This window comes from Pelobates fuscus, chromosome 1, assembly GCF_036172605.1.
Source record: "Pelobates fuscus isolate aPelFus1 chromosome 1, aPelFus1.pri, whole genome shotgun sequence".
In the NCBI taxonomy this organism is placed as follows: domain Eukaryota; kingdom Metazoa; phylum Chordata; class Amphibia; order Anura; family Pelobatidae; genus Pelobates; species Pelobates fuscus.
In genome coordinates, this window is record NC_086317.1 from 251950731 (window position 1) to 252094909 (window position 144179).

The 144179-nt window shown below is 40.8% G+C and overlaps 1 protein-coding gene across 1 annotated transcript; it reads right to left on the bottom strand.

Annotated features, from left to right (window-relative positions):
* Positions 1–9378: 9378 nt before the first annotated feature.
* Positions 9379–103741, bottom strand: MAN1C1 (mannosidase alpha class 1C member 1). Its single transcript, XM_063456471.1, has 13 exons — positions 103321–103741; positions 83525–84227; positions 61520–61616; positions 47743–47858; positions 43990–44070; positions 30713–30807; positions 24308–24431; positions 23872–23965; positions 22876–22991; positions 22297–22516; positions 11520–11692; positions 10921–11036; positions 9379–10598 (listed from the first exon to the last, which is right to left on the bottom strand). The coding sequence occupies exons 2-13, from the start codon at positions 84080–84082 to the stop codon at positions 10493–10495; spliced, it is 1896 nt and encodes a 631-aa protein (XP_063312541.1). The 5' UTR covers positions 84083–84227; positions 103321–103741; the 3' UTR covers positions 9379–10492.
* Between the last annotated feature and the right edge of the window lie 40438 nt (positions 103742–144179).

Consider the following 144179-nt stretch of genomic DNA (forward strand, 5'->3'; position numbering starts at 1 on the left):
GCCATTGGGTCCTAGTATATTTGGTAAAAGTAGCATCCCCCCCAGACCGTGGCCTAACTCCATGAAGAGTGCTGAAGCAATCAGCCCACACCCATTAATGGGAGAGCAACACCCATTAATGGGAGAGCATAGCGACCACTCAGTTCAGCAGGCAGGCCCCTCCCCCTCTTTTTTTTATCTCTTACATGTATGTGTCCATATATTTACATACACTCATGGCATTTGTCTGGAGAAGCTTTTGATTCACTAGTTGAGGAAGTAGTCCGTTTTCTGGACTCTCTGTCCCTTTCGTGATTTCTATTAACAAAGGTTTAAGCCCATGATACAATTTAATGGTACCCACCTGACATCTAGGTGCTTAGGCATTTTTTGCTATGTCACATATTCATGTGTATATGTGTAACTGCGTGTATTTGTAAATGCATGATTGTGTATATATGTAACAGTGTGCGCACTTGTATTAGTAACTTTTGTTTGTGTACATGAAGCTGTAGGGGTTCTGGTGCTTAGAGTATCCCTTTAACTTCCTCTTAGTATATTAACTGATTTTTCTATACAAAATCACACTCTGCAAATTTGGTAAAAGTTCAATCATTACTACTGTACGTTACTAATTTGATTCAAGTTTTGGTGGAAAGACAATGAAGCACAATTACAGTTATGTGAAGCTCAGTTTTATGTGTTTGTTTTAAATGAAATAGCATTGTAGCTTTAACATTTTTACCTAATTGCATTTTGTTTCTGTTTATTTTACAGACAGTGCTATATTTTATTTTAGGGTTTCACCCACAGAGGAAAGGATGCATATAAATCAGCAGGCTGGTGCCACTCTGTATCAAGTATTAAGAATGCAAGTCTGTGAGCAGTCATTTGTGAACACAAGCACACATGATCTATTCAGTAACTGTAACTATAGATGGAATGTGGTTAGAATGATAAAATTAAGATATGAAAATACAGAGTTACTAGTTTGGCATTGCCAGAAATATTTGCCCTTGAACCAATCATTTAACTCAGTGATAGCTAACATTCACACCCCAGATATTTGTGAAACTGATGACTGATGAAATTAAGTTTATAAACATCTTAGGTGCCAAGGTTAGCCATCTGCTTCAATTGATGTTCTTTTCATGTAACTGCCCTGCATTTAGACACAGTCAGACTATTTGAAGTGTAATAAACAGTTCCAGATTTTGAACACTACTGTGTCAACTGCCTGCATTCTTTTAACTTAAAGGGAATCTATCACGTCCCAGGATTTGTATCCAATATAAATACAATAAACATGTTTGTGAGATTTTAATTTTTTAATTAAATGTAGACTTCTTCACTGCTGAATATCTCTATTTTGTAACTGAGGGCCTTCATCTTGCCTCCCTGTCAGCCATTGTTATTAAAAAACGCATTCTTCAAAGAGAGCAGCCAGAAAAGCAGAGTTGTTTTGTGTTTCTTCCTCCAATACAATGTATGCTTTCTCTAGAAAAAAATAACTGAATGTATGCTTTATCTGTGTAAGGAATAATCTGGATAGATATAAAAAAAAAAATAGCACCATAGGAAAATGTTTAACATAAGCTATAGTTTTTTTCAATTATTACTCCGGTGAAATTTTCAGGCAAATTATGTTTCTTACTTTCTAAAGCAAATTAATTTATTTATTTTCATTGCTGAACTGCCACCTCATGAAAGGAAGTGGCCAGTTCGGATTTTTTTTTTACAGTACATATCCCCTTTTTTCCATGATTGTTTGCAAAAAGCGGCTGTTAAACAGTGTTAATGCCAACAGCAAGCAGATAGTTGCTTATTAGCTCCATTTTAAAAGAGGCTGAAAAAAACTCAAGTCTGTCAAGTTTAGCCTTTCACTTATCCATATCACTGCAGTTGATTCAAAAGAAAGTGAATGTGACGGACTGCCTGGCACTCCGACCGAGTGCCTCCGCCAGTTGATGCTCCTAGTGCTCACTGAGGAATTCCAGCACTCCACCAGACACCATAAGCACTGCAGACCATACTTACAGCGATGCAGCTGCGCCGGGGTCTCGCTGTCCTTCACCCACCCTGGACCCAAGACCGGGCTCCAGCTTCCAGTGGGCAGACCTCTCCTACTCCCAGAGAGCGTAGCAGGAACAGCTCTTCTTATAAGAGTTAGTGATTATAATTCCTGGGGAATATAGTGGTATAGCAAACCCCAGGATAGATACAACCATTTCACCCACACATGAGATGAGACTCCATTTTGAGGGTAAGCAGGAACAGAATTTTAATGGAGGCACACTGGCCTTTTATGCAAGTTTCCTAACAAGGGTGACATCCAGGTGGACCTTGTTGGGCACACGGACACAAAGTGAATAAACCAATAAAAACAGTGAGACACTCCCATTCACAAACAAAAGAATCCCTCCTCTGTGCTTGGGAGATTATTGAATCAGGAACTGTACTAATCTAACCCAATTATCCCCAAGCACAGAAAAACATACAATTTTATGAAACCCCAAAAAGTACCTTAAAAACACACAAAGCCCCATAAGTTACATCCCCCTGATCAGTGGTGTATTTTGGATTTGTGCTGCCCTAGGCACGACTAAATTTGGGCACCCCCAAAATCAAAATTTGCTCCCCCATTTTTTTGACTGACAAACACATGCCCTCATTGATACATGCACTGATATACACTCACTGACAGATACACAGTCATTGGCACACACTGTTTAACCAACACACACTGACACACCCATTCACTGACAGGCACATACTCTCAGATACACATAAAATGACATACACACACTCACAGACACACCCATTCTCACTCACAGACACACAGAAACAGCTACAGTCACTCACTCACAGAAAGGTGGACATCCCCAGAACACGAGGCAAACAAGGCATTTGTCTGGGAGCTTGGGGTGGCATTTTTTGGCACCCCCCCCCCCCGAAAGTGCCGCCCTGGTCAAATGCCTTGTTTGCCTTGTGGTAAATACATCCCTGCCCCTGACAGCCCCGATCTGGGCAGGGCTGGTGCAAGGATTTTTGCCGCCCTAGCAAAAAAAAAAATTTGCCGCCCCCCCCCCCTCCCATATGTCATGCCCACCATGTGACATCACAATTACACAGCTCAAGGTCTTATGTGAGACATATAAGGCCCTGCCATAAATCCACCTACATGGCCCTCCCATGAGTTCTCTCACAGGGAGTGGAGTGTATGTGTGTAGGGGATGTGTTATGTGTTATTGTAGAGGATGTAATGTGTGTGTGTTCTTATGGAATGTAGTGTATAGGGATACCAATTTGTGTAAGGGATGTATGCATTGTATGACTCAAAAATGGCTGTCAGATTTCTGTAGGATCAGCAAACTGTTATTCCACATGCTAATCCTTGAATATTTTTTTTCCCCAAAGATCATCCAGACGCAACATCTTTAGGCAGGGAATTTCAAATCGTTATTGTTCTTCCTGTAAAGACTCTTTCCTCTGTCACAGTATATAAAAAAACCCCTATAAAACGGCTGCCTAAAATTGCATCTGGTTAGAAAAAGAGGCAAGACTATTTATCTGTCCTGTGAATTCATACCTTTGACAATATCTTACTGGCCATAGGAAGCACTACCTGATAGTGCACATTGCTTCTTAGTATGAGTATAACTATTTCCAAATCCTTCTAACTTATTACTTTTCCTACCTCAGTGGCATTTAGAGTATAAATTACTTGTTAGATGTTTTCAGCTACCAAATACTGATAGGTTTCTATGGTCTACACCTGCTTTTAATGCCTGCATTCTACTCATATACTTATCTAATGTTATCAACTACTAGTTAGCATTTATCATTTTGCTAATTTTCCAGTTAACCACCATAACAACACCCTTGCCAAATTTCAGCCAAATGTATTGGAATCTACATCATGCTCATAAATAGGTATTAGTCCTGCTTAAATATTGTGTGTGCGTGTGTGTTATATTGACAGTTTTCAATGCGTCCTTGTCTTTACTCTTATATATATTTAGAAGTCAGGCAGCAACAGTTATTTTTACAGTGCAGTATGGAAACCACTTGTTACCTAGCATATCATCTCCTATTAATGTCTGTGGGAGATGGTAGAACTTAATTTAGCTATTATTTCCCAGGTTACATAGTTACATAGCTGAAAGGAGACTTGCGTCCATCAAGTTCAGCCTTCCTCACATATGTTTTTGCTGTTGATCCAAAAGAAGGCAAAACAAACCTCAGTTTGAATCACTTCTAATTTTGCAACAAACTAGGGAAAAAAATCCTTCTTGACCCCAAAATAGCAGTCAGATTTATCCGTGGATCAAGAAGCTATTACCCTACATTGAAAAATGATATCCATGCATATTCTGCTTTTGCAAGTATGCATCTAGTAGCTGTTTGAACATCTGTATGGACTCTGATAAAACCACTTCTTCAGGCAGAGAATTCCATATCCTTATTGTTCTTACAGTAAAAAACTTTCCTTTGCCTTAGGTGTTTTATAATGTGGAAACAGCCAGTAATCGCTAATGTTAGTGACAGCCATCTTGGTGATTATTGTCTTGTCTTTAAATGATTGCAGAAAGCATAGCAACAAGACATCTGTATATATGAGTTTCCAAAAATATTTTTTTTTGACTGTGGGATAAGAAAACATCAGGCAATAGTTCATGAGTTTCTGCATAGAAATCAATGTGAACCTTGACAAGCAGGGGCATTACTAGGTGGCAAAAATGCCAAGGGCCTCAGCCCAAGAGTCAATTTTAAGATTTCTCCCACAAATGTTGACTTAAACCCCACTGAAAACTAACCCTGCAAAATTCCCAAAGTCAACTCCTAAACCCTAATGCATTCTATAAATCACATTATGAAATAAAATATGATTAAATTCTGTAATACGTGAACCTATATTTATGTAATCCGCACCTGCTGTAATATTATTATTTATAAAGTGCCAACAAATTCCATAGCGCTGTACAATGGGTGGACTAACAGACATGTATATGCAATGATACGAGCTGGTGGGTGTTGAAGGCCACGCCAGAGGTATTGAGGTATATCGACACAAAGGTAAGTGTAGGATGTATTTCATGTACGTGAAAAAAGTAGGTTGCTATAATAGTTCACAAAGAATGCTTAGTTTATTGGATGACACAATTTCAGGAGTGGAAGCAGGGAGGGTAACCAAGGTGCAGGGAGGGAAAATTATCAACAGTTTAATTGACATGCTTTCCAAAAGAAGTGAGTTTTTATACTAGAGAAGTCTTGTAGGTGGGCGTCAGAAGTGAGTGTACAAACAGAGGATAGACATAGCTTTTCAGCAGAACATAGAGACCTGGACGCTCGGGTTTGCATGTCTTTCTAAGTGCATATGGGTCCTATTCTAGTAACACCGACATAACAAAATACAGAAGCACTCACAGGCATACAATAAAAAAAACAACCATACTCCTACAATAAAAACATTCATTCTTAGCCACATTTGCACACTCCATAAGACGATTGGTCATGCTAATATAGACAAGCCTATTTGCAGCCTCATTGGTATATCTTATAGGTCAACAGTCATCAATTTTTTACTTTTCATTTTTCATGAAACTTAATTATATATTTTTTAAACAATGTGTATTTATATATTTTTTTAAAATTTTAGTTTTGTTGCTTTATCGAGCTGAATAGCTTAACCTAGCATGCCTGCTGCTGCAGTTCCATATAGAACAGAAGAGTTTGACCCAACATGTCTGCTCAGCCAGATAAAAAGTGAAACCTTCTCAAAATACAAAACAAAACTCAATGTACATCACTTAAATTTAAAAGGGGAGATTTATCGTGTTGCAGAGAGTTTTCAGTTTTTTTGTGTGTTTTTTCTGGCTTTTTTGGTGATTATTTTTGGAAAACGGGTTTTCAGGAATGGTATTAATGAGGGGAAAGAGGTACAAGTAGGAGTGAGGGTGAGACAAAATTGGTGAAAGATGGTGGATGACAAAAGACAAACAGAGATGAGGAGAGAAACGCGTGGGGAAAAGTGGCACATGGGGGAAAGATACTAATGAGGGAGAAATGCGGGTTGATGGGAATGACAAATAGATTTAAAAAAAAGTGTTGGGGGATTTGGGAATTAAAAAAAATACACTAACTTGCAAACACACAAATATGCACCTGAATTCACACACTAAATCAATGTAAAGTTACACATAAATACATCTAACAAATAAAAAAGCCTTTACCAGCATGGCGTGGAAAAGGGGTCATTATCAGTTTAGCGGCAGTGGAAATGCACAAGGATTTGGCTATACCCTTTATGAGTAAAACATATTTTTATGTTGTCCCTGGCAAGAGTGATGGGCTTTGGGTTAATTATCTCTACAAACGATAAACTGCAGTAGCCATGAAGTGTTAATGTAAAATTGGAGAGAGGTGGTCTCCAATGGCAGAAAATGCCCCATCAGCATCTTTTTCTGTCTAGCAGCAGGGGCTGAATGAGTAATCACCTCTACTTTGTCAACCAATGCCTGACGTCATGTGGTACATGTGAATCTTTATATCTGTCTCTCCATCGTCGTATGACTGTGTATGTATGACTTTTGGTGTGGATGTAGGTATTTGTTATTGTATACATGTTTGTAAGTGTGTTTGTGTGGATGGATGTGTCACTACTCAAATAAACTAAACCCAGAGGTGCACCTCTAGAGTTTACTCTGGCTCCGCACCTACTAGCTGCTTACAACCCCTTATTTTTCGCTGCTGGGTAATAAAGATAACACAACACAGGTAATTACTAATGCCACATTTTCAAAAATGTAATAGTTTGTAATTAACAATATGTTTATTACAATATTTGATGTTTTCTGTTTCAGTAATGCAAATAAATAACATATACAAATTAAAATACTTTCAATACTGCATACAATAAACATACATGATGTAAAAATACATATTTCTGATATATGGCACTTGTTAATTGCTTCGTAACTCATAATTATATGAGATTCTTAATATACTTTAATAATTTGAAGTTGCTTGTTCCACACTGACAAAACAGTGACCAAAGAAAAGTGTGAAAAAGGAGCTAGTTCATTGTATTATTTTAGCAATAGTTCTAACCAAGCACATAAAAACACACACTGGAGTTAGTGACTAAACTGGGGAAAAGTAGAATTGGGTATTTTGTTGCAAATTTTTCTTATAGTTCAATTCTTTTGTAACTTTTTTGTCAGTTTAAGCAGCAAATCATTTCAGATTATTGTGTGTCACATGAACTTGTAGAGGATTCAATAAAATATAAAACCAAATGTTTTAACAAATAATTGAAAAGTTGATAGATTGTATAATTGAGCCAGATATAAACTCGGATAAACCTAGCTGTGCAGGGATAATCTCATTGACTGAGAGCGGTCAGCTGATTCTCTCATCCAAGAGCTAATGCTGGGATGTGGGCATTCGATTGGGATTATTTTGTTTTGAGTGTTCCTTTAAGTTAAAGATTGAGGAAACAAGATCTTATGGCTTCCCTGTTGCTGTAATGGAGGTGGGAACTCTCCCAAGCAGGCCCCAAGTAAGAAATCATATTGTTCTAAACAGGTTTGACTTCTTACAAATAGAGAGGTCCATGGCACTCCTGTCACCATAACTACTATAGCGTGCTGTAGTGGTTATGTTCTTAGAGTGCTCCTTTAGAGTAAAGATGTTCATTTTCATATTTCATTTCTGGAAAATACATTGCAAAATTATACCACAAGCATGTATGGATAATGGCCTCAATTACAATTCTGGTATCAGTAACTGATCGAATATATTTTCTGTTATTTGGATGGTATTGCTTCACACTTATCAAATCCATCACACTTTAAAAATCACTGTTTTTGCTCTGATACTGCTACCCTAGTCAAGTAAGGGTTTTGTCTTAAACAAATGCTGGAACTGGGATTTCGTATTTAATCTTGCAATGTTGAACTTGATAGGCCAATATTAATACAACAAAAATTTCACCTTTAACAAGTTTTCACTTACATCACAGGTTGACGGTTCAAGTCAGACAAATGCATTGGTGCTGCTAAGAGGTTATAGGTGTGCTGTTGCTTTTTCAAGTCACTGGTTGTGTTTGTAGTGTTCATTCTGCTCGTGAAGGTTATTCATTAGAAAAGTCCTTTTTAGGTACTTTGAGGTGTAAGATTTTGATGGTCTCGTTAAAGTATCAATAATTGTTCGGCAAGGTTGTGATCACCAAAACATAAGTGTTTAATATAAGGTATAGTGCCATTTTTTACTATACTAATTATACTAAAAGTGTTGCCGGAACATATCAGAATGGTGAGATTGTGATCGACATTGTTATTGGCTCATTGGCTGCCATTAATGTGTTGATAAAAATTGAATATGAGATTGTAATTTCCCTAATTGTTATTAGTTGCATAATTTATATTACCTCGGTGCTATAAATCATATCCTGAACATTTTAGATATTTCAATCATGATAATGCTGTTGACTGATGGACATTGGCCTTCTTTAACGGATTGAGAGAATCTTGCTCCAAGGCATAGATTATTAATAAGCAACTGACTCACTTGTTTCTCAGTCTCAAGTAATGTGCAGTGAGTAGAAAAGCAAAATTTAAATTAATATATAATGCAAATCAATAAAAAGGGAGATGATATGTGATTGTGGGTAACTAAGTTTCAAAAACACACACACAAATGGTCCACCCCTTCCATTCATCCTAAGGAAAGTGCTTGCAAAATGTAAAAATGAAAACTAAAATACAATTTAAGATTTGAGAATTAATAGTTATATAATTTCCCATATACATAGAATTTAGCAAAACATCAAAGGAAGTTCTGTGATAAGTTTTAGTTTTTGTTGTTTGTTTTTTACAAAAATGTTTTCATTCAAACTTGCATACATTCAGCTATTTTTGCAAAATGGCTAGCTTGACCTGGCTTTCGAAATAATTGTTTTGAAAAAAAAAAACTATTAAGTTTTTATTTGCATAAATTGTTCAGTGAATAAATCTGTTGGTCATCTGTTTGTAGATGAGAATAAATTATTATTCATATCTCCAATATCTCATACTCAGTGAGTTATTAATGTGGCTTTTCTAAATATGTCTTTAAATTTATATTGGAGGTTTCATGGCATTTATTATGTAAATACATTTTTATTTAGTCCATTCGTGTCTGTGTTTTTTCACTAATTTATTACTTGTGTTGAGCTGACCTATGACTGGTTTGTGATTGCAACCGAGACATGAGACCTGAAAATTTAAAACATAGTTCCAGAATAAATTATAGGAACTATATTGTCTTAAAGGTAGACTGATAAATAGTAATTCAACATTATTTGAATTCAAACTACAAACAAGACCAAAAAACGCAAAATTTACAGATGATTTATATAACACATGTATCACATAATCTAATGGCATTCATAAATCAAATTAATTATCTAGGGACACTTTCTTAAAATGTCCTAAAGGTGTCAAGATCATTCTGTACAAGGTTCCTTTTAAAGAATACTTATTGTGCTGGAGATATGCTAAGCTGGAGAATATTCTCTGTATGTGTGGACACCACTCCAGTTTCCACGGTTTCTACCGAAGCTCTTAAGTCAGTAAAGTAAATGTGTCTTTTAAGCAACACTTTGTAGAGAAATAATAAAAATAAAAATCTGAGTAGGGCTTTGATAGGGAAACTGTATGGTGCTATTAATAACTGATTCAACTGACATCCTTAAAACGGGATGCATATCCCGGGGTTATTCACTAAAGGGAGAACTGCTAAGAATTCAAAGTGAATTAAAAGTGAACTTGGGCCAAAATATCTAAATAAGAGAAAATTCCCCAAGTCAATCCTGTTTTTAATTTTACTAGTTTTGCCTTAAATCTGTGCCATTTTGAAGTCCCGGTATTGCTCACTTTTGTTAGTAACCCTGTATGTCTTTTATGCTTTCAGAAGCACCATTAAAAAATGTACTTGTTATTTTGCATACATCGTAAGCACTTACACTTTATTATATGTGCTTTTTGAAAGAAAACGCAAAATGAAAAAAATTGTGTAATAATAACTTTAGTAATACTGTTTACTAAAGAGCATCTTGCATTTAGTATATTAATTTTTGAATTTAATGTATTAAGCTGTATCTAATGAAGAAATTGTAAAATACACTAAAGGCATAATGCAGGGCAAAATAAACATGTTACATGCAGTTAACAAATTTATGATTAAATGATGCACTAGCAAGGATAAGCCAAATAGACAACAACTAAGACATATGTTAGCTCTTTTGTATTCGTTATTTGTTTCATTAAAAAAAAAACTAATGGCAGATATCTTCTGCAAAAGGCCACCATTTATTTTAGTGCTGGATTTAACAAATCAAAAATGTTGTGACTGTTTCTATCTTATTTAATTATTGTTATCCCAAATTATCTCATAAAATATATTTTATTTTGTATGAAAATTTCAACTTTAGATAAAAACACTAAGTAGATGTGGATAGTTCTCTTGTGCTTCAAACTGATTTCTGACGGGTTATTGGCAGCGGATGTGCTTCAGTATTAAATACCCAGTCTTCTAATGATAACAAGTCATCATCTGAAAACAACAAATAGAGGTATCTAAAAAAAAAACAAAAAAAACCCAGAGACTGTTATTACAAATCATCAACGGACATGTGAAATAAGTGAAAAAAGGATAAAGTATTTCTGCTTTAAATGGGAACTGTCACTTTCCAGGATTTTTCATACTATTTTTACTTATCCCATATATAACAAGTATTAAAAGGAATACTCCAATACTCCAAGTACCATACCCACTACAGTCCGATCATCATTGTTTTCCCCACAAAAAGACACTGAAAACACAGAGGTAAAATAGTAGAAGAACAAATGAACCAACAACACACAGTGGTATTGTGAAAGCCAAGTTGTGGATACTTACTTTAATGTTTCTGACATGAAAAAACTTTGTTGAACATTATCATGGTTTGGTTTTGTAGTGTAAACATCTCTAATCCCAGAAAATCCACTCTCAGTCCGGCAATACTTATCCAGAGCCTGTAAAAAAGCATAAATACATATTTACACTGTATACACTTTTATAATTCATATAATTTAATCAACACAAGTATTTAAACTGTATGTAACGCTTTCAGATTTTATGTAGAAATATATATATATTTTAAAAAGCTGCACTGCTTAATGAATATGTGAATCTAAATTTGTTGGTTTTGCTAAGGTTTTGCTATGCATAAAGTGAAAAAAAACACTAGAAAATATTTGGATATTTGGTAGTTTCTGTCAATTATGGATATTTTTTAACGTGAGAATTGTCAAGTATTTAATGTGACTTTTCAAGTATTTAATGTGAACTTAATCTAGGTCCAAAATATATAACTTGGAGAATTATTCTAGTTTGGCTATATTGGCCTTGAATTTAAAATTCGCTTTGGATTCTTGACAATTCTTACTGTAGTGAATAACTCTGCTTGTTTGTCGGTGTTTGACAGTCAATATCCATTCAGGTAATACTGATCCTACCTGTACAATTTCCCAGCCCCATTCTCTGTATTTGGGGTCATGTGTCAATCTCCACAAGTACACATAACTTTCCACCACTTCTGGACGTAAAAGGTAATATCTTTCACTTAACCGAGTTGATGTGGCTTCTGCTCCAGAGTCAAACCTAAATACTTCAGGTCCAAGTTTGGTCTCTAAAGAAAACAACCCAAAACAAAATATGAGATTATACAAAGCGATTTAATCCTAAATGGCAGAGAATTAATCAGTTAGACTAAAGGAGCATGATCAATACCATGTCTCCCAGGTGTTCCCATTTAGAAGGGACAGGCTCTATTTTGTAGACATGTGCATTCTTTTTTATAGGAACAGGGCCGGCGCCACTGTTAGGTGAACTAGGCATTTGCCTTGGATGCTGGCCTGCTGGGGGCGCCCACCGGGATATAACAAAAAAATCCATCTTCACCCAGAGAGGGCACTGCACAGACTGATCTCCGCAGGGCGGGGAAAGGCTTATAAAGCCTTCCCACGGCCTGCAATTTACTCAGAGCACTCTGATTGGTTGATTCCAAGCCAACCAATCAGAGTGCTCTGACAGGTAAATGAAGAGACTGACAGGTATTTACCTGTCAAAGCACTCTGATTGGTTGGCTTGGAATCCAACCAATCAGATTGCTCTGAGTCATTTTACACAGCATGGGAAAGTTCTTTGGACCATTATTTATTTAATTAAGGTCAACAACACCTGCCGGTCATGGGTGGGGACCTGTGGGGTACAACAGGTGATCCCCCTTTATTTAATTATTTAAGGTCCCCACCCGTGGGGTGTTAAAGTCCCTCCCCCCTTTATTTAATAATTTAAGGTCCCCACCAGCCAGTCATGGGAGGGGGCCTTGGGGGGACACTAGGCCCCCCGTTTATATTAATAGCCCCCAACCACGGGTCACTATTTCTCCCCCCATTTTTTTTATTTGGGTTCCCCACCATGGTGGAACAGCACTAGCGACTGGGCAGCAATAGCTGCCCAGTCACTAGTAGTTTTAAATGACAGGGAGCAGCCACTGGCTGCCCGCTGTTTAGGCGACATGCCCCTACTCGTGGCATGCCAGAGGATTTAACCTCCCTTCTATTAATATGCGGGTCATAGTGACCCCTATAGGTTTTAATGCGGAGGGGAGGGGGGGTAGGAATTATTATTATTTAATACAAGGAGTCAGCTGGTAGCGCTACTGGCTCCCTCCTTGCCTTTTGCCTTTGTTTTGCACATGCGCAGTGGTATTTTCATCCTAATGGACAAAAAAATATTTTTTTTAACGAATTTCATCCGAAAACAAATGGTTTACGAACGAAATTCGGAATGGACAGATTACATTTTTATTTAGTACAAATTCATTCATACAAAACTTCACTGGTGCACATATCTACTATTTTGTATCTAAACCCCTATGTTCCTCTTTTCTATCCTAATGACCTTTTTTAGAAACTATTTTGTTGGTGTGTCTAACTGTATAACAGAGTTTCACTGCAATAATACTCCCAGTATTGTGTCTTTAAACTACATTAAGTGTTTAGAAATTACCCTGGTTAAGGAAAAAACACTGTTCTTGTTCGAAATTACATTTTATTTGCATAAATTATAAGTAATTCGCCTACAAATTCTCAGAACACTCCTGTCACCCCTGGACACTCCCTCACCCACAAAACTTATCCCATATATAACACAAAATGTAAAGTGTCCCTCTTTGTCCATATGAAATGTTGTGAGAAATGTCTATACACCTAAACCACCCAATTAAACTAAGATTGTTTTGGAGCTTAAGGTGTCCTTTTTGGCCTCATATTCATGTTATGTTTCACGTTAAAATTATATTAGTTTTATTGAAATTCTTTTTTTTCAAAATCCACTAGCTTCCAAACATTTCAGGACTCCAATTGAAGTAACTGTGTGAGTGAGAGAATAGTATGTTACTTTTTTACCTAGAACCTCAATCAATTTATAAATTAGGGATTAAGAGAAACACCGCTGCCAGGATTTTGTGGTTAAATGCCTCCTACTTGCACCTGTTTATTAGGAAACCATTTATTATAGCTGAGGTTACTAGATTTATGCAGTATTTTGCTTTAGTGTAGCGGTTACTCCACTATTCAGTAGACAATCTAGCTCAAAGACCCCTGCATTTTATCAATAATGAAGGATGTAATTTAATATGTTGCAAGGAGTTAAATGAACTCTATAAGAACCCAAACAATTTATCACAATGAAGTAGACTGAGTCCCATGTCCCCTGGTCTTAACCCTGAAGCTGAAAGCTTTGCCATTCTGTTTACATTGCAGGATAAACCTGCCTCTAGTGGCTGTCAGAAGGCGCTTCTCTGAAATAGCAGAGTAATACATTGGGGAAAGAGGCACAATAAACAGAGCTGAGAGAGCCTTGGCACTGGAAAAAGATAAGTAGAAAACATTTTTTTTTAATTAATTGTTTGGAACACACTAGGGGAGGACCTCTATACCTATGAACAGGCACACTAAAACGTTAGGAATACAGGTTTGTTTTCCTAATGCTCTAGTGTCCTTTAATACAGTCATGTTCTTATCATTGTGAATATTTCACATACATCTTAAAAAATATAAACAGACTATGTAGTGCAGGCCATCTGCCATATTTGTGCAAATATAATGCGCCATCGAATCTAATGCACATTGTCAGGGTATTTATATCGGCAGACATTTTGTGCTATGATAGAAATTAAAATATTGTCAGAGTCACTCGGAACAGAGCAGACTCCATTTTGTTATTTTCAAGGTAACAAAAGACACAAGATTTCTATCCTTTCTGTAAAACTAACCACTTTGCCAGAGCTAAAGGAATGCTTAGTATATACAAACCTGTTGATAAGAAATGAGAACGGGGGATGGACAGACTGTCTAAATGCTAATGGAATATAATCAATTCTAAACCCAGACATTTGTGACAGAGAAGATTAAATAATTTAATTTTACTTTCGATATTGTATAACGTCCCATTGTAAGTTTAGGGGTCATACTTAGTTATAACTGTCATATTAGAAATTATAGCAGAATTTGCCAGACACATAGTCTGAAGAAAGCCCAAAGAAACTCTTTGAACTGACAGAAAACTTAAATGATAAATAACCATCAAGATAAGCTAAATTACGTCAAAATAGCCACCAGGAAAAGTTAACTCTTTCCTGGATAGGTATGTTTAGTGGGACGAGACTGCCCTCTATAGACCAAATACTTAAATTGCTATCTGGAAGGTAACCACACCTCCAGTTTTCTATTGGTCTATCACCTATTGAATTTTCCCTTTAAAAGTTAAGACAAAGGGAAGAGAGGTATGCAAAGGAAGCAAAAGAAACAAAGAGGTAAGCAGTCGGGGGCAATGCAGAGAAATCCATGACAGATATCCACTCCAGGGCACTCAGAATTTCTTACACATCAATCACACATCCATTCAGTTCCTGAGACTACCTACTAATCTGATGAAAATATCTACTCAACTGGTAATTATACTGGTTTCATTTAATTAATCTAAATTAATTAAAATTTTCTAATAGCATGATATATGACTGGATAAATCACGATCAGATTTCGAAATGTAGAAATCTTAGTTACTAAAGAATATATAGTTATAATATCCCAATCTACAGATGGGAAAAGAATAATTATGTATTTATGTGATTTATCACATGTTAGCATATCGTGATATTTATCCAGGTGTATTGATTTGCCCTAAAATAAGATAAAATATCTATTTAGGCAAGTTAAAATTCTGCTTATAAAATATGGTAGATTACTCTTATTGGATGGTTCCAGGAAATGACTAATGAGCTGGTATAAATGTTATTTTATTTAAAATCACATGAGAATAGGTCTTAATTACCTAGGAGGTCTAGCCAGCATTGAAAGGGTTATTCTAACTGTCAGCTAAAGATTTATGGCCTTAAGCTGCAAGCTCTGTGTGTGTAAGTTTCACTTTCGTTTCTCTGTGAAGTACCGTCATAAATCTTCTCTTGACAGCTAATATTGTAGATTCTAAGCTGTATTAACCATTGGCATGTATTGCCATTTGTATTGCATTCTCATGTTATACTGAATATTCATTGATTATTATCACGCATTTTACATATTATTATTATTTAAATTGTCACAATAAATTGTATCTATTTTTATAACAAATTGTGATTTTATTTATATGGAATACATTTCACTTACACGATAACGATCTTTGGGATCTGAGAACTGAAATAGTGGGCAATTCTCAACTGTTTACTATTATTATCCCATAAATATCCCCACAACATTAAAATTTTGGAACCTGGACGCAGCTCTAAGTCTGACTTCAGTGGCTGTCTACCTTTTTATTTACCATGGAGCCGGAGGCGTGAGGGAGATGGAGCGATATTGTCAAGAATACAGCTTTGTATTCCTGGCACTATAGTATCCCTTTAAGCTATAAGAAGATAACCAGACCGGAAATGCAAATTTCACCCTGACTAAATTCCACCTCCATCTGCTGGGAGAGAGCTGAGAGGTATCACTAAGGGGATATATGAAAGTGCTGACTTCTGCTGAAATCCTCACTTTTGTAAAATAAGCCAGAGGGGACATGCAATTAAACCTTAAAGCACATTGCAGTGTTCCTTTACTAAATAAAATATCCAAGTATGCAGGTTTGTGTTTCTTCACTCAGTGTCCCTTTTTATCTAATACTAGGTATTGGTTGCATAGATAATAACATTCTGACCCAAATTATGCGGCAAGCAGTAAACCTGACAAGGATAGATACCTTTCTTTACAGCACCTTTTTACAGTACAGTTTGTACTCTAATGTATTATTTTATAAAATAAATATATATTTGTTCTTATTTATGTCAGTATATCATTTTTTGTATTCCCCCAAATTCTTTTTTCCATCTTGTACTATGTACTTTTGCCTTTTTCCTCTGTCCTTTGCACCCTTTTAAATATAGAGTCATCCCATTAACCTACTTTCTGTCCGTTCTCCAACTTTTACCCCTTTAGCACATTTCTTCATTAGTATTGAATCATATCCCTGCCTTGATGTACTGCGGGTCATTTAAAAGTCGGCTGGACCAATCTTAGATTGTCTGGTTGAGATATACAAATGCCTCTGTGTGTAATATCACAAGATCTATATCTGAAAATATAATTTACATTTAAATTGAACAATAATTTATTTTGCCTGCAGTAAAGCTAAATAGTATATTTCAAATTTCAAAAGTGTAGTTGAAGAATTTATTTCTGTAAAAATTTATAAAAAGTTTACCACCCAAAAAAAATAAATGAAAATTAGCATTGCTGTATTTGCTTAGTTATCATTTCCCCAGATATTTGTTTCACTCAATCAGAAGCGTAGTAATGGGGCTGGTGCTCAATGTGAGTTGGGAAGTGGGGGCGAAGTAGGAAACAAAGGACAGAGAAAGGAGATGAAGAAAAAAAAGAAGGGGGCAAGGAGAAAAGAGAGGGGGAGGGGAGTGCTGATGTCTGTACTTCCTCCGCTTGGGTTTGTTCAGTGCTGTCTATGGTTACTGATTAGTGAGGAACCTTGTATAATCGGGCGATGATAGGAACTCCAACCAGTAAAACCATCATTGGGTGTGTCTTTCCCAGTCTTTGGCTTTTGTGTCTTCCACCTCTTCAACCCATCTGTATAGTGACGGCGCTCGTTGTTGTCTCCAGTATATTAGGATCACGACTTTTGCTGCATTCAGTAGGCGTGGAATCACGGATTGTTTGCAGCTTTGCCTCCCCAGTTGAGTGTGGTGAAGCAGGTAAATGGCTGGTTCCATCGTGGGAGACACTAAACTATTTTTGGACTCAAGTCTCAGTTATTTTTTGATCCTGATAAGACCTGATAATACCCCTGGCTAAGGGTGTCAAGCTCAGTGTGGAACCAAAACCCACAAACTATTACACAACAAATAGATAAGATGAATACCGATCCTTAGAATGGTCGGGTAAACTGTAGAGTAGGCAGAAAGAAAGCCGAGGTCAAGAACAGGAGAGATACGGATAAACTATATGAGCAGCCAAAGTCAAAGGATATCAGAGATTAGAAGAAATGAGAAACCGGACCAAACTCAGAAACCAGTAATAGGAGAAATCAGGAACGCACTCTTGGGCTACTAGAACCACAACAGGGCAATATGGAGTGGGAGAGGTGAGTATAAATAGGTAGTGCCTATTTTCTATTGGTCATACTAGAGTTATGTATGGTTCATGGACAATAGAACTACTGTTTAGCATAATAAACGTCATAGTTGTGTGCCGAATTTTGTCAGACTAATTCGCTAGTAGATCCCGAATTTGCAATTCTTGCCCGAATTCATCTGCCCATAAAGCCCTGCGGTGTGTGGACATGCAACAGGGCACAGAGAACGCCAGGGGACTCGGATAAGAAAAAGGTAAGAGATCCTGACAAAGGGGGAGACACAAAAGGGGTAAGAGGTGGAGTTAAGAGGCACACAAAGAGAAGTAGGGATTAGTGATGTACCGAACTGTTCCCTGGCGAATAGTTCCCGGCGAACTTAGCGTGTTCGCGTTCGCCACGGCGGGCAAACATATGCGATGTTCGGTCCGCCCCCTATTAATTTACTAATACTAAGTAAAAATGACTTAGTATTAGTAAATTGTGCCCCTACTCGCAATACCGCGAGTAGGGGCATGTCTATTAAACAGTGAGCAGCCTACCTACTGTCCTCCCCCTCTCCGGCCCCCACCCCTGTGCGGCGGGTGGGGGCCCTAAAATTAACAATAGTGGGGGGACCTATTGTCCCCCCGGCCCCCACCCCTGAGCGGCGGGTGGGGGCCCTAAAATTAACAATAAGGGGGGGGTCCTATTGTCCCCCCCCGCCCCCACCCCTGAGCGGTGGGTGGGGGCCCTAAAATTAATAATAAGCGGGGGGACCTATTGTCCCCCCCCCCGGCCCCCACCCCTGAGCGGTGGGTGGGGGCCCTAAAATTAACAATAAGGGGGGGGACCTATTGTCCCCCCCCGACCCCCACCCCTGAGCGGTGGGTGGGGGCCCTAAAATTAACAATAAGGGGGGGGACCTATTGTCCCCGCCCGGCCCCCACCCCTGAGCGGTGGGTGGGGGCCCTAAAATTAACAATAAGGGGGGGACCTATTGTTCCCCCCCCAGCCCCCACCCCTGAGCGGTGGGTGGGGGCCCTAAATACAAAGGGGGGGTGCCCTTGTTAACCCTTCCCCCCCCCCAAAAAAAATTATCTACCTACCTACCCCTTTCACCCTAAAAATAATGAGGGGGGGACCTTTAACTAAAACCCTGTAAGAAAAAAATAGATAAAAACAACTTACCATTTGATGTTTTCTTTCTTCTACAATCTTCATTTTTTCAGCCCCAAAAAAGGGCAAAAAAAACCATAATAACCGACGCAATAAAAAAAAAAACAAAAAAAAAAAAACGACCGCACAAAAAAATAATCCATCTTCACCCATGGAGGGCTCCGCGCAGACTGAGCTCTGCAGGGCGGGGGAAGGCTTATAAAGCCTTGCCACGCCCTGCAATTAGGCTAAGAACACTCTGATTGGCTGGTTTAAGCCAATCAGAGTGCTCTTTGTCATTTTACACAGCGTGGGAAAACTCCAAAGAACTTTCCCACGCGTGTAAAATGACACAGAGCACTGTGATTGGATGGCTTGAAATCCATCCAATCACAGTGCTCTGTGTTATTTTACACAGCGTGGGAAAGATCAATTTTCCCACGCTGTGTAAAATGACACAGGGCACTGTGATTGGATGGCTTGAAATCCATCCAATCACAGTGCTCTGTGTCATTTTACACAGCGTGGGAAAGATCAATTTTCCCACGCTGTGTAAAATGACACAGAGCACTGTGATTGGATGGATTTCAAGCCATCCAATCACAGTGCTCTGTGTCATTTTACACAGCGTGGGAAAGATCAATTTCCCCACGCTGTGTAAAATGACACGGAGCACTGTGATTGGATGGATTTCAAGCCATCCAATCACAGTGCTCTGTGTCATTTTACACGCGTGGGAAAGTTCTTTGGAATTTTAAACCAGCCAATCAGAGTGTTCTTAGCCTAATTGCAGGGCGTGGCAAGGCTTTATAAGCCTTCCCCCGCCCTGCAGAGCTCAGTCTGCGCGGAGCCCTCCATGGGTGAAGATGGATTATTTTTTTGTGCGGTCGTTTTTTTTTTTTAATTGCGTCGGTTATTATGGTTTTTTTTTTGGCCTTTTTTGGGGCTGAAAAAAGAAGATTGTAGAAGAAAGAAAACATCAAATGGTAAGTTGTTTTTATCTATTTTTTTTTTTACAGGGTTTTAGTTAAAGGTCCCCCCCTCATTATTTTTAGGGTGAGGGGGGTAGGTAGGTAGATCATTTTTTTTTTGCGGGGGGGGAGGGTTAACAAGGGCACCCCCCCTCCCTTTGTATTTAGGGCCCCCACAATAGGTTAATTTTAGGGCCCCCACCCACCACTCAGGGGTGGGGGCGGGGGGGGACAATAGGTCCCCCCCTTATTGTTAATTTTAGGGCCCCCACCCACCGCTCAGGGGTGGGGGCCGGGGGGGGACAATAGGTCCCCCCTATTGTTAATTTTAGGGCCCCCACCCACCGCTCAGGGGTGGGGGCCGGGGGGGGGACAATAGGTCCCCCCTATTGTTAATTTTAGGGCCCCCACCCACCGCTCAGGGGTGGGGGCCGGGGGGGGACAATAGGTCCCCCCTTATTGTTAATTTTAGGGCCCCCACCCACCGCTCAGGGGTGGGGGCCGGGGGGGACAATAGGTCCCCCCCTATTGTTAATTTTAGGTCCCCCACCCACCGCTCAGGGGTGGGGGCCGGGGGGGACAATAGGTCCCCCCCTTATTGTTAATTTTTGGGCCCCCACCCACCTCTCAGGGGTGGGGGCTGGGGGGGGACAATAGGTCCCCCCACTATTGTTAATTTTAGGGCCCCCACCCGCCGCACAGGGGTGGGGGCCGGAGAGGGGGAGGACAGTAGGTCCCCCCCTCATTATCTTTATGGCCCCCACCCGCCGCCCAGGGGTGGGGGCCGGGGGGGGACAGTAGCCCCCCCCATTATCATTATGGCCCCCACCCGCCGCACAGGGGTGGGGGCCGGGGGCGGAGGACAGTAGGTCCCCCCCCCTCATTATCATTATGGCCCCCACCCGAACCCAGGGGTGGGGGCCGGGAGGGGGGAGGAGAGTAGGTCTCCTCTTCCCCCCTTCAACCACTATTGTGGGTTTTAAAATTCGCCTGCCTATTGAAGGCTATGGCGGTTCGCACGGTTCGCGAACATTTGCGGACGTTCGCGTCCGCCGTTCACGAACCGAAAATTTTATGTTCGCGACATCACTAGTAGGGATAAGAGACACACTATTGGTTAAGAGGTTAAGAAAGAAACAAAATAGAGTAAGAGGGGTTAGGAGGCACACACAAGGAGATGAGAGGGTGCAGGGACAAACAACAATACACAAAACATTTACAATTTTGGAGGGGTGCCAACAGATTTTTCCCACCCCTGGTGCCAAATAACCTCGGTACCCCTCTACACTCAATTAACTCACTAATACGCTGGCTATTTTTGCTATGTTATTATGACGTGTAAGAAGTCACATGAATAGTATAGTAACTACATTTTTAAACACTAGATCAGGGGAAGGCAACCTTTTAGCAGCACTGTGCCGATATAGGATTGTGATGTCCCGTAGCGTGCCGGTCCTATTTTTTTTTAAATTGAGGTGTGTATGCGGCCGTATTATTTATACTGTAATTGCTTTGTATCATTGTATTTGTGCGTAAATTAACTATTATATTGTATATGTTCATTAGTAGTTTATGGTATTGTGTATGATACATATGAATGTGGGCTGTGGGGTTGTGTGCATGTATGTGGATTGTTAGCGGGTTACGTTTGTGCAGATTGTGTTTGTGTGTGGACTGTTCGTATTATTTGTATAAGGGGAGGGTTATTCTTCATTTCTGTGTTATGAATGTAAATTAGTGATAGTAAAATGTCTATTTACTGTGTATACCTGAATTCAATATCTACTCAAAATGGCTTCTAGAGCACCCCCTCCCACCGACTAACTACCTCGTGTAACAAGATGGCGCCTACATCCGGAGTAAAATCCCGGGATGATGGTGACATCACGCCTCGTAGGATGTGCATTAGATAAGACACAACACCTAACCAATTAAAGATGGATTCTCTCTGTTATCTACATATTTGCATATGAAGTATTTTTGCCTTTATAAGGGGCTTACTGCCCCCTGATTAAACATTCCAACCTGTGTCTCAGTGTGATTTACTTCAGAGCGTGCACGCATTTATTTTTAACAATTTGGAAACGAGCAAATACTCAGATAAACATTTGGTTTGATCCACAATATCTGTGTATATCTAGCAGTATGGTTGGGTTCCAGTGGGGACCAGGCTGGCCTGGTACAGGTCAAAGACAGTTGCTGCAACAGCAGCTGCAGGCTGCTCTACTACAGTGTGGATTCCCATTCATAAGTGCTTGGAGGAAGTGATCTGAGATCACTTCCTCTATGTGCTGCAATGCTTAAATTGAGGATTGTCCTTCACCATCTTTTCGTATTAGCAGATATTTGAAATTTTACTGGGACTCCTGATAGGCCAGAGCCTGTTTGGCTCTAGCAGCCTTGAGTGCCGTGCAAAGACAACTCGAGTGCCGTAGGTTGCCTACCCCTGCACTAGATAAATAAAGGAAAGACTGGATAGGAATAATTCATTTCATACCTGTACGTACATAAGATTCATGGCATGTACGGGCAATCTCTGACGCTAATTTCATATAATGATCTTTCTTATTTGCTGGTGCATCGTGTGCTCCAAGAGCCAACATGCCTGCCGCAAAACAGGTTAGATGACCCATTTTGTGGTCCAGAATGCCTCCTCTCCACTCAGCAATGTACGTCAGACCTCCAGGAGACCTTTTGATAAGATGCATTTCTATTGCCTGAAACATTATAAAAGTCATGTTAGAAATTACCTTAATCAGTAAATATATGGGTGGTTGGCAACTCTGCTCAGTGCTGTAATGCTGATAGTTTTCTGATGCAATACATTTTTGTGTTTTTACACTCTTCATTTTTATAGTGGGCATGAACAGTAGACGTTGCAGTTTTATACTCTTACTGACTATAGCTGAACCAATTGGCAGAAATAGTACTACTCAGAGTTATTAAAAGGGTGTCACATGGCTTTCCCCAAACTTGCAGAGTTTCATTTATCAGCATTAACCGCAATATAACCATAAAAAAAATATTATATTTGGCTTGAACATTATGCATGGAATGTAGTTTAAAAAAATCATACTTTTACAGCTTCATAATACATGTCCTTAGCTTCATCATCTCGTTTTGCTGACATCAGCCAAGATTTGATTAAGTATTCATAGAAGCTGTCACCAAGCCCTCCAAGTGACACATGATCTGCGGAGAGAGAAGTGACAAGCAATTTAAACAGGACAGGATATGAGGAACGTAATCTGGCATTTAATTTACATGCATGCCCAGCTTGATTTTATGCATTTATGATTAAAGGGTATTCAATTCAGCTTTGTTTTTAACGTTAGCATTGTAACATCCCTGGCACACAGTCAAATTATACAATTTATAACCAATCCAGCAGAGGTTTGCCTGCAATTGGTACTGTAAGCACCAAGCAGTGAATGTCACTCCGTGGTGTCCCTGTTCGTGCTGTTTTATGTAAGCTCGTTTGAGCAGGACCCTTAACACCCTCTGTTTCTGTGCATCCTAAGCATCTTGTTGCAAATACTTTTCTGTTAGTTCACCTAGTGTACAGCTCTGCAGAATCTGAAGGCAATTTAGAAATAATAATATTTCTTTATAATCAATAATATAATCAATTTGGTTATTTTGACTTCAAATTTTAAATTGATCAAAAACAAAATAAGTACCTGAATTTACTTTAAACATTCACATTTTTAACATATTCAATGATTGAAGGTTATGTTTTACTATGCTTTTTGCCTTCTTCCTTTGTCAATATATAGGTGGTACATATTGTTATATGTGTTTAAGTTAGCAAGCTCTTTTTTTTTCAAAATTTTAATTTCAGTTCAATGCCTGACATTTCCAACTTTAAGGTCTAACCCTGTTGGTTCTGCAAGTCTCATGGTAAATTAGCTTTAAAATAATTGTGTAGCTTATTTTGTTATTTTATTCTCCATCTTATCACTCCACAGTACGCCTGGCACTATTAACACATACTGAAAACATATATAGAATAGAAGCTATAGATATTTATGCAAACAGAATCTAGGACAAACAAAAAATAGTTTCTACATACGTTGCACCCAGTTACCACTGACTGGACTGAAGTAGTTAGGGTAGAGTCCATGAGGCTTCTCAATTTTATTTAATATTTTCCGAATGGTATTAACCTGAAATAGAAATAGACACAAACTGCATTAATTAGTTAAAACAGCTATTAATAATGGCAATGAAATTGTGGATATCTTGTATCCTTTTTACTGTCCAAAGCTCTTACTTAATGATATCATAAGTCATATCTATGTCCTCTGGCCTAATATAAAACAACCATTAAGAAAAGATAATGCACCCTCTGCTGTAATCCCTATTATAATAACTCTTTTAAAAGCAAAAGATCCGTAATATAACCATATTGCCTGATGGTTTAGATTATTCAATTCACCATACAGCTTTGTCTTGAGAACACTGTTATCATGGTGATCGGATATTTCATTTAATGTAAGTGTACGTACCTTTTCTGTAAACACTGTGTCCCCAGACAACTCACTGAGCTGCAAAAATTCCAAGTGCAAAGTGCCAAATTCAGCTAAAATACTGCTTCCTGCAGAGGCCCAGCCCCAACTCCAGTTAAGTCCACTGAAAAAGAGGTTATAATATATATAAAACAATACAAAACAAATAACCATACAACAAGAACATTTCAATGAGTATAGAGAAAGCACTGCAGTAATTTGTACATAAGATAACACAGCACTTAATTATGTATCATAGAAAGCTAATCGGCATTAAAATCTTTGAGTACATTGTAGGATGTGTAAAAAATGATTGCCTGCAGAACTGAACTGAAGAACTGAAAACCATAGGATACAAAAGAGATTCCAGTGTCTCCATCTCCTAAGTTATAGTTTTGATTACTCTTTCATAGTTACGTAGTAGTAGGTTGGAAAAAAAAAACTCAAGTTCATCCTTTTACATTATCTGTGTTTCTGCTGTTGATCCAAATGAAGGTAATAAAAACTGAACTGGCAGACAAAAAAATTATCTGTTGTCTTTTGGAAAAAAAAACTGAACATTTTGAGATGAGAACAGAACTCCACAGCAATAATACTCATTCCACTGGAGATGTCATCAACTAGTCTGCAAGTAGAGTTCCAAGCTGGCTAATATTAATTCTGTGCAACTTGCATTGCACACAATGTCTGTCATTGGCTGAGAGCAGTCAGCTGACGCTCTCAGTCAATGTATGGTGACTGCCATGGCTTCTGCAGTTCTGCAGAAGCCAAAAGCATGTCACCGGACCAGCAGGAAGGAACTCAGGTAAGGACTAAACAGTTTGCTATAATTTGATCCATTAGCAGAGAACTAGGCAAAGCACCATACCATACCAGCTTGCTCTAGTGGTTATTATGATTGAAGCAATCCTTTAAAGGTATACTTCAAGCACCGTAACGCCTACAGAAGTTCTAAAACAGTTTGTGCTAGATCTCTCCTGGCAACAAACCCATTATAGCCAGCTGTAGTGATTATGGAATTTGGAGTGTTCTTTCAAAGTAAAAGACATTAAATATGTTTACAATTAGTCTGTATAAAATAAGATACATTATAATTGTTCTTCATGTACTGTCACTCGAATAAAGGTAAAAACTGTTTGTCATACTGAAAAATGTATTTTAAGGTTAATTATGTTACATTTAAATTATCCGTTGTTTGCTAATTTTAGATATGGAAAGAGGTCTGACTATAATGTGATGTGCACAATAAGTGTCTCTGGCTAAAAAAAAGTATGATTCATGCCATGCTTTTTCCGTCTCCCTCTATAAGGTTCCCACTGTCAAATTAGAAAAATAATTAAGAGTTATACAGATATCACATCCCTTTTAATGTGACAATTTCAAGTGCAAGCACATTACCAGTGTTTTAGCATGTTTCTGTATTAAATGTGCTGCTTTTGTGTGCAGTAATCGGTACCAGCCTTGAAGAAGTGTATTTTTAGAAAGGTGAGCATTTCCACAGGTTCAAAAAAAGCTTAATGTGGTAAGGAAATAGAAGTTATAACCCCTAGAGAGTGTGTAACATGACTACATATAATTTATGACATATTCATTTGAAATAAGCATAAAAAGAAATAAAAGTTTTGAAACTGGAATCAAATAAATGTAATTTGGCAGAAATTGGGCGTTTGTTATTTTACTGTGTTAATCTGTTCAAAGTTGTGTTTATGACGGTGATTTCAAGTGCTCATGGCATTTACGTGCTTGGATGTTTCTAAAATTATTTGTGTTGCTCAGCAGTGTAAGTAGTGGTGTATTCTGGTTTTGTGCTGCCCTAGGCATGACAAAACTCAGGCACCCCCTCCCTCCCTTCGAGGTTTCACTTCCTGGCAGACACACGCCCTCACTGATGCAGGCACTGACATACACTCACAGATACACAGTCATTGTCACACACATTGTTTAACCAACACACACTTTCACTGAAACATACACATTAACAGACATACACACTCACTCATTCACAGTTACACTCACAGTTACACACACACACTCACATTCACCGACAGACACACATATACATTATCTGACAGATACACATTCACCGACAGACACATACACACTCACTGACAAACACATATACACTTTCACTGACAAACACACATACACACACACTCACTGACAAACACATATACACTCTCAGTGACAGATACACACTCTAACAGACACACACTAAAACTCACTAACAGCTACACACTAAAACTCACTAACAGACACACTCACTAAGAGACACACTCCATAAAGGGCACAGACACATGAAAACTCACAGACACACACACTCACTAACAGTCACTAACAGACATACACTAACAGTCACACTAAAACTTAGACACACACACACTTTCACTAACAGACACAGTAACACTCACACACTAACACTCACCAACAGACACACACTAACAGACACACACTAACACTCACCAACAGAGACACCATAACACTCACCAACAGACACACACTAAGACTCACTAACAGACACACACTAACACTCACCAACAGACACACACACTAACACACTCACAATTAAAAATAAAATAAAACCTTTGGGAGTGCTGGAGTGGATTTTTCCCTGTGGTCCAGCGGGGCTGGCTGCAGGTTGGCGGGCAGGCAGGCGGTTGGGAGGCCTGGCAGACAGGTGAGCAGTGGAGGCGGGCGGCGAGGGAGCTCTGATCTTCCTGCTCAGCTCCCTTGCGCGCCTCTTAGTGATGCCGGAGCCGGAGTGACGTCATATTCCGGCATCACTGCGGTGCGCCTGACAGACCTAAACCCTATTGAGCATCTGTGGGGCATCCTCAAACGGAAGGTGGGGGAGCGCAAGGTCTCTAACATCCACCAGCTCCGTGATGTCGTCATGGAGGAGGGGAAGAGGACTCCAGTGGCAACCTGTGACGCTCTGGTGAATTCCATGACAATGAGGGTTAAGACAGTGCTGGAAAATAATGGTGGCCACACAAAATATTGACACTTTGGACATTTCCACTTAGGGGTGTACTCACTTTTGTTGCCAACGGTTTAGACATTATTTTGAGGGAACAGCAAATCTACACTGTTATACAGGCTGTACACTTACTACGTTACATTGTAGCAGAGTGTCATTTCTTCAGTGTTGTCACATGAAAGGATATAATAAAATATTTACAAAAATGTGAGTGGTGTACTCACTTTTGTGAGATACTGTATATGTTTCAACAAAGATTTATGTTTGTTTTGTGTCGTAATTGAATTTGAATTCTATCAACAGGGCTGGTTTCCCATTAGGCTAAGTAGAGACCTGACTACAGACACTAGCACTGCAAACAATTTTTCAAATGATCAATTTAGTTCCAAAGTGAATGATAATTTGCAAATGTCCATCCTACTGAAAGCATTTAGTACCAAATTTTGTTAAAATCAATATTTTGTGAGCATTCCATATACTTTGTAAAGAGTTGAATGCAGAGGCACAGATTTTAATCAGGACACTGAATGCATCCAGGAGATTGCTTCAAATCCAGTCAGACCAACAGAATTGGCTTTTGTAAATATGCAAATTGCTAGTGTGATCAGTAATTTGGTGATTTCACCAGATTTAATCTATTCAGACAAAATTCAAGATTAAGCAAATAAACCAGAGGATCTCCTTCAATAAGGGGAGAGAGGACTCGCCAGGAGTAGGTACAGGATTGGGGCCTGGATAGCCAAATCAGAAATGACAGGTACATACACACAGCTACACATACTACTTTCCATACTGTTACACACACTACTACTGCACATTCTGCTACCCACATTGTTATACACACAAACACACACATAGTGCTGCTACCCACACTGTTCTCACACACTCATACACTCTACTATATGTGCTGCTACCCACACTGTTAAAAATACAAACCGCTGCACACACACTCTACACACACACAAAATGATGTACACACACACAGACAGCACAGACAGATATACATAAATAGACATGCACTCAGACATTTGCACACACTACTAGATATGTGCACACAATGTACAAAAACACACTGTATGTGTGAATATATACAACAATTGTTATCATATTAATATGGTAAGTTAAAAAATAAATAAAAAAAAAAGTATGCCTACAAATAATTTTAGGGAAATAAAAGCAAATGAATAAAAAGCAAATGAAACATGTTCATTATTTACTTAATTCACTTTTTATTCAGTGCAGAGGATTTACCAGTCAGCTTGTTTTATATTAAGTCCTCATCGATGAGGAAACCATAAAAAATATTTTCCCAACAAGTTTCTAGAGTGGAAATATTGTATCTCTTGTAATGTGAATTGTAAAGAATACAAATGTCCATCCACCGTAAAACAGCCACTGGTAGGCAAGAATGGAAAGGAAGTAGAAAAAGAAATAGAAATTCTCAAGAATATTTGTGCAATTTATCTTTCATATTATAATATGCATTGTGTGAGCAGGAATATCCTTTCTCTGTATTGTACCATTCATAAATATAATAATGAAAGCTCTGTGAGCAAAGGTTTTGTATTAGTTATAATAGTATGAAAGCTCGAGAGCAACCATCTTTCTCTCTGTTGTGCCATTCATATAAATATGAAAACTCTGCAAGCAAAATAACCTCTTATGAGAGCTGGCCATCTAGCCAAACTGAGCAATCGGAGTAGAAGGACCTTGGTAACAACACTCCAGACACTCCAGTGATCTTGCCATTATGGCAAACTGGCCAGACAGAATTTTTTGCCTCAATTCAAAGCATCATGTCTGGAGAAAAAACAGGCATTGCTCATCACCCGTGCAATATCATCACAACATTAAAGCATGCTGGTAGTAGCATCATGCCTTTTTTGTTTTTCAGTGGCAGGGATGTACAATATACGATATGATATATGAGAAATACGAGATATGCTTAATGAAAACATATTCTAGGGCACTCAGGACATTAGACTGGGCTAAATGTTCAAATTCCAACAGGACAATGACCATTAGCCCACAGCCAATACAACACAAAGAGTGGCTGAGGGATAACTCTGTAAATATCCTTGAGTGGCTCAGCCAGAGCCCAGACTTAAATCTAATCATACATCTTTAGATATACCTAAAACATTAATGTCAACCAATGGTTCCCATTCAGCCTGACAGAACTTGAGAGGACACGCAGAGATGAATAGCAGAAACTATTCAAATTCTTGCTTGCAAAGTTTGTTGCGTCATACCGAAAAAAAACTGGGCCTGCAGTTACTGTCAAAGGTGCTTCAAGTAATTACTGAGTTAAAGGTCTGAATGCTTGTCAATCTGCCATGAGATATAGCTCTTTGGGGATTGAGGACATTGAACATGCCCAACTGCAAACTAATCACACATCTAACCAGATCCCAAATATCTGAGATTGGCAAGGAAAGTATGTATTAATTGACCAGACCCCTAACATTAATACAACCTAATTAAACTATTAGCCTTCAGCTCTTAGTGTTTTTTATTTTATTATTGCATTATCTATATATAAATATATTTAAAAATCCCTGTAAATTGTCCCTTTAAACTATTATATTCTGCTAATCCTGACATTTACTTTATGCAATGAAAGCCTGTACTACAATTCAGGGGACCAGCTTTGCTGAATATGTGATCAATAATGTCATTCTATCATGGAAATCTTAATCACCATTTCTCACAAAACAGCCATATGTTTAGTCATCATGTATAGTCAGTGTACTTGTTATATGTCAAATTAAACACACGTTTTAATTGCTGTGGATGTTAATTTTCTCTTCAGAACATATTTTCTTTTCAGTTGTTTAGGAAATATAACAATGTTGGCATACGCAGTAATTGAGAGAAAAGGTATGTGAAGCTCCCTTAAAACAGATCAGGGCTGATAAATAGTTAAGTTGTGTTCTGGACTGTCCTGAATTATGACCAATAATATGTGAGAAATGTCACAATAATAAAGCATTTTTCTGTTTTTAAAGTGTACAAATAAATTGGGTTACCAAAAAATGATTACAGCAACATTATTTTTGTCTGTCGGTTACTTTTTTGTTAAATAACATCTTTGTATAGTTGTAAGTTATGCTAAAATGTTGGCTTTACAAATGATGTTAATATAAAATACGTAGTACACAAATGTTTTACTTGGGGTTTGTATTTGTAATAAGGTAACTACCCTTTCTGTAGTTCTGTGAAATTTCTACACACTGTACAATTTTGTGTCTACTGCATGCTGAACAGGACAGGAATGGTGAGTGTCCGCAAGGTGTGTAGAATATCTATTCTTTCGTTGGATAATAATTCACTGTAAAATTGTCTGAGAATGGTTCTACAAGTAGAAATCAGGAAGTTTTACAGTACTGAATTACATGCTCTAATTCTAACGTTTGCTGGTTTCTTACTTTCCAAGGTTGATGATCCCACGCGGAATTCCTGTAGGGGTGCTGAATGCTGGTAACAATTTCTGTCCAAGACCAATAGCTTTTTCCCTGAAAACCTGAAAAATATAGAATTCACACTGACTGTAGAGACCTTAACAGAGACAAATGCAGTGAATACAGGCCAAATATGTGGGTTATAAAATCAGTATCACATAGAATTGCCAAAATGGAAAAATTAGGCCTAATTATTATTATTTTTTTATTACAAATCCACTATTGTTCATTTTACTGTTCACTGCAATTTTGCTGTTCACTCTTTAGTATATAAACACCACGTCCACGTGGTTATTTATTTCAGTGTGGATTATCAGGTATTCAAATTAAACTTAAAATGAAATCCTAATTTTTCAGCAATGTGGACTGCTAACCAATACCTTTGGCAGTAACCCCTGAGTAAAGACATTGGCCACAGCAGTTATTTAAACTGATCAGCTTGCTTAATCCGTAATCAAAGCAATGTCCCAGGCACCATAACCACTACAGCTTACTGTAGTGGTTTTGACGCCAGGAGTGCCTTGATGCTCCACCATTATGAGAAGTGAAACCATTTTTGAAAGGTTTGACTTTTCATCAGGGGTCCCTGCTCCCCACCTCCGCTTCCATCTCCCAAGAGCAAGAATTTCCTCAGCAGTAACATCCTTCAGCTCTCCTGAGTGAAACCCTGCAATGCACAACTTTTCTTATTGGCTGAAAGTGTCAGCTGATCACTCTCAACCAATGAGTTAATCTCTGCATTGCAGGGCTCAGTGGAGCTAATGGAATTTCCTACTTAGGAACTTGTGGCATTAGTAATGGAGGGCATCCCCTGGCATAACTCTGGTAAGTAGTCAAACCGCTCAAAAATGGCTTGACTAATGACAATGGGAGGAGAAGGGAGCTATAGTAATTATGGTACATATAAACCACAGTGGAGGAAAGGGAATATATTGATTAAATGCTCAAAATCACCAAGTGTGAGTCACTCCAAATCACACAGAAAGCATACAACAAAGTAAAATAAATAGTATGGTGAGAGCAAATTTTACACACCAAGTGTAAACAATGAAAGATATATGAAACATGCAATATAACCATATATCTGTGGACTTTCTAAATATATGTCCTAAAAATATAAAATACAGAACATAGCATAACCTGTATGCAATAAATGAATAAAAATAGATATAAAATTGCCCACTCACGTGGTGCTGAGCCGTTAGAAGTGGCTCAGACTACAAGCGCCTTTTTAATAATCTGGAGACCGCAATGCTGGAATACAAATCAGGATGTTCACTGGAAAGGTTTCCCCTTGTATGATATGGATAAATACCAGGTGGAAAAATAGATACAGGAACAAAATCTTTATTTGCATAAGTAGCAGCATAAAATGGAATCTCCCAAATACAATTGCACTAACGCGTTTCGACCGCTATGGTCTTTATCAAAGTGCTACATGTCATAAATAACTTAACATTTAAATATCTTCAAATAAAGGCGCGCTGAAATTTCTTCGCCGGTTCACTTCCGGTTTCCGGTTGTTACTCTCCGTCACCTGATTTCCGGTTTCCGGTTACGTTGCGTGTTCAAGGGGCACTTCCGGGTCAGCGGTCATGTCTCCTTCCGTATCAATGAACTTCCGGTTTGGACAAAGTTAATGACTTTCCTTAATGTCCTTCATGCACATGTGCATTAAAAAAAAAATAATAATAAATAAACAAACAAACCAAAAACGTCCATACAATAAAATGTTGTCTTCTTTGTACAATATCATAATAGGAGCCTCATCCCCCCACATAACAAGATGTGCTCAGGAAAAATATATAAAAAATATAAATATTTACATCCAATATAAAAGAAGAGGGGGAAAGGAGATATATATGATTAAAATAAGCCATAAATTGACAATAAAATTTCGTAATAACCATAATATATATATATATACATATACACACAATATATATATATATATCTGTGTGTATACATAAAAAACACTATTCAATAAATAACACATTGTATATAGTCTATAAAACACTTTAATAACTATATAATAAAAAAAGAAGTAATTTCAAAAACTACATTAAGGCCTTCTGGAGTTAGGGTATTGAGGTTAAACATCCACCTCATTTCTGCTCTACTTAAAGTACTGTCTTTACAACCCCCTATCCAGTGTACCTTAATTCTTTCTATACCTATAAACTTAAGGCCTTCTGAGTTACCATTATTATAATCAAAAAAATGTTTTGAAACACTATGATTGATAAATTTTTTCTTTATATTATTAATGTGTTCACCCATTCTAACTTTTAATTTTCTTATTGTTTTGCCAACATATTGGTAACCACATGGACAAGTTAAAAGATATATAACATTGGCTGTATTGCACGTAATTAGTGAGTGTATTTTATATTCTTCCTCTGGGTTTTTATTGGAAGAGAAATTTTTATACTCTTATTTGTAGTTCTTTTTAATCTACATCCAGTGCAATCACCACAATAATAAAAACCTGTTTGTCCTTCTAAAAAATTAATTTCCTTTTTTTCTTTATCAAAAAAGCTATTTGTTAAAATCTGCCTAAAATTTCTAGCTCCTCTAAAAATTAATTGAGGTCTATCACCTAAAAAGGGTAAAAGATCTCTCCTTTAACACGTACCAGTTTTTTTTAAAAAAAAATTCCACAAAGATTTATTATTTGTGCTGAACTTTAAAATCAGGGGAATCGATTCATCCTTTTTCTTCTCTTTATGTTTATATTCCAGAAGTTGACTCCTCTTTTCTGCCTATTTCATCTCTAACATTTTTGGGAGAGATTGGGTCATACCCCTTATCTACAAAATTGTTGTACTAAATTAGATGATTTATTTTGATAATCATTAAAATCCGTACAGTTCCTCCTTAATCGGAGGAACAGACCTTTTGGTACATTAATAAGCCAAGGTTTAAAATTCTCTGTAAATCTATAAAACTATTAGCATCCACCTTCTTAAAATGAGTTCTACTTTTAATTTGGTCTGATTCTATAAAAACATCCAAATCTAAAAAGGTGATACTTTGGTTACTAATATTGGAAGTAAGTTTACTATTCCAATCATTGGAATTCAAAAAATATAGAAACTTTACCAAAGAATTCCTATCCCCTGTCCATATGATAAAAATATCATCTATATAACGCTTGTAGAGGACCAGGCCTGCCCCCAGATCCATACTGGGGAGGACAAACGTCTCTTCCCAGTGAGACATTAAAAAATTAGCATAACTGGGGGCAAACCTGGTCCCCATAGTGGTTCCCTGGATCTGCAAATAAAATAGATTTTCATACCAGAAAAAAATATTCTTTAATATAATCTCAATTCCTTTTAGAATAAAATCCACCTGTAGCTCATTAAAATCTCGGAATTTTTGTAAGAAGTGCTTTGCAGCCTTACAGCCTCTATCATGAGCTATATTCGTATTCGTATATAGGCTGCTGACATCACAAGTTGCCATAATATATTCTTTCTCCCATTTAAAATCTTTTAAGATATTCAGTAAACTCATTGTATCTTTCAAATAGGTTGGGCATTTCTTAACAAGATCCTGTAAAAATTGATCAATGTATTGCGACAAGTTAGATAAAAGTGATCCTATACCGGATACTATTGGCCTACCGGGTGGGTTAAAAATATCTTTATGTATTTTGGGCAATACATAAATTACTGGAATTTTTGGATGTTCTACTTTTAAAAATGTATATTCTTTTTTGTTTAAAATCCCTATTTCCAAGATACAATGAGTTTACTGAATATCTTACAAGATTTTAAATGGGAGAAATAATATATTATGGCAACTTGTGATGTATTATATATTTTTTATGGTTATTATGAAATGTTATTGTCAATTTATGGCTTATTTCAATCATATATATCTCTTTTCCCCTCTTCTTATATATTGTATGTAAATATCTATATATGATATATATTTTTCCTGAGCACATATTGTTATGTGGGGGGATGAGGCTCCTATTATGATATTGTACAAAGAAGACAACATTTTATTGTATGGACGTTTTTGTTTTGTTTATTTATTATTATTTTTAATGCACATGCGCATTAAGGACATTAAGGAAAGTCATTAACTTTGTCCAAAACCGGAAGTTCATTGATACGGAAGGAGACATGACCGCTGACCCGGAAGTGCCCCTTGAACACGCAACGTAACCGGAAACCGGAAATCAGGTGACCGAGAGTAACAAACAGAAACCGGAAGTGAACCGGCGAAGAAATTTCAGCGCGCCTTTATTTGAAGATATTTAAATGTTAAGTTATTTATGACATGTAGCACTTTGATAAAGACCATAACGGTCGAAACGCGTTAGTGCAATTGTATTTGGGAGATTCCATTTTATGCTGCTACTTATGCAAATAAAGATTTTGTTCCTGTATCTATTTTTCCACCTGGTATTTATCCATATCATACAAGGGGAAACCTTTCCAGTGAACATCCTGATTTGTATTCCAGCATTGCGGTCTCCAGATTATTGAAAAGGCGCTTGTAGTCTGAGCCACTTCTAACGGCTCAGCACCACGTGAGTGGGCAATTTTATATCTATTTTTATTCATTTATTGCATACAGGTTATGCTATGTTCTGTATTTTATATTTTTAGGACATATATTTAGAAAGTCCACAGAAATATGGTAATATTGCATGTTTCATATATCTTTCATTGTTTACACTTGGTGTATAAAATTTGCTCTCACCATCCTATTTATTTTACTTTGTTAGAGTAATTATGGTGCCTGGAGTGTTCCATTAAGCTTGAATTGAAACCAGTTGCTTCCTGGTGAGAAGCAGGCAAGTATCATTGTACTCATTTTGCTATTCTTTTCCCATATGTCTTCACAACAACTCTGCCTAGTCTAAGATTAAAATATTGTAGGAGACCCAAGCGCTAAGTGTTTCCACTTTAACTTCAGTTTAGGTGCATCGCAACTGATCCCCCCCAAAAAAAACCAGAAGATTTTAGATTTAAGTAAATGTTATTTTTTACCTAACCCCAAACCTCAGCACGTCTACTCATGCTAACCTTTATTCTGCATCAATCTTTATCTTACTCCTGATTATAGGAGTCTTCCGTACTATGTTGAGTATAATATGAAATAGAACACGTGATTAGATGTGAGAACATGAGAGTATGCAATGTGCTATAGGTTTCTTAACTCTAACACTACACCAGGGAGAATTATTGTAACGGTTATATGCCAGAACATTACATATATGTACATCTGTATTTATGCACAAACAAATACCTCTCTATTCCCCTAGCAAGAACATGTCCAATTAGAATATAGTCTTGTTCATAACATTGTTTCCTACAAAGCTAAATTTAAAAAAAGACTCAGCTAGTTAGAAAGGCCCAAACACCAGTCTGGGTGTAGAACAAGGCAAGGAACAAGCAGTACCTTGGTATCAATGTCGTAGAGCATGCTCCCAAAGACTGAGACTCAGATTCACACAAACAGTGACAGACTCACACCGACACACAGATTTAACACTCCTGGTTTGCAGAATATTCCTCTAAATATTTGCCATATTTAATATAACATTTACCATATTTCATACTACATGTTGCAATCACTCATCCTTCATCTTACCTTATTTCATTAAAATATTAGCCGTATTTAGGTCCACAAGCATTCTTCACTATTCATTTGCCATATTTAATCCCTCAATTACCATGTGATTGCTATATATCTTCTAATGCCATAAAACACATAACAGATGCCATAATATACAGCATACATGAGCTTCTATATGAATATTGAAGCAGGGGAATTTTAGAAGCCTTTATACCCTAGCTATTTTTTCCTGATGCACACACCGTTCACACTTCTGTGAGTGCATATTGTAGTTTCTCCTTATTTTACATTTCATCACCAATAATAAAAAATAAATAACAGAGATGTAAATTAGAACACCATAATAATAATAATAATGATAATAATAATATGAATAATATGAGTAATATCAAACTGCTTAAACCTTTTTTTCTATTTTTTCAACCGTTTTTTTATTTTCTTACCGTTATGGAGCAGGAATGTTTTTACATTTCTGCGGTGTTTGTGTTTAGCTGTAATTTTCCTCTTACTCATTTACTGTACCCACACATATTAAATACAGGTTTTTTCGCCATTAAATGGTCTTTCTAAAGATACCATTATTTTCATCATATAATATAATTTACTATTCAAGAATTATAAAATATGATTAAAAAAAACTAAAAAAACCACACCTTTTCTAACTTTGACCCCTAAAATCTGTTACGCATCTACAACCGCCAAAAAACACCCGTGCTAAATAGTTTCTAAATTTTGTCCTGAGTTTAGAAATACGTTAACATGTTATTAGATTTTTTTTTGGCAAGTTATGGGGCAATAAGTACAAGTAGCACTTTGCTATTTCCAAACCATTTTCTTCAAAATTACCGTATATACTCGAGTATAAGCCGAGTTTTTCAGCCCATTTTTTGGGCTGAAAAACCCCAACTCGGCTTATACTCGAGTCAAGGTCTGTATTATGGCAATTTGCATTGCCATAATACAGACTGGGGGGAGAGGGGGGCTGGCAGAGCTGTAACTTACCTGTTCTGCAGCTCCTGTCAGCTCTCTCCTCCTCTGCGCCGTCCGTTCAGCACCTCGGTCAGCTCCCAGTGTAAGTCTCGCGAGAGCCGCGGCTCTCGCGAGACTTACAGTGTGAGCTGATAGAAGGAGCTGCACGGACGGCGCAGAGGAGGAGAGAGCTGACAGGAGCTGCAGAACAGGTAAGTTACAGCTCTGCCAGCCCCCCTCTCCCCCCACTGAACTGCCACTGGACCACCAGGGAAGGAGAGCCCCCCTCCCTGCCATATATCAAGCAGGGAGGGGGGACGGAAAAAAAATATATAAATAAAATAAATAATAATAAAAAAATAATAATAATAAAAAAAAAATTAATAATTACAAAAAAAAGGGGTATAAGGACCACTATGGGAGGGGGGGGGGTATAAGGACCGCTATGGGAGGGAGGGGGGGGATAAGGACCGCTATGGGAGGGAGGGGGGGGATAAGGACCACTATGGGAGGGAGGGGGGTATAAGGACCACTATGGGAGGGAGGGGGGTATAAGGACCACTATGGGAGGGAGGGGGGGATAAGGACCACTATGGGAGAGAGGGGGGTATAAGGACCACTATGGGAGGGAGGGGGGTATAAGGACCACTATGGGAGGGGGTGGGATAAGGACCACTATGGGAGGGAGGGGGGGTATAAGGACCACTATGGGAGGGAGGGGGGTATAAGGACCATTATGGGAGGGAGGGGGGGGATAAGGACCACTATTGGAGGGAGGAGGGGTATAAGGACCACTATGGGAGGGAGGGGGGTATAAGGACCATTATGGGAGGGAGGGGGGGGATAAGGACCACTATTGGAGGGAGGGGGGTATAAGGACCACTATGGGAGGGAGGGGGGTATAAGGACCACTATGGGAGGGGGTGGGATAAGGACCACTATGGGAGGGAGGGGGGGTATAAGGACCACTATGGGAGGGAGGGGGGTGGGTATATGGACCACTATGGGAGGGATGGGGGGGGATAAGGAACACTATGGGAGGGAGAAGGGGGATAAGGACCACTATGAGAGGGAGGGGTGGGATAAGGACCACTATGGGAGGGGAGGGGAGGGTAAGGACCACTAGGGGAGGGGTGAGTCAGGACCACTGGGGGGGGTGAAGGAACACGGGGGTGGGGAGGTAAGGACCACTGAGGGAGGAGGAGGGGAAGTCAGGACATATGGGGGGGGAGGGGGCGGCAAAATGTTTTTTGCCTACGGCGGCAAATATCCTTGCACCGGCCCTGCACACATTGCATTCACACACACACACACTGCATTCATACACACACACACACACTGCATTCATGCACACACACACACTGCATTCATGCACACACTGCACTCATACACACACGCTGCACTCATACACACACACATACGCACACACTGCATTCATTATACACACACTGTAAATAAATATTCAATTAATATATTTTTTTTAGGATCTAATTTTATTTAGAAATTTACCAGTAGCTGCTGCATTTCCCACCCTAGTCTTATACTCGAGTCAATAAGTTTTCCCAGTTTTTTGGGATAAAATTAGGGGCCTCGGCTTATATTCGGGTCGGCTTATACTCGAGTATATACGGTAATTAAAGTTACATTGTAACACTGATATCTGTCAGGAATCCCTGAAATACCCTTCACATGTATATATTTTTTTTAAAAGAAGACAACCTAAGGTATTAAACTTCTGGTATTTTGACTCTTTTCATGCAACCATTTTACCCCCAATCTATGCCAAATAAAAAAAAAAAATTGGTGATTTTTTTGACACACACATAGCAATTTAAGAATACATGTACTGAGAACTATAAAGGTTACTGCCAAAGAACACCCTAATATGTGTTCATCAACATCTCCTGAGTACAGTGATACCACCCATGTATAGGTGTGTTGGGTTCTTTGGGGGCTAAAAGACCTTTTCTTTTTAGGGTGCACATTCCAGTTTTCAACTTGGAATTTTCACATCTGGTCATCATGCACCCATGTCCTGTTTAGGGAATTTTGTGTAATTTACCCCCATCAAACCATATATTTTTTAAAAGTAGACACCCTAGGGTATTTCAAATAGTGGTATTTTAACACTTTCCCTGCACTAATTCTACCTGCAGTCTTTGTCAAACGTTTGGGTAGTCATTTTTTTGTGTTACTTTTCACACACATTGTACTTTAGGCATGGATAATCAGCTCCTGTTATGTGTTACTGCCAAAGAACACCCCAATACGTGTTCAGCAACATCTCCTGAGTACAGTGATACCAACCATGTACAGGTGTGTCAGGTTCTCTGGGGGCTAAAAGACCTTATTTGGAGGGTGCGCATTCCAGTTTTCCAACATGGAATTTTCACAGCTGGTCATCATGCACCCATTTTTCAAGCCAGCCAATGTAATTTACACCCATCAAATCATATTTTTTTTTAAAAACGTAGACACCCTAGGGTATTTCACATTTTTGTGTTATTTTTATGTGATATTGTACTTTAGGCATGGATTCCCAGTTCCTGTTATGTGTTACTGACAAAGAACCCGTCGCAACCCTAATTAATGAATCCTTGGTGTCTGGATACATACCCAAACTTTGGAAGACTGCAAGAGTAGTGCCTATCCATAAAAGTGGTGACACTACCTTGGTTTCTAACTATCGCCCTATATCATTGCTCCCGGTATTGTCAAAAATCTTAGAAAAATGTGTCCACACGCAACTATGTGAGTATTACCAACAATCAAACTATCTGACCCCTGATCAATCGGGCTTTCGCCAGAATCACTCCACTACAACTGCCCTCTTAAAAGTTTGCAATGACATCCAAACTGGCATGGAACAAGGAGACCTAACTGGAGCTATTTTCCTTGATTTTGCTAAGGCCTTTGACACAGTAGACCACGACATTCTACTGCACAAACTCAAAAACTCAGGTATTGGTGATCATTCGCTAAACTGGTTTCGATCGTATGTATCGGAACGCTCGCAATATGTGTCCATTTCTGACAGCGACTCCCTCCCTCTCCCAGTCACGTGTGGTGTTCCCCAAGGTTCCATTCTCGGCCCCCTACTATTTTCATTATTTATAAATGATCTGCCTAATGTCTGCAAATCCCCAAATGTACACATGTACGCAGATGACACGGTAATCTATGCGAGCAATTCCGATCTACCGCAGCTTGAGGCTGTGCTCCAAGACCAGTTTACAGAGATAGAAAAGTGGATCGCAAAAAACAAACTGTTCCTGAACACTGACAAAACTGTCACAATGATCTTTGGAACAGTACCTAAATTACACAAATTACACAATTCTCACCTATCCATCAAAACAATTTCAAATGGCACACTGACCGCAGTCCACTCTTTCAAATACTTGGGTATGATGTTAGACCCCAATCTATCTTTTGGCCTGCACATAGAAAAGCTTGCATCTAAACTTTATCCAAAACTAGGTGCCCTGTACAGAAACAAATCCTGCCTAAGCCCTTCAGTAAAGGAAAAGATTGTACAGCAAATGCTGATGCCAATCATTGATTATGGGGATGTAGTATATGCATCTGCATCGCAATCCCACATTAATAAACTCAACACATTGTATAACTCGTTCTGCCGATTTGTGCTACAATGTAATTACAGGACCCACCATTGTGACATGCTAAAAGAACTAAACTGGCTGTCGCTGGAATCCAGACGCACCCTTCATCTTTCTAGCCTTGTGTTTAAGAGCTTTTCTGGGAAACTCCCACCCTACCTGAACGCAATGCTTTCCCCGGCTGTTCCCACTTCCTACAACCTCCGATCCAGTACCAACACTTTACTTAGTCTACCTCAATATAAAAAGAAAGCAGCCCGATCCTCCTTCTCCTACAGAGCACCGCATTTGTGGAACGACCTCCCGCACAAATTAAAATCTTCCCTAAGCTTAAAGTCCTTTAAGAGATCCTTCTCTACATACCTCAAAACAGAATGTACCTGTCATGGTTGATTATATATTTCCTACCTGTTCTATGTTAAATGTTGTATATATTGTATATTAATTTTGTATTTTATTGTACACTAACTGTAACAATGCAATGATTTGTGGACCCAGGACATACTTGAAAACGAGAGAAATCTCAATGTATCTTTCCTGGTAAAATATTTTATAAATAAATAAATAAATAAATAAATAAATAACACTCCAAGATGTGTTCAGCAACATCTCTTGAGTACAGTGATCCCACCTATGCATATGTATGTTGGGTTGTTTGGGGGGTGAAATGCCAAATGTCTGACATGTGTTTTTACAAATTTGACATATCTTCTTTGCCTATCTTCTTTTTGGGGGCCTTTTTACATATCCCAATTTATTTTCTTGCCTTGAACGTGCATATATCTAAAAAGTTGACACCCAAAGGTATTGTATATGGAGTGTTTTGATGCCTTTGATGCAACCCTTTTAGCCAAAAAAAATGGAGAAAATGTGTGGTGGTATTTTTCAATTTTCATTTTTACACACACATTTGTGTGTGATTTAGGGGAACCTGATTTTGGTTATTGCAAGAAAACACTCCAGGTTCTTTTCTGCAAGGCCTCCTGAGTACACTCATGCCTCCATGCATAGGTTGAACTTGATCATAAAAAAACTCTGGCGCAGTAACCAAAAACAAGATAAAAATGAACGGCAAAAAAAAAAACGGACCAGTGTGTGATATCACTTGAAGCAGTCCCCAACGCAGAGTCCAGGCTGCCCAGGGAAATCAAGTGAGTTATAGTTATCACTGGCAAGATAGGGGTTAATGGCTCTGAAAAGAGCCATTGGGTCTCACAATTTTACAAATCTCTACCTAAACCTACCTAAATCTCTACTTAAACACAGATATCTCACTCAACACAAGTGAAGATTTACTAATATTGACCTGACCAGACAAATGGGGATCATAATAATAATAAATATTATTATAGGGGAAAGCTCTGATTGGATGACCCTAGCCTGCCTTTATGATGAGGCAGGCTAGGGACACCCCCAGAAGATCCATGATGCACTTCCTTTAGAAAGGCAGCACCATATTGGAAGCCACATGCTAGGGGTGGGGGGAGAGATCAATACATTTATTTTATTAGTTTTTTAAATTGATTTTGTTTACTATATTTAAGTCTTCACTGAGTGTCTCGACCCCTAAGCACTAAGCACACAGGCAGAGCATCGAAAGCCTGCCCAATGGCTTTCGATGCTCTGCTACACTGCTGGGCACTACGTGGGGCAACGATCACTCGGCGGCCTGGCAGTCAGGAGAGGTATTGCAGGATGCTTCGACATCGAGGCACCACTACAATACCCTTACATATTAGCCACCCTTAAGGACCGATCACTCGGCGGCCCGGCAGTCAGGAGAGGTATTACAGGATGCTTCAACATCGAGGCGCCGCTGCAATACCCTTACATATTAGCCGCCATTAAGGAACGTTTTTTGTCGGACATACCTAGTACATCCGTGGTCCTTAAGGGGTTAAATGACTGAGTCCGATCAGGCACATTTTACGCATTGGTGATCCATATAATGACTCATATAGGTTTGTAGGTGCTCATTCATCATAACAGTGACCAGCACATGAGGACACACCTTTTTAAGGGAAGGCCCATGTTTGAAAAACAACCAAACACCATTTAAGTCTTCACTGAGTGCCTTGACCCCTGAAGGCACTCAGCACACAGGCAGAGCATCAGAAGCCTACCCGATGGCTTCCGATACAGTGCTACACTGCCAGGTGCGAAGTGGGGGCGAGGCATCGCTGCAATACCCTTAGAGCGGCTGGAAGCGATCACGATTGCTTGCAGCGCTCATTTTTCCTTAAGGACCATTTTTTGTTGGATGTACCTAGTACATCCACGGCCCTTAAGGGGTTAATAAGAAATAGAACAATGTGCTTTTGCAAAAATTCAAGTGTGATCTTGAGGGTATTGAAGTATTATTATTAAAACGGATCATAATCCATTACTTTTTATTGTATAGAAGGATTGCGTCTAAGATGAAATTTTTAATTAATACCATAAAATATATTTCATATTGCAGTTCCCCTACATTTGAGGATTTTTATAAATATCATATATGCAGAATATTGCCATCGCAACGGACCATAATTTGACGTTCTTATTTTACACTGCTTAATGTATTTTTTACTATTGCAAAAATAAAAAGGAACATCTTCTTTGATGAGACACGATTCTGCTATTTTATTTTTAGCTGTTTACATTTATACAATGATTGCCAAACATAAAACAAGATGTGTATCATTTTTCACCCTGTTTTTGAAATGGTGTGAAATTAATTAAGACACGTGTCGTTCCTATCTCTTGCTTGCCTATTCATAGGGGTTTTTTCTTGTAAGACTGCATAACACCTGACTCTAATTATAGTGGAACTGCAAAAATAGACATAATTACGGTCTGTTATTTATTTAATTACTTTATTTAATCTACTACATTGATAATGTATGCATAATGCTTGCTGCTTTAGACTTGCTTAATGGAGGATATTATATCTCCCACAAATTGTAATGTGAGCTCTATATATGTGTGTATATATAAATGTACACATACCTATGTGTGTTTATGTTTGCTTTGTATAATGATATCAATATATTTACTATACATCATAATAGCTCTTACCTCTTTTCCTGAAAGAAAGTAGGCTGAGAGTAATCCTCCTATGTACCGGATGTTTACTTCAAACAAAGAAGCCTCTCCATTCTAATAAAAACAAGAACAAAATGAATAATGTTCATTAAAGGAATACTTACAGCAAAAACTATACCATAAGGTGCAGCAAAATACACCAAACTTTAAGATACACCATAGTCACCAGAGCAACATTAGCTTAATGAAGCAGTTTTGGTGTATATATGATGTCCCTGCAGTCTCACTGCTCAATTAGAAGTTATATATCTTTGTTAGTGCAGCCCTAGGCACGCCTCCCTGCATGTGACTTGTGCAGCCTTCCTAAACACTTTCTGTAAAGAGTCATCTAATATTTACACTTCCTTTTTGGCAAATTATGTTTAACCCCTTAAGGCTTGAGCAGTACATGTTGTGATCAAAACAAAAACGTAAACAAAACCTTGAATTTGACTATATGTCTGTTCAGGCGTAATTCACCTCTTTCATATTATGTGCACCCACACTTCTTATTTATAATTTTATTCAGGGGAAACGGGGCTTTCATTTAACAAATATTTATCAAATATTTAGGTATGAAACATAATTTAAAATGAATAAAATATAAAAAAATGGGAGAAAATAAGAATTTTTAAAATTTTTTTAGTTCTACGTGACATTTAAACTGTGAATGTCATAATACTGTTTGCTTTTACTGCAATACAATACACATATTTGTATTCAGCGATGTCTCACGAGTAAAACAGTACCTCCTATGTACAGGTTTTATGGTGTTTTGGGAAGTTACAGAGTCAAATATAGCATGTGAAATTTTTCAGTTTTTTCACATTGAAATTCGCCAGATTGGTTACGTTGCCTTTGAGACCGTATGGTAGCCCAGTAATGAGAATTACCCCCATGATGGCATACCGTTTGCAATAGTAGACAACCCAAGGTATTGCAAATGGGGTATGTCCAGTCTTTTTTAGTAGCCACTTGGTCACGAACACTGGCCAAAGTTAATATTTGTTTGTGTGTTAAAATGCAAAAAAATAATTTGAACGCCAATTTTGGCCAGTGTTTGTGACTAAGTGGCTACTAAAAAAGACTGGACATACCCCATTTCTAATACATTGGGTTGTCTACTATTGCAAATGGTATGCCATCATGGGGGTAATTTTCATTCCTGGGCTACCATACGGTCTCAAAGGCAAGGTAACTGTGGCGAAAGTGGCAAAACTGTGTTTTTTATTGGTTTGTTGTTCTTGTGTCCATGTGCCCAACAAGGTCCACCTGGGTGGCGCCCTTGTTGGGAAACTTGTATAAAAGGCCTGTGTGCCCCATTAAACCTTGAGTTCCTGTTTTACCCTCAACATAGAGTCTTGTCTCATGTGTGGGGGAAAAGGCTGCATTTACCCTGGGGATTGCTATATCACTATACTCCCCAGGGGTTATAATCACTAAGCTCTTTTAAGAGCTGTTCCTGCTTGACTCTCTGGAGGAAGAGAGGTTCCCCCACTGTGTGATTAAAGTTCAATTTACAGAGCAGGAGATAAAAACATTTTAAAAAGTTACATCTGATTGAAAGTGAACGCATTTTGTGTTCATGTAGACTGTGACAGTCACAGCCAGGGGAGGTATGGTTAGGGCTGCATAAACAGAAACAAAGTGATTTATCTTCTAAATGGCAGAGATTTGAGCAGTGAAACTTCAGAAGCATGTGTCATACACAAAAACTGCTTCATTAAGCTAAAGTTTTTCAGTGACTATAGTGTCCCTTTAAAAGGACACTATAGTCACCAAAACAACTTTAGTTTGTGGTTTTGTTTTATAGATCATGCCCCTGTAATTTAACCGCTCAGTTCGCTGCCATTTAGGAGTTAAATCACTTTGATTAAACAACCCTAGTCCCACCTCCCTGCATGTGACCTACACAGCCTTCCTAAACTCTTCCTGTAAAGAGTGATTGGATGTTTATACTTCCTTTACAGTAAATTCTAAATAATTTATAATTTTATATCTACTGTTCTGTTAATAGCTTGGGACAGTCACAGCCCGGGGAGGTTGTGACTAGGGCTGCATGGACAGAAAATACGTTATTTAACTCTTAAATGGCAGAGAATTAAGCAGCGTGATTGCAGGGGCATAATCTATACACAAAAACTGCTTCAATAAGCAAAAGTTGTTTTGGCGACTTTAATGTTCCTTTAAGGTCAGAGTTGCTGAACTTGAAGCATAGCTGACTTAGAGAGTGTTTCCAGTTTGGCTATTTTGACCTTAAATATGAAATTCACATAAATGTACCTTTAATTCTCCCTTTAGTGAATAACCCTGATTGTCACTAATATAACTTTTTTAAGGTAAGGTTTATTTGTTATAAGGTAATGCAGAGCCTTTCAGCTCACATGTTCCAAGCAAATCTCATGTAGAGCTTTTCTGCTACAATTCTGTGAGTAGTGAGGCAAAGACCTGATTTGTAGTTCTACTCTTTATCAATGTTATTTAGTGCTTCTCAGCTCTCCTGCTCTCATTGAAAAATTTGAAGCATCAGTCAGTGCCAGGGTTATGAATGAATAATCTGCAGATCATGACAGCTTTAATGACTTGCATAAATGATACATTAGATCTGTAACCGCTGGGGATTTGTATGAGTGATACACTGAAATCACCTTTCTACTTCTTGGAATATTGATCTTTTATTTAACAGAGTAAAAAGGCAACTTTACTGGTTCTTTGTTACAATTTTGTCTATACAAATATATGATTTTTTTTTATTTAAAGCACAATCTTTGTAATTTTTTGTAAAAAAAACTCGAATTAAAGTTTTCTGTTATATTTCAATACTATATTCAGGCTAGGTTTACATGGTGGGACATATTGCCTTTATAGCAGACTGCCTCTGTGAGTGGTATTTCATCAGGCAAGATGTAATCAAATAAACCATTTCTCTTGGACAGATATATTTACTGTTTGCTAGTTTTAAGTATGCCACAGGGTCTAGGGCAGTGGTCCTCAAACTCCGCCCCCCCCCAGATGTTGCTGAACTACAACTCCCATGATTCTCTGGCTATCTATGTAATTCAAAGAATCATGGGAGTTGTAGTTCAGCAACATCTGGAGGGCCACAGTTTGAGGACCCCTGGTCTAGGGTATAGATATTGTTATATCACAACTCTGTTGTACTAGCTTTCTCAACCATGGATGCTTAAGGGGACACTATAGTGTCAGGAAAACCGCTTGGTTTTCCTGACACTATAGTACCCTGAGGGTGCCCCCACCCTCAGGGTTTCCCTCCCGCTGCGCTAAAAGTGTTAAAACCCCTTCAGCTACTCACCCTTTTCCCCCGCCGGGCTCCCTTACCTCTCCTCCCCCACCGATGTCAGCAGCCTTGTCTGACGTCACCGGCGCCGAATGCGCATGTGCGGCACTGCCGTGCGCGCATTCAAAGTGTCCACAGGAAAGCATTTTTTAATGCTTTCCTATGGACACTCTGCGTGATTGAGGCATAATATGCCTCAATCATTGCCGATGCGCCTCTAGTGGCTGTCCGGAAGATAGCCACTAGAGGCTGGCTTAACCCCAGATGTAAACAAAGCAGTTTCACCGTTACGCTGGGTATAGAATCCAGACTTGTACTAAATGTTTATTTTAATAAGGACCACTTATATTGCGGTGTTGAGGAGTCCTTTTAGCTTGTGCAAAGTGACCACCGTGAAATTTGGTGTAATATAATGTATGCTCATTGCTTGTTTGGACTTGATATCTTACCACATTCAAATCCAGACTGTTCGTTATCCATATCTCAGCATCCTCAAATTCCTCCTTCAAATCCATGATATAAAGTGTGTCCAAGGCATCTACTATAGTCGCTCCTTTAAGTCCTCCTGTTACATAGATATTTTATTATTTTGGGTTATGATGACCTAAATTGCACAAAGTAAGTTGCAGTTTATTTTTCTAAGGACATACAGCCTAGTTTAGATAGAAGAGGGTGCAAGTTATAGGTGATAACACAGATGTCAAGCATTGGAGTTTGCAAGAAACCTTTGCACTCGTACACAAAATGGGAGTAACACATAAGTATATATTGTCTATATAGAATTGGTTTGCTTCCATTATTTGATTTAGAATCGCTGCAAAATTTATGACACCAAATAGCCTCTTAGTCATGTATGAGCATTTTTATTTAAAACAAAAAACAATATAAAACCTTAAAGGACCACTATAGTGCCAGGAAAACATACTAGTTTTCCTGGCACTATAGTGCCCTGAGGGTACCCCCACCCTCAGGGTCCCCCTCCCGTGACGTTGAAGGGGGAGGAAGGGGTTAAAATCTTACCTTTTTTCCAGCGCCAGGCTCCCTCGGCGGTGGGACTCTCCTCCCTCTTCTGATGTCCCTGGCTGAATGCGCATGCGCGGCAAGAGCTGCGCGCGCATTCAGCCAGTCCATAGGAAAGCATTCTCAATGCTTTCCTATAAACGCTGGCGTCTTCTCACAGTGAGAAGCGCGGAAGCGCCTCTAGCGGCTGTCAATGAGACAGCCACTAGAGGCAGGATTAACCCATAGGTAAACATAGCGGTTTCACTGAAACTGCTATGTTTACAGCAAAAAGGGTTAAACCTAGCTGGACCTGGCAACAAGACCACTTCATTAAGCTGAAATGGTCTGGGTGCCTATAGTGGTCCTTTAAATGAATATATTGCATGTGCATTCAGAAGCTATAAGGACCAATGGAATTCATCAAATGCCAGGTGTTACTTAGTACATAGCAGTGTCGGAACTAATCTAGAGAGGGCCTTGGTGCAAGTATCGTTTTTGGCCCCACTCTAGCACAAGAGTGGCAAAAATATAGATCTCCATCTGTCATACTACTCACTCACCACGATTCTATGCCAGCTAGAGATCTAACATTTGCCCATCGTTGCAGGGTTGTATTTTTGAGCAGTGTTTGTGCATTTCAATGTAAACATGTTTTTGTATAGAGTATGTTGTGACGAAGTGCCCTTCGCCACTTGTGCCTGAAGGGGACCACTGGCTAGCCTCCTGCCTTCCAACTATGGCCCCTGTGTTGATAGCTGTATTTTACCCTGCAGAAAGGTTTATTTGTGTATTTCTGCCGGGGCGTTCAGGACTTCCAGTATGTGATAGCTATGCCATGGAGCCTATTCGTGTAACGAAAGACTATGGAAAAGACTTTGGCTCCATGGCGATTGAACTGTATGTAGGTGATCTGAGTGCCATTCGGTAATAATGTCGCTCAGATCTAGGCTATCTGGGGATATGTTGCATGTATATGTTTTATGTAGTAATTGTAACATTGTGTAATTTTATGTCTTTTTGTAACCATGTGGTTAATGGAGTCTTGCCTCTGTCCTGGGAGATAATTTGATTACTACCCAATTATCTCCAGGATAGAGAGGAGGGATTGTGATGTCACTGTGGGAGTGTTTTGTTTGTATTGTCTGTGATTGGCTAATATCCAATATGTGTCCCATTGTTTCATCAGGTCCCCTAGGGGAGTGTCCACCTGGTGGACACTTGCATAAATACCAAGCAGGTAGCCCTCAATAATAATCAACCAGACCTACTTGCACCTTTCTTGAAGCCTTGGCTCATGCTTGGGGAAAGAGATACCTACACTCTGGGGATGGCTATAATCACTTACTCCCCAGAGTAAGCTCTTGTAAGAGCTGTATTTGTTCCTGCTATGCTCTCTGGATTTAGGAGAGGTTCACACAGTGGGAGCTGGATTCTGGTCGTGGATCCAGGGTGGATGAGAGATGGCGAGACCCCGGCGCAGCTGCATCGCTGGAAGTGGGGTCTGCAGTGCTGATGGTGTCGGTTGGAGTGCTCTGAGTCCTCGGCAATCGCTAGGAGCATCGATTGGCAAAGGTACACAGTCGGAGTGCCAGCGGTACGTCACATTTGGTGGCAAGCAGTGGGATGGCGTCCTAGTGCGAGGACCAGCAGACACATGTGACGGAGTGCCAGCGGTCCGTCACATATGTATGTGCATGTAGGGGTGTATTTGTATGTACTGTTGCCATTGGAATGCAGCGGTATACTTGTGTGTTGTGTGTGCGTTTGAATACAGGTATGCTTTTGTGTGTAGTGTTGGTGTTTGAGTGAAAGGGTGTGTTTGTATATAGTTTTGGAGTTTAAGTAAATGGATTTGTTTGTATGTAATGTTTGTGTTAGATCGCAGGGGTGTGTTTGCATCAGGCATGGACTGGCCATCGGGCATACCGGGTAATTGCCCGGTGGGCCGCGTTGGCCATAGGCTGAGGCCGGCAGGGTAGCACTGGCCCTGATATGTGCTTTTATGGGCCGGTGGGGAGATCAAAGATTTCCCTCACCGGCCCACAGGCACTGACCTGCAGGCGTGAGGCTGGGGAGAGAGGCCGGGTTCCTCTCGCGAGGTTGGAGCGTTGCCGTGGTTACCATGACAACGCTCGTATCTCGCAAGAGTGAACTCTAGCCCCACAGGCTAGAGTTCACTCACCACTAGGACCACCAGGCATGGCTGCAAAGTCCCCCCTCCTAGTCAAAAGGTAAGAAGGGAGGATATAAAGTTTGTTCTTTATTAATAATACATATTTAATATATTTCAATTAATTTGTCTCTCCACCCCACACACACAATCCCTCCAAACATATTCACACACAGCACACTCACACAACACCCTCACAGCACTATCACACACACACAGGACACTCACAGAACCCACACACACACACACAGCATCCTCACATACACAGCGCTCTCACAGTCACAGCACCCTCAAACACACTCACAGAACCCTCATGCACACAACACCCTCAGACACACTCACAGTACCCTCAGACACACAGTCCCCCTTAAACACACACACACAACACCCTCAGACACACAACCTCCCTTACACACACACACACACAGCACCCTCACACACACACAGCATCCTCACACACACACACAGCATCCTCACACACACAGCACCCTCAGACACACACACACACACACAGCACCATCACACAAACACACACAGCACCCTCACACACACTCACAGCCCCCCCACACACAAGACTCTCGAAGCACCCTCACACACACAGCACCCTCACAGACCTCACATTCACACACGCATCCCCCTTTACACTCACAGAACTCACATACACAACAGTTTTACACACACACACTGCACCCTCACACTCACAGAACTCTATCACACACTTACAGCACCCTCCCACACAGCACCCTCAGACTCATTCACAACACCCTCACAGCAATCTCATACACTCACAACACCCTCCCACACACACACACGACACTCACAGCACCCTCACACACAGCACCCTCACACGCACAGCCCACTTTACACTCACAGAACTCACACACACACACAGTCACAGCACCCTCACACACACACACACTGGGTCCTTGACACACTAGATCCCCTACACACACACACACACACACACACACTACATTCCTGACATACAATCTAGTACACACTATGCCCCATAAACACACACTCTCAACAGCCCCTAGCCACACATATGACACCACAAACACTGATGAAATCGACCTATTTACACAATACCACACCACAATCAGCTCACTCTACACACACACAATCCCACAAGCAGGCTCCAAACACATGCACAATATGCTTTCCTGGCCCTTTTGGAGACATCCTGGCCCACTTATGGAGACATCAGAGACAAGTTAAAAGCAAACAGCACAAACATGTTATTAAATTTGCTTGCGCTGCACAGAGCAAATCTAGGGCCTTTTTCTAATGCTATAGCTCTTCAGCAGGGCTCTGCAAATTGAACCAACATGCTCACATTGAGAGGGGGTGTGCTTGTCATTAGTTATGACAAAACTCCCTCTCTGGCACTGTCCCCTTCTCAGGGGGCCGCTGTGATTGAAAACTGCCCGGCCACATTTTTTTCCCAGTCTGGCCCTGGTTTGCATGCTGTGTTGGAGTTTGGTGGGATGTATGCACATACACTACCACATACAATATTTCTATGACAATCTGAACAATAACATCTCAAACCCTAGAAACTTTTGGAAAGTCATAAATAAACTACAAACTCCCCCAATCCACTCCCAACCCTCCACTGTCAAAGTGGATAACCAAACCCTGAAACTTCCCTTAGATGTAGCAAATGCCTTTAACAATTATTTTGTTGGATGCTCTACTGCCCTGATTGCCAAGCTAATGAATGGCACACATCCTGAAACTACAAATGTGGATCAGGTCTCACTAAATTTGCAAACGCCCAATATAGACAAGTTCACTTTTAGACCTGTACCTGTTAGTGTCGTTGAAAAACATCTTAATAATCTAAAAATGAAAAACCAGTCCGGACCTGACCAAATCCCAGCAATGCTGTTGAAGCTCAGTGCACCGGCAATTGCTAAACCCGTCGCAACTCTAATTAATGAATCCTTGGTGTCTGGATACTTACCCAAACTTTGGAAGACTGCAAGAGTAGTGCCTATCCATAAAAGTGGTGACACTACCTTGGTTTCTAACTATCGCCCTATATCATTGCTCCCGGTATTGTCAAAAATCTTAGAAAAATGTGTCCATACGCAACTATGTGAGTATTACCAACAATCAAACTATCTGACCCCTGATCAATCGGGCTTTCGCCAGAATCACTCCACTACAACTGCCCTCTTAAAAGTTTGCAATGACATCCAAACTGGCATGGAACAAGGAGACCTAACTGGAGCTATTTTCCTTGATTTTGCTAAGGCCTTTGACACAGTAGACCACGACATTCTACTGCACAAACTCAAAAACTCAGGTATTGGTGATCATTCGCTAAACTGGTTTCGATCGTATGTATCGGAACGCTCGCAATATGTGTCCATTTCTGACAGCGACTCCCTCCCTCTCCCAGTCACGTGTGGTGTTCCCCAAGGTTCCATTCTCGGCCCCCTACTATTTTCATTATTTATAAATGATCTGCCTAATGTCTGCAAATCCTCAAATGTACACATGTACGCAGATGACACAGTAATCTATGCAAGCAATTCCGATCTACCGCAGCTTGAGGCTGTGCTCCAAGACCAGTTTACAGAGGTAGAAAAGTGGATCGCAAAAAACAAACTGTTCCTGAACACTGACAAAACTGTCACAATGATCTTTGGAACAGTACCTAAATTACACAAATTACACAATTCTCACCTATCCATCAAAACAATTTCAAATGGCACACTGACCGCAGTCCACTCTTTCAAATACTTGGGTATGATGTTAGACCCCAATCTATCTTTTGGCCTGCACATAGAAAAGCTTGCATCTAAACTTTATCCAAAACTAGGTGCCCTGTACAGAAACAAATCCTGCCTAAGCCCTTCAGTAAAGGAAAAGATTGTACAGCAAATGCTGATGCCAGTCATTGATTATGGGGATGTAGTATATGCATCTGCATCGCAATCCCACATTAATAAACTCAACACATTGTATAACTCGTTCTGCCGATTTGTGCTACAATGTAATTACAGGACGCACCATTGTGACATGCTAAAAGAACTAAACTGGCTGTCGCTGGAATCCAGACGCACCCTTCATCTTTCTAGCCTTGTGTTTAAGAGCTTTTCTGGGAAACTCCCACCCTACCTGAACGCAATGCTTTCCCCGGCTGTTCCCACTTCCTACAACCTCCGATCCAGTACCAACACTTTACTTAGTCTACCTCAATATAAAAAGAAAGCAGCCCGATCCTCCTTCTCCTACAGAGCACCGCATTTGTGGAACGACCTCCCGCACAAATTAAAATCTTCCCTAAGTTTAAAGTCCTTTAAGAGATCCTTCTCTACATACCTCAAAACAGAATGTACCTGTCATGGTTGATTATATTTTTCCTACCTGTTCTATGTTAAATGTTGTATATATTGTATATTAATTTTGTATTTTATTGTACACTAACTGTAACAATGCAATGATTTGTGGACCCAGGACATACTTGAAAACGAGAGAAATCTCAATGTATCTTTCCTGGTAAAATATTTTATAAATAAAATAAATACATAAAAACTTACACAGATATATATACACTAACACAGAGATACACATACACACACTGACAGACAGATACAAACTCAGATACATGCATCTCAGTGTGTACATCTGTATGTCTGTGTATCTGTGTGTGTGCACCTATATTTCTGTCAGTGTGTGTCTGTATCTGTCAGGGCCGGCCCATCCATAGGTCCCAGTGGGGCCATGGCTCCCGGTGGCACTTTGACAGGGGCAGCCTTTTGCCTGGAAAGTCTTCCCCGACAAGCTCGTCTGCCGGTGAGGGCTGGGAGGCCGCTCAAAAATGTAAAAAAAACAATAGGAGACTGGAGAGGGAAGCTGATCTGGAGCTGGCCGGGTGGTCAGGGTTATGACATGTTTCCCACTGACATTCCGGCACTCTGAGATTACTATCTGTGCGTGCCGGAACTTCAGTGGGAACTTTACTTACACCAATTTGCTGCAGGGCTGTTGCTGTGGGCTGGCCCCCAGGAGTGTCAGAATTCCCTTTTTGTGTCTGGCTATGTGTGCTATAATGGCCACATAGCTAGCACAGGCGTCGGGACATGCTGGAGTGCAGGAGTCAGACTGAGCCAGCAATGGTACAAGAGGAGCAGAACTGCAAGGAGTCAATTCAGACTCCACTTCAGCTAGGATCCACCACACCGCAGACACTGAAAGGGTAAGTAATTATTAGCTTCAATGCACACCAGTGTTCATTTTGGCAATAAATTTGAATTTAGTTTTAGTCATAGTCTTTTGACCAAAAGCCATTTTAGTTTTAGTCATATTTTAGTCATCTGAATTGTTTTAGTTTTAGTCTAGTTTTAGTCTAAATCTCCAGCAGATTTTAGCCGACATGGAGTAAAATCTAGTGGGTTTAATTAAAACCTCTGTCTCTTTTGTTCTCCTCCCCAGCCGCTATGTGTCTCAATGCCTCAGTCCCCATGTGTCTAATTTCTTCTTTTCCCTCCTCCATGTGTCTAACCCGCCCGTGTTCATTTTTGTGGCAAATTTCAATATATTTTTTTTTACTAAAAAGCCAATTTAGTTTTAGTCATATTTTAGTCATCTGAGTTGTTTTAGTCGACCGAATCTCAAAAATTGTAGTCGACTAAAATTTGACTAAATTGGTTAGTCAACAAAATTAACACTGATGCACACAGTGTGCTGGACATAGGAATTCCAATCCCAGCACACACAGGCAGTACATCTCCAACACACACACTACATCTCCAGCACACACACCACATCTCCAGCACACACGCAGACACACTACATCCCCAGCACATACATACACACACACTACGTCCCTAGCACATACACAAACACACTCCATCCCCAGCACACACACACACCACATCCCCAGCATATACACTACATCCCCTGCACACACAAACACACTACATCCCCAGCATACACACTACATCCCCAGAACACACACACTACACCCCCAGCATACACGCACATACACTTTACATCCCCAGTGCACACACAGATACACTGCATCCCTAGCGCACACACACACACACACTTCATCCCTAGCGCACACACACACACACACTTCATCCCTAGCGCACACACACACACACACTTCATCCCTAGCGCACACACTACATCCCTAGCACACACACTACATCCCTAGCACACACACTACATCCCTAGCACACACACGCTACATGCCCAGCATCCACACAGATATGCTACATCCCAAGCACAGACACACACCACATCCCTATGACACACACACAGACATACTACATCTCCCATCACACACACTCACTACATCTCCCATCACACACACACTCACTACATCTCCGATCACACACAGACACACTACATCTCCCATCACACAGACTACATCTCCCATCACACACACATACACACTACATCCCTAGAACACAAACTACATCCCCTGCACACACAGACACACTAAATCTCCAGCACACACAAAGAAACACACAGACACAGTACATCCCCAGCACACACCACTACTTCTACAGACTAATGGCATACATCCCACATGACAACTTAACTTACTCCTTTTTGGTTTGTTATTGTTAGTGATTGACATATATTGTACTTGGTTAATATTTTATTACCATTGCAGAAGCATATGTGTTGTGACGTTTAATTTAGTGTGCACTTATCTAAATATGTTACTGGAATGTATTTATCTAATTATGATATATATTATTTTGGTTTTAATTATTAAAATACAACATAATGAAAGTGGGCGTTTTTGGTGGCGTTGTTTTGGGGGACCCAGGCAGAAAAATTTATTGGGCTGGCCCTGCTATCTGTGTATGTCAATGTATGTGTATGCATATGAGTGTATGTATCTATGTGTCTGCATCTGTATATGTGTGTCAGTGTGTTTATCTGTATGTCTGTTTACCTGTGTGTGTGTACCTGTATATCTGTGTATTTGTATGTGTCCGTTTATCTGCATGTAGGTCAGTATGTGTGTCTGTGCGTCTATATATTTGTATGTGTATCTGCGTGTCTGTACCTGTATATGTGTGGCAGTGTTTGTATCTGTGTATCTGCATGTGTGGCAGTGTGTTTATCAGCATGTCTATTCAACAGTGTGTATATTTGTGTTGCCATGTGTTTCTCTGCATGTGTCTCAGTGTTTGTACCTGTGTGTCTTTAGATTTGTATATGTGTTAGCGTGTGTATACGTATGTCCTTGCAACTATATGTATGTCAGTGTGAATCTGTATGTATGCCAGTATGTGCATCAGTGTCTCTGTGAAACTGTATGTGTGTCAGTGTTTTTGCCTGTCTGTACATCATGTGTCAGTCTGTGTGTCTGTATCTATGCGTGTCAGTGTTTTCTCTGTGACTATGTACATGTGTGTCATTGTGTCTGTGCAACTGTATGTGTGTCTCTTCATTTGCATGTGTATCTCAGTGCTGTATCTTTGTCTACGTATCTGCATGTGTGTCAGTGTGTGTATCTGTATTATGTATTTGTATGAGTGTGTCATTGTTTGTATCTCTGTGTCTGTGCATCTGTATGTATGTCAGTGTTTGTATCTGTGTCAGAATTTGTATCTGTGTATCTGCACGTGTGTCAGTCTGTGTGTTTGTGTGTCCACATGTGTGTATCTGCACTGTGAGGAGCCTGGAACAGAGAAAAAGGGGAGATGGGACAGAGAAAAGCATATACATTTGAAATAACAGCAACTATAATAATTACAAATATTTTGCTAATATAAGGGGTACAATTTATGGAAATGGGCTGCCAAGGGGTACTCAAGAGAAAAAAGGTTGGGAACCACTGTGATAGATGATCGTTGGTGCAATCCAGTGCTACTCATAGAGCATTATTGTGAAGAAAATACTTTTGTTCGGTATTTTCTTCTATGTTCTGGCTTTTTCCTACAGTATTTTATGCATATTGAATCTATTGGTTCGGTAGTTTGAAACTACCAAACACCGACCACCCTCCTGGCTCATTAACTTCAAAAGAACCGTCTATTAAGCGCTCTCTGGGCGGCCGCTGTTCGTATAGCCGAATGCCACGTGAACAGAAAACGGCGGCCATCTTGTTTGCACGAAAGGAGGCAGCGGGACTGGGTCGTCGAGTGTCTGGAACTAAAATCAGACACTCGACCTCACGAACCACCGCTGAAACTACGCCTGCTTCCTTTAGTTGCCTAACAGCCAGGAGAGCGCCATTCAGTAGTTTTGTGCATACAGACAAGGGGAGCAATCGCTCCTATGAGCCAGGAGGATCCATTTGGTACATTTATTCGTTTTTTACCTTTTTCTGAATTGACCGACCACACACGCTGAATTTGTGGAACTGTTTTGGGCAGGAGCCTCGTGAGTGGTCGGTAAAATGTGCCTTTCATGCTTTTTAAGAACCCCTGAACCGATCTGGGTGAAATTTGGATATGTCGGTCCCCCGGGGCTATCAGGGGGATATGTAATTTGTGGGGATACCTTGTGTGGAAAGGGGTGTTCCAACTTTTGGGAAAATTGTTTGCCCTCTGCCTGGAGATAATTGGTTTATTCCTTAACTTATCTCAATATCTCCCAGGCAGAGAGAGGGCGGGGGTTACTGTAAATCTGTATGTTGATTGGTTATTGTCTTTGTTTGCTGTGGGAGGTCCTCTTGGAAGAGGATTTCTCATAAAAGCCATTGTGTTATCAATAAAAGTCATTCCTGTTACACCCTTCATGAAGTCTAGGCTCATGTTTGGGGGATATCCTATTTGCTGGGGAGAATTGTCTTGGAAGCTGCATTCATCTACACTATTCCTCTACTTCCTACTGCAGCTATAATCACTTATGCTCAGCTATTGGGAAAGGAATAGAAGACAGCAGTACCATAACCACTGCAGGTATTAACAATTATCCATAGAGCATAATCCATGGCCTAGCTTCTTGGGTGCCAGCTTTGCTTAATGAGAAGGCACACCTCTTCGCCAAGCTGTGATCAATGTATGCATTCTTTCTGAATACACTGAGTAGTCTAAAATGTGATTTGCAGTGCATATTGTGTAAACCCCCCTGACCCCCAAAATAAATACAATCCCTTTGATTTAATTTACAAAATTAACATTTATCAGATATCTCGGAAGCTCTTAAATAAACATTTTACTACATGTGCTTTAAAATGACAGTGGAGGGGGAATTCTTTTTATCTGCAGTTTTATTTACATTTTGAAATCCCTTCTGTATTATTATATTAGCATATAAAGTCAACAGCTAATTTTGTCTTGAAGTTTTCGATTTGTGAATTAAAACCATAAAGCACTTTTAATCCCTCCCTTGCAATAAAGACACTGAAATCCCTCTCAAAGCAATATTAGCTTACTCCTTGTATTCCACAGTAATGTCAGACATTTTTAATTACTGCTGATATAAAATAAATGAATATATATATACACATACAGTACATACACATATATTTATTTTTAAAATTTAAAGGAGCACTCTATCACCGTAACCACTAGATCTCATTGTCGTTATGGTTGAAGGAGTATTTGCCTTCCCCCCAGACTGGGTCAGTGGTTTGACATAAACAATGGCTGTACATTTATATGTATCTTGCTCTCCACGTAAAATGATTTGACACAAACCAGGGTGAAGGCACATAATGGCACTTTGCATCATAACTATTGCAATGAACTGAAGTGTTTATGGTGCTTACAGTGACCCTTTAAGATTCTTTTTTTTTTTTTTTTTTTTAAAGGTTGTTTACATATCAAATAAACCTGCTATCTACGTAATATTGGCAGCATTTTCAGAATGTCCAGCTCTGGCTATCCCTACAATGGTATGTCAGGGCACTAGATGTGAATGAGAGCTAGTCCACTATTTGGGTGTTTTGTTGAGAAACACATTACTGGTTATAATAGCTAATAGCATGGGAAAACTAGCCCTATATAGCAGCAACTCAGTCTGGTATACAGACATACATATTGGCAGTTGAAAACCCCAAATTAATGTTAATCAGATAAAATAGCAAACGTTCCCTATTTGACACGTAATCATTGAACCTTAATATCAACAAGCATTGATGCTTTAATGCCAGACTAAATGATACCCATGTTTTATAATTCTATCTGCCTTTCTGGTCATGTTTTTTTTTGCTGGTCAGCCTTCATGCACGGTGCCTGTAAAAATAATAATAAAAACAAAGTTTCTTACCAGGAAAAGCACATTCAGATTACTCTTGTTTTCAAGCACGTCCTGGGGATGTTACCTTAGCTCAACATCCAGGGGTTGTTACTATTACCCAATTTAATAGTACTCATTTCCCGGCAGGGTTGACTCAGCCCTTCATCCTTCCGAGGTAGACGAGGTAAATGAGTACCTTTAAATTGGGTAATAGTAAAAACCCCTGGATGTTGGGCTAAGGTAACATCCCCAGTATGTACTTGAAAACCAGAGTAATCTGAATGTACCTTTCCTGGTTAAATACTTTTTATTATTATTACTGTTATTATTTTTACAGGCACCGTGCATGAAGGCTGACCAGCAAAAAAAACAAAAAACAGTGACCAGAAAGGCAGATAGAATTATAACTAAATGATAACATTCTAGCATGCACACATCGACACCTACATACAGAAAAACCAAATAGTTACAGACAGACAGTGTGATTTACAAACAGAGTGCAGATAAATTTGAAAGAGTAACAGTAAACAGTAAAGTATACATACAATTGAGGTGTGTTAGTAGGAGAGAACTGCATTCATTTGCAAACTGGCACATTGTAGAAATAATACACACCAAATACATAAAAATAAACATTCAAATATAATATGCATATACCACTTCACACATTTTTTTTTTTTTTTTTTTAGGAATTTTAGGATTCATGCTGGAATGGGTTTTGAGGGAAGTTTATTAACCATGATACACAAGTTAAAGATGAATCGCACGGGATGTCAATTCTCAAGTCCAAAGTCAAAACAGCCTCACCTGAACGTGTACAGTCAGTAGTACAATGTAAATACACTCTGAGTTTGCGAGGGTAAGGGGTTGGTGGGAGCTACTGGGCCTTGGGAAATCTGTACATGATGTATATAGTAGGGACATTGCGTAGAACAGTGGAGGGTATTATATCAGGCAGTAGGGAGAAGAAAAATCTGGAAAGAGTTAGAATGTGGAGCTTATAGTGTAGATTTATGGAGCACAGCTATCAATAGAAACCAGATATGCTGCAACCAGGGATAGAGGTTGCAAAAGGACTGCAAGGTGGAGGAATACTCACACAGAAAAAGTGAGCAGGAATGATCTCTGGGTCAAACAGGCCAGTCAGGAGAATAAGATGAGTAGGCCATAGTTCACCTATGCTGTGAATTAAATTTTGGTTAGACAGGTAATGACTAATGAGAAAATTTTCTTTCAAAGTGACGGGCATAACTTTGAGGAGACAAGCCGCTAAACGGGTGGAATGTTCAGCACAAATATGAGGTTTACTTAAAGTCAAATTAAATATGTGACTGCAACAAGCTGGTATCAAATGGAAAAGAAAGTCTTATGCGCATGTGTAATGGTGGAGAAACCGTCTAACCCCATCATCTGAAATGAGAAGGAGGAGATTTTGCACAGTATCATAGAGGTGTGTGATCCCAAAGAGTGCAAGTAGGGAGGGGCACATGTTCTCACAACATTTATGTACTTTAGGAGGTTGCATCACATATATTTTTAGATTGGTATCATTTCGATAAACATTACTATAGTATGTTAAATATTTTGTAGTATTTTGGCCCTATCGTTTTGCATGTTTTTAGGGTACAGTATTTCTGTTGTAATTGATCAACTACTCGTCAGTCCATAGTTGCATGTTTTCTTTGCACTGTCATACACCCATCCCCACCATACTTTACTGAAAGTTAATTTTTTGTCAAACTCTGTAATACACTCATGCACACCAAACATTCAGTTATCCTATAAAATATGCACACTTGGACATAGACTGTCTGACTTTATTATGTTTGTGGGATACAGGTAAATAATTAAACTTTTTTTCTGTCCACCAATACATAAGAAGAACTTACCAAACAGACTCCCAAAATGTCCATCTTTAGTGAGTGGGCGCAGTTCATTCTCTCCCCAAGCATATTGCTTGTAACTATACCATGCAAACCTCATCATCTGCAAATGGAAAGTAATAATAAACAAATCTGAAATACCGTATTGTGTATAGGAAAAGGAAATTATCAAAATCATTATAATCAGCATACTGAAGATTGAACAGTAGCCTTACCTGCATATAGATAGCACTATAGCAAATATTTAACCATCAGATTCACCAACCTAAAATCCTTTCAACCAGGCTGGTGAAACTTCAAAAACTTCAATCACTTTAGTATAGGATATACATATACATATATATATACATGTTCCAGAAGGTAAAATAAATTTTACTAAGAAATTATACCAAAACCAGGATAGTCATGCTAATAAAATAAAAAAATATATATAGTGGCATAGCATAGGAAGGGCCACAGGGCTAGTTGCCCTGGGCGCAAAATTCTTAGGGGCACATGATTTAAAAAAAAAAAGTAATAATAAATAAAAAATGCAATTTCCCAATATTCGAACATTATACACAGTTTTTCAACATGGTGAGGTAAATAAATGTTGCCACGTAACAATTTATAGTATTTTCTTGCTAATTGTTGCCACACTGTCCTTGTGCAATCCTTATTGGTGAATTACACAATGCCTATTAATAGCGTGATTACTATGTAGACCGCCAGTATCTTCAAAAAGGACATCATGCAATTAATAGGCATTATGTAAATGCCTATTAAATGGTTTTATACTGGTAAGCCAGTAACGAACGTGTAGATAGCCTTGCTCCTCCTTCCCTACCTGCCTTGTCTCAGTGATGTGTGTGACACTGATCGTTGCTTTGCTACTTTTTGAAATCCAACTCACACTTAAAGGGACACTATAGTCACCTGAACAACTTTAGCTTAATGAAGCAGTTTTGGTGTATAGAACATGCCCCTGCAGCCTCACTGCTCAATCCTCTGCCATTTATGAGTTAAATCCCTTTGTTTATGAACCTTAGTCACACCTCCCTGCATGTGACTTGCACAGCCTTCCATAAACACTTCCTGTAAAGAGAGCCCTATTTAGGCTTTCTTTATTGCAAGTTCTGTTTAATTAAGATTTTCCTATCCCCTGCTATGTTCATAGCTTGCTAAACCCTGCAAGAGCCTCCTGTATGTGATTAAAGTTCAATTTAGAGATTGAGATACAATTATTTAACCCCTTAACGCCGTTACGGCGTTCCATGCCGTCGCGCTTTAAATGGGCTTTAAAGCCGTTGCGGCGGCATGGAACGCCGTAACGGTTTAAGCCCCCAGGAGCCAGCAACTACTCACCTCCGCCGCGATCCTCTTCTGGGGGGCTGCCTGAGAGCCCAGGCAGCCCCCCTCCGGCAAATGAGGCCCCCGGGGGCCATGTGATCGCTCTCAAAGAGCGATCACATGGCCCCCTATAGCTGGCTATGGATCTGCCAGCAGGGGGACTGTTTGAAATATCAGACAGTCCCCCTGCTGGTAGGAGGTGTAAAAAAAATAAAATAAACATGTTTAAAAATAAATTAAATATATTTTAATATATATATAATATGTATATATATTATATATATAATATATATACATATTATATATATGTAACGTCATGCAACGTGTATTTTAATATTAATATAAGTATATAAATTAATATTAAAATACACTTAGAATGACGTTACATATATATAATATGTATATATATTATATATATAATAGATGTACATATATATATTATATATAAATACGTATAATTAAAATAATAAATAAATAAAATAATAAAATAAATAAATAAAATATTGAAACAAAATTTAATATAGATTATATATGCATATGTAATTTCATTCTAACTGTATTTTGTTATTAATATATATATATCGGTAACAAAATACACTTAGAATGACATTCTATATATATCTATCGTTGTATAAAATACAAATAACCGCAAATATATATATATAGATAAATACATATAATTACAGAAAAGATTACATTAGTATACACGTAGAATTTAAATACCTATAAATGCATATATATTAAAATTCTACGTGTATATTTAAATAATCTTTTAACGTAATTATGTGATTTGATTAATTAAAATTTGATTGACATGCCTGACAACACAGGGAGAAAGTGCAGAGAATTTAATTCGCAAGCACTATATTTGACCCTGTAACTCTCCAAGACACCATAAAACCTGTACATAGGGGGTACTGTTTTACTCGGGAGACTTCACTGAACTCAAATATTAGTGTTTCAAACTGGTAAATTGTATTACAACAATGATATTTTAAGTAAAAGTGACGTTTTTCGCATTTTTTACAAGCGAACGGCACTTTTATGGTCTATATTATTGTTGTAATATGTTTTACGGTTTTAAAACACTAATATTTGTGTTTAGTGAAGTCTCCCGAGAATAACAGTAGCCCCCATGTACAGGTTTTATGGTGTTTTGGAAAGTTAGAGAGTCACATATAAGGCTTGCATTTCATTTTTTTCACATTGAAATTTGCCAGATTGGTTATGTTGCCTTTGAGAGCGTATGGTAGCCCAGGAATGAGAATTACCCCCATGATGGCATACCATTTGCAAAAGTAGACAACCGGAGGTATTGCAAGTGGGGTATGTCCAGTCTTTCTTAGTAGCCACTTAGTCACAAACACTGGCCAAATATTAGTTTTTTGCTTTTTTCACACAAAAACAAATATGAACGCTAATTTTGGCCAGTGTTTGTGACTAAGTGGCTACTAAAAAAGACTAAACATACCCCACTTTCAATACCTTGGCTTGTCTAATTTTTCAAATGGTATGCCATTATGGGGGTAATTCTCTTTCCTGGGCTACCACACCGTCTCAAAGGTAACATTACTAATCTGGAAAATTTCAATTTGAAAATGGAACGTTCTATATTTGACCCTGTAACTTTCCAAAACACCATAAAACCTGTTAATGGGGGGTACTGTTGTACTCGTGAGACATCGCTGATTACAAATATGCGCATTTTTTTGCAGTAAAACCTAACAGTATTATGACATTCACAGCTAAAATGGCAGACGGAAATACAAATTTAAAAAAAAATCTTATTTTCTCACCTTTTTTTTTATTTTATTCATAATAAATTATGTTCCATATATGAATAGTTAATGACAGATTAAAGCCCTGTTTCTCCTGAACAAAATGATATATAATAAGTGTGGGTGCATATAATTTGAAAGAGGGGAACTACGGTTGAACAGACATATAGCGCAAATTCCAGTTTTTGTTTACATTTTGTTTTGATCAGAACGTGCACTATTGACTCCGTCCTGAAGGGGTTAAGGTAAATTGCATCTGTTTGAAAGTGAAACCAGTTGTTTTTTTTCATGCAGGCTCTGTCAATCATAGCCAGGGGAGGTGTGGCTAGGGCTGCATAAACAGAAACAAAGTGATTTAACTCCTAAATGACAGTGAATTGAGCAGTGAAATTGCAGGGGAATGATCTATACACTAAAACTGCTTTATTTAGCTAAAGTAATTTAGGTGACTATAGTGTTCCTTTAAAGTAATGTTTATCCACAATGCTTAAGGTGAGGCAGATTTTTAAAATTACGCAATGCAACTATCAGTGTCACACATATCACAGAGATGAGGCGGTTAATGAAGGAGGAGCAAGGCTATCCAGGCCCGATTAGGCGACTTGGAGAGTGCTAATGGTCCACAGTTTAGGGTAGTGGTGGAGCTGCCAAGGCACGGGACTGCACCGGGACTCACACACTAAAGGGCCCTTTAGGTGGCTCATGCAGTTAGGGCAACCATGTGTAAGCCCTTTAACAGTGCGACCGAGACCCTTGCATTTTGGTAGACTGGGGGTAGGTGAAAGCTGGTCACTTCCTCCCAAATAGTTTGTAGCCACAAGGGAGAGCAAGAAGAAGGCAGAGAGGAGGGGGCACATACCAGGTGAGACATCACCTAACTCCCAACAGCCTCAGCCTGCAGACTACCAGAAAACAGAATATTCGGGATACGGCTAAGTGAATCTAAAAAAGGAACGTAGCCAAAAAAATTGTGTGATACAGTATGCACAATAAATCATGCGCTATGACTTATTGTGCATACTGTATCACACTATTTTTTGTCTATGTTCCTTTTTTAGATTCACTTAGCCGTAGCCCGAATATTCTGTTTTCTGGTATTCTGTATACTGTGAAGGTCGTTCTTTGTGGGTAGCGATCTTGGTATGATACATTTTGATCACTAAGCTAAGTCATTTTTCATATTGCTGTTTTTGTTGTCAGCCTGAAGACTGTCTGTCAGTGTTTGTATTTGTGTTTGTATCTGCATGTCTGTCAATGTGTTTGTATCTGTATGTCTGTCAGTATGTGTGCCTCTGTGTGTGTATCTGTATGTTTGTCAGTGTGGGTGCCTGTGTATCCGTATGTGTCCGTGTGTGTATCTTAGTATCTGTATGTCTGTCAATGTGTGCATTCGTGTGTCTGTATGTCAGTGTGTGTATGTATGTATGTTTGTATCTGTATGCCTGTCAGTGTATATCTGTGTGTGTATGTGTGTCAGTGTGTTTATCTATGTATCCGTATGTGTCCATGTGTGTATTTTAGTATGTCTGTCAGTGTGTGCATCCATGTGTCTGTATGTCAGTGTGTGTGTCTCTGTGTAACTGTATGTATGTTAGTGTATGCATAAGTTTATCTGTGTCAGTGTCTGTATTGTGCCAGTGTGTATATATGTGTTTATCTGTGTATCTGCATGTGAACCAGCGTATCTGTTTTGGTGTGTCTTTCTTTCAGTATGTGTGTCAGAGTGTGTATCTATGTGTTCTATCTGCATGTGTTTCCATGTGTGTATCTATGTTTTTGCATGTGTGTCTGTGTGTGTGTATGTGTATCACAGTGTGTGGCAGTGTATATGAATATGTGCATGCATCTCTGCATTCAAGCACCAACACTACACATAAATGCATGCTTGCATTCAAAAGCCAACACCACATACTCTACACAAAAACATTCTTACATTCAAACACAAAAACACAGTTAATTGTTAAATACAAACTTGCAATCATGGGAGTATGGAAGAGACCCAGCTGTCAAAACATTGTGGGAGATGTATGACAGACGGGGATCTCCCTTTTAACCATGCTTGCGATAGAGGGAGCCCCAAAAAATTATTGCACCAGGTCTCTCTCTAGGTGATTCCACCACTGTGCTCAATACTTCCCTTGGCCTGGGAGTTGGCAAATCACGCTACCCAACTAAAAAAATACAAAGACTCACAACTTTTCAACATACACCTGTTGCGTTTTATGCATCTTAAAATAGGGATGCAAAGCTATTGGACAATAACCAACAATGGTGAAGAAAAATAATGGCAAACAACATGTTATAACTTTGTTTCCACAATCATATTCATTCTATAAATAAAAAAAATCTAGATGTAAAAATTATCCAGTGGCTATAAAACAAATTAGTATACATTATAAAATGTATGTTGATGTAAAATATATAGGGAAACGGTAAATATGTAAAGAAACATAGGACACTTTCAGGCAGGAAGGTAGATGTAGAATTATATTAATCTAAATATACACATAGTGGTTATATCATTAAGAATCCACATGAAGTTTATATTTTAACACCCACATAGAATTTTATAGCAATACAAACTCAAATGAAAAATTATAGCTCTTTGAATCAAATAATAAAGGAAAAAAGAATGGGTGCTTAAGATTCAAAAACCTGTTGGTCTCATTCTGTGGACAGGTTAATGGACATGTCATGCTAACATTACAATACTATTACTGGGTAGCAGTTTAAAAGAAAACTGAATAGAAACAAAAATGACTGTATATACACCATTTGGACACAAGTATTGGGATACCTGACCATTACACTAACAGGGACTTTTATGGCATCACATTCTAAATACATAGACATTAATATGCAGTTGGTCCCCCTTTGCAGCTATAACAGCATCCACTCTTCTGGGAAGCCTTTCTACAAGATTTTGGAGTGTTTCTGTGGGTTTTTTGCCCATTCATGCAGTACAGCATTTGTGAGGTCAGGCACTGATGTTGGACGAGAAGGCATGGCTCGCAATCTCCTTTCCAGTTCAATAAAAGGTGTTCAAATGGGGTTGAGATCAGGGCTCTGTACGGGCCAGTAAGGTTCTTCCACATTAAACTCATCCAACCATGTTTTTATGGACCTTGCTTTGTGCACTGGAGCACAGTCATGCGAGAATAGAAAAGGGTCGTCTCCAAACTGTTCTCACAAAGTTGCAAGCATTGTTAAAAATGCCTTTTCTGTGACGAAGCATTGAAAGTAATGGGCAGGGGCGGAATGACCACTTGGGCAGATCGGCCGTGGACCGAGGGCCCGAGCCAGTTAGGGGCCAGGCAGCACAGCCATGCTCTGGCTGGGGAGATCTATCTTTGATCTTCCCAGCCAGAAATCAATAATTCCTCCCTGCCATATTTCATGTAAAGTGATCCCCCCCGCCCCCATCCCATATGAGTTAGACCTGGCAGCCATCCTGCTCTGCCAGGTCTCCACCGTGCTTTGCTCTGCATGAGAAGGGAAGAGGCGGGGCTGGAGGATAGGAAGTGAAGTCACGTCCTGTGCTCGCTCTTCTGTCCTGCGGAGTGCGGAAGATAAGGAGCAGCCTGGCAGAGAACAGGTATGTGCTTTAATGTTTTATACATTCCTCCCTGTATCTTCCACAGCCCCCTCCCTCTATTATACCCTGCATAGCCCCCTCCCTGTATCTTGCACAGCCCCTCTCCCTCCATTATACTCTGCACAGCCCCCTCCCTCCATTATACCCCGCACAGCCCCTCTCCCTCTATTATACTCTGCACAGCCCTCCCTCCCTCCATTATACCCTGCACAGCCCCTCTCCCTCCATTATACCCTGCAAAGCACCTCTATTATACACTGCACAGCCCTCCCTCCCTCCATTATACCCTGCACAGCCCCTCTCCCTCCATTGTACCCTGCACAGCCCTTCTCCCTCCATTATACCCTGCACAGCCCCCTCCCTCCATTATACCCTGCACTGCCCCTCCCTGTATCTTGCACAGCCCCACTCCCTCCATTATACCCCGCACAGCCCCTCTCCCTCCATTATACCCTGCACAGCACCTCTCCCTCTATTATACCCTGCACAGCCCTTCTCCCTCCATTATACCCTGCACAGCCCCTCTCCCTCCATTATACCCTGCACAGCACCCCCTCGCCATGTACCCTGTATAACTCCCCTCTCTCCATTATACCCTGCACAGCCCCTCTCCCTCCATTATACACATGTATATGCATATGGGCACATAACCACAGATATACATACACACATAATCACAGACACACACATACACTCACAGACCTATACACAGTCACATACGCACACATAATCACAGCTATACACTCACAGACCTATGCACACAATCACATACATACACAAACATACAATCACATACCTATACACACAATCACTGACCTATACACACAGTGACATACATACACACAATCACAGATTTACACATACATTCATAGATACACACACAATCACAGACTTCCACACACATAGAATCACATACATACACAAACAATCACAGACTTATACACACAATTACAGATATACCCACACACAATCACAGAACTATACGCACAATCACATACATTCACACAGTCAGACACACACACACACACTTAGATACATTCACACACATAATCACAGATATACACAAACAATCACAGACGCATGCACACAGTCACAGACCTATACGCACAATCACAAAAAAACACAGACACACACAAAAATCAGAGATATACACATAATCACAGACCCACACACATAATCACTGACTTACACATACACACAGACCCCCCACCACACATAGAATCACTGAGAAATCATACACAAAAATTACATTTATCACTGTCATGTTGTGTGTGTGTGTGTGTGTATGTGTATATACCCTATGTGTATATATATACACATATACGTCTATACATACACACACACACATACCCTCCCTGGACAGAACCCCTTCCTGCACCCTTCACATACCCTCTCTCCCACTGCACCCTGCACAGAACCCTTTCATCCCTGCACTCTGCACAGACTCCTCCCTCCCTGCACTCTGCACAGACCCCCTCCCTCCCTGCACACGGCACCGACCCCCTCCCTACACCCTGCACAGACCCCCTCCCTCCCTACACCGACCCCCTCACTCACTACAAACTGCACAGACCCACTCCCTGCACCCTTCACAGCCTCCATTTCTCCCTGAACTGTACTAAGTAGAGCCCCTGTACCCACCTCACCCAGTGCAGTCCCTATCCCCCTGCACACACAACAGCTCCTATCCCCCCATCTGCGCCCACTACGTGCCATATACCCCCACGCACACACTGCAGACACTATCCTACTTACACACACATACTGCAGCCTCTATATCCTACAGTAGAGCCACTAGTATCCATACATACACACACACTACAGCCACAGTATCCCCCAGACACCTGCTACAGCCTCTATCCCACACACATACAAGAGCCCATACGAACACACTACAACACAACCAGCCCTCTCCACTCACATACTACACTACAAACAGCCCCATTCACACAGGTAAGTCCACAAGGAGCCTCACTGTATACACACAATCCCACAGGCAGCATCCCCACACATGCAATGCCACATACAGCCTCCCTACACACATTACAAGCAGCATCCCCACCATTGCAATACTGCATACAGCCTCCTTACACACACACACAATATTATATAGTACCAACGTAAAACAAGACAAACAATTCTAACACAACACGTTGACATATAGGAACACAACATTGCAAGCAGCATGCCACACACGCAACCTCACTGGTATCCTCTGGTCAAGTGTTTGGCTAATTGTATGGTTGAACATGTGATGGACGCTGCTCATGATGCCACCAGCAAATATAGGGGAAGATTGTAATTTTGCTTTATTTTAATTGGGGAGGGAGGCATTCCAGTAAAGGTTACTCCATTCAGAAACAGTGTTTTACGAAAATATTGTTTTTGGTTAGATTAACCCCTTAAAAGTAGAGCTTGGCCCTGCATGACTGGGTAGCACGCACATAATATCTGTATGAGAGCCTCACAAAGAAGGGGAAGGAGTAGTAGCCACACAAAAAAAAACGTTTTGCACCAAGTGGGAGGCCCTTGATCTCCTATTGCCCGAGGGCCCTGTGAGTTGGCAGTTTGCCCCTGGTAATGGGCCTAGCCCAACCCCTGAAAAACAGCCCTATACTGTTATTTCACAAACTGACTTATTGCAATCTATCACAGTACCATGTTTGAATTCCCTGAGCTTTTCAGAATGACCCATTTCCCCCCACAAATGTTTGCAAATTCAGACTGCATGGCTAGATGCTTGATTTCATATACCTGTGGAAATGGGTCTGATTGAAACACCCATAATCAATAATTAAGAGGTGTGTCCCAATACTTTTGTCCATATAGAGTAAGTCATGTCATGTTTATATAAAAAGAGGCATTGTTCTCAAAACAGAGCCCTCGAATTGGACTTAAACACATATAAAAATTCCATGAGGTTGCTATATAATTAAACCTTTGCACTAAGTTCTTTTACTACGTGTGGAGATTAGCTAACTCTATGCTAAGAAACCTGAGCACATTCATTGTAGTTTGTTAAGAAAGAGCCAATTGCCATCAGCACAGGAACGATAAATTCTAGGGAGAGACAGTCTTTTATAACAACCCAGCACCATGCCGCTTTCTATTGGAAAAATTATACACTATCGCTGTAGAGGGTACACGTACTAAATAGAAGGGAATATAATCATATTTTCCTATATCTGACCTTACCTTTTAATGTAAATATGCAAAGGTATATTGTATATTTCAGTCTGTGCACTTTTATGTTTACATCTGATTGTTAAAATGTAATTGTTTTTAAAACTATGTGTTTAACTCCATTAAAATAGGTTTTGCTTTTCTCATTTTTCTTAAAACAATAAAAGATAAGATATCGACAGCGACACCAACATGACTGGGGAGGGTCATACCCTTCTCATCTCCCCATTAGTTTAACAATTGGGGAGGCATCTCCCCATATCTCCTGCTTTTTACACCTATGCCATCCTCAACAATTTGATATTATTTCCTCAGTACTATGAATACACATGAGATAACACCAAAATAGGAACTGTGCTAAACACATGCACCACACACACACACATTATATATATATATATATATATATATATATACAGTCATCAAACTAAAGTTATTGTAGTTAAACTATGATGAACCTGTATTAATAATTACAGTAATCATCCCAATAATAATACCCAATTATTATCTATATCTATGTGTTCCTCATTCCATTTTCAAAGATGATTCAGTTTCCTTCTGTGTATTCTGTTCTCTTATTTATTAAGATGGTTTATGTTAATTTTAAATGCTCATTAAAATTAATATCTCCTACAAATTTTGAAAAACATTTTCTTTACTTTCCTTGTATAGTTTTGTTAGTGTTTCTATATTTTAGGCCATGGCACTTCAGTCATCATAAATATCTTGTGTAGTCTAGGTTGTGCACCCTGTGATCCCCCCTCCCCCTGAGTTCCCATTCCTCCTGCCCCATCCCCCTCACGACCCTTGTAGATTTGTTAAGTATTCTAATCTATCGTTTTGCTTAATCCCTTTTCTTTGGAGAGAGAGCGAGCCTCTTATGCTCAGTATATTTTATTTATTTTACTATACTGATTTTTTGTTTTGTCTGCCCAATTGGAGGTTGCGGTCTTGTATCTTCTTTTCTTTTCCTCCCTCCTTATTTCAGGCCCTCACCTCTTTTAGTCTGAGCCTTTGCTATACTTGATTTAATTATTGCATGAATCAGAAGGGGGGGTAAAGTAACCATGATGGTATTTGTTAGGTTGTCATTTCCATTTTATATATGCATGTATCCCAGTCTTCTATTTGAGTGTATCTGTTCCCGAAATTCACCAGGATGCCCTTTTCCATTCTTGCTTGCCATATGAATTGAGATATTAATTCTTGAGTGCCTGGTATTGTCACTGGTTTTCAGTTGCGTGCTGACATTAGTTTAGCTGCTGTAGTTATATGTAGAATTATCGTCAAGACAATGTACATGTTTACTTAATTTGTTTAGAGAACGTATCCATTCTTCTTCTTCTATTTGTACTTGTAGTTCTTTTTCCCACTTATTAATAAGTTCTATCGGTTTATCGTGTCTCCATTTGTATATAACTTTAGCGCATTTTGCCATTAGGTTTTTATAGTTCTTTAATTCAAATAGATTTTTGAGGGTTATGATTTTCTCCCCCTCGTATTGGAGAAGGTGTTCTACTAAAAAGCCCTTAATTCGCAGGAAGTTGAAAGTTTCTTGGAGGGAATATTGAATTCCTCCTTAATTTGATTGAAGGTTTTCATTTTATGTTCCACCAGTATATTTTTTAATTCTCTCATCCCTCCAGATTTCCAAGCATCTATTATTATGTTATCTAGCATATCTGTAATGCTAGAGAAAGGGAGCTCATCTATTATTCTGTTTCTTAGGCCTACCGTTTATACTCGAGTATAAGCGAGTTTTTCAGCACATTTTTTGTGCTGAAAAAGCCCCCCTCGGCTTATACTCGAGTCACTGTCAATATTATGGCAACTAACATTGCCATAATACAGACCAAGTCCGCCGGGCTCATTACAAGCACCGCGGTCCTGTTGGGGGCCGGCAGCAAGCGTTTACTTACCTTCCCAGCAGCTCCGTTCACCTCCGTTCCGTTCAGCTCCCAGTGTAAATCCCGCAAGACCCGCGGCCATCAGAGCGTAGTCACTGGTTATCGTGGCAACGCTCCGCACGGCACGCAGACCGCAAGATTTACACTGCGAGCTGAACAGAATGGAGGTGAACGGAGCTGCTAGGAAGGTAAGTAAACGCTTGCTGCCGGCTCCCCCACTGCACAGCCCATGCCACTGGGCAACCAGGGAATCATACGGCCCCCTTCCTGGCCAGGTAACAAGCAGGGAGGAAAAAAAACAAAAAAAACAACAATTAAATATCAAAATAATCAAAATAATAATATTTAAAAAATATTGAAATAATGATATTAAAATAAAATTTAAAGATAATAAAATTATAAAAATGCCCTCCTCCCACCCAGTTTACACACACTACACAAACACACACACACACTCTGCGTCATATACACACACACTGCATTCACACAAACACACACTCTGCATTATATACACACACACTGCATTCATACAAACACACACATTCTGCATTCGTTATATACACACACACTACACACAAACACACATACTGCATTCATTATATACACACACTACACACAAACACACACACACTCTGCAAATAAATATTCAATTAATGTAATTTTATTGGGATCTAATTTTATTTGGAAATTTACCGATAGCTGCTGCATTTCCCACCCTAGGCTTATACTCGAGTCAATATGTTTTCCCATTTTTTTGTGGTAAAATTAGGGGCCTCGGCTTATATTCGGGTCGGCTTATACTCGAGTATTTACGGTATATTGTTTGAGAATTTATCCCACCAGCTCCTTGAGGATCTGAGATTTAGTTTGTGCTTCTTGGATGGATTTTTTGTTACCGTCTAGGACCCAAAATAGTGACGTTAAATTTCCTACCCTGGTTTTAGCTTTTTTTTTCATTTTATAAAATAATTAATTTTAATACAAGCCTTGATTATTTAAATTCAACAGAGGTGTTTATTTTATTTTATTTAACCAGCACAGATAACTAGATAGGGACTAAAATTGTATGTATTTCACTGAAAACAACTTGAAACATTAACAAATAATGTAATTTACGTCTAAAAACAGACTGGTACTCCATATGTACACTGCAGGTTATTAATGAAATCCCTCGAAAACATGTTGCACAGCATCGTACAGTATACCAGCCTCGTTATTTTGGTAAATTAATGTGAAATAAATATTTTTGATGTAACTTGTCAGTGACTCATCTGTTTAGTTGAGTTTTGTTGAAATTGCTAAATTTTCTGTTTTGAGGCAGTAAAGCTGACAATAATAGTCGAATTTCTACTACATATTTGGGTGTATTGAAAAAGTGTCAATATTTAGAATAGGCATTCAGAACAGCTCTTTAGACTTCAATATATTCAAATTAGTTGCTTTTTAACCCCCAGATATCCAGTCAAATCACAATTTCATGGTCTAAACAAAGTATCTATTCTCATTGAGAGGCCAAATTATACACATTTCTAAATCTTCCGAGAATGAAATAAAAGTAATGTTAATCCTAATGAATGAATATTTATAGGGTTATTCATTAAAGTGAAAATTTATGGTGAATTGAAAGTGAAATTAAAATTTAAAGTCAAAATAGCTGAAGTGGAAAAATTCTCTAATTCACCTATGCTTTCCATTCAGCTACCTTGGCCTGTAAGTACCGTATTTATCGGCGAATAACACGCCTCGGCGTATAACACGCACCTCATTTTCAGAAGGAAATTCCAGGAAATTTCCACCCCTCCCATAGTATTCCCCCCCCCTGATCCCATAGTGTCCCCCCCCTCATCCCATAGTGTCCCCCCCTTTCCATAGTATTCTCCCCCCCTCCCATATTATTCTCCCCCCCATAGTATTCTCACCCCCATAGTATTCTCCCCCCTCCCATAGTATTCTCCCCCCCTCCCATAGTATTCTCCCCCCCCTCCCATAGTATTCTCCCCCCCTCCCATAGTATTCTCCCCCCTCCCATAGTATTCTCCCCCCCATAGTATTCTCCCCCCATAGTATTCTCCCCCCTCCCATAGTATTCTCCCCCTCCCATAGTGTTCCCCCCTCATCCCATAGTGTTCCCCCCTCATCCCATAGTGTTCCCCCCCTTCCATAGTATTCTCCCCCCCCTCCCATAGTATTCTCCACCCCCTCCCATAGTGTCCCCCCCGTTCCATAGTATTCTTCCCCCCCTCCCATAGTATTATCCACCCCCCATAGTGTGCCCCTCCCTCCCATAGTGCCCCCCCTCTCCCATAGTGTCCCCTAGTGCACTTTCCCTCTGTCCCATATTTACTTACCTGTCTTGAAGCGTGGGCTGGCTTCACAGCGCGCACCGCGGTACTGGAACTTAAATTTCAGGTTCCGGTTTCCGGCGGGACTGAAAGGAAGTGTGCACACTTCCTTTCAGTCCCGCCGGAAACCGGAACCTGAAATTTAAGTTCCAGTACCGGCGGGACTGAAAGGAAGTGTGCACACAATAGTGTGCACACTTCCTTTCAGTCCCGCCAGAAACCGGAACCTGAAATTTAAGTTCCAGTACCGCGGTGCGCGCTGTGAAGCCGGCCCACGCTTCAAGACAGGTAAGTAAATGTAGGATATCGGCGTATAACACGCACCCATGATTTTCTCCCTATTTTCAGGGAGAAAAAGTGCGTGTTATACGCCGATAAATACGGTAACACTATAGTCACCAGAACAACTACAGCTTATTGTATTTGTTCTGGTGAGTAAAATCATTCCCCTCAGGCTTTTTGCAGTAAACGCTGTATTTTCAGAGAAAAGGCAATGTTTACATTACAGTCTAGGGTTACCTCCAATGGCAACTCCTCATATGGCTGCTAGAGATGCTTCATGGGTCAGTGCTGCACAGTGTGACTGACATTCAGTGTCTCCACCCTCTGCATGGATACACAGAACTTTACTCATAGAGATACATTGATCAATGCATCTCTATGAGGAGATGATGATTGGTCTGGGTGTGGTTGGCTTGTGCTGGTTCTGCGCCTGATCTGCCTCCTTAACAGACTTGAGAAATCCCTAAGGGGAGAAATGCATTGTGTTTTTTTATGCTGTTGTTAAATAAAGTATTTTGGCTACCTCACTACCTGCCTTTTAGCCATATATTTTTAGAACTTATTATTTATTTTTATACTTTTACTTGACATCTGGATCCATTACCTACTGCAGACAACCAACCAAAGAAATCCGTGGTGGGGATTATACCACCCAGGCTTGATACATAGAGTGGTTAGTCTGCTCACTCTATTGTAAGTATATTTTTATTTACCTTATTATTACCTATCTATATAGAGAGCACTATTGGCTGCTTTTTTGTCATTCCATATGATCTACGTCATCATTATCCAGTTGTCATTTACCATCATTCTACTATGTACCCAAACCAGAGGGATATCCTGCAAGTGGTGATGGTATACCACTGCTTTCGGGGTCAGTGCTGCACAGTGTGACTGACATTCAGTGTCTCCACTCTCTGCATGGATACACTGAAGTTTACTCATAAAGATACATTGATTCAATGCATATCTATGAGGAGAGGATGATTGGTCTGGGCTGTGTTTGGCTTGTGATGGTTCTGCCCCAGATCTGCCTCCTTGACAGTCTCAGACAATTCAATGCTTCCCAATGGAAAGCATTGTGATTGGCTGAGAGAATCTGATGCCAGCCAAGCAGACAAATCAGGGCAGAGCCAGCAGCAGACTGGCATAAAGGTATACTCGGGGGTCTAGATGGTGATTTTGACACAATAGGGTTTGAAAAACATGTTTGTGTTCCTGACCCTAAAGTGTTCCTTTAAATTTGAAATCCACTTAGAATTTTCACTTTAGTGAAATACCCTGTTAGTGACATAACTTTGTAAGCATGGAGCCTATGTTTGTGTTTTTCAGGTCTATAAAAAATAAATTAAAAACTGTTTCTTTTGTTGAGTAAATATATTGAATTCTTTATTGGTTCCCTTTTGGCAGTAGAAATATTCTTGCAATATAACTTACTATGGCTTACTATAAATGCTTGGGAAGCAGCCATGTTTTTTTTTTTTTATAATAAAAAAAAACAAAATACATATTTAATTTAATAAGGTCATATTACTTTACGGTCAGCTTAAAGTCTACCACAGAAAAATGATAACATGTGTTCATTTTACAAACAAAACTAAATTGTATAAGCAAAACAATTCATTGTGATAGCTAGCTTATTTATCTCAGCATACTGTAATTTGTTAAAAGAATAATTATTAGTTGGGCTTTAAATAAACATTTTCACTGTCTTAGTATCAGACTGCTAAATTTTTTTTTAGCAACCTGACTAAATAATTGGGGCATTTTTATCTTCAGTGAGAATTGTCGTGATGTCTAGCGGTAAGAAAATTCCTTCAAGTATAGCTGCCATAGTTATAGATCATCTATTATTAGATCAAAGAAAACTGTGTGAAGGTGACTTCACTACCTTGTTATTGCACTGGATATGGCATAGTACATCTGAGTTTCGTTTGGATGTTTGCTGACTTCTCTTGAGTTTGGACTTCCTCACTTGAACATTTCAATCTGCACTTAGTGCATAGCACACTGGTTCTTACCCTGTGTGTCATGGCTAATGCCATGTGCATAATTTTGGTGGCTGTCAACATGTTGAGATCCATTGGAATAGATTGTTAAATATTTAACAATCACTGGTACACTAATCAGCCACAACATTAAAACCACCTGCCTAATATTGTGTAAGTCTCACTTGTGCTGTCCAAACAGCTCTGATGAGTCTAGGCATGGACTCTACAAAACCTCTGACTGTGTCCTGTGTTATCTGGAACCAAATCATTAGCATTAGATCCTCTAAGTTCTGCAAGTTGCAATGTAGGGCCTCCATGGATTGGATTTGTTGTTCTAGCTCAAACAAAATAAAATCTGGGGAATTAGAAAGCCAAGGTAACATTGTGAACCTGTCATATTCCTCAAACCATTCCTGAACAATTTTTGCAGTGTGGCAGGTTACATTACACCACTGCCATAAAGCCATAAATGGGTGTATTTTGTCTGAAACAATCTCTAGGTAGGTGACTGACTATTCACTTGCTGAATAATATATTAATTGTAACACTATAATCAATGTTATTCACTTCACCTGTCAGTGATTTTAATGTTGTGCCTCATTAGTGTATGTTATAGTATGTAATCTTGAGTGGCTACCATTAAAAACAAAGCTCTTTTTCAGGTGTATTGAAAAATGAACATTTGCCTACAGCAAATCAATCAATTAAACATTTGCTCCCCATTCGTCTCTTTTCATACGAACGGGTCATTAGTCACACGTTAATGGGGGGCAGATAGGCACAAAGGCTCTATTATCGGCTAAAGCATTTGGGTCCTTCACTTATTATTATTGTAAGAGGGTTCGAGGGGTTCGGTTCTTTTTGATACTCAAATCCTCGCCTAGGTTTACTTGATGCAAATACGTTTGCGCCTTTTCTCACGAACGCATGAGAGTTTACTCTCAACACGTTGCCATGGTTCCCGGTCTGCACAAATGGTTTGGGCAGTTTGACTTGTGGCCCTCTAGCGGTTGACAACTAATATGGCATCGGGTATCTTTGTGCTTACTATTAAAGGGGTATAAAGACACTGTTATGTAAAATAACACAGCACAGCTCTCCCCTCCTGCCAGACACCAGCGGACCTGGATCAGTGCGGCTGTGCACCGGCCCAGAAGGTATCCAGGTGGCCCACAGTTGCAGGGGGCGTTGCTGCAGCCGGCCTCTTGGAGTGAGGCGCCCGGTCACAGTTGCGACCTCTGCTACTGCCGACATCGTTACTAATTTCCTAGGGATACAACTAGATAAGGTGGCTATGAAAGCCAGTCTTCCTCAGGGAAAAATCACAAGCATCCTCCACGACATCAATCATTACAGACATACCGACTCATGTAACCAGAAAGAATTACAATCACTGTTAGGCTCACTAAACTTCACAATAAGAATCATCCCACAGAGTAGAGCATTCATCTCCAGACTCTTGAGCCTACTACCCACATCTCCCTCAACACCCAAGCCACAGCAAATCTACTTGTGTGAAACATGCTTCTCTCGATCTGGAATGGGAAAGCATGTTTCTCCCACAGGTATTTATACACTCCCATGTCATTTGGACGGATGCAGCAGCTACCACAGGTTTTGCAGCCATTTTCAGCAACGAATAGCTCTAGGGCAATGGCCTGAGGAGGTACAAGATATAGAGGGGTTCTACAATAACTATTTTTTTTTAAGTGTACCCCATTGTAGCCGCGGCAGTAGCATGGAGCCATTTGTGGTCAGGCAAAATGGTACAGTGATTTTCAGACAATCAGGTGATTTTCCATGTTATTAACAAAGGCCGCTCTGTGTGAGGTTCATTAGGAGACTGACGTGGCTGGCTGCCTGCAATCAGCTTTACTTAGTGTGTGTCAGGGTGGCGGTCCGATGCCCAGGACCCAGACACAATCCAGGCGGCGGTGCAGGACCGGGACCCAGTATGCCTGATGTTCAGAGTAGGAGTCACAGTGTGGAGGTGGATTAGCAGGGTCTGGTGCAGGGTAACCGCACGCCCCCTGGTGTTGAGCACCAGCATTTGTGCAGCCACATACCAAGACCCTGAATCAGCTTCAGCGGATACCAGGAACTAGGAGCTTGGAAATTAAGCAGACCTCCCAGGAGCTAAAAAGGGAGGCTCTGCAACAAGATTGTATCCAGTACTAGAAACAAGGCAAGACTAGAGATAGACACCAAACATGAAAACAAGACAGAACTAATAGAACCCAGAACCAGAGAAGGATAGTAAGCTAAACCCAGAACATATACACAAGACATGAGGAAAACATGAACATAACATGGGCATGACTGGACAGGACTGTACATGGACTGGATATACAAACTAAAACAAGACAAGATAACATAGGCAAAACAAGAGGAGAAATAACTAAGTACTACATATGGAAATTATGGGGATTTAGTCACACTATATGATCATACATTGCATAAGCCTGCCAACAACGCCAATGTACCCCATATCTGGCAGGTCCTACACTGCCTAAAGTATGCTAAAACAACCAAAAGACATATATAGCACTTACCTGCAAGAAAGGGCAGAAGCCTTGAGGAGCTGCCTGCAGGAACACTGAAACAGAGTGAATGATGGAAAACAAATGGGTGTGGCAACATAAAACAAACATTTAATTGAAACCTGGAGACTGGGAAATCCAGGGACGAACTATAGGAATGAACCCAGAAATCCCAGCATAAAGAAAACCAGACACAGACTAGAAAACAAAAAAAACAAGGAAAACTAAGCAAGAATAGCAAAAAGAGTACTGGATACCAGAAGCCGAGGCCAGACATCTCCACAGAAAAGAGTAGGACGTGACAGTGTGGTGCCATGTCCCAGGAGTTTTAGACACTGCAGCTGATCGATTGTCTCGCTTTCAATTTCAGGCTTTCTGAGAGTCCCTACCCACAACTGCACGTCGGGCGACAGCAGGCCCCCCTGTTCCAAGAACTAATTATGGACTAGACGAGTTACTACACCACAGTCAGACCCTAACAAAACTGGTCCTATCCGCCAACACTTGTACTGCCTATGACAGAGCATTTCCTTATACAGGAAATTTATGGCAGATCATCAACTAGATAACATGTTTGATACAACCTCCCTGGTGGCATTCGACACTTTTTGCCACCTCAAGTTAAAGTTATCACACAACACAATTAAGTTTTACCTGACAGGCATCCAGCACCATATGTACATCGCCTTCCCCAATAACTAGTTTTTTTTTTTAGTATCTAGTTTCCTCTCCTTATACCCCATCAAGACCATACTGAAGTGTATATCCAAGGTTGACGGTATTACCCCACAACAAAGGTTACCCATCAACAAACAGTTATTATAAGACATGTCTGAGGTACTAGATTCAGCCCCGTTCGAACCCCAGACTAACGCAGTCATTAAGACCACCATATACCTGGCCTTTAACAGCTTCCTGAGGCCACGGGAGTTCACCATATGTGGTCAACACAACTCTGCCTCCATGTCTCCTATTTAAGGAAACATCTAGATCATTACATACTCACTCTACCCTTGACCAAAATGGTCCACATTCCTTATTACCCCATGAACAATTCCTGGTGCCCAGTAAAGGTTTTCGATTCCTACCTTCTCACTGTTCAAAATAACGCCTCACTTCCGCACGGGGCTACCCTCACAATGTCTAAATAAATGTTTTTTATCATTAGATTGCTAGGCTGAGCATATACAACATACATTCCTCAACCGGTACAAGAGATGCATAAAGCCATCTTATGTGGTATGTTTATTTATGTTTATTTCTCAATAAATGTGTTTAATAACAATAATTAGTATTTTTCCCCCAGTGGGACTCACGGTCTCAGAAATAACCAAATCAGCAACTGAATAGTAATAGATGTTATTAACCAATTGATGGTACTCACTTTATCAACCTCAGAAGGATGAAGGGAACCTGTGACCTTGCAGTTTAAGCAGGCTTTGGAGTCAGGGAATTTACCAACTGAGCTACCTCACCGGTTTACCAGAATTTACCAACTGAGCTTCCTCACTGTGTTCCTTTTTGCCCACTTTATTTACTGGCCTACAGCATACGTTGGTTTCAGCACACCTCAACCGACTTTTTCATATCAAGGTTAATAACAACAATCTTACCTGAATAATAACCGGTGTAGCCCCGAACACAAATTGGAAGGCAGGGCCTGATGTTGTGGGAGGGGCTTTGAACCTTTAAAAGGGACTCTCCCCCCCCACCCCCTTCCCTACCTTACCGTAATTGGACCCACCCTCCACTCCCTTTAATTGGTATATACTGCTAGCGTAGGCCCACTTTATTTACTGGCCTACAGCACACCTCAACCAACTTTTACATATCAAGGTTAATAATAACAATGTTACCTGAATCATAACCGGTGTAGCCGTGAACACAAATAAATATATATATATATATATCAATAAATGGCAAATCCGCAAATACATTTGAATGTATGGCAATTTTCATTCAAACTTGTAAAATTAAAAGTTGTTACATAGGTGAAGAAATCTAACATGAGATTTTTCAGAAAATTACATTAATGTATTCCTTTTAACCCCTTAAGGACCAAACTTCTGGAATAAAAGGGAATCATGACATGTCACACATGTCATGTGTCCTTAAGGGGTTAAACAAAACTAAGTTTTAAAAATTCAAATAATTCCTAGGCATGCAACACTTAAAGGGGTTATACTACTAGGGACCTCTTAAAAGGAAAAATATATTTTCTTTAAAGGGAAAAAGGAAGAATACATAGGGAGGTACATACGGTAGGTACATATATTCTCTTCCCTACATATGCATGTCATAAAATAATCCTCAAGCTTAATAATTTAATATAATATACCTACTCAATTAAAGGCCATACCTTTTACACAGTTATTCAAATAAGTGTACTGCCCACTTCCTCCATTAGAAACTCAGCTTCTGTTAGTTCTTCTGAGCTAAACACTGCCATGCAAGGCCAGTTGATTGGCCGAAAATGCACGTTTGTTGGTCTCAGCTAATGAGTTAAGCCCTGCTTCGCGGAGTCTAGCTCAATGCAGAGAGCTTCTGGCTTTCATGGAGGAGCTGACGTACACTTGGTGGACCCCAGGTAAGTCATCAAACTATTAGCAAAAATTTGACTACTTACATAGGGGGACACCAGGCCACTCTTGGCATCATAACCACTACAGTGCCCCTAAAATGGATAACTCCATGGAGTCAGACAGAAAGAGCCTTACAACCAGGCCTGGCAGATGTACTTACAGGGTTTCTAAGTATTATTCCATAAGTAAAAAAAATCTACTCATCCTATTGTTGTATTTATCACTTGTTACTTCATGTCCCATCATGACCGACAGCTAACTTACCAGCATTGGTGATAACACCTACCAGGACAGCTAGACTGGTGCAATCACATGATTACACCCTCCTGACATGACAATGAGACTAGTGATAAGAAGTAGTAAATACAGAAAATTCTAATCAAAAAGTCAACCTAGGCATATGCATCCATAACAACACTTTCAAATAATCATTGCAATACCATATACATTTACAAAAAAAAAAATAACAATAAAACAAATACCTCTTTCACTTTCTTCCTTTTTTCCTGAAGTTCAGAATCATTTGATTCACTTGTGTTGCCCAATGGTGGATATGTAAGCGTTTTTTGGAAAGCTCTATAATTATACTGAAATTCAGGTATTTTGTTCTCGTGAGTAGGTACCACAATTTCCTTTATTTTCATATTAGCGTGTTCTTTTTTCTGAAAATGATCTGCTTTTTGTTTGTCACTGTATGCATTTTCAATACTGTTGCCTTCATATCCTAACGAATTAAGTTCCACTTGATATTTGCCTTTGGATTTCCACTTTTCATGGTGTGCACTCCGCAACAAAGACTTTTGGTATTCCACTGCTTTCTTGTTCACTTTCTTAGGAGCATAACTGTGTAATTTTTCTACATTCTGGCTCTGTGAACCTGATAAAAATATTCTTCTAAATTTGGATGTGTCTGGTAGGAGGAACAATGTTCCAAAGCAAAGTGTAATGAATCCAGATAAAAATAATAAAAATACAAATTTCTGAGAAAGACGAAGTCCAAACCCAGTTGGGAATATCCCAGAGATTTTCCTAAGAAACATTATTCTGACTCTGTTTTTAACAATTGATTTGAAATGTATTGATTGTTATGATGCTGAAATGTCTTTCCATTGCATAGAAGTATTCCTTGGTACAATTAATACTTACAAAACATGCTCATATTTTTAAACCATGCGATTAATCCCCCTGGAAAACATAAAATAGGCAAAGAGGTTATATATAAAAGGTAAAAGACAAAATGATTACAAGCATTCTGTGACAATACATATTTGGACACTGATACAATTTTAAAAATGTACGCCACCACAATGGATTAGAAATGAAATTGTGCAGGCTCCCAGCTTTAATTCAAGGGGTTGAACAAAAATATTGTATGAAACGTTTAGGAATTGCAACCGTTTTGATACAAAGTCCCCTTATTTCAGGGGCTCAAATGTAATTGGACAAATTAACACAGTTATAAATAAAATGTGAATTTTTAATGCTTTGCCAAGAATCCTTTGCAGGCAATAACTGCTTTTATTCTGGAACATATGGACATCCCCAAACGCTAGGTTTCCTCCTTTGTGATGCTTTGCCAGGCCTTTACTGCTGTTGTCTTCAGTTGTTTGTTTGTGGGTCTTTGTTACTTCCGTTTTGTTTCCAGCAAGTAAAATGCATGCTCGAAAGGGTTGAGATTAGGTGATTGGCTCAGCTATTGCAAAATATTCCACTTTTTTGCCTTAAAAAATTCCTGGGTTGCTTTCACAGCAAGTTTGTGTCATTGTCTCTCTGTAAACTTAAGCACCATCCAATCAACTTTACTGAATTTGTCTGAATCTAAGCAGACAATATATCCCTATACATTTTAGAATTCATCCAACTGCTTCTGTCCCATAATTGCTAGACACATATAACTGAGTGCCATTGGAAGCCATGCATGGTGTGCTTCACACTGCCTCCACCATGTGTTACAGATGATGGTGTGCTTCAGAACATGAGCCGTTCCAAGCCTTCTCCATACTTTCCCCCCCATAATTCTGGTACAGATTGATCTTAGTTTATGTTCAAATAATGCTGTTCCAGAACTGGGCTTTTTTTAGATGATTATGTGGCAAAATCTAATCTGGCTTATCTATTTTTAGGCAGGTCAATGGTTGCTGCATCCACAGCTTGGATGGACATCTCTCAAAATCCATCACGCAGTTCTATTGTGAAGTGGCAGCTTGGAAGCTTTCTTTCAACAGAAAGATTTAAATAACTGTGAATTGTTGACAGTGGCCATGGTATAACGTCTATCAACGTAATTAGTTGGTCCAGTTATCATATGTGAGGAGAGGAACTGTGGCTGGGAATTAAACTACAGATAGATAAACCTTTGCTGGATAGAACTTTCTGAGAAAATAAATAAATAAAAACTCAAAAAACGTAAAGGGAAACATCTGATTGGCAGAGCCTCTTCCTTTCTGGGGGGGTGTCTGCAGCGCTGTATCTAGTGCGAGGCTGACAAGGCATTTGCCTTGGGCGGCACTTGCAGGGGGTGGCAAAAAAAAGCGGCCACCCAATCGCCCTGGAAGATGGCTTGCCAGCCTCTTGTCCCGGGGGGCCCAGGAGCTGGCCAGCTGGCAACCCTTAGGGCCCCTTCGAGGGTGGCATGCGCTGGTGTAGGAGGCGGGCAGCGAGGGAGAGCTCTCTCCTGCTCAGCTTCCTTGTGTGCACCCCAGTGATACCGGAGCTGGAATATGATGCCACTCCAGCCCCGGCATCACTGAGAGGCGCACGAGGGAGCTGAGCAGGGGAGAGCCCTCCCTCGCCACCTGCCTCCACCGCTCACCTGCTTGTCTCCCCGACTGCCCACCTGTGCCTGCTGAGCCAGCTCCAGTGGACCCCAGGGAAGAATACATTCCAGCACTTTAAAAAGTAATGTGAGTAAAAAAGTGAGTGTGTTAGTATGTGTCTGTTAGTGAGTGTTAGTATCTGTCTGTTAGTGAGTGTTATTGTGTGTCTGTTAGTGAGTGTCTGTTATTGAGAGTGTGTGTCTGTTACTGAGTGCTAGTGTGTGTGTCTGTTAGTGAGTGTTAGTGTGTCTGTTAGTGAGCATGTGTGTGTGTCTGTTGAGAGTGAGAGTGTGTATTGGTCACTGATTATGTATATGTGTTTGTCAGTGAGTGTGTATATGTGTCTGTCAGTGTGTTTATGCATGTGTCAGTGTGTGTATGCGTGTCTGTCACTGAGAGTGTATGTCTGTCAGTGAATGTGTATGTTTGTCAGTGAATGTGTGTGCCTCACACTGAATGTCAGTGAGTGTATCTGTATGTGTGTTTGTCAGTGTGTATCTGTCAGTGAATATATGTGTGTTTCAGTGTGTGTGTGTCTGACACAGAGTGAGTGTATGATTTCTGGAGCTTGAAAGCACATTTATAGTACATTTATAGTATCCCTTTAAATGAATAGACAATTCTGGTGTGGAAATAAACTCAAGGTTAAAAACTATTTCTGCAGCAAGACACACGTTCTATTCTACATTTATATTTACTTAAAGGGATACTCTAAGGGACTTTGATGTATAGATCATGCCCCTGCAGTCTTTCTGTTTAATTCTTATCCATTTAAGAGTTAAAACATTTTGTTTATGCAACCCTAGGCACACCTCCCCAGCTTTACATAACCTCCCTACACATTTCCTATAATGATAGATCTTGTTTTTAATATCCCTTTATTACACAGTTTGTTTAACTTAGAATGTGCTCTGTTCTGCTCTGTAAATAGCCTCCTAGAGCCTACAGAAGTCTAATGTGTTTGATTAAAGTTCAATTAACAGAGCAAGAGCTAAAAAAAACCCAAAAAAAAACCTTCTATAGTAAACACACAGTAAGATCTGACTAAATATTAAAAAAAAAAAATATATGCAGACTGTGTGAGTCAGAGCCAGGGGAGGGCAAGGGCTGCATAAACAGAAACAAAAGTGATTTACTCTTAAATGGCTGAGCTGTAAGACTGCAGGGTGAGTAGAATTACCTTCAGGCTTTTTGCTGTAAACACTGTCTTTTCAGAGAAAATGCAGTGTTTACATTACAGCCTAGTGATAATTCCACTGGCCACTCCTTAGATGGCCACTCCTTAGATGGCTCCCCTGCTGGCCGCAGATCTGAAGCCTCTGGATCTCCTCTCCTCCCTCTGCAGGCTTGTCCGAACCGACTCTCTCCGGATAGCCATGACATGACTGCCGCGTGGGCTCACTCTGCCGGTGCTGGAAAGTAGGTTTACCCCGAAGCACTGTCGGCCTCAGCCTTCTGTTCTTCTGCCTCACTGCTGGAGTTGCCCGCTGGGTAGGCCGTGGCGACGCCACCCGGTCGCGGTTGCACAGACCTCCATGCAAGGCAATCGCTGCTCGAGCATTGATTTCCCCCAGAATTGGGCACAGATGCTGTCAAATTTCAGTAGCAGCAGGTCCACTCAAGTAGTCAGGTGCAGGTATGCAGGCTTCGAGGCATTCAGTGTTGCAGCGGCCATGGTGGTGAGTAGGCTTGTTGCTGCAGGTATGTGCTGGATAGGAATGGCGATCAGTCCAAGAAGCACGACAGTGGGTATCGGGATAACCCCCACCGGTCTAGAGGAGCAGGTCCAATTGAGACCTAGAGTGGGCTCCGACAGAGGAAAGTCCGTCTTCCCAGCCCGGGACTCCCACGTAGGCCCCAAGCCAGTCCGGTGCAGTCCACGACAGCCTGGACCCAAAGCTCCGAACCAGAATGTCAGCATAGTGTTCTGCAAGAGTTTGTGGGTTCGTTCTACCAGATGCTGTGTGATTTAGCAGGTTAATCAATGCATTTTTCAGGCTTAGGCTGAGGAGCTCCAGCCATGTGCGTCCTGCTCTGTTGGCTGTCAGGCCTCGCCCCCCTCATCTGCTGTATTATAATACAATATAATTTAGTGTTCTAGTAAGCACTAAAAAGAAAAAAATATGTGTATATATATATATATATATATATATATATATATACACACATTTTTTTTTCTTTTTAGTGCTTACTAGAACAAATCTCTCAGAAAAGGATAAACATTTAATGTATTAGAGGCACACTATTAGAGTTAAGATGTAAGCCATATAATCAGTGTATACAGGTACTTCATTAGCAGATGAATAGAAAAACCCTTACTAATAGAAACTCTTACTTTTATGAGCCAAAAAGCCCCCTTAAATCCCTTCCTATCTCCTCTACTTTTTATTGACCCACTAGTCATCCCCAAATGTCTTTAGGTCCCCCATTTCACCTTTTTTTACTGCGTCATTCCTTCTCCAGATATATGTCCTAGGTGCCGCCATCTTTGTGTTCCTTGATGACATGCATTACAGGGCCTTCATCTGCCCACACTAGCTCTCGCTGAGAAATTCATTTTTTTTCGAATTTCAAACTCAAATTTTGGCTATTTATTAATTTATCAGAAACACGAATGAACGAATAGAAATTACAACAAATGAACGAAGACCAAAGACAGTAGGTCCCACTCCATTATCACTTAGGGCCCTCACCAGCTGCTAATGAGTAGGGCCTGCGGGGGACCCACATTATCATTTAGAGTCCCCACCTGCCACTAATGGGTTGGGGCGGAGGGGGATACCCATTATCACTTAGGGCCCACACCCACGGTTAACGGGTGGATGCTGGATGGGACCCCTACTTTCACTTAGGTCCTCCCACCCACCACTAATGAGTGGGGATTGGGAGAGGATGCCCATTATCTTTAGGGCCCACAACTGCCACTAATGGGTTGGGACTGGGTGGGACACTAGGTTCTCCATTTAGTTTAATTGCTCCCACTTGTGAGGTATGGGTGGGGGCTTGAGGGTCTCTATGTCTCCCCCTGTTAATTGTTCTCATAGGTGCCACACCATAGTGGCTTTGAGAAATTGTGTCAGGTCCCCCTTTATTGAATTGGGGGGGGGGGGGGGGCAGGAGGGAAGTTTTAAAATCACTTATTTACTAATAATAAGTCAGGCGTAGGAAAAATGCATAAGACAAAGTAGCCCAATTTAGTTAGAAACAGATGAAATTTAAAAAAAAAGAAACATAGAGTAGGAAAGAGGAAGAGAAGAGGAAGCGATTGGGAAAGAGTAAGTTCAACGTGACAGTGTCGCTTAAGAACCCTGCAGTCTTGTAATTACCCTCCATCCCATGACCCTGCAGGATGAGAGAAATGGTAGAGGTTGTTCACCAGGCCCCTACATAATATAATTCTTCAATCCATTTCCTGCACATATCATGTAGAAACAATAAGTATTTGTTGCACTTCCGATGGGATGTTTTTCATTCCCTCAGCAGCAGTGAAGCAGGTCGAGGTCAGAGATTTATTTAGCTGGGGTCTCTTGGACCACAGATTTTTTATTTTTCATAACTTGGACTGATGGCATTATGGCTGCAAGCAATGCAATTAACCACTTCCAACATGTTATCTCAAAAATATACACTTACAACAACAAAAAAAATATTGGATGTTGTGAGGTGCATTTGGAAGTAAGCCCACAATTTGTGCCAGTAAATATTACAAAGTTTATTTTCTGACTTTTAACTGTAAGTCAATTTACAGGATATGCCATTTTTTTCTGTAACTAGTAAAATCGACCTCTGAGACTTTATGATCTGCTAGGAAACTGCTCACTTTGGTTGATGAGGAAAAGGGGTTCTGGTTCTACAGTAAATAACATTATACATAGCAAGTTTCATGTTGATTTTCAAAACTTGTCAAATACAGAGCTCTTCCACATAAAAATAATGTTCCTTCCTTGCAAATTACTGACTGACAATTTCTGAGTGATAATGCACTTTTTAAAAATATGTATGGTGTATATGTTAATAAAGGAGTATCGTAAGATATGGCATGTACATTATTTCTTGGGTTTACGGCAAAATCAGCAATTTGAGTAATATATATGCTTAAAAATAAACATACCACCCAAGCGTCCCTATGTAGGAGGAGGATAAGTATTCATGGTGTGACTGAGTTTATACCACACTACACAGCGATAATACTCCCAACTAAAATAAATATGTTTAGAAACCCGTCTGTGTAAATTGGATACATTATTCTTGTTCTTAATTACATTTTAGTTGCATAAATTGCAATTATTAAGTCACCTATTATTTCTCAGAACAGCCCCAACCCTGGCCACATTCCCACTCACATCCATAAAATTAAAGTGGCCCTTTTTGGCCATTTGAAATACTAAGAGGGAGGTATGAAATAATGTGCAATTTAAAGTGGAACTGTCAACGTCTACAGTAAAATTTGTAAAGACCCCGACGGTGCAATTGCAAAGGTGAAATCTACTTACCTAAACCTATCCCTCGCAGTGCTGCCATCTTCTTCTGGAGGCTCCTCTTCAGCTCCTAGCGCTTCAGCGCAAGGCGCCAACATTACAATAAAAATACACAAGTGTTATTACTAATGTTAAACTCTTCAAAGAGGGAGATTCATGTAAGTCAATAGTCCCTAACCCAGTCCTCATGGCTCATCAGCAGTCCAGGATTTAAATTGAGATACTGACAAAACCTGGACTGCTGGTGGTCCATGAGGACTGGGTTGGGGACCACTGATATAAGTGACCTTTTCTAAAAAGTGATCTAAAGTACTAAAAGCCTGGCAGTCACCATATGTTCTGTTGATCTACATAGAGATATATTACAAATTATTTTTAAAGAGGGCACACACCATGGGTACATTTTAGTGTATATACCCTTTACTTATCTAAATATGTATGCAATGTGGGGTGTTATATGAAGGAATTTTGATGTGTGTTGTGCAACTAAAATTGTTAGTATAGTAAATGTTTAGCTGCATATTCAGCTTAGTGAGGGTTCAGAGCTTAGAGAATCTGTTTATAGTAGGCTTTAGGATTATATAGCTGGATGAAATATGTGTGTGCGCATGGGGGTGGGGTGGGGGTGATGTACCATTTTCTGATGCTAACGCTCAGAAATTGATTTTTTTTGAGTGTTTTTTTTTAATTATTTTTACAAGTTTAAAATGTAGCAGTCACCAGGTATATTCTGCAAGGGTTAACATGTGTTTGTGGACATTAAGTTACAAACCTCTTTTTTTTTTTGTTATTCTGGTAAAAACATTAAATGATGTCCATTAGTTTGTTAACTCATCTGTACTAATGGCATATTAATGTCACATATATATGTGTGGATCTTACATATGAATGAAACAGGCACGTTTTGAGCTAAATAAACTTTGACCCATTGAATGGATGTCTTGTTAATTTTGTCTTTGTAGGATCATTAAATATAACTGTGTCATTAATACACTTTGGTATCAGAGGGCCTCAATTATTCTGTATGTCCACTCCTTTCAATTAGCACAGTGTGTTAATATGAACACAACCTTGTTTGATGGACATTATTGAGTTTTCGTCTACTTAACAATTTAGACATGTTATTGATACACTTCAAATTTAGCAAGCACCATTAAGCATGCTACACTCCTTAGTAACTTTTGGTCTCAGGAAGCACTAACCTATTTAAGGTGTCAATGCTACTAGATATTTTTTGACAATAAAAGGTGCAGTGCAGACCCATTAAATACATCATTAGCACAATTTAGACCTAAACAGGATTAATTAGGTTAATATTTTCTTCTTCCTTCTATGTATTAGTGTGTTGATATGTCCTTTAACAATGTAGGATTGCAACAAATAAAAAGAACATACACATTTAGACATAAATAATGCAATATTACTATATCATATATATTATTTCATTTAGTTTCTATAGTATACAGCTTACTGTATACTGTATAATCCCTTGCTGACTGAATGTTAAATTTACTTTAGAATGACCTAGTTATAAATCACACACACAATTTTTTTTTTACCAAGAATCCACAGCTACACCTCCAACTGAAGTCACCAATAGTCTTGTGCAGTTCTGTCAAATTTTACTCAATTCTATTTTACTCATTTGATTTGACCATATCGTTGTCTCAGAGCTCACCTGCGCACTCTGAGCTGGGAGGGGAGAGTAGGGATTTTTTTTTAAAGAAAATAAAAATGAACAGCAATAGGGAGGCAGGAGGGAGCACACAATGTGAGGGAGTGGAGAGCACACTGCCTGTAAGGGAGAAGATGATTACATGTGTTGCCAGCGCATTCTGTGTTCTGACAACAGATGTCACTTTTGCACAGAATTGACATTAGGCAGCCCAGAACAGAGTTTCAGGATGCCTGAGTTACGGTTGCCGGGTGTGTAACTAGCCCTCTGCACAAAAGTCTCCTTTATTCATAAAAATAATGAATTAATCTATTCATCACAACTTTGATTAACTTGTATAATTTGATATAATAGCATAATTTCTATGAATAAATGTAACTAAAGAAGAGTCTGCTGTGGATTGTGTTTCCTTCAATACAAATTGTTCTGCTGTTAAAGCGGCTCTTTAAACCAGAAGATTATCATTAGATAAGGGACTTTAGCTTCAATTTAACTCTTTTGAATAAGCGTTTCAAATGATCACAATCTGTCAGAGAAACATTTTAAATGATTAATCTACATTTTACAGAACTTCCATAGATTGAAAATTGCAGTCATTTGAAAAGCTTATACAAAAGAATTAAGTCGTGTCCCGTGTGTCTTTTGCTAAATCCTAATTTTTCAAAACTTGACAAAAGGTAGAGCTATCACTAGCACTGTATTATAGTGAGGCAAAAAAAAAACTGCACCCGAATGCTCTGGAAACTTTAGCAAATGCCTTGTTAGCCACGTGGCCACCTTAGGACTCCATCTGTCATCTTCCTGCTCTTCTTGCTCTGCTCCCGCATGCGCCTTGCTGTGACGCTGGATGCCTCAATATGACGTCACTCTTGCCCTGGCATCACAAATTGGCACACCAGGGAGCAGTGCAAGAAAATAAAAGCAATCTAACACTGGACCCCAGGGACAGGATCCACACTAGACCCCAAGGACCGGACCCATACCAGCTCTCCAAAAGGTAGGGAGGCAAAAGTAACTATTTCTGAGAAAATGTGTGTGAGTGTGTCACTATCAGTGTGTGTCTATCAGTGAATGTGTGTGTGTGTGTGTGTGTGTGTCAGTGAATGTGTGTCTGTCAGTATGTGTGTGTCTGTCAGTGAGTTGTGTGTGTCTGTCAGTGAATGTGTGGCTGTCATTGTATGTATGTGTCTGTGAGTAAATGTGTGTTAGTGAATGTGTGCTTGTCTGTCAGAGTGTGTCAAATCAGTGAGGGTGTGTCTGAGTGTGTGTCAAATCAGTGAGAGTGTGTGTCTGTTAGTGAGTGTGTGTGGCTGTCAGTGTCTGTCAAATCAGTGAGGGCGGGTATGTCAGCGTGTGTCTGTCAGTGAATGTATGTCATTGTATGTTTACCTGAAAGTGTGTGCCTGTCAGTGAGTGGGTGTGTGTTTGTCAGTGAAAGTGTGTGTTGGTTAAACAATGTGGTCTTAAACAGTAAAAGGTGCAGCCTTGATAGGAAGGGGTGGGTCAAATCTAGATTAGGGGGCTGCCCGAGCTTAGTCATGTCTAGGGTAGCACAAAACCAAAATACCACTGGGTACCACTGTCATGTTTTTGTCAATTAACGCAGCTGTTGCTAGCAACGGCAGTGAGAATCAGGCATTGTCTCACTCATCATAAGACAGTCCTCCATAGACATCAGTGTTGTACTTTTGTGTATGAACGATTACGGCATAATGTTGGTTTCACTGGAGGTAAAGATGGATGATGGTAGCACCTGTGGGAGACACCTTCAGGTAAGTATAACTCATCTCTGCTGCACCCCATGCCACTGTACCCTAAGCGGCAAAGGCCAAAGATACAGAGACAATTTAAAATGTCCATAGAATATGCTCAACTCTCTCTCAAAGATATGGGTGATTTTTTTTTTTTTAAAGAACGCAATAAGAAGTGGGTGGGCACAATGCAGTCTACATAGGGTTAATCACCAAAGTGAGAATTGTTGAAAAGTCAAGGTGAATATCAACATTTAGGCTATAATAGCTAAATAGAAAAAAAGTATTTTAATTTAAGCTATTTTGGCCTTAAACTTGAAATTCAGTTTGAAATCACGATGGATTTGTTTCCCTTTAAAAGAGCTACACCTTGCTGATTTTTATTCTATTATGAATGTGCTATGCACATAAACCATTAAAAGAAATTATACACTTCTAAACTTTCTACTTTTGATGGACTCCCCTGGACTTCTGGTCCATAAAAGTCATACAAGAACATGCAGGGCTCACCATTTCCCTGGCCTTACATATACTTGCTAAAAATGTCCAGTAAACATAGATTAATTTCACCTAACAGCATAGTAATCAATTTCTATATTATGACTATAGGGCCCATGTTCTCATTAGTAACACTTTCAGTTTCATCATTGCAGAGGTGGGCTAAGGTGGGCACAGTCCAACCTATGTAGTGCCTTAACTTCAGTGGTGTCACTAGGGGGGGGGGCCAGAGGGGGCCATGGACCCCCTACATCATGCAGTCCCCCCCCCCCCCCAATTGAAATTGAAGTCGGGAGCACTGGGTCTCCCTTCACAAGCTGCAGGGGCACTGTTACTGGTAGACTTTTCCCACTTGCGGCTAGAGGGGGCCTTGTGCTGGGAGGACTTCCGACTTGGTCATATAGAGCAGCACAGGGGAGAGACCGGGGGAGAAAGCTCAGCGCTGCACAGAGGCACCCAGGCAGCTGCAGGTAAGTGGGAATCAGTGTGTGTGTGTGTGTGTGTATATATATATATATATATATCAGTCAGTGTGTGTATTGGTGTGTGGGGGGTCAGTCTCTGTGTGTGGGGGGGGTCTGTATGTGAGGGGGTCTATGTGGGGGGTCAGTCTTTATGTGAGGGGGTCAATCTCTGTGTGTGGGGTGGTCAACCTCTGTGTGTGGGGGGGTAAACCTCTGTATGTGGGGTGGTCAACCTCTGTGTGTGGGGGGGGTCAGTCTCTGTTTGTGAGTGGGTCAGTCTCTGTGTGGGGGGGTCAGTCTGTGTGTGAGGGGGTCAGTCTGTGTGTATGTAAGGGGGTCTGTGTGTGGGGTCAGTCTATGTATGTATGGGTTAGTCTGTGTAAGGTAGCAGTCTGTGTGCGTTTATGGGTCAGTCTGTGTGTGTGGGAAAGTCTGTGTGGGGGGGGTGTCAGTCTGTGTATGTATGGGTCAGTTTGTTTGTATGGGTCTGTCTGTGTATGTGTATGGGTCAGCCTGTGGGTTTCTATGGGTCTGTCTGTATGTGTATGGGTCAGTCTGGGTTTGTATGGGTCAGTCTCTGTAAGTGCTTGAGCTCCAAGAGACAGAACTCTCATCTCGTGACCTCCCCTGTACCTAATGGATAGCAGCCTTATAACCACCATGGATCTGATTGTGCCACCTCCTCCACTGCAAGGTAAGATGAGGGGAATATTCTTTTTATTTTTTATTTTTTTAAAACAATTATTAAAGTAAAAATTGTAAAGCTCTTCACAATGCACCCCCCACACAATTCATCTCTTCACCCACATACACACTTCTTCCCCACATACCTTTACCCCTACACACATGCATACATACATACATACATGCTTCACCCCATTACACACCATATCTCATATATATATATTTAATAACCACAGCTCCTTGATAAGCACACAATGCAACCCCAATACACATATACTCACAATGCAACCCCTAGATGCACACGCACACACTTTACAGGCCCTTTCAGAACACACACACACACACTCACAAATTGCTGTTTCTATTTTAATTTAAATCCACCCAGCCTTTGGGAGAGCAGTGTGTCTTCTCTGCTCCTCTGCGCGCTCTCTGAAGTGATGCCAGGGGTGGTGTGATGTCATGTCACTAAACAGCGTGCAAGGGAGCAGAGAGGAACTGCACAAAGGTTACTTCTCCCTCACGCACTGTCTCCATGCTTCCCAAGGCGGCCGACTCTAATGTTTCTGGTGCGGCTTAGCAAAGGGCTGACAAATGCCAGGCTACAGGGCGAAATGTGTAGTCGCCATGGCGACCTGGAATTTATCGAGCACAGGTGTACAGCACCACTCACTCACCTTATTCCCCTATCGCAAACCATTCATGTCATCCTATCACCTGAAAAACGTCCTAAAAGGAATACTTCACACAGACGGCCCTCAAACCGCAAAGTTAACCAGTTGAGGGAAGGAAATTCAAGGCTCCATCAGATTTGTTAGACACCTACCATTCGAACACAGTACTAACTGCATAAACAAGCAGCAATGTACATAGCATTTTATGGGTACTTGAGACCCAATGAATTCACAGTGTGTAGACTATCCGGGAATCCAAGTTACATCAGAATAAGGGATCTACATAAACAAGGGGGCCACTACGTACGACAACTAAGACAATCTAAGACGACCAGATGGGCCCGCCGACAGAGGTCCTATACTTTCCGACCCATAATAAATTGTGTCCGGCGTCCGTATTGGATACCTTTTTGCCTCTCCCTCACTGAACAACAAAGCTACTCACCCTTGCTCATAACTTACGACAAACACGTGACCACTGCGGAATCCGTATATTACGTTAGAGCCATGGCCGTCATACTAGGTTACGACCCATGTCCATCTCAAGGCACTCCTTTAGGATCTGTGCCGCTTCAGCCGCCTCCAGAAAAACTTCCCCGTACACATTATCAAGAATCTAGGTAGGTGGAAATCAGCAGCTTATGGCAGTTACATTTCACAGCCAGAAAGAGAACTTAGGAAAGCTTTCAAGTAATTGCTTATGTGAATAACAAGCATTAAAAGCGTTATATTTAAAAGTTTTTGCCCTCATTATTTCAGGCCTACCCGGACGTCGGTTTAGGCACACCACAACCGACTATCAATCATAAACCTACGACTTCAAGTACGGCTTAATGACCCAGACTACAAATGTTAAGGCAGAGCCTGTAGTTGGGGGAGGGGTTAACCGGCCTATTTAAACTCAGCCTTACCTCTAATCCGAGCCGAGATTGACCCAGACTCCCCACCCCAACACCCCTTGCGTCAGTTTAGGCACGCCACAACCGACTATCAATCATAAACCTACGACTTCAAGTACGGCTTAATGACCCCGACTACAAATATATATGTATACATATATATATATATATATATATACACACACACACACACATTTTTTAACTGCCCCTCTTCTTTTGTCCCTGGCCCCTTATGTGCCCCCCCTAAGTATGAATCCTGGAGACGCCACTGCTTAACTTGCCAGACAGTCACCTGCCAAGTCCTGCCACCGGCAGCCCACAATGGTAAACATGGAGATGCTTCACAGACCCTGGTGCTTTTTATTGCAGCTGCCAATGCTGCTGATCAGCCAGGAAGACATGGAGCTGCTATGCACAGGCAATCACTGTGATTGGCTTCTTTAGAATGCAGTCCTACCCGCTTCCTGCTAAGGCCACCTCAACCTTGTGACTGGCTCTCAAGCATGTTTGTTGGAGTTGTTTTTCACGAAAAAATTGTGGGAAAATTTAGACTTTTCATGTTATATCAAAAACATCTGATTAGAGTAATAAAAAGAGAAAATTGCATTTTTACACACTTTTTTCAGCTAAATTCTTCTATTTTATCTAACTAATTTTGTTTCTGGCCTCTGTGACTGTAAGAGTCAATATTGCAATTTAGAACTTAATCCCAAAGTAACAATTAGGGTTCTGAAACCAATCTGGCTCTGAAACCAGGGGGCAATTCTTAGCTCTATGTGTGTATCGGCTACTGAAGCAGTTTGAGGCTGTTTGGGATTAACACCTGTCAAGCAGTGACCCTTCTTTGTGCTCTTCAACATAAGTGTTACTGTTATCAGCAGTAGTGAGAACGCTGTTGTTAATCCAAGCTGTTAGCTACGGATTTGCCAGAGGTGTATTTGCTGCAACTTTATAGGAAGCCTCCAAATACGTCTGGTTCCTAATTGTATGTTTGGCAGGACCTGCAGACCACAGAGCATCCTTGTGATGTTTGCTACCTATCCCTCAAGGAATGCAGTAGCAATAAAGAGTGACAAACTATTTTCAATAGCACTTTCTGACTGGGCTATGTTTTTCAAGCAACATGTGTGTTCTAGGCCTGAGGACAAGAACACAAAAAACATCATTTATTTATGGAATAATACTAGTGATGGGAAGCTTTTATATTATTGATTATTACCAAATCCAGACAGGCATCTATTTTTATCTGTGCTTTTATTAGAGGAATATACAGCTGTCATTTGCCAGTCTTAAAAAATATGCTTACAGTTATTAATAGAAAGATTCTAGAACTGAGCATTGCATTGTTTGTCAAATCAGGGTCAAAGGGAGATTTAAATAAGATATCATGCAGAAGGTTTGATTTTATGGTTTTTAAGCCAGCGAACAAGCTTTTTCTTCCCCTGAGAGCCCCCGAGGAAGTGACATTACAGGAACGAAAAACCATAGTGTGGAGGAAAACCCTGCTAGGAGTCCTTTCTACCAGTGGCATTTTGTGATTTGCTTCACTATACTACTTTTAGATTATTTATAATAAATAAGTAATTAATTTATAGGTCCTGCACTATTTATTTGTTTTTTTTAGAGATCTGTCAGCACCAAGTCACAATCTAAGTTCTTTTGTTTTATACGATATGAGGTGATTTTATAAAGATTGTGAATTCATTAGTTATGGCAGAGATCAAAATTCCCACTCACCACTAGCCTTTTGTGAGTAAAAATGTAGAAATTTATCCTCCGGGCTTGCATTAGCACTTTAATTTTAATGCCTGGCTAGTGACATAGGACTTGAAATGTTTTCCCCGCTATACATATAATTAGCAATGCCTTTGGTATTGCATTATTGTATTTTATTTCTCTTCTGCAATAGGTTCATTGTATTCCCGCTGTTGTCATATCCAGGCAGGCATCCAATTTAGATTGTGTGTCCATTGGATAAATTCATGGTAAGTTAAAATACAATGCTTATGTTATTAATTGAAAGTTTTTATAAATGAAAGTTGACATACCTGCATAGTTTTAGTTTTTAATAAAGCTATTCTTTCTCCTCTGTAGTAGCATTTAGTGGATGTCTCATATGCATTCAATTAGTATATTGCCTCAAAACACTTTTACCCATAACCCCTCACGTCATTGCCAGCCAGTGTTATTATTCATTAGGTTTTTGTTTCAGGCTACCCAAAATATACCTCCGCCTCCTGTTTGATCTAGAGGCATTTTCTCCCAAGTGTATGTAATCCAGTAGGGCACGTAATGTGTCTCTCGCACGTTGCTTGGTAAACATGAACTCAATTATGGCTATAGGAGGGACATGGTTTCATTTAAGGATAAGTAGCCAAACTGGAAGCATGCTGACTTGGCAAATCTTTTCAGTATGGCTATTTTGGACATAAATTAGAAATACACTTTGAATTCCAAACAATTCTCTCTTTAGTACATAATCCTGACTGTTACTCGAAGGCAAAATTATTTGAAGGGTTATTTTTGTATATCACCGTTAAGCAAAAATCTTATTAATAGCTATGGCATCTTTCACTAATCAGTGGTTTTTCTGGAATGTCAAAAATGCTCAAGGCTTTGAGCAGTGTTCATAGAGAAAGGACACAGGTGCCAGAAAAGCAGAATAATAAGAGCCAGCAAAGACATACAAAAAAAGAGTTCTTAATAAAGAGTTAGTTAGTCATCAGCGGCAACATGTTTTGTTTGCCATAACTCCCCGAACCTTGAGATGGAAAAAGATCTGACAAAACTGTTGCACATAGAAGCCTATTGACAGAGGTAGATCTCCGTGTATTGTTTATTTTGTGTTCAAAGAGATATCATGCCAACCAATAAAATACAGATCCTTTAGTGAGTGTAATAGTATAAGAGTACATAATTTGTAAATTTTCATGCTTGTATAAACATAGTAGGTAACATGTATAATAAAACAGGAATAAAATGACCCTTTAGTTATTTTTATGAAGAGACTACTCGTACAGTGCTCATGGTGTAAAATAACAGGTCTGAAAGTTACTGTAAATAACTACGTATGGGTTATCCATGATTGAATACCAGAAGTAGTAATGAGAGTAATCAAGTTTCAAGAATCAAAAATAATGTTGACATTTCTCAGTTCATGTGTCTGTGCTCAGGAATACTCTAAGATCATCTTTATATGAATAAATGTAGATTTTCAGGTGTACAAATATAAGACAAGTGACATGGAGGAGGATTAAATGCCTGAAACTGGTTATGCACCCCCCTTTCCTTCACTTGCCTCTCACTAAGTGTTTATGTGAATGTAGCATTAAAGAACATGTGAAAGGCAGGCAGGAGATAGAACGTGGTTGAGGGAGTATGAGAATTATACATATATCTGTCTTGAATGCACTGAGGAGATCAAACCAGTTCTCATGTCACTATAGTACAGTCTAGCATCTTTTTTATCTGTGGTAACATTCTCTATTTTTGCTCTTACTACATCCTTACAGGTTATTCAGTCGACAGGAGCAAGATAATTAATAAGCCATGTTAAAATTTGATATGCTAATGGATGGTTTCTGCTTTAAATTAGCCATATTAATTACTCTTAGGGCTGCTATACTGTGAAGATTAAACGCACTCCAGAGTATTTATACACAAGTTGAACCCAATCAATGATATTACCGAGATTGAATTTTTCCTATATTAGTTTACTTGATCTGACACATGTTTCTGATGTATGCAAGGCTAATGAATATGCAAGTACAAGAAATTAGCAATAAACTATTTATAAATGGTCCTTCCTATCACGGGTCTTGGCAAGTTCAATACATTGGTGGCCTCTAGAAGGGGCAGCATTTTATTGTATGTTTAATACAGCATGCCATCCCTTGTATCTCTGTATTTTCTTGGCAGTATAACCAGTCCCAGAGTCTATGAGTACATTAAAGACTGTCTGCCCCACACATAGATATACAGCTTGGGAGGTACAGGAGACAATTATGACATCTTAGAGTGCCTGGCAGTGCATTAATTGTTGGCTCACCATTTTGCCCTTGGCACTAGCCAACCAAAAAAAAACTAGGGCTGGCCCTGTTTCTATTTCTACTTTATACGAGCATCATTATGGATTTTAATTCATTCTTACAGTTGAAGCAGAGCAATTTTTTTAAAAGCTGCTCCCTCTGCAGATACATGAATGGCCCTGGAAAACATGAGATAAAGGTCCATGCAAACCAAAGAACATTTCAACACCAAATTCACAAAGAAATTATACAATCAACAAGCAACCAGTATCATAAGATGGTGGAAATCGAGCATTCCCACTGGTAAATACAGCAATAGGCCTATAACACTCTAGGTTTTGTTGGTATGACATTGCCACCACTATCATTTGACCATGCAATACTGGTTTAGGATAATGAGAGTTACAGATGCAGGTCCCCAGTTTGCTCAACTGACCTATGAATTATTTTCTGCAATGAAATCCATTAACCCTGACAAAATATGAGCACTTTTCTGTTATTACAATGCACTCTTAAACAGTGCGATATTTACTTGGCACATGCAATCCAAAGACTGATATTATCCATATATTTAAGATGCTGGTGACACATGACCAGATACAGTAGGATCAAGTATCGTGGTAATCAAGAGACAACAGAAGCATGGTAGATACATTGAGAAGCTGTACCATAGCCTAACATTCTGTGTATCGTGCACGTCCCAAAAACCTTGCTCACCGTAGAGATAAAACAGCATAGTTATCAGTCTCTTCTGCTCTATTCTAGGCAACAATATTTCCTCCATACTCTGTGCTGCAGAGTCATTTAGAAAAAAAAAAAAAAGATAAAAGCCCACATCAATGATTCTTATTCTTGTTAAACCTCACACATGGATTAAAAGCAAAGGAACTCATTAACAGTACAATGACCATCAACACATCCAATTCACTGATATGCCTAAGCATAATGAACCTCATTTGGTGTGTGTTTCAGCTTTCAATCTGCAGTGTAGAAAACACATCTGACAAATTGAGCATGCTAGGATGGTAAGGATCTGTCTGAAGATAGACTGTGATACGACTAACTAGCCCAATACAAGTTATTTATCCCACATAGGAACAAAGCATCCTTTATTGGGTGATATTGTATAATAGGCATCATATAGTCAACTGAATAACTAGAAATGATATTTGATGAGTTAGGGCAGTCTGTGAAATGGGATTTGTAGAAGAAAGATCTCAGTGAAGTTACTTTTGCCTCTTCCATAAATATAAGTGTTTTCAATATAAATGCTATTGGAGAACTAAATAATTTACCCAAAGCCATTCCCCTGGAGTAGGCAACTGCAGGTTTCAGCAAAAAAATGTTCTTTACAGCAAAGTAAGCAATGTTATGCAATTTACTAGCTATGGATACTGTAATGACAGTCCGTTATGTATAGAAAGTGGGGGTTATTTGGAGAAATATACAGCCAGTTTATTGACACAGGGAGCATTCTAATTGATGAGGAGAAAAAATACAAGCAGTTTATTGGTCCAAAAACACATCTGATTCATCATGATCAACCTTAGCCAGAGACTATATTGATTGAAGGAAAAGGAATAATTGTGATTTACTGGATTCACTATGGAATATATCTCCCCAGGGTCATGTAATTACCACATATTGCATTTCTGGATCAATAGCCATGCATAGCAAGTGTTTACTGCTTATCAAATGCAAAAATAGTATCTGGGTTCCAGCAAAGCATCCATCTGTAAGATATTAAAGGCCACAATCTAATGTACTTTTAGTTATCATTACTATTCTTATTTTTATTTTTATTATATTGGAGACATATGTTGAGTGTTTAGCATTAAAATGATACATTTAATGGGAAACAATTAATAGTACCCCCCTTTCCCCCACCCCCCAAAAAAACAACTTAAATCCAGAGATCATTTAAACATTTTTTCTTTAAAAACAGTGACAAATATATAATAATTAATTTTTCATTCTTCAAAGACAATGAAATAAATGTATGCAAACATTTACTGTATGTTATAATAAATATTAGACATAATTTCAATATAACATAATGTTTATATAGATATATAGGTGTGCATTAGGCAGAAGTAATACAAATATTACAATGTTAATTGTGCGTGTTTGAATATAGGACATTTCTAGCTTGAAAAGCATAATGATCAAAGAATGCACAGGTTTATTTCAGCACCACGGAGAGAGAATATCATGCCTCCAACACAGATACCTGATTTTCTAACTGATTTTGACATTTCAGATAGATTCAGTAAAAAAAAAACAAAAAAACAACATTTTATTCCAATACACTTACCTTAAATATTATTGCTGGAATGACTGCAAACATACGATCCAATTCTTGAAAAATAAAATAAGATATTCCTTCTTAAAATTGTTCTTGGGCATCCTTTGGAAATAAAAATATATTTCAACTATTACATCTCCAAATGCCTACATTAACCCTGTGATGCATAATTACCCACATCCATGATTGCAAAATGTAAAGTTATGTGTGAAAATGTATCCAGCTGTCAGCTGTGTTGTACAGATGCTTTATATCGCTCGCCTGGAATAACTACAGAAAATATAGATTATGTCAAATGCAAAAGAAAAAATGTAAGTAGACCAATCATGCTGTTGGCAGATTACAGATGAAAAATAAAATGTATTCACATGCACTGATTTTTCTTTCTACTAAGCTAATGAACCCAATACAAGTGCTCATAGAATGAGCTAGTATGCAATGCTGGATGTAAACTAGACTGTGACTGGTTAGCTTTGGCTTGCCCTGTCAACATAAAAGCCCTTTCCATAGGCTCATCCTAATGTTATTGTCCTGATGGCTCTTTCCATGTTATTAACTGTGTGCAGTCTGAACTCGATGTGCTTGCTGTCAGCTTGAGGGCAGAATTTAACATTTGCAAGAGAGACTGCCTTACTTAGCAGATGCTGTAATGAAACGGATGCCTAGTAACTGGAGTTAATAGAAAATATTTTTATGTAAATGATTCTTAAAATATTTTATTGTGTAATTTATGCCAATTTATAAAATAGCAACTTGCGACACTGAATCATATATATATATATATATATTACCTCGAAGGAGAGCACTCAATGATCACGATTTATTAGAATAATTTGGTTAATTTACAGCATCAGCGTCTCATCCTCAGTCTGAGCTTTCGTCAGGACAATCGCTACTCTATTATAACGATATATGTTGTCTTGTGTAGTCACCTATTGTGTATTTATAATGCGTATTTATATAATTTATACTGTTGAACAATACATATTTTAAACTACTACTACTGATATATTCGAAAATTGGTTGATGTTTAAAGAATTAGATGTTTAAATTTGATGTTGTAGATTAAATATAACCAGTGTAAAGAAAAATGCAAGCAATTACATTTTTATCGGCTGAAGTGATTACATTTCTGGAAATATTTGGAAATTGACATAATTTTCACAATTATGCTGTACGCCACCACAATGGATTCTAAATTAAACAACTGAGATGCAACTGAAGTGCAGACTGCTTGAAGTCTGGAACGTATGGACATCACCAAACGCTGGGTTTCCTCCTTTGTGGCCTTTACTGCAGCTGTCTTCAGCTGTTTGTTTGCGGGTCTTTCTGCCTTATGTTTTGTCTTCAGCAAGTTAACCCCTTAAGGACAGATGACGGATATATTCCGTCATGATTCCCTTTTATTCCAGAAGTTGTGTCCTTAAGGGGTTAAACACTCAAATGGGTTGAGATCAGGTAATTGACTCGGCCATTGCAGAATATTCCACTTCTTTGTCTTTAAAAACTCCTGAGTTGCTTTTGCCGTATGTTTTGGATCATTGTCCATTTGTAAAGTAAAATGCTGTCCAATCAACTTTGCTGAGTTTGGCTGAATCTGAGCAGACAACATATCCCAATACACTTCAGAATTCATCCGGCAGCTTCTGCCCTCTGTCACATCATCAATAAACACTAGTGACCCAGTTCCATCGGAAGCCATGCATGCCCATGCCATCACACTGCCCCCACCATGTTTTACTGATGATGTGGTAAGCTGCAGAGCTCACAGTGTGCTCTTTTTCTTTTAGAATATACCATACTGTTGATTTGGCCACTCCTTATGTTCCTGCTATCTCTCTCATGGGTTTTGTTTTTGCAGCCTAAGGATGGTCTGTTTCACATGCATTAAGAGCTACTTTAACTGCATGTTCTGGGTTTACTGGAACAGCTTCAAAATGCAAATGCCACACCTGGGATCAACTGCAGACATTTTACCTGTATTATTGATGATGAAATAATGAATGAAATAGCCAGGGCCTGAAATTTCCCGGTGGGTCGTCGGCACCTGGGGCAGGGCAGACTGTCTGTGCTGGTGGCCGCAGGAGGATCTCTGATGGTGGCCACAGGGGGTGCTGGCTTTGCTGTCTCTGCTTCCCCGTCCTTGCGCGCTACTTAATGAGACTGGGGCTGGAATATGACGTAATTTTCCGGCCCTGGTCTCATTAAGCTGCGCGCTGGGGAGCAGAGACAGCACAGCTCCCCCTATGGCCGCCATCAGAGCTCCCCCTGCGGCCGCCAGCACAGACAGTCTGCACACAGGTAGCAATTATGTGTCATGGTGGGTGTCTGTCTGTCTTGGTGTGTGTGTGTGTCTGTCTGTGTCATGGTGTGTGTGTGTCTGTCGTGTGTGTGTGTGTGTGTCTGTCATGGTGTGTGTGTGTCTGTGTCATGGTGTGTGTCTGTCTGTGTCATGGTGTGTGTGTCTGCCTGTCATGGTGTGTGTGTGTCTGTGTCATGTAATGTGTGTCTGTCTGTGTCATGATGTGTGTGTCTGTGTCACGGTCTGTCTGTGTCATGGTGTGTGTGTGTCTGTCAAGGTGTCTGTGTGTCTGTCATGGTATGTGTGTGTGTGTGTCTGTCTGTCATGTGTCATGGTGTGTGTGTTTCTGTCTGTCATGGTGTGTGTGTGTCTGTGTCATGGTGTGTGTCTGCCATGGTGTGTGTGTGTGTCTGTCATTGTGTGTGTGTGTCTGTCATGGTGTGTGTGTGTCTGTCATGGTGTGTGTGTGTGTGTGTCATGGTGTGTGTGTGTCATGGTGTGTGTGTGTCATGGTGTATGTGTGTGTTTTTTAAAATAGTGTTTTTACACACCATTTTTTTCCCCCACGTGTCCCCTCGACTGGCCCTGCATTTATGGCTGAGATCATCAAGCTTGATGATCTCAGCCAATCTGACTGACACAGAAAGCACCTCGAGTGACCGTCTGAGTGTCTGTCACTAGAGGTGTCACTAGAAAGCAATGTAAACACTGCATTTTTTATGAAAAGGCAGTGTTTACATTGAAAAGCCTGCAGGGTTTACATTGAAAAGCCTGCACTGCTGTGTGTGTGCCTGCTAGTGAGTGAGCTTGTGTTTTTATGTCAATGAGCTTATGTATATCAGTGAGATTGTTTGTTTGTCTATGAGGCTGTGTATCAATGAGCTTGTGTGTGTCAACGAGATTGTCTGTGTCTGCATGTGAGTATGCTTACTGTATAATTAAATGTTTTACTATGAAAGGACCAATATTTTATATTAGAAAAAGCAAAATATATATATATATATATATATATATATATATATATATATATATACATATACACAGTGGGATCTCGGTTTACGAATTTAATGCATTCTCTGGGACGTTTCTTATTGCGCAAAATTTGTAAACCGAAACATGGTTTCCCCTAGGAATGCATTGAAAACCAATTAATCTGTTCTGGAGGTCAGAAAAAAGTGAAATTGAGCTGGCATACAAACCAACCCACAATGCAGAACACACAATAAAAGGCATGCAAACGATGAAGCTCAGCTCCCTACCTTTCCACAGCTTGAGCAATGCACCAAAAAGTCCCAAAACAACTGCAAACAATTTTCAGAATGGCTCCAAAACTCAATGCAAAAGCCGCTCCAACACCTCCACACTCTACACCACAGGCTCCAGCATGCAGGGGGCAGTGCTAAAAACCTCCCAGGTGCAATGCATCCTGGGGAAACTTGCTTTGTATTGCGAAAAATCGAGGCATTATTTTCATTGGATTTTTTTATTTGTAAACCGAAAATTATGTTGTTAACCAAGTCGTTTGTAAACCGAGGTCCCACTGTATATATAACTCAATCATCTGGGATGGCAAGACATAGCCTTACATATTACATGCGACAATATATGGCCCAATGACTTATGGGCCTGGCATAGATTTTTTTTCCAGGGCCGCTTTGTTTCCCCAGTCCGGCCCTGGAAACAGCTTTTGAGTCTGTTGTCCAATTACTTTTGGTCCCTTGAAAAAGAGAGGGCTACATATTAAAGAGCTGTATTCATTATTTAATTGTAAATTGAATTCATTTTGGTAAACAGTCGAAATATCAAAACCTGTGTCAGATCTAACTGTAAATCTCCACTTTCCTACAGGCAAAGACAAGACCAAGACAGAGGCGACAAAGACTCATTCTCCATAATGGATACATTGGCGGATCCGGGGGGAGAGGGGGGTGGGGTGGGCAACGGGGCAATTTCCCCCCCTGAGAAAATATTGCTGCCCGAGGCTCTCCCCTGCCGGCCCATGCAGGGCTGGTGCTATCTAAGCAGCAGCCCTGCTGATTGCCATCACAGACCGGAGGGGAGATCAGTGATCTCTTTCCCCGGCCCCAGGCACATTGCTGGGCAGCCGGCAGGGGAGGGCGAGGGAGAGAGAACCCGGGGGAGATCTTACCTGCAGCTCCGCCAGGTTCTCCTCTCGCGAGCACGGAGCGTTACCATGGCAACATGAGCTGCAGGTTAGAGTTCACTCCCCCACTAGAACCGCCAGAGACTGGAAGAGAAAGCAATGTCTCCCCCTCCCTCAGCAAAGGTAAGAAGGGAGGGGGAACATTAGCTATATTTATTTATTTATTTAATAATTAAAATAATAAAAAAAAATTATCTTTAATCTGCCCCCTCTACCCCGTCACACAAACTATAACCCCCTACACACTGCACCACACACAAATATACAGCCCTCCCTTACACACACACAGACCCCCTTACACACACAGCCCCCCTCTTACATACACAGTCCCCCTTACATACACAGCCCCCCCCTTACATTCACAGCCCCCCCTTACACACACAGCCCCTCTTACACACAGCCCCCCTTACATACACAGCCCCCCTTATATACACAGCCCCCTCTTACATACACAGCCCCTCTTACACACACACAGCCCCCTTACACATACACAGCCCCCCCTTACACACACAGCCCCCTCTTACACACACAGCCCCCTCTTACATACACAGCCCCTCTCTTACATACACAGCCCCTCTCTTACATACACAGCCCCCTTACATACACAGACCCCCTTACACACAGCCTCCAATAGACACACAGCCCCAATACACACATAGCCCCCTCACACAAAAACACACTGTGCCACTCACACACAAACACACTGCTCCCAATACACACACTGCACCCTTTACACACAAACACACTGCTCCCAATATACAAATTGCTACCCTATACATACACTGCACCCCTCTCACACACGCACTACCCCTCCATACACATACTGCGACCCTCACACACACTGCACCCCTCACACACTACAACCCCTATCCCGGCAGACCTGGGTAAGTTATCAAACTTTTTTTAAACAATTTGACTACTTACTCTGCGAGGGCGCCACAGCAACTCCTGGCACCAAAACCACTACAGAGAGCTGTAGTGGTTATTGTGCCTGGATTGTTTCTTAAAATAATCTCCCAGTGCCCCTCCCGAGATTAGCTTCTGGATCCGCCACTGAATGGATAACTGGGAACATATAAACTGGAGATTATGCGAGCAGAGGAAATGATAAATGGACGAATAATAATTTCCTAGATTTAGGTAAAGTGTTTCCCAAGGTGTATATAGTAGCACTTATTGGACAGCATAGGGGGTAGTAAAGGCATGTACAGTTGGAAGGAATGTAGGCATAATGTTATCCTTGGGTATGGAGTCTCCTTGTATGTGGTCCAGTTTAAAAAGGACTGATAACAGTCAACCTACCTCTATCTCTAATTCCCATCAATAAATAAATAAATTAACTATTACTAAACAATATCTGGAATAGTAAAGTAGCTCATGTCTAATCTTTACCTTAGGTTAGACTTCTGGGAACAACACAGACTAACACTAACTAGCACTATTATGATGACTTGGCTTTAAATAGAAGTGTATGTCACATCTGGTATCAAAGGTGTACTTGAGCACTAGTTTAGAAACACATGTAAGATAAAGTAAGCAGAAATAAAATCCGGTATTATCAATATTACTTCAGCTATGCTTTCATTTGTACTTAAACTGAGCATGCAGTTGATCACCAGTTGAAATCATAATGCCCATGAATTGCCATTAAGCTACACTCAGGTAATAACATTTCCTAGTGGTAATTTAACCTTTATAGTGTTCTGGTAGGTGGTGTGAAAATGTATAGCTTATTGTATTTCTATGTAATCACATGACACTTGAATAAAACTTGATGAGAATATATGTCAGCTAAGATAAAGCAGAACTTTGTGTCCTTAAGTTAACAACCTGCCTGTGTTGGCATTTTAATTTCAAAGTGATGGGTTGGTGTCCACTAAATCAAATAATCAACAAGACAACAAATGTAACGTGTAACAATAGGTGTAAACATTGCATGATACCAAGTCAGAAAGTGGGACAATATAGGTATTATAACTATTATATCTCATCTCATCCGACGCTCTCCCTCCATTTAGTATTAAAACATTTTCAAATATTGACTAAATGAGCCTCTGGCTGTCCATAGCCTGGTCCCCACTTAGGGTATGGCTAAGGCAGAGATCACACACTTTGTTCTTTCTCTGAAAGATTCAGAGAATTTTCACAAGATTTATATCATTGTGAAAACTCATACCATGTTCATTGTTTTTAAATAATGGCATTGTTATGCCAGTACTACCCTATACAGGCTGATATTTTTAGTTTGCTTATATAGTCTTTCACGTTTTTTTTTTTTATAGAAAGCACATAATGGCATTTTTAAAAGCCATCTCAAGCCACAAAGATAAATTAAAAAAAAAAACAACTAACAAACAGGGCCTGGGTAAGTTCTCCCAGCTGAACAAGTCACTGCCTGATCTGGAGCTAACATAGAAACCGCTTTGTCCTTATTCATGCTTTCTTGACACATTGCAATCATTAACTGAGCTGTGTGACATACATCTAGATCAGTGATTTTTTTAAACCCATGGCCAGGAATAAAACTAGATCCCATGCTATATTCATCACGCTCATAGGAAAATAAACAATGTATGCTTTATAGTAGCAGCATTGCATTCCCCAGTGCAATGGAAACAGTTTTGAAATGTTGAAGAGTCTAGTTGTGAGTTTTCTGACTTTATTTTGGAGTTGAAGAATGGATTGCTGAGCTAATTTTACTATTGAAAAATGTCTTGCCAGGCTAGTATCAAAAAAGGTTCCAAACCACTGATCAAGATGGCGTTGATTGTATTTTGCGTTCTTTTAAATCAACCACTTTAAGGGAAAAAATTAAAAGTATGTTGTCAATAAATTCATGAAGATACAACGCCTAACTAAAATAGCCTACTTTCATTCCTGGACTGAACAAAGACTAATCAATCTTACGGACATTGTTAACAAGTTTGAAAAATATTATGAATGCCTGTTTAATCTCAGCAGCATTACACAATTTCATGTTTTGTGACAATTCCCACTTATCCTAATTTACATATATAAAAAACAAAATTCTGATTGACCCTTATTGACTCTAAAAAGGCAATCAAGTCCTTGGATCAACCATTAATATACCCTGGATATTAGCTATTATAGCTCAAAATAGCCTAATCAGAATAGTTTGATCAGCACAAAAACACAATTTTTAGCAATATCTAATTAAAATGTCTGATAAATGTCTCTAAACAGAGAATTGCACATTATTATTGCTCTTACTGTAAATAATCTTTATCTATCAAATATCAAACATTCATCTTTTTTGCCCATCTCTGTACTTTTTCCAGTTATCTTTTTAAAAACACAGAAAAAAATTGAAGGTGAAATATTACCATTTATTTATAAATGAGGGTCATATGGGATGATATTGCTATGTGATATTGCATCACCAAGAAAGAGGAGGGTCATATGGGATGATATTGCTATGTGATATTGCATCACCAAGAAAGAGGAGAGTCATATGGGATGATATTGCTATGTGATATTGCATCACCAAGAAAGAGGAGGGTCATATGGGATGATATTGCTATGTGATATTGCATCACCAAGAAAGAGGAGAGTCATATGGGATGATATTGCTATGTGGACTGGTCTCATTGGCTAAGATGCTATGATGCTATGGTTAACCCTTTGGGGTACTTGTTTCAGTTTTCTGTGAATATCTTACATGCTTTCTTTGCTGCTGAGGAATAAAGAAAGAGATAAAGCATAATATTTGAACTGTGTCCTTTATAAAATCGTGATTTTAAGTCATGTGATTAAATCAACATGCTGTTCCTAAGTACCTTTGCACCGTAGAAACTCTACTAGTGCCTATCTGCCTACCTGAACCACCTAGCTCTCCTCTTCCCTTTTTCTTCCAAGAGTATTATGTCTGTTGCCAGATTGCTGTGCGGGCTGATGACAGACTATAATATGCATATGTATAAGGTCTCTCAAGGGAATAATGCACATTTGTTACGATCTGTGGTTGATTTAACAGATAGGGCTTCCAGCTTTAACGCGTTCATATAGGTACATCACTTTCTAAAGTGTACTTCATGAGTTGCTACTATATTTAATAGATTTGTATTAACTGCTCATTGAATTTAGATTTTCAAGTTTCAAAAAGGTTGTGAAGTCTTCTCTGCGTTCTTTTTAAGTCAATTTTCAATCCAAGGATTTTATGTAAACCCCTTTCTATCAAGTTATACATTGATCTTCTTTCTGGAAACATATCAAATGCTTCAACATTATCCAAATAGATCATCTCAACTGCACCAACATATTCTATAATTCTGAATTCTTCATGAAATTCAATTACATTAGTCTAAAATAGGGTCTGTCGTTCATAAAACATAACAGATCATAAAACATGATGATACCCACTAATAAGGTCATTCAAAATGGATTCCTGAATACTATCCCTTAATAATGCTTCACATCATTTCCAGAACAGAAATATTAAGCTCATATGTCTGTAATTTAAGGTTGAATTTATTATCCCTTTTAAATGTTGCTTTCACTCCAGCAATACATGAATCCATTGGTATAAAAAGAATCCATAGAGGTGGTGTGGCTTGAACACTAAGTCAAATGGACATCTGTGCTTGGAGCTCTGACTGCCGTGCCATTTCAATAGCTCTTATTAACCCCTTAAGGACACATGACAGAAATATTCCGTCATGATTCCCTTTTATTTCTGAAGTTGTGTCCTTTTAAGCTTATACTCACTTTTAGTGATGTCGCAAACCTAAAATCTTCGGTTCGCGAAACCGCGAACGCAAACTTTCGCAAATGTTCGTGAACCGGGCGAACCGCCATAGACTTCAGTAGGCAGGCGAAATTTAAAACCCACAGGGACTCTATCTGGCCACAATAGTGGTTGAAGGGGGGGGGGAGACCTACAGTAGGTTCCCCCCTTATTGTTAATTTTAGGGCCCCCACCCACCGCTCAGGGGTGAGGGCCAGGGGGGACAGTAGGTCCCCCCCTTATTGTTATTTTTAGGGCCCCCACCCACCGCTCAGGGGTGGGGGCCGGGGGGAGGACAATATGTCCCCCCATTGGTATTTAGGGCCCCCACCCGCCACTCAGGGGTGGGGGCCAGGGGGGGGGACAATAGGTCCCCCCTTATTGGTATTTAGGGCCCCCACCCGCTCAGGGAGAGGGACCCTTTTTTTTTTCTTTTTTTTTTTACAGTGAGCAGCCACAGGCTGCTTACTGTTTAATAGACATGCCCCTACTCGCGGTATTGCGAGTAGGGGCACAATTTACTAATACTAAGTAATTTTTACTTAGTATTAGTAAATTTGGCCAAAAAAAAAAATAGGGGGCGGACCGAACATCGCATATGTTTGCCATCCGTGGCGAACGCGAACACACTATGTTCGCCAGGAACTATTCGCCAGCGAACCGTTCGGGACATCACTATTCACTTTAGATCATGAAGACCTATCAGAAGAAAAACAATACAAAAGATACATCCATGGCATCCCTTTTCTCCTCAACCAGACAGGATTTCAACATGGTGCCCACGGAGACCCGGGCTGCCTCACGGAGGACCAAGAAGATGCACCATTCAACTCCTCTGTGTCTTGGTCAAAGGGCACCACCAGACTCCTCCAACAAATGAAGTTGGAAAGGGCATATGTAGCTCAAGAGAGTGGAGGCAGTGGTCACATCCCACAACTTAATGGACGACAGCCCTGACGATCTATAGCAACTGATGGCATCTATGGAGATCTTGGTGGAAGACCTGTCAAACAGGACCTGCCAAAACAACCTTGGCATCTGGGGCCTACAAAAATTGGTTTGGGATGGAACCTTACTGGAGGTAGTGTAGGGCATCCTAAAACCCCTACTAGCTGACACCCCACAGTCCATGTGAGCAATCGACCGAGCACACTGAGCTTTAATAGCCAGAAAAGATGAAATAGCAAGAGGTGTGCTGGTGAGATTTCACTACTACTGTGAGGATATTTTTTTTTTTTTAATTCTTTATTTTTCTTGTGCACAAGATAACATACAAGCTTGCAGAGCCACGACGGCTGATGCATGCATTTCAACAGTAATCACATGCGTGGCAGAGCGAACAGCACATTTTATATATGTTAGGAACTTCATGCTTTGGAACAGTATTAAACAGTAGTAGTATTGTTAAGCTACATGCGCTTATGTGGATGTTGGGCAAGCTTAGAGTCATTACGTGTAAAGTCATAGGAGTGTGGTGCAACCTTTGAGTTAAGAGTAATCTTGCACTTTATGTGTGTATATAATAGCTTTGAATCATTAGTGATCTGTAGTGTTTGTGCTAGGCTGCATGAGCGTATGCAAACAAAGGTTGTGCTTAGAGTCATAGGTGTGTGGCATAACCCTGGAAAGGGGGGTACCCATTGTTACTTTGTAAAACAGGCTAAAATATTTGTAAATGGGGTACATGTGAAAGGTAAGATTAAGCGTTTAACTGGAGTATACTCCTAAGGGTTTCCTATGGTAAAACATAACTTTAGTAGATTATGAGATTTAGTAATGCCAGTAAGAAGATAAGCTAATATAATATAAGACAGCCTTGTGTGTCAGTTGAGCAATAGGTAAGCTCGGAGTCTGTGGCCAAGGCTTCAGCCGATTCCACAGTCCTGGCCCAATAAGACTTCGGCACCGCTGGGAATCAGGGGGGCTCCGCTGCAACTCCCCGGTTTTTCGTGGGTACCTTGTGTGGTGAGCATACGTTCTCGGCGACGTGCCTGCTTCGCCTCTCCCCATGCTGATCTGTGAGTTGGTGTCTGGGTGTTTCCTCCGAGTAGAGGGTCAGAGCCCCTCAGGGCACTTGTAGCAGCTTTGCGGGTTTGTTGGCGGGTAATGCGCTGAGTGTCTATCTTGACTCTGCTGGCTGTGAGCCGCGCATTGGCCCCCCATTTGTGTCTCTTTTGCTTGAGTAGCGGTGGGCCCTGTGTGTGGATTCTCCGCTTGTGTCGGGACCCAGGTAGGCAGTTTCTGATGCATGGTCTGCGGTCTAGGAGTCGGGGGGGTAGCCTTCACTCTTCTCTCTCGCTCGTCCCAGTTAGTGGCTCTTTGGTGCTTGTCGGTGCTGGTTTATGCGCCGGAGGGGTGATTGGCTTGCGGGAGGCCGTTTTGGCTGTTTGGGTCTGCGCCAGTGTGGTCCATAGTCTTTTCCAAAAGTAGTCAAAGGCTGCTTCTATACTGGCCTCATGGGGAGTCCCGCTTGTAGGTCTCACTTGTGGAGGCTGGGTGAGTATGGGCCCCTGAGCGCGATCTGCGTCCGCCATTTTGGTTACCAGTTGCGGGTTGTTTACGCCCGCAGGAGCTTGTAGGAGCCTGTGGCCCTGTGTGGTGTGGACCGGGATGACCCCCGCCGGTCCATGGGGGGGGAACGTGAGCACTGCGGTAAATCCGCTGGGTGTGAGGGTTGTGAGAGAGCGTCCGTCTCTCCCGCGCTGCCCATGGGAGTGTGACGCATGTTGGCGTGTCAGCAGGCCTCAGTAGTTGGATCGGGGCACACGGCGGTCGAACTGCTCGCTTGTGGTATTGGGTTGTTCGCCTGGGTGTCCCCCGCTTGTCAGGAGCTATTCTGGAATTGGACGTGCCGAGTTTCATGGGTTTTTCCCCATAAAAGGATGATTTGGTTCAGGAGCTGGGTCTCAGCACGTCTGTTCAGCCTGGCTGCTCGGCTCCGCCCCTACTGTGAGGATATTTATGGGGTGATAAATATTACAAATAATATTTTATAAAAAATATCAAAAAATGTATGTAATCATTTGCATTATATAAAAAATATATATCATGGCACTGTTCCCCTTGATTAATTTAAAGAGTTACCCACTACTTTAACTCTTATAGACCATGGAGTATGTTTTATTAGATAATTCATATTTAACACATTAATCATAAATTATTATAAAAATATAATTTATTTTTACAAATAATTATTATTATTAATAATAATAATAATAATATGTTACATTTGTGACAATAATCAGTGAATATTTAGGTATAACATCAGTATAAAATATGGCAGCAGTTATGACACAATTAAAGAAAGCTCAATAGCAACAGTTATATCCACATAGATGCAATTTATAACAAGATTTACTACAGAAAACTTCAGCTTTGAAATTCCTTTAGATAGAACACAGATGACGGCATCACACAACAGCACAACTTACAGCCATAAAACTTTTGCTGGCAGTTTGAATCACACTGAGTTAACTCACTCACTGTTGGCAACAATTCTCACATGAAAAACACCTTTAAAATTGCAATTAACAAATACAATATTTCTCACACAAGAAATCAGTTTAACTATTTTCTTCTATCCAGTAACCAAAAGAATAATGCAACCACAGGTCTTGGAAAAAAATCCACAGTTTATTCATAGCTCGGCTACGGTTTCATCAGCCAGATTCATGTCTGCAAAAAGAGCTGAGAGAGAGCCCCTTCTCCCGCTAACAGTGATGATTATATATGACCGATGATGCAGTTCATACGTACAGAGGAAATGCAAGGTTTACACCCATACTGCACCAATTAAAAACCTATTATCAAGCCTATATTTATCTCAAAAAGCATTAACTGCGTATTAAGCATTCCTTCCATTTCTATAAATGCGCCCTGGTCCTAAGTGTTTGTACAGCAATTTAACCACATAAGTTTCATATGTTTCTGGGGCACCCTATTGCCTCTATCCCACCACAAAAAACAGGAAAGAGGAAAACCACAAAAGGTGGATACAAAAGATGTATTACGAGCTTTAGAATTGACGGACTTAACGTATTAATACAACAAGAAACAGGGTCAAGATAACCACAATACCAAAAATCACGAGTCAAATACGAAGCTGGGGTCAGGATACCAGAAATCAGAAGTCAACTAAGAAGCCGGGGTCCGGATACCAGAAATCAGAAGTCAACTAGGAAGCCGGGGTCAGGATACCAGAAATCAGAAATCAAATACGAAAAGCTGAGGCCAAACACAGGAAATCACAAGGGAATCACCAGGAGCACTAAACGAGGATCCAAACAGAAACCACGATAGGGCAAAGAATGAAGAGTAAAACAAGCCAATAGGCTCAAACGAGTTCCCATTGGTCCACGTCATCTTTGCAAGCCCAAACAGCATTGGGTCGCCTAGATGACATGGTCCCTTTAAGGTAATGATGTCATGGCTTATTCTTTTATTTTTAGGGGTTGCAGTTCATCCCGTGAACCTTCAGAGGGAGCCGTTGGTGACACCGAAGGCAACGTGGAGCATTCGGGCCGCACAGCCAGAATATAATAGTTACCTTCAGCAATGCGACCACTGGGTGCGCACTGCCCGCATGGCCGGAGGAGAGGTGCGGGCTCCAGGTAAAGGTAAGTTTGTGACACTGTGCATCTGTGTGTCTGTATGTGTATTTGTGTGTCAGTGTATCCATCTGTATGTCTACATGGGCAGCCTAGATGGGCTAAATGGTTCTTATCTGCCGTCACATTCAATGTGTATATGTGCATCTATATTTGTGTCTGTATGCGATTCTGTGTGTCTATGTGTCAGTGTATTTGTGTGTCTGTGTATCTATCAGTGTGTCTGTATGTGTATCTATGTGTCAATGTGTGTCCTTGTGTCTGTATGTGTGTCTCTGTGTCTATGTGTCTATCTGTGTGTCTGTATCTGCATGTGTGTTAGTATTTGTACGAGTGTCATTGTGTGTATCTGTGCATCTGCATGTCTGTACCTGTGTATTTGTATGTGTGTCAGTATGTGCATCTGTGTGTTTGTGTATCTGCATGTGTGTCTATGTATCCATTTCCAGATGTGTGTCAGTGCGTGCATATGTATATGTCCATACTATGCATATGAAGAATTAGAGGCAAATGACATGCCTACACAGACACAGTAAAAAAAAAAAAATTAGACCTGAGCTGCAGGAGCTCCACGCTGTAGTCCCAGCAGTGTAATATGGTAAGCAAAGAAAAAAATGGAGTCCTGGCCATCCAGTGTAGTTGTGCACACCCAGGTGCTACTGCAATTTATTAGAGGACACAATACAGGTAGCAAATGTTTCAGGCACAAGCCCTTTCTTAATGCAAATGTCCTCTTCATAGAATGAATGCAGCTGTGTGGTGAATCTCTGAGTCCCCAGCAGTTTCAGCAAGTCCAGTCACTTCTTGGTTTGGCAAATGCGTGTGTGATGACATCAGACCTCACGCAAGTCGCATGTGCCATCATCATCGTTCTGTTGCTAGGAAACGGAACAACACAACAGCATACATCTGTATAGAACAGTAAACGAGCATTTAAGTAAGGACTGTTGCATTGAGAAAGGGCTTGTGCCCGAAACGTTTGCTAACTGTATTGTGTCCTCTAAAATAAATTGCAGTAGCACCTGGGTGTGCACAACTACACTGGATGCGCAGGACTCCATTTTTTTTCTTTGTTTACTATATATGTGCATACATCTCAGTCAGGGCCGGATTAACATAGGGGCTGATGGAGCTGCAGCTCCAGGCCCAGGCCCATGGAATAGGCCCATTGGTTTAAAAAAAAAAAAAAAAAAACTTTTAAAATTTTTTTTTTCTTACACACTACTCTTAGGGTTGCCAGGTATTTCTCATGTATTTCGTAGGGTTGCCAGGTATTTCTCAGAAGTATTTCTCAGGTATTTGAGGCTGCCTAGCCGGTGCCGGTATTGCAGTAATACCGGCAATACAAATGTCTGTCTCAGTATAAACATACATTATTCTGCAATACCAGCGCCGGCCAGTAGGGGTCGCTGTTTGTATGGAGAGAGGCAGTGATAAGAAGTTACGGCATCTCTCTCCCTGCCTCTCTCTACTCACTGATCCGCGGGGAGCAGCTCTGCACAGAGACTCCAGACAGCAGCTCCGAGACATGGGGACGCTGAGACATTGGGACACGGGGGAACATGGGGACCCTGAGCATGGACGTCCGCAGGAATTTTTCGGGGGGGAGGGGAGGGGGCATAATTGTAATGACATCCATGCTTGGCCCCTTTTTGACAGTGTCATGAAAGGGAAGGAGCATAGTCATTTTCACATAAAGCAAGGATGAATAGCGTTTTCACAACTATGGTGTCAGGAATATATGTTTGTATTCCTGACACTATATAGTGTTCCTTTCATCAAATTACATTCTTTACATTACATTACAAACATTCTGGTCACCATAACAACTTTATTTAAATGAAAATGCTGTGATGCAAGGAGGCCCCTGGGTGCTCTTTCTTTGAAGGGGTGAAAGCGCTCTCAAATGGTTTACCCCCAAAGGCTTCCTTCAGCTCCAGATCTCCAGGTCGCTCAGTGGTATTCGACTTCTGAAACAGAGTGTCAGGAAGTGCAGATTGACGTTGGGCATGGGTGCCGCTGATTGGCTAGAGTGGTCAGCTGATACTCTAAGCCAATCGCTAGTTCCCGATTCATAAAAATGTTTTACGTTTTTATGAATGGGGAGCTACTGATTGGCTTAGAGTGCTAGCAGACCTATCTAGCCAATCAGCGGCACCCCTACCCAGCAGCCCTCTGTGTTTCCTGACACTCAGTAAATAAAAGTGAACACATTAACACTGATATTGTTTGTTTTTACCTGGGGACATGAGAAGGTCCAAAGTTTCCCTGCCAGGCCCAGATACCAACGCCTTATGATGTGGTGTCCAGAATGAAGTGCTCCAATCTCATTTTCTTCTCCTTCATTTGACACAGTCTTCTTTGTCTTCTGAGGCTCCTTCTGCTCCTTTACCTTTCTGCTACTTTCTGCTTATTTTGTGCCCTTCTGCTCCTTTCTCTTTCTGATCCCTTTCTGCTCCTTGATGGCTCTTCCTGCTCCTTGATGGCCCTTCCTGCTTCTTGCAGACTCTTCCTGCTTCTTACTGCCCTTCCTGCTTCTTTCTGCCCCTTCCAGCTTCTTGCAGCCCCTTGCTGATCCTTTCTGTTCCTTCTGATTCTTCCTGCCCCTTCCTGCTCCTTGCTGCCCCTTCCTGCTCCTTGCAGACCCTTCCTGCTCCTTGCAGACCCTTCTTGCTCCTTGCAGACCCTTCCTGCTCCTTGCAGACCCTTCCTGCTCCTTGCAGACCCTTCCTGCTTTTTGCAGACCCTTCCTAATCCTTTCTGCCCCTTCTTTCTCCTTGCTGACCCTTCTTTCTCCTTGCTGCCCCTTCCTACTCCTAGCAGACCCTTACTACTCCTTGCTGACCCCTCCTGCCCCTTGCAGACCCTTTCTACTCCTTGCTGACCCCTCCTGCTCCTTGCTGCCTCTTCCTACTCCATGCTGCCCCTTCCTACTCCTTGCAGACCCTTCCTGCTCCTTGCAGACCCTTTCTACTCCTTGCTGACCCCTCCTGCTCCTTGCTGCCTCTTCCTACTCCATGCTGCCCCTTCCTACTCCTTGCAGACCCTTCCTGCTCCTTGCAGACCCTTCCTGCTCCTTGCAGACCCTTCCTGCTCCTTGCTGCCCCTTCCTGCTCCTTACTGCCCCTTCCTGCTCCTTGCTGCCTCTTCCTGCTCCTTGCTGCCTCTTCCTACTCCTTGCTGCCTCTTCCTACTCCTTGCTGACCCCTCTTGCTCCTTGCAGACCCTTCCTGCTCCTTGCTGCCTCTTCCTACTCCTTGCTGACCCCTCTTGCTCCTTGCAGACCCTTCCTACTCCTTGCAGACCGTCCCTACCCCTTCCTGCTGCCCCTTCCTATTCCTTGCTGACCCCTCCTGTCTCTTGCAGACCCTTTCTACTCCTTGCTGACCCCTCCTGCTCCTTGCTGACCCCTCCTGCTCCTTGCTACTCCTTCTACTTTACCCTCCTGCTCCTTGAAAACCTTTCGACCCTTTCCTGCTTCTTGCTGCCCCTTTCCATTCCTTGCTGACCCCTCCTGCCCCTTGCAGAACCTTTCTGCTCCTTCTACTTTACCTTCCTCTATGCGGTCTCCCCCACCCCCCATCCCTCACTTACCTGCTCTGTAGGCTGCCTCTGTGCTGCTCCTCTGCGGTTTCAGTCATGAGAGAGAGGCAGGGATAAGCTGTAGCTTCCTGCCTTTCTCCAGTCACAGCGCCACCTACTGGCCAGCGCTGGTATTGCACTGTATTCTCACACTAAAACGAAAAATAGCAGCACAAGCTGAAAAATCCGGGGGGGGAGGGAGGGCAAGTACCCCTCTTTACCCCCACATTCGAACACCCATGACCCTGAGACACTAGGGACACAGTGGCCCCATGTCTCCCAGTGGCCCCTAGTCTGTGTCCCCATGTCTCCCAGCCACTGTCCCTAGTGTCTCAGTGTCCCCATGTCTCTAAGTGTCCCCTAGTGTCCTAGTGACATCAGGACACTGGGAGACATGAGGACACAGACTCTAAGGGACACTATAGACATGGGGTTACAAACACTAGGGGACACTGGGCAACATGGGGACACTGAGAGGCATGGAGACACAGGGAGACATGGGGACACTGGGCGACTTTGAGACATAGGAGACATGGCAGTGTCCCCATGTCTCCCAGCCAGTGTCCCTAGTATCTCAGTGTTCCCTAGACTCCCAAAGTCCCCTAGTCTCCCAATGTCTCTGTGTCCCCATGTCTCCTAGTGTCTCAGTGTCCACTAGTATAAAAGAAAAAATCTCAGGCACTCAATGTGATAGATTTAGGCAGGTTTATTGGACACCGCAACGTTTCGACCTGTACCCAGGTCTTTATCAAGTCTCCAATGTCCCCTATGTATCAGTGTCCCCTATGTATCAGTGTCTCAGTGCCCCATGTCTCTCAGTGCCCATAGTGTCTCTGTGCCCATAGTGTCTCAGTGTCCCCTAGTATTAAAGAAAAAAATCTCAGGCACTCACTGTGATAGCTTTAACCAGGTTTATTGGACACCGCAACATTTTGACCTGTACCCAGGTTTTTATCAAGTCTCCAGTGTCCCCTATATATCACAGTATCTCAGTGCCCCATTTCTCCCCGTGTCCCCTCGTGTCTGTCACCCAGTGTCCCCAAGAGTCTCAGATTTCCCAGGTCTCCCAGTGTTCCCTAGTATCTGTGTCCCCATGTCTCCCAGTGTCCCAATGTCTCTCAATGTCCCCTAGTGACATGGGGACCCTGGGAGACATGAGGACACAAACACTAAGGGACTGGGAGACATAGGGACACAGACATTCCTCCTTTTTGTGTATGTTCGCCCTTTCGGCCGTTCTGGTTATGTGATTTGTGTCAGTAGCCCACCCTTTTACCGCATCCATAGACTTCCTGCTTTACTGGACACTGCTGTTAGGGGGTATGGGTTTACTTGAAAGATGAAAGCATGAGATTAGCAAAGGGTATGTGTTTTCTCATAGTTGCATCCTATGAGTTTCCCTACTGCATCATCTCCATCAGATACATGACGTTTAGGAGGTAGGACTGTTTTAGTGTTTTTGGTCAATAAGATTTTGTAATTAGGCCCATCATAATTATCAGCACCAGGCCCACTGGGCTCTTAATCCGGCCCTGATCTCAGTAATTAAACCCCGACATTTCACACAAATACACCCCTGCATTAAAACGTCAACACTACATGCAGACACATTCCTTCATTCAAAGGTAAACACTACACACAATTAAACCACTGGTTTATAATGAAAACAGTACATAAAAACACAGGACACTACACACAAATATACCCCTACATTCACACATACAGCCTCCATACAAAAACATGCTTACATTCAAACATACAGACACTGCTCCATGCTAAATACAACCCTGCAAGGATGGGCAAATGTTAGATCCCCAACTGGCATTGAACAACAGACTGGGATCTACTTTTTATCCCATCCTTGCAGTTGGGGGCCCAATAAAAAAATCCAGGGCCCTCTCTACTTTAGTTCCGCTATTGATCAACCCTTATCTTCTCCCTAATGAGCATAGTGAGACATAAAGTCCTGGAGTCCTTCCACTTTTTTATGAGCTTTCCAAGTTTTATTTTATGTTTGTTTTTTTCTATCTTTTTGTTACATACCAACGTGCACAGTAAGGGCACTCTTATTGGCAATGTTTTGTCTTAACTCGGGCGCTGGCAGGTCAAGGGTGTTCCTCTTCCTTAATGAAGTGGTCTGGGTGTAGTGTCCCTGTCCCCTAAATCCTGCAATGTAAAACATTGCATTTTCAGAGAAACTGCAATGTTTATATTGCAGGGTTAAGATTGCCTCTATTGGCACTAGAGGTGCTTACTGCATTTACACTGACTTTAACTCCGTGAAACAAAGCTGCATGTCCTCACGCTTTGCATGAGGATGTCAAGTGTCTTTTTAATCTCCATAGGAAAGCATTGAGTAATTGAGTCAATGCCACCCATGCATCGAGTGAGGCGGAGCCAGTGCTGATGGTCAGCACTGTAAAAAAGAAAGTATAAAAGGTGCTTTTTTTTAACTCTTTCCAGCCCCAGGAGGGAGGGGGGGAAGGGGTGCACACAATGGCCTGAAGCTGCAGGACATTATAGCATTAGGCAGTGGTGTATTTTGGATTTGTGCTGCCCTAGGCACGACTAAATTCGGGCACCCCCAAAATCTAAATTTGACCCCCCCCAATTTGTGTCAAGGCCACTTTTTTGACTGACAGACACATGCCCTCATTGATACATGCACTGATATACACTCACTGACAGATACAGTCATTGGCACACACATACAGTCATAAGCACACACTGTTTAACAAACACACTTTCACTGACAGACACACACTGACACACCCACTCACTGACAGGCACACACTCTCAGATACACATAAATTGACATACACACACTGACACACACTCACAGGCACACTCATTCTGACTGAAAGACACACACTTTCACTCACTCACAGACACACACTGACAGCTACACTTACTCACTCACAGTAAGGTGGACAGCCCCAAAACACAAGGCAAGCAAGGCATTTGTCTGGGAGCTTGGAGTGGCATTTTAAGCTTTACTTAAAATTTTTACTTGTTATGTTTGTAGCATGTATTTAAATATATTCTATTTGTCTTTTTTTCCCCAGAGGAATGATCATTATTTAATGAGTTATAAATACATTGTTATCCTGTTGAAACAAACCATTTAAAATCAAGTATAAATTAAAATAATATGAATAAAAATGTATAAGTTAAACAAATTACACCATATCACTTTGTTTCAAGAGCGCTCTCAGAAAAAAAGTTAATTTTATGAGTTGCTACCAAATCAGGACGAACATCCACTCTACTCATGCCCTGTTCCAAAGCCATAAACCTATAGATACATGTATTTGGGAAATAATAATCACGTAAAAAACGTACTTAATGAGAGCCCTAGATGACCGTACTTAATGGAAGATGTCATAAATTTAGACAAGGAAAATGATCTAGTTTTAATCAAGAAAGCCTACAAATCTTAACCTGATTAGTCACTCAGCCTTCAGTCATCAATAATGGTAGAAGAAGAAACTGCAGAATTAATCAAAACATACACTTTTTTTTCCGTACACATATTCATTGTTAATCCTTACCACACCAATAGATATGACTTATTTTTATTGTAGGAAAAACTTCAGGGGACGCAGACTAGTAAAGCAAGGATTCAATAATTGTGTGAACCAGTTCCAACTTCTCATATGTTTCCAACATCACAAGGCTGGCCCAAGATATTAATTATTACTACATTAATTATATTTTCATCTCAAGAATTTATGCCCCGATTTATACATGAGAAAACCTTTCTGGCTATTGCTGCCTAATTTGTTGTCTATAACAATTCCCAAATCCTTCTCGTATGTGGTTATCCCTAATTCACTACCATTTAGGGTGTAAGTTGCTTGTGTATTCTTGACCCCAAAGTGCATAACTTTGCATTTCTCTACATTAAATTTAATCTGCCATTGTAGTGCCTAGTCCCCCAATCTATCTAAATCCCTCTGCAGCAAAGCAATATCCTGCTCACATTTTATTACCTTGCAAGATCATTTATAAATATGTTAAATAGAAGCGGTCCTAAAACAGAACCCTGAGGGAAAGCACTTACCACTTTTGTCCAGCTTGAAAATTTACCATTAATGACAACTTGTACTCTATCCTTAAGCCAATGTTCTACCCAAGAACAAAAATATTCATCTAGACCAATTTCTTTTAGTTTGAAGATTAACCTATTGTGAGGAACCGTATCAAATACCTTGACAAAATCCAACTAGATCACATCCACTGCAACACCCTGATCTATACTTCTACTTACTTCTTCGTAGAATGCAGTTATATTCATTTGACATGACCTATGTTTCATACACACGAAAACTTTCAGAAAATCCGTTGATTGCAACAACATCATTCCCTCGGATAGCCACCATAAGAAAACCTATGGGAAATTTAGGCGATTAAGACGAAACTGTACAGAATTAGATATTTGTACAAACCAGATGGAAGAAATGAAAGGCCAATTTCTGAAGAAAGGATATGATAATGATATGTTAACCAGTGCAATGAATAAAGCTTTAGAACTATCAAGAGAAGAAACTCTGGAAAGTAGAAGAAAATCACTGAAGCCAGACACAGAGACTCCAGCATTTATTACTCAATTCAGTGACGAAGCAGGAAAAATCAAATATATCCTTAATAAACATTGGAAAGTCCTGAAAGAAGACAACACACTCGGTATCATTTTGGACGACAAACCCAACATTTTTTATTCCCGAGCTCCAAATCTAAAAACCGTATTAGCTCCAACAATTAAAGAAATTAGATCACCAAGGGACAATTAGGAGACTGTTGGTTTTCAAAAATGCAACAAATGTCCAGGTTGTAAAAATAACCCAACCCAACCGGTTCAAACAAAGAAATTTAAAAATATGAAAGGAGATGAAGAATTTCAAATTAAGTCAGACCTGAACTGTAATTCTATTGGAGTTATTTATCTCCTCATATGCCCCTGTAAGAAACATTATGTCGGTCGAACAAAAAGAAAATTCAGAAACAGGTTAGGAGAACATATCCGCAATATCAAAAAGGGACTAATTACACATAATCTCTCCAGGCATTTTTCTAATCTAACTTTATCAATTTGTTCTTACTACTTTGATTATTCTGTTGAATTATGTATTCCTGTATATGTATTGGATGTCAGGTTTTATTATTATTTTATGCGTAAACCAACTGAGTGTATATCCAATTCGTTTAAAAAAAATCCAATATATGTGTTTTTAACTAAGTTATAACAGAATGGTTATTATGTTATTTTTCTTTTGGTTAACAAGTATCTATCATTATTATGTAACATAGATGAACTTCAGTATGTCTATTTTCTTACGATCGTTTAACTTCCACTTTCCGTCTGTTCAAAATGACTTTTTAGTAATCCATCATTGTAAATATTTTCATTGTAAGTATCTGCATTGGAAATGCACTCGAAAAGAGGATATCTAAATAAGCAATTTTAAGTTTAATATCGGCATTCTATATAGATAAACCGATATGCATATTGCCTTGCTAATTATGCCTGTTTTCATGTATTCCTATAAATTTCACGCTAGAATATATGTCAACCAATTATGGATTTTATTTTATTAATTCGTTAAGCATTATACCTCTATTACTTGCTCATTATGCAAAAGTATAGTAAGGGTTAACTTGAAATTAACAAGACCAGACCAAGAGAGTATAAAACAGATTGAAGACTCCCAGATGCCATCCTCTGATGAAGTAATCTGTGATCACGAAATGCGTTAGGCGGCATCTCTACATCGGCATACACCGGTTCCTGAGAGTGAGCATTTGGAACGCATCCAGCAGCCGCAGTGGAACGCACGCGGCTAGAACACACTGTTATTTCAGCACGAGCAGGTCCCAATTCACCTCTGTCCGGCCGGCAAGAGAGTGTAACCAACATCTTTGGACCCCTAGTCTACTATACCTGGTATTATTGCTATTCTCATTTGGGACTGTTTTATTCACTAGTCTTTTATATATTTATGTGTTTTGTCGACAGTTTACATGTACTAATACATGTTCTTGAATAGTACTCTGTCTGCTACACTATATATTAGACTTAGTTCCAAGGATTTAAGAATCCCTTGTGGGATTTATGATTTTCATTCCTTTAATATATGGTGTATTGATTCTGTACTTTATTTACTACAGAAGCTATACTAGATGAACCCTTCAGCAGCCATTGGATTCTACCTACCTTACCCTATAGGAGGTTATGATCTGACTAGCTGACACATTTAAAGAGGAATCAAGAGTATTCTCATTTACTTATTAATCTGTTATTTGCATTTCCATTTCCACTGAGTCATGTATTTATTATTGATTTATTTCAATAAGCATCTAACACTTTTTATAGTTGTAGCCCTTGGTGGTGGTTATTACTTTTACAAGTGATACAGTGGTTTTGGTTGTCACATCCTATCTCAAGATTTAACTTTGGAAGGATATTCTACCATATATTGGTGTCTATTCATCCTATAGTTGCATATCCATTATCTGGTTCTGTGGCTTCTGCTTCTTCTTCCACCTCCTCCTCCGAGGAACCCATGCAAATAGGCATGGTTTTTTGCCCCCCTGACTGAAGAAGAACGCAAGAGACACCGCTCTCAAGGACTCTGTCTCTACTGTGGCAAAGCCGATTACCAACTGCAGTCCTGCCCAGTCCGACCCAGCACCTCACCTGGTAAGAGTTCCATAGCTCCTTCTTCTTAGACGTCTACTGTCCCATCAGTCTCTTCTTACCTCTATGTTTCTTTTTCTCTCCAGTGGGGAAGTAGAGATGACCAAGTCACAGCCATCATCGACTCAGGAGCCAGCGGCTGTTTCATAGATCAGACGTTGGTACATACCTGTCACCTGCCCATGCAACTTAAATCTCACCCTTTGTCACTATATGTCATGGATGGGACTCCAATCAAGACAGGTCCCATTCAACATGAAACAGGCCCCATCTGCCTACTCTTGGGTCAACACAAAGAGACTATCAACCTTGACATTCTTGGTCTTCCCTGGCTCCACACCTACAACCCAGTGATTGATTGGATCAAAGGCACAATCACTTTTTCTTCCACCTTTTGCACCACCACTTGCTTAAATAAGACACCCATGCATCTGCTCACTATGACCCCCGATCCTCCTGTCACGTTGCCAGACAAATACAAGGAATTCCAAGGTGTCTTCAACAAAAGGAATGCAGATCAATTGCCCCCGAGACGGCCATATGACTGTGTTTTTGATACAAAGTCCGTAGAATTCCTGGGATACGTAATCACCTCTGGGCAGATTCATATGTATCCTTGTAAGATCACCGCTGTCCTGGAATGGCCCATACCCAAAGACAAGAGGTCTGTACAGCGTTTCATGGGATTCGTAAAATTTTTATAGGTGTTTTATCAGAGATTTTTCCCAAGTATTTCTACCATAACAGCCTTGACTAAAAAAAACAGGATCGGTTTACCTGACCACCCAAGCCCAAGAAGCCTTTCAAAAGTTAAAAAAAACGTTCTACCCAAACTCCTATCCTCATACAACACATGACTAGGTACCACAAAGAACAGCTGTATGTACCACCCTCACTCCAGTCCGAGGTAATTAGCCAGTTTCATGACACCCTCTCGGCAGGCCATGGAGGAGTTTCCCAGACACTTAAAAAATCTTAGCCGTTATTATTGGTGGCCTTCTATTAAGACCGACATCGGGGACTACGTCCTCTCGTGCGATGTATGTGCCCGATCAAAGACCCCAAAGGTAAAACCAGTTGGCCTTTTACAACGGTCAGCAGTTCCTGAAGGGCTATGGACCAACATAACTATGTATTTTATTGTGGATCTACCTCTATCACACAAACACAACACCCCATCATGGTGGTGGTGGATAGATTTACTAAGATGGTGCATTTCATTCCCTCCATCGGACTCCTATCTGCTGCCAAGACCACCTCCTTGTTTCTGCAAAACATATTTTGTCTACATGGATTGCCCCAAACCATCATCACTGATCGTTTCTGGTTCCATTTTTGTAGTCACCTAAGGATTCAACGCTGTTTATCTTCAGCATACCATCCCCAGACCAACTTCCAAACAGAACGTACCAACCAGACTTTAGAACAGTACCTTCGCTGTTTCACTACGCATCTTCAGGATGATTGGCTATCTCTGCTACCCACCGCAGAGTTCTTCTACAAAAACCACATGCATCACTCCATCAAGACACCTTTTTATGTTAACTATGGCCTCCATCCATGTGCTCTTCCTGAACTACCTTGTCCTAACACAGTGCCCGATGTAGCCTCGCGTCTGAACAAACTCTGGTAACAAAGATATATGTTGCAACAGACCCTGAAAGTAGCACAACGCTACAAAGGATATGCTGACAAAAAAAGGTCCCCTGCACCTACCTATGTGCCGGGGGACAAAGTCTGGCTGTCCACACAACATATGCATTTGTCTTGCTCCTCACGAAAGTTGGGACCATGCACTGTAACTGAGATCATATCTCCTGTGGCTGTTCGTCTAGATCTCCCTTCCATCTTCCGGTTGCACCCAGTTTTCCATGTATCCCTCCTAAAACCATGGAAACCCAACCGATTCACTTTCCATATTGTTGCTCCATCCACTCCAGTGGTTGTAGATGGCTCTGAAGAATTTAAAGTGCAGGAAATCCTCGACTCCAGACGTCATAGGGGAACCTTAGAGTATCTGATCCACTGGAAAGGGTGTTGCCGGCCAGGAATGTCCACGCACCTGCCAAGATTAGAGCTTTCCACAGAAGGCACCCTAATCGGCCGGCCCTATTTCGCACCCTGAGGTCGCATCTAGGGAGGGGGCTCTGTCACGGCACTGCCGTGCACTCACCCGCTTCTGGGAGCCCACGCGGCAGAGTCACGGTACTCACCGCTCTCAGAGACCCCTCTCCCGGGTCTGTGGCGGTTTCTTCTCTCCCTCTCACCGCGGAGGTCTGCAGGGAGTACACCGTCGCTGCGAGATGGTGGCCACCACGTGGACCTGGCGTTCTGCACAGGGAGGATGAGGAGAGCTGCAGATTTCTTAGGGGAGTGCAGGTCAGGAACTATGGAGAAAACCAAGATGGCGCTGAGTCTCTGACCTCTCTTTATAGTTCCTATGCGCCCCACCTACTGGTGGGAGGAGGCCGGTCATGTGATCCTGGCTCCCTATTTAAACCAAGCACACCTTCTAGGCAGTGTTTGGTTATTTTCCTTGCCTTTGTATACCTGCCTTTTGCCCTGATTTTCAGCTTATGTTCCTGGTTCCTGACCCTTGATCCCCTGATTGATTCTCCTTGCCAGCTGCCTGACCTGATTCCGGATTGATCAACTTCTCTTGTCTGCTGCCTGACTTCGGATTATTTGACTGCACCTCCTGCTTCTTCCCTTCTCAGATTCCTCACTTGGCATCTTCCCATTAAAGGCCTCCTTGCCACCACAGACCCTTCGGGACCCTGTCACCACTTCCAGGTGCTCCTGAGGGTCGTGATTGTAAGGGAGTGCTGTTCCACTGCAATTGGGTTCTGTCACCTCTGCAAACCATGTTGGGAAATATGTTGTGTAGTTTTGTTGGGGAGTAATGCCACCTAGAAATTTGTTAGTAATTGCTCTCCTGGACTGTCATGCTGATTGATGATTTGTGAGTGGCAAGGAATAGTGTCCCCTAGTTGTTGTCGGTGAGGGAAATGTTGAGTTATCGCTGCCAGTGTTGTGTGAAATTTGGTAGTGTATGTTTGTCGTCATCCTGCAGTAGTTTGCACATCATGGAGAGTTGTTTGCATTTCAGCATAGGCTTTTCGCAATATGTTTCAAATGTTGTGAGAGGTCGGCCCCAAGTTAAAAGCTTATCAGTGGTGTGGATGAAGTATGAGAGTTGGTGGAGGTGGTAGGATTGTAGGGCAGAGGGAGAACTCGAGGATGTCAGCGTGGCCAGGGTTTGATGTGGGACCCCTCTAGGACTGAAATTAGTCTAAGACAATGTGATGTGGGAGGTCTGTGGATGAAGTCATAGGTCTGGTTTTGTAGTCTCAGGGGGAACAGGAGGTTATTAGTCAGAGGGTATAGGGGGGAGGGGTAGGCTGAAAGACTGTCCGAGTCCCTTATTTGCTTCCATACGTGTAGAGCGGGTGCAATTGTGGGATAGGAAGTGTGGCTAGCCCCTATACAGGTGGAACCTGAGAGGTGCCATGGTATCGTATAGGAAGAAATAGTCTTCCAACAGCACCCATTGTGTTCGAGGGTTTGGGTTAGTCCATTCATAGACTCTAGTGAGAGTGATTGCTATGTAATATTGGTACATGTTAGACATGCTGAGTCCTCCACGAAATTTGGCCCTCATTAGAATATCATATGAGATTCTCGGGTGGTTATTCGCCCATATGAATTTGGGGAAAACCTGCTTAAGTTTGGAGAAAAAGGATTTGGACACCTGTATGGGTAGGGTTTGGAATAGATAGAGGAGCTTCGTGAGGATGGTCATTTTTAGAATGTTAATTCTCCCTAGACAGCTTTAATTGTGGCTTGTGCCATGCTGTCAGGTCTTTAGTGTTTGTTTGGAGTAGCGGGGTAAAGTTCAAGTGAAAGAGTTGTTGTGTATCTCTGGTTAGGCGCACCCCTAAGTATGTGATTTGGGAGTCTGCCCAAGCGAAGAGGAAAAGTCCCTTCAGGGTCGTCTGGGTGTGGGCTTTTAACCCCTTAAGGACTGAGCCAATTGTACAAGTTGTGATCAAAACAAAACGTAAACAAAACCTTGAATGATATCGTTTGTGTGTAAAAACGCAAAAAAATTGATGATTTCATTGTTGTGATATGTTTTACGTTTTTTAAATGCTAATATTTCCTTAATCCCTATGTATATTTAATTGCAATGGTAGTAGTTCACTTTTTGAGAAATTGACCTGGAAATTGGATACCCTGTGGTATTGGTCAATGTCGTTCATGAGAGGCTCCAGGGATGAGCTGGAAGGGAGGTCAGGTTAAAGAGGAGATCATCTGCAAAGGCTGCGATTTTAAATTCTTGCTGTTTAATATGAAATCCCTTTATGTCCCAATTCTCCCTGATCCCTTGTAGGAAGGCTTCCATCGTGAGGATGGGGTGACAGGGGCATCCCTGCCTCGTGCCATTGGTGATTAGCTCTGTGTCTGAAAACGGGCCATTGATTTTAAGCCTGGTGGTTAGGTTGGTATATATGGCATCCTGCCAGTGAGACCAGTTTGGTCCAAAGCCCAGGGACCTCATAGTGAGTTTTAGAAAGGCCCAGTCAACTCGGTTGAAAGCCATTTCGGCCTCGACCGACAGGAGAAGGCTTAGAGTAGGGTATGTTTTTGATATGTGAATAAGGCTGAGTAGTTTTGTTGTATTGTGTTTTGCTTCTCTTTCAAGGACAAAGCACGATTGGTCTGGGTGAATCAGGTCTTTTAATAAGGGGCGCAGTCTAGTGACCCAGATTTTTGTGAATATTTTTAAATCCACATTGATGAGGGATATCTAGCGGTAACTATCGCATGCAGTGGGGTCTTTGCCTTGTTTCGGAAGTAATGTGATGTGTGCTTCCAAAGCTGCCCCTGGTAGGGGATGATTGTCAGTGAGTGAGTTTAAGGAAAGGGGCAGTCAACACTTTGGTGAAGGTTTTATAGTATTTGGGGCTTTTATCTAGGGGTATCGCATGTACCGTCTTCCGAAATTCCTCTTCTGTAATAGGTGCATCAAGGGGCTGTCTTAAGTTCTGTGGGAATGTCTGTTTTATTCTGGGGGTTAGGAAGTCTTCTATTTCTGTTTGTGATGGGGGGAAGTCTCTTAAGTTGTAAAGGTCTGTGTAAAATTGGTGAAAGGCTTCCATTATGTCAGGGAGGGTGTGGGGTAAGCCCTTTCTGGGGTGTTTGACCTTGGCTATGACCACGGTTTGGTGGGTTTGCTTTAGTGCGTTGGCCAGTAGGCGGCCGCATTTGTTGCTCATTGAGTAATAACACTGGTTGGTCCGTAGGAGTTTACATTTGACTTGAGCATTTAATATGTGCTGTAGGTCCGATCGTTTTGACACTAGTTCAGTGTATGTGTTGAGTGTGGTATTGCCTTTGTGTGATTTTTTCAAGCTTCTAATCTCCTCTGTAAGTTTTTTGACTTTGGCTTCTCGTCTCTTTTTGCTTTGAGAGGCTATGACTATGAGTAAACCCCTAATTACACACTTGTGAGCTTCGCAAATGATCGGGGGTGGAGATTAAGGGATCGGTGTTGTCCTGGAAGTAGTGTTGGATGGCAGATTTTAGCTGCTGCACCGCTTCTATATCATTGAGCAGAAGGTCATTAAGTTTCCACTGGAAGGTGGGACATGGTGCATTGAAAAACGGTTGTACCCGAAAAGTCTGTTTATTATTCTGTCCTCCAATAAATTTTGGTAGCACTTTGTTTGTGCACATAGCAACATTTTGCGCAGCCTCTATTTGTTTGATTTGTACTGTGGAAGGTTTTTATCGGCAGTGAGGGTATTTGGATAACTAGGGACAGTGGGGCGTGTTCGGACCATGTTATGGGGCCGTATGTGCACAACTTCATGAGATGCAAGAATCTGTGAGGGGGGGAAAACATGTCTAGTCTGGACTAGGTGTGTGATAGAAGGAGTAGTCTCACCCTTGTCGGTTGATAATGCGTCAGCAATCAAAGAGTTGGGATTGATCTAGAAGGTACGTGATCTTGTGACGTGTTGGGTTTAAGTGTGTCGTTGATTTAGAGGTCATGTCTAGTGCCGAGAGCTACATTACAATCCCTTCCAATCACCAGCACTCCCTCTGTGAATTGTTCAATTAAGGTTAAGAATTTCTTAAGATGTCTACATTGGTGCCTGTTGGGAAAATACATATTGACAAAAGTAAACACTTACAGCCTATTTTACCCTTAACAATCAATATTCTGCCAGAGTCATTTGTTTTGTATTCTATCAGTGTGAACGGCAGCTGCGCCGCAAACAGGATGGCCACCCCCTGCACTTTTGCTTCTGTGTAATTTACAAAGAACCCAATAGGATATTTACGATTTCGTAGGCTAGGTGCTAAATCTTTTCTTAAGTGGGTTTCCTGAAGGAAGGCCACATCAGCTTTAAGCCTGGCTAGTTCTGACAGAGCCAGCGAGTGCTTTTCCGGGGTATTTAAACCCTGGGCGTTTAGGGTTATTATGCTCAGGGTGGCCATACCGTTTCCGCCTAACCCCACCCCCACCAGTAAAAGCAAACAGTATTATGACATTCACAGTTAGAATGTCACGTAGAACTAAAAAAAAAAAAAATCTTATTTTCTCAATTTTTTTTTATTTTATTCATATTAAATTATGTTTTATACCTATATATTTTATGCTAAATGAAAGCCCTTTCTTTGCAGGTAAGTACTGTGCGTGTTTTATTGTTTTTTTATGTGGTCATGCATATCTAGGCAGTTAGGACCCACTGTACTTGGAGTACTTTGGCGCAGTGGGGGGCTGCATACATCTTGGCCATTTATGTATGTCTAAATCTCCAATGTTTTACATATATAGTACTTAGTTATGTCTCCTCTTGTTTTGCCCTATGTCTCTTGTCTTGCTCTATTTTGTATTCCCAGTCCATGTACAGTCCTGTCCTGTCCATGTTAATGTTTCCCTTGTGTATTGTGTACATGTTCTGGGTTCTGCTTTCTATCCATCTCCGGTTCTGTGGTCTTCTAGTTTTCTTGTTTGGTGCCTATTCTAGTCTTACCTTGATTCTAGTACTGGATACATTTCAGCATTTCATCTACTCTGACTTCCGCTAAGCTGCATCAGGGTCTTGGTAAGTGGCCGCACAAATGCTGGTGCTCAACACCAGGGGGCGTGTGGTTACCCTGCACCAGGCCCTACTTATCCACTTCCACGCTGAAGACTCCTCTCATCATCTCCATCAGGCACAGGGGTCTTCGGACCGCCACCCTGACAATAGGTTGTGGTAACCTAGTCACTTAGTTTTAGTTTTTCACTGTAGAATTCGAGCCTCGGTGCCTGATATCCTGGCCTAGTGGGAATCATATGTATGAGTATATATAACACTCGGTGGGCAGGTCGTCTCTATCGGGACCAGGCAGTGTGGGTCGGGGCTTATGTCCTGCTGTGGGACGCTGTGGTACCGTGGTCATAGGGGCCAGATGATGCATTGGCAAGCAGAGCCAACTCAAACCGGGGGAGGGGGATTGAACTAGGGAGTTAGGGTATGTACTCGGTCATATCCATAGTACCTCCTTAGCTATGGGGGATCTACGTGGATTACCTACTATGGTTAAACATCCTACCCACAATGTCCATTGTATCTCGTAAGTAACAATGTGATGTCTCCTCTCTACCCGGCAGTCCTGATAGAGAGTAGGCATGTCATGAGAATTGGTGGTGTCTCTTAGTGGTAAGAAGACGATTCAGGTCTTGTAGCAGTTCCTAGCATAGTGTCTACTGGTTCAGTTTGCCTGTTCTTCGCGTCTGTTGCCATCTCTGCCTCTGTGGTAGTTGAGACGTCGCTGGGCTTACAGGGGGGCCGTGCCAGTCCACGATCTGCATCACCGTGAGGTCCAGGGCTTGTTGGAACACTGGTATGTCCAGTATCGAGTGGATAGTGTGCGTCTGTACCTGATGTTTCGGGCTCTGAGTTGGTCTGTGAGCGGCCTGAGAGATCTCCTGGCTTGTAGAGTGAGCCATGACAGGTCCGGATAGACGCTGATCGGCTTGTTGTGAAAAAGCAGGGGTTGGGAGGATTGTCTAAGGGCTGCTTCCTTGCATTGATAGTAATGCAGCCTACATATTATGTCCCTTGGCTTGTCCGCTGCTATGCCCCTAGATCTCAAAGCCCTGTGCACGGTTGTGTAATACTAAGGAGTCAGGCGATCTGTTCAGGATGAGGTTAAACAGTTCCTTTAAAATCTGTGATACATCCTCCGAGTCCTTTTCAGAGAGCCCCCTGATCCTTAAGTTATTTCTCCTCTCCCTGTTGTCTATGTCGTTGAGGGAGCGCTGGATGGCGGGTGGGCATTTTGGACAGCCACTGTGTCTTGGATTGAGTGCATTTGTGTGTACAGGACATCCCTGTCATCCTCCAGTGAGCTTACTCTTTCTCCTATGTGACGTATGTCTGCCCCTATTGCGTCCATCTTGGCCTGGAACGATAGTTCCAGTTTACCCAGGATAGTGGCCAGGTCTTGCTTTGAGGGCATATTACTCAGTATATCCCTCAGCTCCCTGTCAGGCTGTTGGCTGATGTCAGATTCCGCTGGGCTGGAAGGCGGGGATGCAGATTGCGGTGAATCCGCCACCATATTGGGGCCTAGTTGTTCCGCGTTATCGCGGAAATACTTTGTAAGAGCACTGAATTTTCCTGCCGGTGTCTTACCGAGGTTGCCCTGCAAAGCTGTGGATCTTTAGGGGTGGCCCATGCTGGTGGTGAAAGCCCGATTACACTGGATTCCTCACTGTCACGATTCGGGGAACCCAACACGCTAACACACACACACACAGAAAAGGTGCAGTACCGGATCTTAGAGTGGCCGGGCTAAGCACACACAGAATAGTCAGGAGACAAGCCGAGTAAGGGGAACCAGAAGACAGAATAACGAGAAACAAGCCGAGGTCAAAGGGTAGGAGAAAGTCACAAAGTCAGATTAACAAGCCAGAGAGTACGTAACCAGAAAACACAAGTTCAGTATCAATACTAGCAAGCAAAGACTACAACAGGGCAGGGAGGAACAGGAAAGGTAAGTATTTAAACCATCAGGTTAATTCTGATTGGATAATTTCCAATCAGAATTAACAATCACACGTGGGAGATATCTAAACCTCCCACTGTGATTGAGGCACTGTGCCTTTAACGCCGGGTCAGGTGACTGACCCCGGCGTGTCATATCTTGGACAGTCTCCCAGCGTGCAGCGTCATGCATGCTGCCGCTGGGGGACGTGGAGGAAGACGCGGGCGGCATCCGAGGCTGGAGGGATGCCGCTCGCGAGACCCACGTGGATAGTTATTTCAAATTTCTGCCATTTCTTGGTCTTCATTAACTAACAGACCCATCTCTGTTTCCAGTGTACCTACACTTTAATTTTAGTTTTTTTTTAGAATTGATATACTTGAAAAAAAATGGTGGGGTTGGTTTTGCATTCTTTGGCTATCAATTTCTCATTTTCTAGTTTAGCCACTTTAATTTAGCATTATTGGCTTCCTTATATCTTATATAGGATTCCTCTGATTTACCCGATTTAAATGCTTTAAATGCTATTTTCTTATTTTTAATCTCTTGTTTTACTTCTCTACTAAGCCACATTGGTTTCATTTTGTTTCTTTTATATTTATTACTCAGTGGTACATATTGAGAAATGTACCTTTCTAATATTTGTTTGAAGAGTTTACACTTATCCTCAGTTTCTTTTCACTAAGGAGTTTATACCAGTCGATATGTAGTAGAGCTGCCCTAATCTTATTTAACCCCTTAAGGACACATGACATGTGTGACATGTCATAATTCCCTTTTATTTCAGAAGTTTGGTCCTTAAGGGGTTAAAATGGCTTTTTTAAAATTATATATTATAGTATACCCCATGTGCTTTTTCTTTTTTTGCGTTTATTTAGAAAATTATTTCCCAAATGTTCCCCTACTTGAATGTTGGTCAAAAGATCAACATTGTTTGTTAAAACAAAATCCAGACAAGCATCCTTTCTAGTTGGTGCTTGTACCAGTTGTGACATGTAGGTGTCATTTAACACATTTAAAAACCTGATTCCCCTTGCTGAAGTACTAGTCACTCTATCCCAATTTATGTAGGGGTAATTAAAATATCCAATAATTAACGTGTTACCCTGATTTGCAGCTTTCCCAATTTGATCTAACAGCTGTTATTCAGGGGCGGGCTGGGCCGGGGGGCAGGAAGGCAATTGCCCCCCAGGCCGCCCTAAATTCTTTTAAGACCGGCCGCGGCGGGCCAGTCCTAATGCTGCAGCCGCCTGAGCGCTCAGTAAAGAGCGCTCAGACAGCTGCAGTTGCTTCTCCCCTCCCCTCCCCTGTAGCGTGGCCAAGCTGCTCTCCGGTCCGCGGTTCCCGGCCGTACTGATAGGAAGGTGCACACACAGTGTGCACTTCCTGTCAGTCCGGCCGGTTACAGGAAACAGAAACTCCTGTTCCGCGCGGAGTTTCTGTTTCCTGTAACCGGCCGGACTGACAGGAAGTGCACACTGAGTGTGCACCTTCCCATCACTCCGGCCAGGAACCGCGGACCGGAGAGGAGCTCGGCCACGCTACAGGGGAGGGGGTAAGAAGAAGGGGGGGGAGTAAGAAGAGGGATGGGGGGAGTAAGAAGAGGGGAGGAGGGGAATAAGAAGAGGGGAGGGGGGAATGAGAAGAGGGGGAGTAAGAAGAGGGGAATAAGAAGAGGGGGGAGTAAGAAGAGGGGAGGGGGGAAAGTAAGAAGAAGGGGGAGTAAGAAGAGGGGAGGGGGAGTAAGAAGAGGGGAGGGGGAGTAAGAAGAGGGGAGGGGGGAATAAGAGGGGAGGGGGAGTAAGAAGAGGGGAGGGGGGAGTAAGAAGAGGGGAGGGGGGAGAGTAAGAAGGAGGGGAGATAAGAAAAAGAGGAGGGAAGAAGAGGGGGAGGGGTAGTAAGAAGAGGGAGAGGGGAAATAAAAAGAGGGGGAGGGGAGAGTAAGAAGGAGGGGAGATAAGAAAAACAGGGGGTAAGAAGAAGGGGTGAGTTAGAAAAAGAGGGGGAGTAAGAAAAGAGGGGGAGTAAGAAGAAGAAGAGGAGGGAGTAAGAAGAAGAGTGGGGGTAAGAAGAAGAAGGGGGGAGTAAGAAGAGGGGGGAGTAAGTAGAAGGGGGAGTAAGAAGGAGGGGAGATAAGAAAAAGAGGGGGTAAGAAGAAGAAGGGGGAGTAAGAAAAAGAGTGGGGAGTAAGAAGAAGAAGAGTATTGGTAAGTGCAGATGTAAGTGCAGGTTACTGGCTATTTGAAAGGTTAATGTATAATAAACACAGGTTACTGGCTATGGGAGGGATAATGTATAATAAACACAGGTTACTAGTTATGGGGGGGATAATGTATAATAAACACAGGTTACTGGCTATGGGGGGATAATGTATAATAAACACAGGTTACTGGCTATGGGGAGGATAATGTATAATAAACACAGGTTACTGGTTGTGGGGGGATAATGTATAATAAACACAGGTTACTGGCTATGGGAGGATAATGTATAATAAACACAGGTTACTGGTTGTGGGGAGATAATGTATAATAAACACATGTTACTGGCTATGGGGGAGATAATGTATAATAAGCACAGGTTACTGGCTATGGGGGGATAATGTATAATAAACACAGGTTACATGTATAGCAGCGGAACTGTTGCCGGTGTATCTGCATGCTAATCTGACTCCTATCAGTCCCAGCCACCCGCCTGCACTGAAAAGGTAAAAACAGGAGGGTCGCAGAAAAATGAGCTGCATGTGTGTGTGTCTCAGTATGTATTTGTCAGTATGTGTGTGTGTCTGAATGTATGTTTCAGACACTTATGTACACTCATGTATGTCAGTGTGTATGTGTTTGTGTGTCAGTATGTATGTACGTGTGTGTGTTCATGTCTGTGTGTGTCTGCAGGAGCTCTTCTTGCCTGCGACCGTCCAGCTCGGCGGTCCGGCCCCGCCCCCACGATAGGCACCTTTAAGAAAAAAAAAATATATAGTAAAATACTTTTATATAGAGCTCTATATGATTCTCCTATCATTCCCACCCATTCAGTGGTGAGATTCAGTGGGTTTGCCAAATTTTTGGTTAATTTGGCCCAAGCTGGGGGCGCAAAAATCAGTTGTCAGACTGCAAGTGATTATTGTACTCCCCTTGGCCTGTGGCCCCTCCGCCCCCAAGTAGGGTGCAGCTCTATAAGGGAACCGCACACAGACTACACTAGCTGTAAGTGAGGGATGTGGGGGCAGCCTACAGATCAGGCAAGTGAGGCATGGGGCCAGACAGCCTACAGGAAGGGTCAGGAAGGTAAAGTAGGAGAAGGAGCAGAAATGAGCAGGAAGGGTCAGCAAGGAGCAGGAAGGGTCTGCAAAAAGCAGGAAGGAGCAGGAAGGGTCAGCAAGGAGCTGGAAGGGGCAGAAGGAGGGCAGAAGGAGCAGAAAAGGTCAGCAAAGAGCAAAAAGGGACAGAATGGTCAGGAAGGTAAAGTAGGAGAAGGAGCAGAAAGGAGAAGGAGCAGAAATGAGCAGGAAGAGGCAGCAAGAAGCTGGAAAGGGTAGAAGAAGCAGAAAGGGACAGCAAGGAGCTGGAAGGGGCAGAAGGAGCCCAAAGGTAAAGTAGGGGAAGCACCAGAAAGGGTCTGCAAGGATCAGAAAGAGAAAGGAGCAGAAGGGTGCAAAAGAAGCAGAAAGTAGCAGAAAGGTAAAGGAGCAGAAGGAGCCAAGGAGGAGAGAAGACCGTGTCAGAAGAAAAAGACTGTGTCAAATGAAGGAGAAGAAAAGGAGATTCGAGCAGGAAGGACAAGTGAAGTGAACCTTCCACTTTATTCTGGACACCACATCATAAGGCTTTGGTACCTGGGCCTGGCAGGGAAACTTTGGACCTTCTCATCTCCCCAGGTTAAAAAAAAATTGTGTTAATGTGTTCACTTTTATTTACTGAGTGTCAGGAAGCACAGAGTGGCTTAGAGTGCCAGCTGACCGCTCTAGCCAATCAGCGGCACCGCTACCCAGCGGCAATCAGTAGCTCCCCATTCATAAAAAAGTTTTAAAAAAATTATGAACTGGGAACTAGCTTAGATCGTCAGCTGACCACTCTAGCCAATCAGCGGCACCCATGCCTGAAGTCAGTCTGCAGTTCCTGGCACTCTGTTTCAGAAGCCGAATACCACTGAGCGATCTGGAGCTGGAGGAAGCCTTAGGGGTTAAACCATTGGAGAGCCTTAAAGGAAAAAGAGCGCCAAGGGGCCTCCTGGCATCATAGCATTTTCATTTAGATGAAGTTGTCACCAGAATGTTCCTTTAATTTGATTAAAGGAACACTATAATGTCAGGAATACAAACATGTATTTCTGACACCATAGTTGTGAAACCGCTATTCACCCTGGCTTTATGTGATAATGACTATGCCCCTCACCTTCATGACACAGTCAAAAAGTACAAATGACTCATGATAATATTAAATGTATGCCTACTAATGCAAGGAGCTGATATAACAAAATGAGGGAACTAGAGGCAATAGCATACACTAAAAAATTTCATATAATAGGCATAACAGAAACATGCTGGGATCAGACACATGACTGGACAGTTAACTTAAATGGGTACACATCATTTAGGAAGGATAGAAAAAAAACAAGAAGGGTGGTGAGTATGTTTGTATGTCAACCATAAATTAAAGTAAAATCTTAGACATGTGGAGTGTGACGAGGAAAATGTGGAAGCTTTATGGGTATATATCTGCTTGGGGCAAACAAAGGGAAATCAATTATTGGTTGGGATATGTTATAAGCCACCTAATGTTAATATTAATAATGAATAACAGAAGGGGAGGGCTGGCAGCCTTAGGCCTGGGGGGCAAAACCAGTCAAGTGGCCCATTGCACCACCAAATCAGTTCACCATCCATGCCCACCTTTTCCTGGTTTTATAACGGATATTGATGTTATGCTAATCAGTAGCTCTTTGCCATACCTGCTCCTTCACGGCTCTGACTTTCAATGTTGTCAGAGCGCAGGCTGAGAATCTTGGTGTAAAGTGAGAATACACCATAATTTCTCATGACAAGGGTTGTGAAGCTACACATTTTTTTTTTTTTTTAAAGGAATCTAAGAGATACCCCCAAAACCAGATAGATTTTAATATGGAAGGTGTTTTACTTAATTTAACAAATAATTATTTGTGTTTCCAGAACACTTTTTTATCCTCAAATACACGTTATTGCAATGGGGAACAGATTTGCTCCCAGCTATGCCAATCTTTTATTGGCATATTGGGAATTATTACATGTTTTCCAGGGGCATGGCTGGGTGTGAAATCTTTCCGATCAACAATATGTTGACTATGAATTTTTGTATGGAGGGAATCTAAAGAAAATCTCTGCCCTTTTTGGGGTATCTCAATTGCAACACTTGGGGTATAAAGCTTACCACAAATTTTAGCAATGAGATAGTACATGTTTTAGAATTAAATATTTTTTATTGAGAATGGCATGAATAACACCAGTACTTATTTCAAGTCGGTTAATGTAAACAACTATATGCAGTTGCCATTTTTTTTAAACCTTGGTTAAGAAATGTATCACAATTTTTGAGACTTTGAAGAAATTGCACAGACTTGAATACTTTTTATACTCAGGCAAAGAAGATTAAACTACATTTTATATATAAAGGGTATGAACCAGCAAAACTGGAAGCAACAATCAGTGTAGTGAAAACAAAAGATAGTGGGTCCCCTTTAACATATAAACCAAAAACACACAAAAAATGAAATTTTCAAATAGTTACATAGTTACATAGTGACCTATGATTATAAATAGGGGATCTCCGAAATTAAAGAAAAAATTGGTCCACAAGAAAGAAAAAAAAAAAGAAATTTTTACATACAGGTGTTTTTATTTTGGCTGCGGCTCTTGCCTGGCGTGCAAGGCCACTAACAGTAGTAAAAGACATCTATTGGTTACTGGCTATACACATTAGCTAATCCCTAATTTTTTTTTGTAAATCTGTTTATTGAAGTATCAAGAAAGCAATTGTTGCAGTAATCAATACAATGAATAGTAACATGTCTGACACGCAGGTCCTCGATTTTTCAAAACTGCCATGGAACACAAATATGTATTATAGAAATTAACGGATAGTACTGCACCGGCCTGGGAGAGACCGGCCGTGTCATACACACGCACATGGGTCGACAAGTAACATATGATATTATGTTTCGTTACCTATCACCTCCTAGTTTCAGTGTGCATAACCTTGGGCAAACTCAGAGTGTGTTACGTGTCGCTGGCGCATCCTGCAATCCAGAGTGTTTTGCATGTGTCAGTCATGGGGATGTCACATTTTATCGGGGTCCTAGTCATAACCGATAAGGTTGGCTATGTAGGAGCTTTATGTGGTGACCAGGCCCTTCATCAGATATGTATATGGGCCTTCGTGTATTGTTACTGACGGATCTCCGTGTCTGCCGTGGAGGCAGGCGTGTGTGTGAAAGAGGTGGGTATCGGGCCCCCTGCCCGTGTGCCGTCTGACCGGTCCCAGCTAGGGTGCATGTGTTCTACAAGAGCGTAAGGTTATCGTGTCCGTGAGCTTGTTCGTGCGAAAAGTGTGTAGGCGAATATCACAGATAATGTAGAAGAGAAGTAAGTAGAGTTAGGGGGTTAAGAGGAATGTGGGGGATATGAGAAGGGAGAGGAGTCAGAAGGTTTAGGAGGTGTAGAAGGTCTGGAGGTTTTCCCCCTAAGCCTGAGATAGGGTAGGCTGGGGTGATATGAGCAGTCCCGGTCATGATCCGCGGGGTCGGTCCCCCCTCCGTCCATCGCTTTCCCGCTTGCTCTATCGTGGCCTATCCGTCACGTGACACGAACGTGAACCACGGCCGTCACAGCTCTGCATGCCTGTCCTCCCTGCCAGTTAACATGGCTTGAATTGCCTCTGCACCCTGAATGTCCTCAACCCTACGGATCCATTCCCGAATTCCTGGTGCCTCTGTTTTCTTCCAATATAGCGGGATCAGGGCTTTAGCTGCATTAAGTAGATGGCGTAGGATAGATTTTTTATACATGGTTCTTGATAGCTGCGAAATGTGTAGAAGGGCCAGAGCCGTGGATCATTCCGTCGCGTCTCCCAGGATTTAAATTATCTTTTCCTTAATCAAATCCCAATATGGGGTTATCAAGCGGCATTCCCACCATATACCGTGTTTCCCCGAAAATACGCCCTACCCCGAAAATAAGCCCTAGCTGAATTTTCGGGGTGGGCTGCAATATAAGCCCTACCCCGAAAATAAGACCTAGGCAGGGCCGGCGCCTGCCGGCCCTTTAAATGCCTCAGCCGCCTGAGCGCTCTATAGAGAGCGCTCAGACGGCTTCCGCACTGCCTCACCTCCCCTTCCCTGTAGCGTGGCCGAGCTCCTCTCCGGTCCGCGACCCGCCCGGACTGACAGGAAGTGCACACTGAGTGTGCACTTCCAGGTCAGTCCGGCCGGGTCGCAGACCGGAGAGGAGCTCGGCCACGCTACAGGGGAGGTGAGGAGAAGAAGATTGGAGGAGGGGGGAGTATTTTACTGTGCTAAGCACTTTATGGAGCCGTACATTCTGGTTGGGTCGCGTACTACTGATCCTTTTCAACACAAGTGTGTGTGTGTGTACTTCGTAGAACAGGCAGATTCAGCGTTTCGCTGTCTTAGTTCATTTTTACTGTGCTAAGCACTTTATAGAGCCGTACATTCTGGTTGGGAAAATCTGTCTGTAC

Excerpts from the sequence above, each read along its gene's own strand:
- MAN1C1 (XM_063456471.1), bottom strand. The coding sequence starts at position 84,082 with ATGTTTCTTAGGAAAATCTCTGGGATATTCCCAACTGGGTTTGGACTT. Across the intron at positions 30,808-43,989 it reads ACTTTCTTTCAGGAAAAGAG|GTTTTCAGGGAAAAAGCTAT; the intron begins GTAAGAGCTATT and ends TATATTTTTCAG. Across the intron at positions 11,693-22,296 it reads TGAATCTTATGTACGTACAG|AGACCAAACTTGGACCTGAA; the intron begins GTATGAAATGAA and ends TGTTTTCTTTAG.